The sequence below is a fragment of the Eublepharis macularius genome, chromosome 4, assembly GCF_028583425.1.
Source record: "Eublepharis macularius isolate TG4126 chromosome 4, MPM_Emac_v1.0, whole genome shotgun sequence".
Taxonomy (NCBI): Eukaryota; Metazoa; Chordata; class Lepidosauria; order Squamata; family Eublepharidae; genus Eublepharis; species Eublepharis macularius.
In genome coordinates, this window is record NC_072793.1 from 64,180,516 (window position 1) to 64,302,411 (window position 121,896).

Below are 121,896 nucleotides of genomic sequence, written 5' to 3' on the forward strand. Positions count from 1 at the left end.
TATGAAGGACTAGATACTATTAATGATTCTGCTAACAGCGACGCCTTCCTCCAATACATTTTTTTTCCAGCAGAACATATCTATTCCATTGGAAGAAGTCTCTGCCTTTAGTGGAATGGATAATTGGATCCAGACTATTGCAAACTTAGGGTTCCATACACATGCACAAATATAATACCAGCCAATATTTATTTTCTTCATCTTTGCTTTGGAAAATAAAAGAACCCGCAGTCTGCATAACTACGTAAACTGCTCCCCAAAAATCAATGAACTTGAACAAAGTAGGCAATGAATGCACCTTGGACACTACAGGAAGCTAAATAATACGTAATAGCCTGAAGGTGTTAAAATAAAAGGTTTGTAAAATGAGACCCCTGAGAATAGTGTATGTGGATGAAATGGAATCAGGATGTACGATCAAGACGTGGGTTAACATTCAACATGCCCTTGGACCCTGTTTGGCATTTAGAATGGTAAAGTACAAAAAGGCAGAACAAAGGTCATTTGAATCATAGCAAGAAATAGGAGAAACAGTCATTGATGGTAGTTATATGCCTTTGTTGTAGATAAAGGGTTTTTTTCCTTTCCAAACTTTAATCATGATCATTAGACTGATGCACAAAGTTTATGAACAATTTCTTGGGAAAAAATTGAACAAAGTAATAACATAAATAATATGTTTTTGAAAATACTTTCTGTTGTAGCACCTGCATAATAAGAAATTCATCTCCGCAGAATTCCTATGCAAACAGTTTTGGCAATAAATAAATGTTACCAACACCCCAAGACAAGGCTACACATTAAAGGAAAGGAAAACAATCTCAGATGAGGATGGCCGCTCCACCAGAGCCCATTCCTGTGTTCGATGTTCATGGAGAATCAAGTATCCCAGGAGAGTGAGCTGAGTGAAGGAAATTGCCTCATCCACCCAGGTCTCAGTTAGGCACACCAAGTCAAAGCATCCCCCTCATGATAATCTCCTAAAAGTTATGGTCTTATTTCTTACTGACCTGGCATGACAAAGCATCACATTAAAAAGGAAGAAAATTAACTGGGACTGCACACCACCATTTTTTCAGGATGGGATGGAGATTAGAATGGGTCCAAGCATTAATGTATCTCATCATTCTTCATAGAACATAACTCCTTCCACCACTGTACCTCGCCTCCTTCTTAAAGGAATAGAATTGCCTCCAAGACACATCACAAATGCCAAGAAGGCACTCCCACACACAGTCCTGGCAGTAATTGTCTCAGCACCAAGTGAGAGGCTAGGAACAGTAGAGAGACGAGGCTGAGGAGTTTGCTATGGATGCAAAGAGTGTTGGTCCACACAGCCCAAGGAGGGAAGGTACTGTTGTGGTGGAAGATGCCATCGAGTTTGCAGCTGTACCTCCAAATTTGGCTCCAAATGATAAAGTGGAACCCCGGCTTAGTGTTCCTGTGGAGGCGGAGGTGGCTGCTAATGCTGCACCAGGAAGTACTGTAAAACCTGAACCTGCAGATTGTGTTCCATGGCTAAAAGCTGTAGCAAGTTATGATGCAGCTGTTGTGATCGTAGCATTGCTGACAGTGGCTGGGGAGCTCCAAAGTTCAACCCTGTGGATGCTGCTGGCTGCACTGTGTTCTCAACTGAGCCAAAGTTGAAGTTGGGGGTCACTCACTACTAACTTGGCTGTTCCTTTACTGCCAAAGCTGAAACCTCCAGTTGTACCAGCCTGTGCATGACTCAACAGTCAGCACTCTTCACTGGTGAGCACGCAAGAGCAGGAAAATTTCCTGAAGGCAGCTAGCTACTGATACAAAATCTCACTCTGGCATAGCTAGATATACTGGGGACTGAAATCCCTCTAGTCTACATTGAACATTTAATTCCACACCTAAGGAGAATTGAAACAAAAGTTGAAGAGGGTCAGATAGACCAAGCAACTCTGGTCCCACCAGAGGTAGTAGTTTTTCTTTTCTCCTACTCTCCCCCTTTCAGCTTCCATGAGCTCTAATATTTCCAGGAGAGCAGAAACAGGAACAAAAATGGCAGAGAAAATGGGGGAGGGGATTCCTCCAGCAGCACCCAAGACATAAATAATAGCTGGCAGTTCCCTCAATGAGCTCAAGATCTGGAATAAAAGTCTTTAGGAAGCTATCGATCGGATTGCACCCGACACCCTGTGTCTCTGTGGATCCTGTGTATAATGAGAGTTTAAGAGACATTGTGAGTTGCTCAGATGGTTAGTGCAAACTTGGCGACAAAGTAGTGAGAACACGTTATAGAGCCCAGTTGAAGGCCTATGAGGTGGCAGTGAAAAGTGGCAAGCGGATTTTTTTGTTGCCTCTATTGCATCCACTAGATCACAACTAGCTCAATTATTTTTAGATTGGTTTGACAGTTGATCACCCCTTTGGTGAGTCCTAAATTTGATACTGATTTAGCTTTCAGCTGTGATTCATTTGCCACCTTTTTTGTGGATAAAGTCTCTAAGCTTCACCTAGAGTTGGCTGTTAAACTTGATGACAGTACCATTTGTACCATCTGGTTATTTTTTTTTATTCCTTTGTCTTGCTCACTCGCAGATGTTGACAGATGTTGACTACCTGCTCCTTGGATCCCTGCCTTTCATGGCTGGTAAAATCATGCCAAAAAGTGGTAAAAGGCCCTCTCCAACAGATTATTAATATGTCTCTCCCAAAGGACTGTTTCCCTAGCTCCCCTTAAGGAGCCTAGTGCTAGACTTTTGTTGAAGAAACTCTCCTTTATAAAAAGGAACTGATCCAGCATCTAATCTTCCTTTTCTGGGGAAGGTAACTGAAGGAACAGTGGCTGAACAGCTCCAGATTTTTCTGGATGAGACATCTGTCCTCACCCTTTTCAACTGAGCTTCCCTTGGTTTGGGAGCCAAGACAGCTCTGTTCATCTTGGTTGATGATCTTTGTTTACATCTGGACAAAGGCCTGTTGATTCTCTTGGGTATATCAGAGGCTTTCAATACAGTTGCCCATTCAGTCCTGATAGACCACTTTGCCTCCCTGCCATACTGATCCATGCAACAGTTTCCTCCAGATTAGATTATTGTAATTTGATTTAGGAGTCCCCTAAAGCTCTTTGTAAAACCATAGAGTTTCAAGGGGATCCTAAAGCATCATGCCACCACAATGACATCACTTCTGAGTTCTAGCCAGAAGAGGCATCATGACATCATTGTGATAGCTATTTTTCCCCTGTTACTCCACCAAGTGCATTATATATCAAGCATTATACATTCTGCTTCCTATTTTCTTTGGATGCCAAATGCAAACTCTACCATGCTATCTGGTTTCTTCTTTTGCGTACAAAATACCTTTCTCTGCTTGCTTTCTCCTATCTTCCCTACAGTCCCTGAGAATTTCAGTCCAACTGGGTGAGGAAAGGACGTATGTCAAGAATTCATTTCTGAGAAAAACAAAAGTACAAACAGAATAACTAAAATATAGTTTAGTAACAAATGTAACAAAAGCAAATTAAGGTCCATAAAAAGAAAAGGAACTGCATTTGGAAAGAAAAGGGACACACATGCACACATCAAAAATCTCTTTAAAACACAATGTATGCCACTTTATTAGAATATAGAGCTGAAAGGCTGTGGAGCTTTTGAATCTTCAACTTCAGGATCTCATCAACCAATATGATTACTGTGGCTTGCTCACCCCCATCCTGCAGCTCCAACGTAGCATTATTTGAATTGAGAAGACTGTGATACAGAACAATCTGGCACTGAAGCCACTACATCTGAAAACAGTGACTGATGTATCACACACCATGTGGATCCTTCTTGAATCATGATATGCTGCCGCTCAGTGGGTCAAAAGTCTTCTTTCAAATCAGCTCAAAGCTAACGGGCAGTGGAACCAGTGCTTGAGCAAGTGTTAATATTCATCAGATGTTAAACTGACCTGTGGACTAGTGCAGAGGGCACCCTCAGGAATCAGATGTTCAGACAGTGTTGACTGGCACTGTTTTAGTAACATCAGCATAAGGTCTGGCTCTAAGTTGTTCCCCTGGAGGCTGGTGATGAAAATGAAACGTTATGCACCATTGACTCGGTTCCTTTAGCAATTTTTCATGAAGATTCTTCATCATCTCTTTCATTGCTTGAGTCTGTGATACTAAGGTCAGCCCATTTCTTCTCATTAAAGGAGCGATATATCTGACAAAGGTAAGAAGCATAGCAGCTCCACTATTATTATAAACGAGAAAGGCTAAGGTTAACTAACAGTAGGAGATTATTAGATCCTGCTTTGTAACCCAAGCCAAGATATATATAGCAATCAAGTACATGGAATTGCCTTCTCATTAAGTGGCAAATACTCAAATCAAGAACAATGCCTCTGCTAATCTCTAGTGCCATAGTGGTAATGGAAATATTACTTTCTAAATCATCCAGGAGGTTGTTATTATTTTATTATCATTTTATGAGCTATCATTCTAACCATCTGGAGCCTTTCTGTTCTTCCACTTATTATATCAAGTGTATCAACATCTCAAAAGCAACATTATATTAAAAGCAATACTTTTGACACACAGACAAGCAGTATTGCACAAATTGAGAATTATAACCCCTTCCTATGTTATAGATGATGCTGGGATAAAAGATACCAATCATGTGCATTTGCCTATAATTTTAAAAGTGCACCACGTTATCCTCTATGACATTGAATGGCTCCATGGGATGCATTGCTTGAGTTGAACACTGTTTCATTGGCTTCCTTGAAAATATTGATGCTTCGTGGAATTGCTTGTGAAGTCCAATCAGGCTTTCTCAAAAGTATTATCATGTATGCCTGCCTGCAGTACATGCCATGAGTATGTTATATGCAACCTATTGGTCCTCTGACACTATGCAGAGTTCTGAGTACCATTCAATGCCTGTTATTTGGAAGTTCAGTGTGTTGTCTCTGCTTTGAAGTTAAACACTTTCATTTCTGCAGCTTACGGCCTTGAGACCAGATGCAGCCAGTCTGAAATGTATCTTCCCTGAGAACAATGATGATTTCATTCCCAATCTCCTATTGCTGCTTATCATAGTCTAAACTAGACATAGGCACAAACAGAAAAAAAACCAAACATGGTGTTCGTTGTTCATTGTCATCCATGAACAATGAACAACAAACATTGATGAACATGATCCTGTTCACGAACATGTTCGTTATTCGTTGTTCATGGGGGCCAGCAGGCTCCCCTCCAGCCATCAAGATCCCTACCACACCACTCCCAGAAACCCTACCTGAGCAGGCAGCAGGAAATGTACCAATAATAAATAATAGCTTGGCCCCAGAGCCTGGCAGCAGCCCTGGAACCTGAAGGGGTACATCCCTACCACACCACTCCCAGAAACCTTACCTGAGCAGGCAGCAGGAAAGGTACCAGTAATAAATAATAGCTTGGCCCAGAGACTGGCAGCAGCCCTAGAACTTGAAGAGGTAGATCCCTATCCCACCACACACAAAGAAAATTCAAGCTCCAATGCATTCTCCCTGTCTCTCTCTCAAAATGCCAATAGCAACTGTCTCTCCCTCACTGTCTGCAAAACCAGAGCTGGGAGCCCCCCTCCCCCCTGCTCTTTGCTTTCTTGTAACAAATTTGGAATTCCACACTTGAAAGGAAGACCTGCCTATCAAGCTAAATTGGGCTTAGATTGGGGTTCCCAGGGCAACAGCAGGAGTTCAGGCAGAGTTCAGGCAGTCCCTGCTTCCGGTTGCCAAGAGAATTGATTGCAGGTGCCAGATTGTCTGGCTTGACGAATAGCAATGGAAAGCAACGAACGAGGCTTGCAATGACCTCCTTTTCGTTTAGAATGGGGCCTCACAAACAGCTTGTTCTCAAACAGCTGATTGGGCTGTTCGTGGTTTTTTTTTAGTTTGTATTGCTGTTTGTGCCCATCTCTAGTCTAAACTCTGATACTTTTTGTCTCTGGTGTTTGCGCCAGAATTCTAATGGGCTACTAACCTGAGGGTGGGACCTTAACCTATAACTAACCATGCTTTCCCTCAATACATCACTTCTGCCAATTCCACTGTCTGAGCACCTTGAACCTGATACATCTCTAATAAAAGTTACTTCAACCAATTCACCTGTGTGATTGCTGTGGAGAACTGGGGGATTTACTTGCCAAGGACTGACAACTATAAATAAAATGTTAATATCTGTGATCAGGGCCCTCCCTGGGGTCAGGCCCAATCCTAGACTTACCTTGTCACTTCCCAGCACAGGAGAGGGGCACACCTACCCAATGAACATGCTGAGGTTTGAGTCCTGTAAGACCCAACTGTTGCCACTGCCAAGAACAGCTGCTGCTAGTCCAAGGTTGGGGCAGAGGGACTCAGATCCTTGAATAAGTTCCCCATTGCAAATAATTGTCCTGAAAATCCAGAACCTGAAAAACCCACTGATTTCAAACCCAAACTGGGAATGTCCTACGTGAAAACCAGCAATCACAGTGAAGGCCTCCCCTTTGAATCCTATATTAATCTTGCCCTTCCTGGCTAATTAAATCTGCTGAGGGGGTGGCTAATTGGGTTTGAGAGAGGGATGGTTGCCCCAGCCTTGAAACAGACTGTGTGGTGTCTGCTTCTAAAGAAGTCTTCCCTGTACCCAGGAGATTTCAATAACTACTGATCAATCTCAAAAGTTCCATTCTTGAACAAGGGGATTGAATGGGTGGTGGTTGTACAACTCCAAGTTTTCCTGGATAAATCAAATTGTCTAGATCCTTTGCAATCTGATTTTAGGCCTGAAACAGCCTTGATTGTGACTTGCACTGGGAGATACATAGAGGAAGTACAACTCTGTTGATTCTTCTAGACCTCTCAATCGTGATATCCTTCTGGACAGTCTATCCAGGGATTGGGAGGCACCATTTTGCAATAGTTCTGGTCTTGTCCAAAGGGTAGGTTTCAAAAGGTGCTGCTGGGGGAATGTTGCTCAGCCCCTTGGCCTTTGGCCTGTGGGGTCCTACAAAGTTCCATCTTGTCTCTTATGCTCTTTAACATCTACATGAAACTGCTGGGTGAGGTCATCCAGAGATTTGGGCTGAGTTTTCACCAATATGGGGATGACACTCAGCTCTGTCTTGTGTTTCTGGCTGATTCCAGGGAGGCTATACAAACCCTGAATTGGTGCCTGGAGGCAGTTTCAGAGTGGATGCAGGCTAATAAACTGAAGCTAAATCCTGACATGATGGAAATGATACTTGGTGATTGGAAGTTTGACCCAGGACTTAAGGTGTCACCCATTCTGGATGGGGTTGAACTTCCCTTGAAGGAACAGGTCCGTAGTCTAGAGGTACCCTTGGACCCAGGTCCACTGCTGGATAAGCAGGTGGCAGCTGTGGCCAGGAGTGTTTTTTACCAGCTTTGACTGGTTAGCCAGAAAAGATCTGGCCACTGTGGTGTATGCCTTGGTTACATCTGGATACTGCAATGCACTGTATGTGGGGCTGCCCTTGAGAAGTGTTTGGAAACTTCAGTTGTTGCAGAAGACTGAAGCTAGGATGTTGACTGGAGTGGGTTGTGGGGATCACATCACTTCAGTCTTGGCCCATCTACACTGGTTCCCAATATGTTTCAGAGCACAATTCAAGGTGATGGTGCTGACCGGCCATTTTGAGATTAGTCAGTTGACAACCCAGTTGCCAATAGGGTTGCCAACAGTTTCTGTAGCAAACTGTGAAGCACATGGAGAATTAAGGGGTTGGAACCAATGCCAGCAAATTTCTGAACACCCAGTTTTATTTGCGGAATCCTGGGGATAGGTAGAATACTTGCTATGTAGCAACAAACTGAATGTGAATTTTGTATCTGTGTTTGCTATGTGTTTACTTTGCATTAACATGACAAAATGAGGTGGGACTTTACATTTTGTTCTGTGATTCTTTATAAGGACAGCTTTGCTTCTCCCAAATTCAGAGTCTGAGGCTACAATGTGGAGGGCAAAAGAAAACATAGGCATTTTAATTCCCCCCACCCAGGAGGTTGCCAGGTATTTCTGGCAACTGATGGGAAGGGAGCAGTACCCACCCAGACTTCCCTTGCCCACATTGCATTGCTCACAGCAACTGTTGCTCATGGACCCTTCCCACTAGCTAGTATATATGTCTATCTACAGCTTACTCAAACCATGCGTGTTGCTGTCCAGCACTGACAAACAATGTGCCTGAAGAAATGCTAGAGACACTTTTTATTCTCAGTCTTTAGGAAGATGTGTAAGGCAGTACTTAATTGCAGACTTGGCTGCAGGGGTTAGTTTGTTTAGTTTTTGACCTAATTGCGGTGGCTAGGGGTGTTTTTATTCTTTGCTGTGCTAACGTTCTTAATAACTGAGTTGATGGCATACTGTGATCATTTGTTTGTAATGAACCTGTTTTACAATTGTCTTCATAGCCACCTTGAACTCTCTGGAAGGGTGGGTTATATATATTTTGAATAAAAGGAAAAGTACTCAGAAATTTTCATTGACTTTTTTACCTGACGGATCACTGCTGGGGGTATCCTGTTTGTGAAGCAATCTGAAATCTGGGGTGCAGCAGACCCAGAAGTTCAACTCTGAGCTAGTAACAGACAGTCAAAGACGTTTCTTCTTCGGTTAAGAGAAGTGGAAGCCACATGAGACAAGAGCCTTTTTAAAGCAATTGTGTCAAAACAAGTTGTAAGTGCTTAAAAGGCTTCTTCATCGTAAGTGCATCTTGTTGCCTCTTCTGTTCGCTGTATAACACAATATTCCTTCTCATGAGGACTGTTTAGGAGGGAGCTCTGGAATTGCTTCACAAGTGTGCATTTATATATTTGTTCTGGGATGGCACTGCTAGTGGCAGCTAAAACTTCCCAAACATATAATCCAAAGAGATCTTCCATTAGCACTGATCTTTGGGAGAAAGAAAAGTGTGACTTCTGTTTTGCTTTCCAGGTTAGTATATAGAAAAACAGTAGGGAAGCAGCCATACAGTAAAATGCATTTAATGACAGCAAAGGTTCCCTAGATGGTGCCTTCAACCAGAGGCCAGGATGAGAAAGCAGCAGATAGATAGGGCAAAAGGTCAGTTTATCCCCATTTCAATTAACATGCAGCAAGACAAATACCAAACTTCATAAGTTAGCTGAGATTTAAAACTGGCTGCACAGTTGTAAGTCCAAAGTTTGTAGAAAGGTGTAACTTTATTTAGGATTGCACAGTCCTCCCATATAAGAATCCAACACTAGAGCCATTGCTATGGTAGCATCTAGGTAGAATCTAGTCAATCTGGCACTACAGTTTCGCCAGTGCAAAATTCTGGACACACTTTGAACTGGGCATAGGCTCTTGCACATTTGGGTTTCTGTCATCTTTTCTGCCTGTACATAAATTAATTTATGTTGAACTGGCACTAACCAGGACATGGTATCTACATTTTTCAGATCTCTTGAGAAAGCTCTAGGTAAGATAACAAATGTGGTGGGAAATGAATGCAATCTTGGCAATAATTGTAATAAGAGTACCCTTGGATTTAGTGATGTAGACAAATATTGGACAGAAATGAAAATGGCTGACCCAAACTATACACTGTGATCCCCAGGATACAAAAATGAGCAGGTGCATTGAAAACTAGCACATCAGATTTGTAGCTGTTGAACAGAATAAACATTCATTATGAATTCTATAAATGTAGATCAGAGGACTTCATGGATAAGGGGAGATGTCCACCACTAGCTTGGAAGCCACGCTTATAGATCACTGGTAGAAGGGTAGGAAGAGTTTTGTTTCTGAGCTTCCTCCCATCTCTGTAGCTATTAGCTTATGGCATTATCTCTCTGACCCTTAATACAGAATTCCAACACCTAGATATCATTCAATCTGCCCAGCGAAGACTGTGTCCAGCAGCTCTCTAATGTCTTCCTGTGCCCTTGCAGAGTTCTTATTTATTTATTTAGTACATTTATCCTGGCCTTCCAAGGACCTCAGAGTATCATGCAGCATTTTAACTTCTCTTCTGTTTTGTCCTCACAACAACTAGGTTGAGGTCAGTTAGGTGAAACAGAGTGGCTGAAAGTCAAAGCTTCATGGTGGAGTGCAGATGACCCTCTAAACCACACCGGCTCTGTTCTTCAAGGGACAGAACTATGGATTGTTAGCAAGAGCTTGTGGTTCCCAATAATGAAATGATTTCTAGGAATCCTTGACACTCTTATGCTATGGTCCCGAGTGCCTTCAGTCACCTTAAGCAACCACATCCATCCTTTGGGGAGGCAATGGCTCTGTCATTTCCAGATATTGCTTACTGGTAGTTTTTTATAATCTGCTGCATCTTATCTTCCTGCTCCCTTTCTCTTCTGTCCTGCAGAAAAGCAGTAGTTGCTTTTCAGGTTTCTTTATTATTGTAGAGACAAGTTTTATCTCAGTTCCTATTTTTCTGTACGAGACCCTCATTTATGAATGGAACCAAATTTAAACAGCTACAGTTAAGTGTTTCAAGGTCAAATAATATAGGATACTGGGTAGTATATCATTTTCCACCTTCCCTCTACAAATGTAGCAGTTGCAATTTGCAACAAAATACATGTGCAGGGGAAGAGGCTTCTTAACATTTTCTTCTTTCACGTAAACACCCACACCCGCGCGCACACACGCACACACACAAAGCATCTCTCTTCCCTCCCCTTTTGAGGCAAGACTCTGCACTATTTTAAGAACTTATCTTTTGAGCTCCAATTTTCCTTTTGGAGAACAGGGGATTACAGTATTAATGTGACATCATGCTCACCATGTTATCCCGGATTCTATGATCACACAGTGAAAACTTGTCAGAATTTTGGGTAAATGTATGCCTTTCTTTGGAGGGGGTGGGGGGAGACAGAGGCAAAAAAGGACCTGATCACAGTTTATAATAATTATGCTATATTTCCATTCAACCACAAAACCATCATAAGGCTGAATAAGCCTGACCCCTTAGAAGAAACCTTGGAAGCAGAGAGCAATGCCTGGCTCCTATGCACTGCTCTGTTTTCTTCTTAATGGTGACTTGTGGTTTGTTTTTCCTGCTCATCGTGAATCAAAGTGCAAGTGAACTGTGATTAGAATTACATATCACATGAGGAGTCCATTGGCAGAGAAGAGCATTCATTTCATTAAAAATGCATTTTCCCTATCTTTAAACCAGAGAACAGTACACAGTTTGGTAATACTAATGGCCTGCATAGCTTCCTAAGTACAGAAAAGCCATATACAGAAAAGCCCATGCTGTGCTATTGCAGCACCACAGAAGAGATGTTGAGTGAACATGGTATACTCCTCTGAAATAGTATGATCTGGCCATTTAAACAGAAGTTTTGCCATCATGTTTAATTTACACATGCACACATGAGGAGAACATCCCTTCCCATATCAGTACTGAATGAGTTTCTGGAACGGTAACACTAGTATAGGGTGGAGCCATCATACAGGACTCCTTTATGTGGCCAGGAACTTTTCTGTCTTCCACAGCTTAGAAATAGGCAGTGCTGCAATGGCTAGGGTTGCCATTTCACTGGTGGGGCTGGGAGATCCCCTGCTTCTACCTTCTATCCCCTGCCACCACTCACCTGGTAGGTGAGGGGGAAAGGTGGGGGAACAGGCCTCCAGGGCATGCTCCTGGGGTGGTGGGACAACATTACTACTGGGAGTGACATCATTGTGCTGCACTGGGAGCACTCCTCCGCTTCGCACGGAGCCCGTTTGGGACCCAAACAGGATCCAAATCGGCCCAGTATGAAGTGCATGTGCACTCCTGAGCCTGCGCAATGGCATCACTACCCAGAAGTGACATCATCACGCTGGCCTGGGAGCACGTGCATACAAAATGCATACACAAAGTGGAAAATGGTTAGGGTTGCGCGCACCCCCTCCCTTCCTGCTGGGAGGGTAAGAGGACCATGGTCACCCTAACAGAGGCTCCAACACTGCAAAGAGTAAAGTGATAAGGAGCTCCTAGTGGCTTTAACAAAGGTCTGCAAAAAATACATGGGTGAGTAGGAATTCCAATCATGACATCCTGGGGCCAATTCTCTATCTACAAGTTCTTCCAGTCTCTTTCCTTTTCTTGCCACATAGCCTCAGATGAAATATTTAGGGTAAGAAGGTCAAAGGATTAAAAACAAATTGGTGTTTGGTGATAGAAACACCAAGATCTTTCCACTCTTAATGTTTCCCTTTTAAGACAAGAGTAAGTACTGTAAAATGATTAACCTTTTTAGAATTCATTTATTTCTTGCAGTGGTGCTAATACAGTCATCTTCCATTCAGTTCCCTTATTAGGTACTTCTGTGAGGCTTTTTATAGTCCTTAAAAGCACAGGAGAACTTATCACACACACAAAAATGCTGCCCAACCTGCTATCTAGAGTCAAGGGATAAGTAAAACTCATTCTGACCGTATAAAAATGACTGTGAAAATTCATTAGGCTGAGCTTCATTGCCCTGCATTTTAGCATACTATTAATATCTTCTAGTATAGCTGCTTGTATCTTCTCTGGTTATTATGATACCATAGATCCTTTTTCATCTTGAAAGATATTTCAAAACTGCATTGTATATTTTAACCTTGTTTAATGTATGTACCATGCTATAATCTGCAAGCCACGACTCGTTTTTCTGTCCTGGCTTAAATGATGACATGAAGAGCCAAATGATATGCTAGAATAAACTGTCATTTTATTTTTCTTAAGAAATAGAGGGAGTGTTTAATGGAATAACTCAGTATAAATATGTTACAGACCTCTCTAATCTGTGTCTAGCTGAGTAATAGATGAAGTGATAAATCTATTTTATGGCATCGCACTGGGCAGTATTAAAGCAAGGGGCTTGGTGATAAAATACCTTCTATTGAGTGATACTTTAAATGGAAAATTAAAAGGGGAACAGCAAGATATACATTACAGCCAGATTGGTAGGCACTTGAGCAAAGTGAGTTTCCTTATATGTTTGCTCCAAAGACTTCCCAGACCTACTCAAACAAACTTGTTTATGTTAGCTTGTCTGCATGCAACTCTACTATCTCCTCAAGGCAGCCGCAAGCCTTAGAGAGGTCAGAGATGATTTCAAATTGTTTTTCAGCAGGTCTCAACCTAGCTGGTATCTCAGATGGGACACCACTAGAGGCGAGCACGAACTGAAATACAAACCAAAGTTCATCACAAACCAGGCCAGTTCATGGTTTGCAAATTGGCAGTTTGTGGGAGCTCATTTCTCACAAACCGTGATGAATTTTAGCCTGGTTCATATGTTGGTTTGTCACTACAGACAGCCTGGTGCCAATCAATCAGTTTCATAGGCAACAGGGGGCGTGGGCTCACTGCAGACCTGCTGACCCAGAAGTGATGTTTTCACGAACCAAACAAATAAGTTTGTGAAATGGGGCAAGTTCGTGAAATTTCATGGTTCATGAAATGCAATGAACCATGAACTGCACAGTTCGGAATTTTCCCAGTTCGTGTCCATCTCTAGACACCACCAAGGAAGACAAGGGATGCTCTGCAGAGGAAGGCAATGGCAAACCACCTCTGCTCATCTCTTGCTTTTGAAAACCCTGATGAAGTGAAACTTCACAGGGTTGACATGAGTTGCTTGTGACTTTACAGCACACTTCACTTTATCATTAAAAGATGATGATAGTTTAAAATGGTCCTAGACTATACCACTTCAAATAGCTGGCCATGAAACTCAGTACTTCCCCAGATATAAAATACAGTCATTTGAGAGGCCTCACTCACTCCAGGCATCTTGAAAAATGGACTTAAGGTTAAAATCTGTGTTGGGACACGAAAGGCAAAATGGTGTCCCGAACACACACATCAACTTTCAGTCCTCAAGGCAAAGATCCCATTCTATTGTGCCATATTTGTTTCTGTTCTTGAAAACAGGTGAGCTGAGCTTTGTATCTGAACTGCAAAATGTTGTCTTGGCCATGTAAGCCAATTTTCATTCCAGTGTCTCTGTATTTAAGGGAAACAACACATTAGCACTGTTTTATACTTTCAGTTCTCTCATTGGAAACTGGACTGGTGGCTCAGCTGAAATTCACACTTTAAAATCCAAAATGTTGCCTTGAATATACTTATCAGCTTCTGATATCACACTCTTCAGGAGGGTTGGGGAACATACACTTTGCATTTCTTTCTTCAAGTGATGCAGGCTGCAGGAATTGAGCTACTATTTGTACTTGAAATATAGACTTGTGACTTGAATATGTGATACATTTCATTGTTGTATCTTAATGTTCAACAGGCTGTTGAATTACAGAAACACTGGCAAACTCGAATGTTTAACAGGCTCATAGATCTATCCAAAGATTCCCTTCAAGCAGCCAATAACTCCCTAAACATAGAAAAATAGATGGCAGGGTGAAGGGATCTAAGTTAATCTTCCCTCTAATGTGCTACTTTTCTATGTAAAAGGACTGTTTTCATGGGGAGGTCATTTAAACCTGTGGTTGGTTCCCTCATAAGCAGACTGAAGTAATACTCCAGAAGGAGCAATCTAATTTTTATAGCATCAGGGTTTCAGAGCGGCTTTGGAAGTTATCAAATGCAGAGGGACACAAAGTTCCCACTGTTTGAACATCCTATTCTCTGGTTTCTTTGTACTGTGAAAACAACATAACAAAAAAAGACATGTGCTTAGCTAGGAAATATTTATTTATAGAACTGTTTTAGGTTTGCCAGCCTCCAGGTGGTAGGTGGACATCTCCCAGAATTGCAACTGACCTCCAGGCCATAGAGATCAGTTCCCCTGGAGAAAACGGTAGCTTTGAATGGTGGACTCTATGGCATTATATCCTGCTGAGGTCCCCCCCTCCCCAAACCCCACCCTCTCTGGGCTTCATCCATATAATCTCCAGGAATTTCCCAACCTGGAGCTAGCTACCCTAGCTAGGGAAGTTTCATGGAAGTAGCCATGCTGGTCTGCAGTAGAAGAGCAAGGTCTTGGTCCCATAGCACCTTAAAGGCTAACAAGATTTTCCAGCATATAAGCTTTTGAAAGTCAAGCTCCCTTCATCAGGAAATAGCTAGAGGGGAACTATGCAAAAAATAAATTAAAACACACATAGCCAGCTTGTAGCCTTTCCTGGCTACAAAAATAGTAAAGCTGACCACAACTAAAAATAGTCTGTTACTTTTTGACACGCAGTGTCACAAAACTTCTGTAAAGTTACTGTAAAGCATAGTGCTGTAAAACGAAGCAAGACAAAATTGTAAGATCCAGTGGTAGTTGTGTGTGAATTTTGCCAAGCAGTAAGAAATCTCTTTTGTTAGAGTCTGTGTAGCTCTCCACAGAGGGAGTTTGACAAATCTCACCTCAGGCAATACAAAGAAGTACAAAGAACATATTTGGTACCATCATTCCATGCTGATTTTAAAGTCTATCACTCTGATATACAACCAGTACAATATTTGCCTAAATAGAAAAGGACCCTGACCTCCAAAGGACCTCCCTCCAAAAAATCCCCCCTTTTTAAAAATTACTGTGTATACTTGTAACTTGTGGGAGATAATCCATGGGGAGAACAGTTAAATAAATAAATAATTTTTCTTAACTGCACACTTGGGGAAAAACCCTCATCTTCCCTTTGAGTAAATGAAGAATTTGTTTCCATTCTGTAGGTATGATCAAACATAGGCCCATTATAGTGTCATCCTAAAAGAGTTGCATCCTTCTAAGCCCACTGCCACCCCCTAAGCTCGTTGGAATTCATACTAAAATTCCAGCTTGGCACTGACTTTTAGAGCCCATCCCCTCTACAGCGAGGGAAGTGTACGCCTTTCCTTTTGCCCCTTGCTCGGACTACATTGCAAATAATGAAGAAAACCTGCATTGCTGTTTCTTTCTCAGAGCACAGCTGTTATATATAACTGAGTTTATTGACCTTGCATGTTATCTTTCCAGTACAGTGGCTACCCCTGCCTCTCAAAAGGAATGGAACAAACACTGTGCACTTGACTTCAATCATATATCTGTACATGAAGGCTGAAGCCAAGGTTTGTTGTCACTCTTCCACTTTCATTTGTAACATCATAAGCTTAACACGGTCAGCATCATCTGTCACACTAATGACATAAATGGTGGTGGTTATCCACAAGCTGCTTTGCAGAATACAGCTGTATTTTAGATTGCAAAAACAGCAGTTTGACTGTGGACCGTAAAGCCAGCATGTTGTAACCAAGAAGCATTTGTTCTGCCTTTTTGGTTCATTATTACCACTCATAAAATAAAACAGCATACTCTTGTTATTTTCATAACTACAGCCCATGTGTTTATGAAACAAAATCATACATTTAATTTTTTAAAATCATATAGCCTAAAATTAGTATATGCAGAAGCTCTGGCAAAGCATTGTTATTAAAGATAAATATTCTGATAACAATAATTTAATATGAAGCTATTTTTCAGCTCAAAAATGGAATATATACATGCAAGGCTTTTCTAAACCTGCTAACCCGTAAACAGGAAGGAATTGAAATGGTGATTATTTCAAACAGTATTTCCCTGCTTTAAATAATTTCTTCATTCCACATTAAGGGAGCTCTCTTACAAAAGGTTTATATGTACACAAGTAAATATCACGTGATCCTCTTTTTTTTCAGAAGTTGAATGCGAACTCAAGAGTTTTCATTTTCTGCTTCTGTAACTATAATAATAACTCGAAGTCTGTGCAATTTTCTTTCACCTACATTTTATATTCCTGTTATTGCACCAAACATGGAAAGGCAGTGAAAGGCAATGTAGCTTGTTTTGCTTTTGACTTGGGATGCCAACCTCCACCTGTGGCCTGGAGATTTCCTAGTATTACTGATCTCCAGACAAGAGAGATCAGTTCCCCTGGAGCAAACGGCTGCTTTGGAGGGTGGATTCTATGGCATTATGCCCCTCTAAGGTCCCTCTCCTTCCCAAACCCTGTCACTCCTGGCTTCACCTCCCCAGATCTCCAGGAATTTCCAAACTGAAGATGGCAACCCTCATCATGGCAGCATTAGTCTGAGAGCCCATTCAAATGACCAAAGGATGTGTAAGTTTCTCTTAGTGGGAATGGGATTTTTTGAAAGTTGGAATACAGCTCCCTATTTTAATATACCTGCCAAAATACATAAAGGAAATTTTGCACATATCCTGATAGATATTTATTCAGTATGTGGGGATGTCCACGGTGCCAAGGATGAGGAAAAAATGCTATCCTCACTGCCAGACAACAGGGACTAGTTTTCTAAAGTCACAGCAGACAGAAGTCAGAAACATGTTGGTGAGAAAACAGAAAGTAGGCATCAGCTGGGAAGCAAACAGGAAGTAGGGGTTGGGGTAGCCTGGCCAGCTGGGCTGGATGCTTAAAAGCAGATCCAGGAAGAAGGAAAAGCGAGTGAACTCTCTTCCCTCAAGTTGGAGTTCTGGGACCATGAACCACACTGTAATCTATTCCCCTCTCCCAACCCAGGAATTTAAGAAAGCAAGAAAAGGAAGATTATTGGTAGCATCTTCAAGATTAAAAATAAAATATTTCAAAATATTTCAAAATTAAAACTAACAAGCCTCCTAAACTATTTATCTATGGAGAAGCTGCAGCAGCAGGGCCAGGTCATGAAAACATTTGCATGCTCAGGAAGCAAGCAATGTCTTCATTATTTTTAGAAAATGGCTTCTGCGTGAATAAAATGTACCCACACTGATCACAGAAGCCAAAAGGGTCCTCACTGTGAGTGATAACTGTTTTAGTACTACTTCATTCAAATTAAGTGTCTGCCCACTTAAGGAAAAGCTGAAGAGTTTCAAGGTTCCAAAAGGGAATATAATACTAATACTTAGCAAGGAGGATTTGCCGGGGGGTGGGGGGGAGGTGCAACTGATTTGCAGACAGAATCCACTGAAAAGAAATAAAGTCTGAGGCAGGGAGATTGAAAGAATAGAAAACTTCCACACAACTCTAGGGACAAAATTTTACCCTATGATATTTGCTATTTGCTATGATATTTGAGCCTGGAACTCAGGTGGCCAGGACACAGAAGAACGCAAACTGAAAAGACATGAGGAGCACAGAATGAAAAAGTCCATACAAACTATTGATCAGTGAATTGTCAAGCCTCAGTGGCCCGTCTAAATTACTCAGTGCACTTCAGAATAATATACTCTAGATTTCTAAAAAAAGCTGCAGGCAACATATTTGCAAGGCATATTTATGTATGAAACACTTTTTCCTCTTTCCGCCCACAAATGGAAAAGGAAGGACTCTTGTAATATTAACAAACAGCATAGAAGAAAATAGATTGCTTATAATTGATTCCTTCAACACCTCTCTAATACACTCAAGCACATTTATACCATGATTATTTCACGTTTCAACCAGTAGTCTTTTAACTTTCCACACAAATCAAAACAATGTTGCATAAGTTTTCAATTAACACAAGTATAATATTTATAGTTCTGAGGAAAATATATTATCAGAAACAAAAGTTGCTTTAATCCTGATACAAGACTATGCACGGGAGGCCAGATTTGTCTCTGAGACAGTTAAACTATATCATTGATAATTTGTTCAGAATTCAGTTGTAAACTTTGGAAACACAGTACAAAAATCATCAGTTTCCTAAGGATCATCAGAGTCCATACAAACTGGGGAAAACTTTAGATCCAAAAGATAAAGCAATGTCCCTGTTCCAAAAAAGAAAAAGTGATGGCACTCAGCACAAACCTATGCCCACATCTTTACTTACCATAACGTTTCTTCCATTCTTTATCATTCTTCATACAGTTTGTCATGAAAAACCATCAGCAGTGGGACAATGAGCCAGAAACCACTCTTATGTCATTTATTTTCTCTTCTTTCTATCCAAATGTTTCAACATGGGAAGAAATGAATCAGTTTTATCTGCTCTCAGTTTTAAAGGAGAACCAGATTGACATTATAGTGGGACATGTTCTCAGCTGGTAAATGTCTAAATAAAATGTCACAACAAATGTTGCAGAAAGATGGTCCAAAGAAAAACAAAAATGAAACATGGGAAAACACTATGGGTCTTATTAAAACAACATAGAAAAGGAAAAAAACAAGATGTATTTAATAAATACAATGGCAATTGCTTTATTTGACCTTATATTCACAAAATAATTTTATTATATGTATGAAAGCAGCTTACAGGCAATAAAATTATGAAAGCATTCACAAGACTTAAATAACACAGACCTGATTTGGGATGAGTATTTTTAATAGGTTTCTAAGTTCTCTCTCTTATTTTTTCCTGACTATATGTCTTGATTAATTCTATCAGTAGTTTCTCTGAAGGTTTGGGTTTTGCCAACATTGCCCCTTCTCCCCCCCCCCCACCCAAATGATTCTCTTGGAATGTTCTTTGTATATTATATGCTGGTGAATATTGCTAAAATTAGCCATTTTATTTAATATTACCAAGGTATGTGGCAGGAATTTTGGTTTCAATTTTGGGATACTAAAAAATAAATCTTGGTCACTTTTTTGAAGCTCCGAGGATAATGTAGATGGGGTTTTACTGCTCCATTCACTGTCTGAATCCAAAGTAGGAATGAGGCACTATTTCTTCTGCAATGAATAGCAAACAAACAGAAAACTAAACTTAATGTCATTACTACAGAATCTCACAGATGTCATTCTGAATGGGAGACTGTAGCAGGCAAACAATATGATTTGAAAGAAGGAAGATAGCTTCACAAAACAGGTGGCGTAAGATTTTTTTTCAATTTTTTACTAGCATTTTCATAAGAAAAACCCTGCTGGATCAGACTCAAAATCCATCTAGTCCAGCATCTTATTTCCCACTGCAGCCACCTAGGTGCTTTTGGATGTGCAGAGATGGAGAGGATGACCCAAGCAGGATGTGAGGGCAACAACCATCCCCATAGTTTTGTCTCTGGCATCTGGCATTCTGAGGAAAATAGAAGTTGTATTTAGCTATCGCGAATGCATGTAGGATGGAGAGAGAATTCCCCATTTTTAAAAAACCAAGTTTTGAAATAAGAAAAGTCGTAGATGGGGTGATTCTATTTTACAAAATGGCAAATACTTTTTTGTTGTGAATTAAGGTGTGTATTTTTTCCTTCTTAAACCAATTCCTCTTTAAAGTTGTATTCATATAAAAGGTAAACTATATGCAGTTTCACACGCTGACAGTCAAGCAAAGTCAACATAACATGAAACTTCAAAAAAATAGCCGTAGTTAGTTTTGCTTTGATAAGGGCACAGCATTGATAAGTAGTCATTCAGTTAACTCTGAAGTGCCCAAATACACCTGTTGTTACATTGCTCTTTTGATTCACTCTCTTTTGCTGTGCCTTTGAACAACTACAAGTTTTTAGTTATCTTAGCAAAGCTGACTTTCCAAATACTCATTTTATAAAGTGCTGACTAGTAAACTGGCCAAAATGCAGTTGTTCTGAGACCCTGGAAATAGCCTACAATTCAACATATATTAAAATAAGATAAATAGATTTGTTGTCAAGTGAAAAAATAGCAATTTTAAATAATAAATAAATAAAGCCGGTATTGACACACATTTTCTTGTTATTTAAAAATATTCCACTCTTGTTATAAGGCTTGATTGATGTTTGGAAATCATTTATAAAGGCATCACCTCCTTTGCCAATTCACCAAACTCTCAACCTATAAACATTCATAAACAACTATGCAAGTCAAATGGAAAATCTCATATTTAGATTAATACATTTTATTCATATAGTAAAGTATATTTCCTTCTACCAGTTCAGTTTCAGCATATATTAATCCAGTTGAAGTTGTTTTCTTTGCAACTGTACTGTATCTACATCATAGATCCATTTCCATTTAGATGAACAACACAGAACAACTTTGGAATACAATGTTATGTAAATTGGAAATCTTTGTTTTAAATTTTATGCTTCTGTCAAACAGCAGTTAATTTGAGCTCTTGGTTTTTATGTGATGGCTTCAATTCTTACAATAACATACTTTCTTATGAAAAACACCTTGAATATCTTTCATATACTATTACAATTAGATAGACTAGCTTTACTGCTCAGGTTTTATGTTGACCATTTTGTGTGATGGGATTGATCTTTTCCAAAGAAACATCAGCCTCAAAATCCAAGATACCTGATAGGGCTGGAGACATTTTCTCCAGTGCTTTAGATAGTTCCCCCTCCTCCTTCTTCATAATGTCATCATCTTCAGGGCATATCACAGCATGAGGGATCAGATACACCAAATTACAATCTTTGGGGCTGGATCCTCTGGGCTCAAGCTGACTGGAAAAGGCTACGCCCCCATTGTTGTTGATACTAACTGTCTCTATAGCATTACTGGAAGCAGGACAGAGTCTGTAGCATCCCAAGAGAGTTGAAAATGCCTTACGGAAATCTGCATTAAAGGCATAAATGATGGGGTTCAGTGAAGAATTGGCCCATCCAAACCAAACAAAAACATCAAAAGTGGTCGAACTAATACAAAAGGGTTCTGCTCCCCTGGATGGTATACCAGGCTCGCAGAAAGGGACCATGCAGTTCAATATGAAAAATGGTAGCCAGCAGCATACAAACACCCCCATTATCACCGACAAAGTCTTTAAGACTTTAGTTTCTCTCTTGAAGGACATTTTGAAGGAACTTTCTGGCTGCTGGCTATCCATGCTGTTTCCATTGCCAGTGGTGGTTTGGCAGTTCTTAGCATGGACTGCTGCTCTTTCCAAGGCTGAAATGCGTCTTATTTGTTTTTGAGCAATCCTGTATATCCGTGTGTAGGTGACTATCATGATGGCTACTGGGATGTAAAAGCTAATGAGAGAGGAAGAGATAGCATACATCCTGTTTAAACTGGAATCACAGTTGTCCATGGCTACACCTTGGAAGCTAGCATTGAAGTCTAAAAAGCTTGTGGTCTTAGCCTTGTGCCAGTTCAGCTGCACTGGAATGAAAGAGATCAACACAGACAAGGTCCATGCCACGCTGATCATGATGAACGCTGCCTTGGGGGTCATTTTCCTCTCATACCTAAATGGACTGGAGATGGCCCAGTATCTGTCCACGCTAATGACACAGAGATTTAAGATTGAGGCTGTAGAACACATGATATCAAATGCTACCCAGATGTTACAGAATGATCCAAAAGGCCAGAATCCAGCTATCTCTGCAACAGCTTTCCAGGGCATGACCAGGACTGCTACCAAAAGGTCTGAGACTGCCAAAGAGATCACAAAGAAGTTGGTCACCTTGGACCTCAGGTGGCGAAACCTAATTACTGCTGCACAGACCAGTGTGTTCCCTAGGAGTGTGGAGAGAATGAGCAAAGAGAGAAAGCAGCCGGTGAGGATTCGGAAGCAGGGATCCCTTTTCACAAGCAACCCTTCCCCATCCATGGTGCTGTTGTTCCAAGTCATATTTTCTCCTGAGGCAATATCATATCATGGGGCCTGTGATGACATCAGCGCTTGTCCTTGCCCAGCTCACAAAACAGACATCAGGTGTCCATTAATTACTCACGACCAGGCAGACCCCTAAGGCTTATGTTACAGTATCTTCACCTTTGGGAGGGATCCCATAATCCTTAGGAATCTCATTAACACACATCAGTCGCTCTGTAGCAGGTAGCAAAAACTGACAATTGCAGTCATGTTTTCTCAGCAAGCCCTTCTGAATTTCAGCCCAAAATAGAATATTCTAACAGGAGCAGGCCAGCAGAAAAGTCCTCAGAGAATCCTGTCTGAATAAACTCAGCAGACCAGGGGCACAATCACTTTGCAGCATACATGTATTCCCACTTAACTAGGCTATTGATTCAGCTTATCCAGTGTCCACTTAACTAGCCCTTCGGATCTATCGAAGCGTAATACATTAGGTGATTTTGTTTCTAATTTAATTTTCCATCCCTCTAATTGGCAGGACATTTTATACCCTTTCAGCCTTCGTACCTTTCTGCTATGAAATTAAAACGTTGTTTCTTTTTATAGGGAGCCTCGGGAATCAACTCCTCATATTGTTCCACACTGTTTAAGATTCACAGTCCTAGAGGCAAAGAAAATAAATTTACATTTTAAGACATTACATGTATAAGAAATCACAGAGTTTTTTGGAAAAAGAGAAAGTCTGAGTCCTACCTTTTCATGGTTGATGCCGTGTTCTGGTCCAGAGAAGAACATTTTTCTTTCCACTTTATTTAGAGTTTGAATTGCATAGCACAGCATAAAGATACAGTCACAGCAGGCAGTCTGCATTGCATCAGGTATGATTTTCTGTTGCTGTGAATGGTAGAGAGGTGCATGGGCCAGCAGGTGTTAATTCAGTAAAAGCCACCGGAACTGACTTTTCAAGATTGCTTCTTCCAAGTGCAGGGGCAAGCGCCTTTAATTCCAGCCATCCCTTATGATTCATGTGCAAACTCTGTGCATCAAGTCAGTCCTGTCGGAAAGCTCATCACCCAAGTCACGCTTTGTACATCCTGTTGAAGTGGCCCATCAGGATGAAATCATCCCAAGCAAAGGCACAATATTCCCAACTCTCTGGCAAAGATCATGGAAAAGCTTTGGTTGCCTTTTCTTCTTCATTGAAGAAGGAAGTAGGGGAAAGACCTGTGTGCAGATCCCTTTGGCCCCGATGCAGTTTCGCCGCTGGTGGCTCTGTGAAATAGGAGTGCAGTGCTAAGTTAGCAGAGATCTTTTCCTGTCAGGCAACTTCTCCATGCCTTTCTGAGAAGAATCACCGTCCCAGCTATAGCTCATGGGATTAGGTCATGCTCATAATCCCACTGCCTTTACAAAAGCCCAGGTACAGCAGCCTCTTCAGGGTCTCCTGCTCTTTAGCCTAGGATTAATCTCTCTGATCCTAGGCACTCTCTCTTCACCGAGCCGAGCCGGGGTCCTTGACAGCACAGGCTCCTTCTTAAGGTAGGAGATCATGGCATCACCTTGCTAGAAAAGGTCTGTTTGCTTTGGAGCTCTTTCTAAATCACAAAAAGATGGAGAATCTAGGCAGGAGGCTATGATACTAATAACAGAAACCACACAAATAAACAGCCTTAAAATCCGAAGAAGCTCCCTCACAGAGAAGCACTGCACACAGGGAGTCATTTTCTTACTTCTCTTTAGCAGATAAGCATATACTGTATTGCATACTTTTCAAGTACATAAAAAGGAGAGGCTGGGTGATTATCCGAGTGTCCAGATTTTGAGCATGCCTTATTAACTGGAACTATCCATCACTCTGTTGACCTCATTGGCACTTTCTTACCCTTCCAAATAGTCAGGATGTTTTTGTGGATCGTGGATATAAACAACCATTACATTATTTTGCAAAAATGTAAAACGTATATAAGACCCGGGAGGTATTCAATTAGCAATGCTGCCCTGTATACATAAGCACACCATTTGATTATATTTATACATATGAGTGCTTCTACATATATATAAATATGTAAAGGTACCTAAAACATATCCCGACAAAAATATATGTCCCAGCATAATACATCTCCTAAATTGCAGCTTGTTAAAACAATCACTACAGAAATACACACAATCAGCAGCAAGGAACTCCTCCATTTAGCCATGAACCCCAGCTCTCACAAATAAAATGCACATAATTTGAACTGACATTAAGGTCTGAGCTTTGTCTGTGCCCTCTGGCATGAACTTACCAACACAGCGAAGTCATTTGTCCTACAATACAGCTGTTGCGGGATGCTGATGTTATAGGCACCCTGATGACAGAACAACACTCACCTCATCTTTTTGCTGCTGGTTTATTTCTGGTTTCCCTCCCCCCCCCCCCCCGCACTCCACATACAACCACTTTCTTTCTGTGCAATTCATTGTTCGCTAACTTCCAGCATCACAGACTTCAGTGTGGGCTTGGCTCCCTCTTCTGGCAAAAACAAGCTCTGCTGCTTAACAACATTGCTTTTGTATCCCAGTGAGTGTGTGTAACAGTGCATTAGGGACTGGGTGAAATGAATGAGAGTGAACAGAAAGAAGAGTTTGGCATGTAAATCCTAGCATGCACACAATGCCATCCTATACACACCTATCTGGAAGTAAGTCCCATTGAATACAGTGTAGTAAACCTACATTGAATTCCTCCAGCAGTAGCTATGATAAACAGAAAATATGTTTTTCCTCTATACAACTTTAGACCTGCACTTTCATGGCTGGAAGAAAAGAGATATAATTTTGCTAATATGCTACCTTTCTCTGGTGGAAGACTTCTGATGTTATATTTAATGACCCATACTTATCTCTATCCCTACACAGAGCTTCTAGATGAGGAGGGTCGGGATTGCACCTATTGGACTTGCCCTCTGCTGTACATGACCTTTGTGTTTTTAAGGTCATATCTACATAGTGGTTTCTAGGTGTACCAATTCCTGCCAGTATTTTAGGCTCTGCAGACTGTGTTCACAGCCTTTTTGTTTTGGTAAACACATACAGGCCCCTGTGTAAATAAGACCTTGAAGGCACGGAAACAGTGCCTGCTAGTGTGATCCTAGTCCATGCCGAATATGATGTCTACACAGAACTACCAAGAAGCATCTTAAAACATGAGGCAGCAAATATTGCCATTCGAAATAATCCCAATCTCCCCCTCTCATCATGTATAGAAAATTAATCCACACAGGGTTACACTTACTTTAGAAAGGATATGTACACATTTAATGCCTCATGTACCCATTTGGTTGCCAGAGTCCCCCCCCCCCCCGCCAAGATACCTGGGCACAGAAATGGATGCATGGTTACCCACCTACACAACTGATAACCCAAGTACATCTTAAAGCACATAGCTGTAGTTAGAAAGTAGCATTAAGATTTTTTTTAAGAAAAAAATTAAAAAACTAGAAAGAAGCATTGCTTCATTTTTTCACATCTGAAGCATATGTCTGGTTGATTAATATTAACACAGAAATAGATTCTAGCAAGGAGTAGTTGTTAAGAGTGTTGGACAAAGGGCCAGATTACATTATTACTTGCAAATACATGATAGTCAGCACGTGATGGAGTGGCTGGAGTGTTGGACTTGACCAGCAAGACTTCAGTTCAATTCCTTCCTCAGCTATAAAGTTCCCTTGGGCCAGCTGATCTTTCTCCCAGGGTTGTTGTGAGGATAAAGTGGGGGTAACCTATAATATGTTGTTCTGAGCTCCTTAAAGTAAAGGTAGAATAGGAATGTGGTTGATAAATACATGTTTTAACCCATTTGGCTTGATCCTTCCTGACTAAATTTTCCATTAATGGGAGGGGAGAGGTAACTGCTATTAATTCTCCGTTCTTGCTTCAGACCCCCGATGTCCCTCTCATGCTGTTCCCAAGAGTCCCTTGTTCCTCAGAAGCAGCATTTAAAGGAGATCAATGGGCTGCAGAGGGAAGGGAAGGCAGGCATGTTCTGTTCCACTAGCACAAGTGCCTTATGTGAGCAGAAAATTTAATCTGGATCCAACTCATTAGCAACTTTTTGAAGGGAAAAGCAGGGGTTAGAAGGAGCTGATTTGGAGCACTGAAATAGATCCTTAACTTATCCCCCACCCGCTGCTTTTCCTTTTCAGTGTTCCAGAAGCATATTTACACACACACACACACACACACACACACCATTTTCCATTCTGAATCATCCTCTGTTAAACTTTGTTTCTTGAGAAGAAGCAACCAATGGGGTTGCAATACACGTAACTGTGTATCTTCACTGAGAGGATCTGGCTTTAAATAGATCCTCAGCCACCTGTATGGCCTTTCATCTTAACCTTCCTCACAGGAATTATTGTGAAAGAATGTAACTGGGATGTTTCGTACATACCACTTTGTACTCCTTGGAAGAAGGGTAGGGTACACCTGCAATCCTAAACAGAGTTATATCTTTCTAATCCCACTTACTTCAATAATAATATAAGTCTGTTTAAGATTACACTGAGGTGGTTATAGTCTTTATAACCAAACTTATTTACTTGCACCTTTTCATGGTATCTTTAAGCCTGTAGCCTTCATTTTCCCACAGGCTGAGAAGATGGAACAGGAACTTTCCCCTCACTTTGATAGGAGACTTTGAGGCAGCAAAAAAACGGTGTCTCAATTCAAATGCAAGGGTTGAGTCCTTGTACCCGTACAGCTGGCTCTTCTAGACAAAGACATCCAGAAGGCTTCATCATCTTTCCTTTCAGTGTTACTCCAGAAGGAAACTGGAGGAAATTTACTTATCTGTGAAATCAGGAAACCTGATTTCCTAAAAGTTTCACACCCAAAGGTTTCAGCATGCCTGGTATGATTTTTTTTTAAATTTGAGTAGCAGATCCCCATATCGTATTACAACATTGGTTGGGTATCTGGTTATAGTTTGAAAACAATATGATTGAAGCCCATTTGTGTACATTGTGAGGCTCCTTGGAACCAATGCCTCATGCCAAACATACCAACAGCCCATGGAGATAATGGTTTGAAAATGCTGTTGTTCCTACGTTGAACAGAATCCTGTACTAAAATAGTGAATACACAGAGCCATCCTCCCTTGCTCAACCCATCCTTCCTGAGATATTAATCAATCCACAGACACTTGTTGTCGATGCATGTCTCTTTAGAGTTTCTCTTACAATCAGTTTCTGGTTCAAGTACACTCCAGGTGCCTAAACTTTCAAGTAACTTCAAACAGTTGGCTTTCTTTCTATCAAGAACTCCAACCTGAAGAAATATTGACTTTTTAAAACTCTTCAAAAATCTAAATGGCAAAAGAAACCCTCTAAACGGAACCTTTGAACTCACTGCAATCTAATGACAAGGGTGGTACAGCCAGCTGCCCATGCTGTGAGAAAGGGGGGGGGGGCACACAGACCTACTTACCCAGGGGAGAGTGGAATAAATTGCCCAAAGCCAGAGCTAAATCTCAGTATCTGGGGATAGTTCAGATCAGAAAGTGGGGGGGGGGGTTGCTCCCTACCAGTCAAGGTATTTTTAACCATAATGTATACATGTATTATTAGTTATTTAAATCACCTATGTCAACATAATAGTCTTGCTCCAGTGAAGCCTATAAATGAAAACATAAGAAAACACAGGATGTGAAAAGGAGGGCTAACTGTCATGAAAGAACAAATAAACTCACTGAACTATCATGCACAATGAGATTAATTTCCTAGGGTTCAACATTTGTAGAGTTGCTTTTATGCCATCTATATTTTTTCTTAATGTCAGTTAGAACAGATAATGCCTAGCTAACCTTGAGTAGCTAACAGTAATGCTTGTTTCAATCTGTTTTTTAAAAAAGCAAGATTTGTGCCATTGTGTATATTTTTCTTCCTACAGTTTATTATTCTGTACTTTAAACATCATTCACATCATCCTTGAGGAAAGAATGTAGTGTGGGGTGGTAAGAAAACTACTAACCTTTATGAAATTCTATATTGGCTAATTGGTGGGATAATAAAATACGTTTTAAGCAGCTTCCCTTTTTGCAGTTGTAAACTACAATCATTTTTTACAGTATACAATAAGAAGTTATCGCTATGGGCTTATTTAGCCATTAAGCAAAACTATGGCTTAATTCAATTAACTGTTTAGTGTGATCCCTGGGCCACATTATTATGTTAACCAGGATCTGAAATCATGGTTTGAAGTTGATTTAATTAACCTCAGTTAGCAATTATATTACCACAGTTAGACAATTACTATTTTTATTATAAATAAATGCAGCTATCTTGGATTCTTCTCCAGCACTGCCCTCACTACAATGTAGGCTGGCATGGAGATAGGAACAGGGTGGAAAAGTAAAGGGGAGAAGATCCAAGAAATGGCATGTTGAGGACTGAATACACTCCAAGAATTATGAAACGTTAAGAGCAGGTAAGAATCAGTTAATGAAATAAAGGGAGAAAGATAAATAAGCCATTCAAGTCCCTAAGAATTAATAGAGCCCTGAAGTCAGATGAATTAGGAGGATGCAGGTGATATTTCTGAATTCTTCCTCTTTTCCATGATTCCTTGCAAGCCCCTCTCATACTAAAGTGTGCGCTTCCCATGCATATAACAAAAGCAGCACAATGGGACAAGGTACATAGATGAAATAAGCTCCTGCATATCTTGGTGAATACCCTGGTAGGCAGAAAAAATAGAAATGTCCCCATTAACACCAATGAAGTGTTCTGAGCTTGTGTAATGCAATGAAATTAAAGCAACAAGAAAGCAACATGCAGACACAACCCCCACGATGCCCATTATCACAAGGAAAAAGTGGAAACAAGGGCATAGAGTAGTAGGACATTACAAACTGACATCCTTTCCTCCATCCAGATTCCAGAACAAACAGTATGTAAAACAACCTACCTCCCAACCTATACAGATGTCTGACTCAGCATGCTTCTTCTTACAGGAACCAGAAGATCGGCCACCTCCTACCCAGACAACCAGTCTGCATGTAACACTTTTCCTGCATGCCCTCTTTTGTTCACGCTCCCTGAGCTCTGTGTCCTCCCAGATGAATAGCAGGGTCCCAGCTACTAATCCCATAATGGAGCTCATGGGGGGTGGAGGTAGAAGCTTACTCTGCTCCTTGTTAGCTCTATCCCTTGTTGAATTGGGTCACATCTGGCCAGGCTCTCTCTCTCTCTCTGGTAAATTAAAATAAGAGAAAGGATGGTGCATCAGCCTGGTGGCGGGGGTGGGGGGTCTGAGCCACACAATTCTATCATATATGTAATTCAAAACCACACCATAGAGGATATGATCAGCAGACTTCTCTATTAACCTGAAGGAAGTCCCAGGTTTGCAGAAAAATCTGAAATCTTAAGAAAAAAAATCATTAGGAGACTAAATAATAGAAATAAAGTCTGTAGCTTTTGAAAAGAATGCCCACTGAACTCTCAGGGTCATTTGGGAAGTTACTAGCAACCATAACAATACTGCTAAGCCTTCTAAGCCTTGGATTCTGTAAATAAAGCCATGAGGGGAGCAGGGATGTACTTGGAGGCAAAAACAGGCCTGGAAGAAGTCCCATCCCGCTCCCTTGTCATGTCCCCATAATTGAGGGCATACAGGGTTGCCAATCTCCAGGTGGTGACTGGAGATCTCCCAGAATTACAACTGATCTCCAGGTGACAGAGATCAGTTCCCCTGGAGAAAATGGCTGCTTTGGAGGGTGGACTCTATGGCATTATACCATTCTGAGGCCCCTCCCCTCCCAAACCCCACCCTCTCCAGGCTCCACCCCCAAAATCGCCAGAAATTTCCCAGCCTGGACTTGGCATCCTTACGGAACCACCAGAAACTACCCACACAACTCAATCTGGCCCACTGGCTGCCACCACTGGACAACTCAGCCTGGTGGTCACATGCAACTGAGCCTGGATATTGCCAGCAGCCACTGTGCAACTCAGCTAGACTTTTCCAGGGAGACGGTGCCAGGGGAGGAAAGAAGGGAAAGCCGAAGATGAGGGGGGGGCAGCTAAACATAGCTTGGCTGGTGGCTGAGAATGAGAAAAGGAAGCAGAAAGCAGAGAGAGGCTACAAGGGTTCCCAGGGAAGGGAGAGGGAAAGTGGCGGAAAAGATACGGGGGGAATGAGATGCCTCCTGTGAGTCCTTGCAGTTCCCTCGCTTGTGAATATCTCATTAGAAGTCCGTCTATATTCAATGCTAAGTTAAGAATGAGGGATTAAAGGGCAGTTTGAGTGACAAAAAGGAGGAAACACAAAATGCAAGTGGAACCTGCTTCTTCAGCCAAAGAACAAAGGGAATCTTGGGAGGAGGAACAAGGGTGACAGGCATTTTTCCTTCCTGTAGTTCCTCATGGGTGCTCCACTTGTTAATACATTAAACAGTAAAACAGCTGGCTTTCATTATGATCATGAATACAGCACAATGGGGCCTTCACAGGGGTTTCTGCATACTCAGGGGGCTTCTGAGGGACATTGGAACAATTATGCCCAGAGGAAGGGGAAAAAACATAACTGGCCTGCTGAGGGTTGACGCTCCAGGAGGTAAAGAATGTTGAAAGCAACTTAATTGGATCAAAAAAGGGGCGGTGAAATAAGTCTGCTCAAACCTCTGACAATGCAAGGAATCTGATGAAGAGAAATTTTCACAAGGTGGACTTCCAAATTGTTTCCCTCTCTTTGAGTCTTCACAAGTCCCCAGTTAATCATTTCTACTGTTGAAATATGCATATCCATCACCAGATGAACCAGGCAGCTGCTGAAGCTGTGCCCCATTGATGGTTGAATGTGCCATCAAGTCACAGGTGCCTTAACAAGACCCCATAGGGTTTTCAAGGCAAGAGACCTTTAGAGGTGGTTCACCATTGCCTACCTCTGCTTAGCGCCCCTGGTACTTTTTAAATTGTTGTTGTTGTTGTTGTTGTTGTTGTTGCTATTATATTTGTAGTCTGCCTTTCTCACTGAGACTCAAGGCAGATTACATAATGTGAGATTAGTACAATCAGCAGCAAGGACATTTCCATACAGTATCAAGGACATTTCCATAAGCAATGTCATAGGCTAAATAAATACAAGTTTACAAAGACATAGCATTAGCAAGGATCCAATACGAAGCTGAAGAATTGCTGAAACAGAACATAATTCTAGGACTGACATTAGACAACGTGAAGCACAGGTAATATATAGAAGTACATATTTAAAGCAACAGATAATATGTAATGCGACATAGTGGTGAAGTCTATGGTCCCTAACTCATTAGCAAAGCATCTGAGACCCTCTCCCTAGAATGAGGGTAATTTGAGTAAAAAGCCTTTTTGAATAATTCAGTTTTGCATTGTTTGCAGAAAGCCAGGAGAATGGGGGCTCTCTTGACCTCAAGTAGGCTGTTCCAGAGGGTAGGGGTCATGACAGAGAAAGCCCGTGTACGGGCTGCTGTTGATTTCACCCATGAGCAGGCTGGCACCTGCAAGAGCCCCTGTTCAGATGAGTGAAGCTGCCAGGGAGGGACATAGGGAGAGAGGCAGTCCTGTAGGTATGCCGGGCCAAGGCCATGAAGAGCTTTGTACGTAATAACCAATACCTTGAATTGAGCATGGTAACTGATAGGTAGACAATGGAGTGACTGTAGGATGGGAGTGATGTTCATGCTTCTGCTTGCTCCTGCTAACAGTCGAGCTGCAGCATTTTTCACCAATTGCAGCCTCCTAGTTAACATAGCTGGGAGACCAATGTATAGTGCATTATAATAGTTAAATTTTGATGTTACCATAGCATGGATCCAGGTGGCCAGGTCGGCCAAGTTGAGCTAATAAGCCATATCCCAGGCTAGAGTGAAATTGTAGAAAGCATTTTTTGTTGCTGCCTTAACTTGTTTTTCTAGTAGTAGTGCTGGATCCAGTATAATCCCTAGCCTCTTAACCGAGTCTGCAAGGGTCAGATGAATTCCATTGAAAGTGGGGAGTACAATGTCTTTCAAGATCTCTGCCTTCCCAACAAGCATCACTTCAGTCTTGTCTGGGTTCAATTTCAATTTGTTATTTTTCAGCCATTTCACCATGGCTGTCAGGCAGCGATCTAAGGGCCAAGCTACAAGTGATGAATGACACTTGCCTGGCAAGTGAACAGATTCACGTGTATTCCTCCCTGTTCACTTGCCATTCACTTGTGCTCCACTTCAAGTGAGTCTGTTCACTTGCCAGGCAAGTGTCATTCGTCACTTGTAGCTTGGCCGTAAGATTTCTACGGCATCCTGTAGGGACCTGGATAGCGAGATATAGAGTTGGGTGTCATCTGCATATTGATAACACCCAACTCCATAGCTGCAAATGAGTTCTCCTAAAGGTTTTACATAGAGGTTGAATAACATGGGAGATAAGATTGCACCCTGTGGAACCCCAAAGATAGTTCCCATTCCGGAGATAGCTGATCTCCAACTGCAACCCTCTTTGACTTTGTTCCATCAGAAATGATTTAAACTAGTCCAGGTCACATCCTTTGATGCCCACTTCTGTTTCTGAATGCCTCAACAGAATGGCATGGTCTACTGTGTTAAAGGCTGCAGATAGATCCAGGAGGAGCAATAAGGAGGCATGGCCTTTGTCTATATTTGGTGGTCTCCCATCCAAGCATTAACCAGCATCAACCTGGTCTTTGTCTATATTTGGTGGTCTCCCATCCAAGTATTAACCAGCACCAACCCTTAGTTTTCAAGATCTGACAAGTTCAGACTAGCCTTGGGGGAGGGTAATTAAAAATAATGAAGCCTATGGTTTCTTTCTCAAAATGGATGGAACGAAAAGGTCCAGATGAACATAACCTTGTTGTGGTATAAGGTGGCAATATTGGGTATCATTGGGCAATTCTTCTCCATGTTTCTTCCTCACCCCTCATGCCCATTAAGCAGCAGTCCTGGAATAATCACATATAATATATTTTGCATGACATTGCATGTTTTATTTGGTCGCACCACTTCATGTTTTAATATTGTTGGTTCTTTTGAAAGCATTTATGACAGCAAATACAAATAAATATGAATTTACAATTAGATGTTTAAATTTTTTGATGCAAATCTAAATGAATGCTACCATACCATCACATGCAAAGATGGCTACACTTTTGGCTGCTGATCCTGATTGCCAGAAGTCTACAATACAGCACCATCTCTGGTTGTTTCTTTCCCATTTTTGACAGCTCGCTTTGCCTGTCAGCAGCCAGTATATAGCTATATGTATATATGTAGTTCACTACAGGTTGGGATGACTGAGAAACATCTGTAAAGCTTATGTAAACCTCTCAACAGGTTTTAAATTCTAGCAGTTTATACACTGTGAGCCCTGTGATATTAATAAAACACTGCAGTGCATTTCCCCACTGAAAGAACCTCTGTGATTTAGTACTGATTTATCCCTTGTGAGTAATAAAATGAAAGCCGTTAAAACCCCATTGTTGTTATTTAAGTGACTTTAGAGCTGGGGAACTGTGTCGGATTGATGAAACCCTGGAAATCATTTAGCCACAGATTTAGACTAAACTTCTAAGTTATATTTCCCTGTTAACATGCCTCACAGCACAAGTGGAGGAAATCAAAAATGGTTGCTTAAACAACAATAACACATTCAGCAGCTCCTTGGAAACTATCTGTTCTTCTCACAACACAGTTCCAACAAGAACACGTCACAATGCTGTTGCATGACATACAGGAATATTTTATGATTTCAGCTATAAGATGTCAAGATTTACGTTAGAACAACACATGCAATATCATGCTTGAGCAATGGCTAAACTACACTGAATGGGTTATAGTTCCTCTTGCATGCTGGTTGAGAAATGAGGCTTACTGTTCTCTAGGTAAAGATAGCAAAATATTTTAGATGTGTTAGTGATCGTTTGATCTACCATCAATAGTTGCAAATTCACACTATTTTTTTTCCCTATCTTTGAGTGAAAACAAAATTCTGCAGGTTTTGGAGCAACCCAGGTTGATTGAAGGAAAAGGCAGCTGTGGAGAGCACTGACTAGATACGGCCCATGGCCTTGTAGGACACTTCCTCCCCCTTCCTATTCCACTTTGAAATTTCCAGAGTAGTTTTGCAACAAAAAATAAAGTGGCTGGCCCCAGGCCAATCACAGAAGCAGCAAAACTGTTATCCACAGATCATGTGAAGTTCTTTACATATTCCCCAGGTATGCATGAAATAATGTGACTTTATATATTAATCAAAAGAAAAAGTAGTGACCAACTTTTTTAAAAAAAAAACAGCCCAAGGAGGACTAAATATTCTTCAGGAACACAGAATGTTGAGAGCTGCCAAATGTCACTTAAAGAAAAAGAGGGGAGGGGAAATTAGCTAAGCACCTGAGGGGGAAGTTTTGGTTTGAGAATGAATTTCCAAATTTTTTTCTTCCCCACCCACAATTGCTCACAGACAATTCTACATGTTTCTCACCTAACTGAATCTACTGTAACTGCTTTCCTAATGCTATACTCACCAAGTTAGTGCTACATCCTCCTGACATGACTGCAATATCAAGAGCTGCCTGGCCTTGCACTAGACTGGAGAATCAGCAGAGGGAAGGAGAGTGCTTCTCTTGTCTGCACCTCTGTTTTTCCTGCCTGAAAGAACTATACTGTAATGGTTCCTTGTCTCTGAAAGACTGGGAAGGTGGGATGCCAGGTCCCCCTAACCTCCCAACAGGAAGGTGGGGGACCCAGTGCCTACCTTTTTGGTGTCCCCGGATGCTCCTCGCTTCTCCGGGAAGTGACGTTATTGCTGAGGTGTGGAAGCATGCATTCTCTTCTCAGTGGGCTGATCTGGGCCCCAAACAGGCCCAAGTCAGCCCATTTGGAGACAAAGTCAGCCTGCTAAGAAACTCAAGAGCACTTTCAGGGGTGGTGTGATTATGCCACAGGGGGTGATATCACCATGCCACCCTGTGAGCATGCCTGGGCTGGCATTCCCCCACCTTTCCTCTTCCACCAGCAAGGTGAGTAGAGGTGGGTGTCCCCTGCCCCTAGCGGGGCAATGACATCCCTAGATCCATGCCAGCAGTCTGAAGAATCATCAGGACTACTAGGTAATAGTGCTCAGCAAGAACACCAAGGGAAGTCCAGCCTGGACCCAACTGGATGAAAAAGCTGCTGGCAATCATCTCTGTTCTGCATGTCTCTAACTGACCTTCTTTCTCTACCAGTTTTTGCCACTTTCCTCCAGTCCTGTGTCTTGTTCTTCGGAGTATAAGCCTGAGGGCTCTGCCTCATTTTCATTTGCATCCAGTGCTTTGTGTGTGGCACCCAGCAGAAAAAAAACAAAAATAATTATGATATTAATATTCTTAAGATACATTTTTCTCAGACACTTTCATTTCATTTTCATCCTGTCAAAGTGACACAGATAGGTATTCATTTGAGAGATGCCATGAACCAAAATAAAGTACTCAGTAAAATGCCAGAGACCTTTTTAAAGTGGTGGTTCCAAGAGATTAATTAGCAAAAATGAAATGAAATAAAAATGGTAGAGATAATTCATTTTAATTAAATTATTCTGAAACACAATCCATCTCCTGGAAGCAAGGAAGGCAAGAATGTAAGTACACACAAGTCACACGTTGTTTAAAAAACAAAACTCCGTATCATAGAGTTCCCTCTTATTACATGGCTTTATTTGTAGTACAGAACCTAGAATGGCTCAAGAAATAGCAATCTTGATGTATTGTCGAAGGCTTTCACGGCCGGAGAACGATGGTTGTTGGGGGTTTTCCGGGCTGTATTGCCGTGGTCTTGGCATTGTAGTTCCTGACGTTTCGCCAGCAGCTGTGGCTGGCATCTTCAGAGGTGTAGCACCAAAAGACAGAGATCTCTCAGTGTCACAGTGTGGAAAAGATGTAGGTCATTTGTATCTACTCAGGAGGGGTGGGGTTGAGCTGAGTCATTCTGTAAGAGTTTCCCAGGGTGTGGAATGCTAATGGCGGGAGGCTTCACTGTCTCCTGAGGAGGTTCTTTTGCATATGGATTGGTGCTTGATGTGCTAATCTTCTCTGCAGGGCTATTGTCGGGTGTGGAGTGTTTTGTTGGCCTGGTGTTTTTCAGAACCGGAGCCCATGCTCTGTTCATTCTTAAGGTTTCTTCTTTCCTGTTGAAGTTTTGCTTATGCTTGTGAATTTCAATGGCTTCCCTGTGCAGTCTGACAAAGTAGTTGGAAGTGTTGTCCAGTATTTTGGTGTCCTGGAATAAGATACTGTGCCCTGTTTGAGTTAGGCTATGTTCAGCCACAGCTGATTTTTCAGGCTGTCCAAGTCTGCAGTGTCTTTCATGTTCTTTTATTCTTGTCTGGATGCTACGCTTTGTGGTCCCGATGTAAACTTGTCCACAGCTGCAGGGTATACGGTATACTCCTGCAGAGGTGAGGGGATCTCTGCTGTCTTTTGCTGATCGTAGCATCTGTTGTATTTTTCGGGTGGGTCTGAATACTGCTTGAAGGTTATGCTTTTCCATAAGCTTTCCCATCTGATCAGTAATTCCTTTGATATATGGCAAAAACACTTTTCCTGTAGGTGACTGTTTTTCCTTGGTTGTTTGATTCATCCTGGGTTTGATTGCTCTTCGGATTTCATTTCTGGAGTAGCCATTTGCCTGAAGTGCGTGGTTTAGATGATTAATTTCCTCATTGAGAAAGTGCGGCTCACATATCCGTCTTGCACGATCCACTAATGTTTTCATTATGCCTCTTTTCTGTCGGGGGTGGTGATTGGAGTTTTTGTGTAAGTACCGATCAGTGTGAGTTGGTTTCCTGTAGACCTTGTGACCTAACTGAAAGTTTGCTTTGCGGATGACCAAGGTATCCAGGAATGAGAGTTTTCCCTCACTTTCTTTCTCCATTGTGAATTGTATGTTCAGGTGGATGTTGTTGAGATGATTCAAAAACTCCCTCAATTCTTCCTCCCCATGGCTCCAAATGATGAATGTATCATCCACAAACCGGAACCATACACTGGGTTTGTGGGGTGCTGATTCTAGAGCTGTTTTTTCAAAATGTTCCATGTAGAAGTTTGCTATAACTGGGCTGAGTGGGCTCCCCATGGCCACCCCATCCATCTGTTCATAGAATTCGTTGTCCCATTGGAAGTAACTGGTTGTCAGACAATGATGGAATAAGGCTGTTACATCCTCTGGGAAAATCTGATTAATCAGTGCAATAGTGTCTTTTACTGGAACCTTGGTAAACAGGGATACAACATCAAAACTGACAAGTATGTCTTGTGGATTGAGTTTCAGAGAACTGATTTTGTTGATGAAATCTGCTGAATCTTTGATGTAAGACGAGGTTTTCCCGATGTGGTCCTGCAGGAGATCTGCCAGATGTCTAGCTAATTCATATGTCGGTGAACCAATGGCACTCACAATGGGTCGGAGTGGGACTGAATCTTTATGTATTTTGGGGAGTCCATATAGTCTAGGTGGCTGTGCTTCAGTCTTGCATAGTTTTCTGTGCGTGTCGGGATGTAGTGAGGAATTCTTGATCAGCGCATTTGTTAGCCTGGTGATTTTGCAAGTGGGATCTCGTTTTAGTTTTTTGTAGGTGGAGGGGTCCAGGAGTTCCTTAATCTTCTTTTTGTATTCCTCCGTTTTCATGATCACTGTAGCATTGCCTTTATCAGCTGGTAGAATGATGATGTCTGGATCTGCATTGAGGGTCTTGATGGCATTTCTCTCCTTGCGTGTTATATTGCTGGTGGGAAGCTTTGCCTTTGGTAGAATCCTGGCTGTCTCTCCTCTTATTTCCTCAGCTTCCTCTTCAGGTAGATGACGGATGGCAGCTTCTACATTTGCAATGATGTCTTCCACAGGAATTCTGGTGGGGGTGACTGCAAAGTTTCCTCCCTTTGCCAAGATGGAGGTTTCTTCTGGTGAGAGTTGACGGTCTGTCAGATTGATGACAATGCGTGCATTGTCGAGCATTGGGCTTGTCTTTCTTTTTTCCTGTAGTTTGTTAAACTTCTGCTTCTGTCTGGATGTGTGGTTGGTAAACACTTGTTCCATCTTCCTGTAGGTAAGATTATCGACCTTGTCCCAATCCTGACTTCTCATTTTATGGCTGGTGTTGATATGCAAGCAAAATAGCTCCTTGTCTGTGGCAGCAAGTTCTCTGCGGGTAGTGTGGATTCTCTCACGTAAGAGGGCCTGTTCTAGACGGTCATAAATGCGGTTCGCCTGTGTGGTTTTGAAGATTCTTTTAGTTGTGAGAAAAGATGGAATGGTTCTTGTGTCCCTGCAGCGTAGAAGAAAGGTCAAAGAACAGAGTAGATGTGCTTTCTTGTTCCGAAGTGTTTCCAATCTTCGGGTCTGTTGGAATGTTTCCTCCCCGTAGAGGTGTTCGATGTATTGTCGAAGGCTTTCACGGCCGGAGAACGATGGTTGTTGGGGGTTTTCCGGGCTGTATTGCCGTGGTCTTGGCATTGTAGTTCCTGACGTTTCGCCAGCAGCTGTGGCTGGCATCTTCAGAGGTGTAGCACCAAAAGACAGAGATCTCTCAGTGTCACAGTGTGGAAAAGATGTAGGTCATTTGATCGGTACTTACACAAAAACTCCAATCACCACCCCCGACAGAAAAGAGGCATAATGAAAACATTAGTGGATCGTGCAAGACGGATATGTGAGCCGCGCTTTCTCAATGAGGAAATTAATCATCTAAACCACGCACTTCAGGCAAATGGCTACTCCAGAAATGAAATCCGAAGAGCAATCAAACCCAGGATGAATCAAACAACCAAGGAAAAACAGTCACCTACAGGAAAAGTGTTTTTGCCATATATCAAAGGAATTACTGATCAGATGGGAAAGCTTATGGAAAAGCATAACCTTCAAGCAGTATTCAGACCCACCCGAAAAATACAACAGATGCTACGATCAGCAAAAGACAGCAGAGATCCCCTCACCTCTGCAGGAGTATACCGTATACCCTGCAGCTGTGGACAAGTTTACATCGGGACCACAAAGCGTAGCATCCAGACAAGAATAAAAGAACATGAAAGACACTGCAGACTTGGACAGCCTGAAAAATCAGCTGTGGCTGAACATAGCCTAACTCAAACAGGGCACAGTATCTTATTCCAGGACACCAAAATACTGGACAACACTTCCAACTACTTTGTCAGACTGCACAGGGAAGCCATTGAAATTCACAAGCATAAGCAAAACTTCAACAGGAAAGAAGAAACCTTAAGAATGAACAGAGCATGGGCTCCGGTTCTGAAAAACACCAGGCCAACAAAACACTCCACACCCGACAATAGCCCTGCAGAGAAGATTAGCACATCAAGCACCAATCCATATGCAAAAGAACCTCCTCAGGAGACAGTGAAGCCTCCCGCCATTAGCATTCCACACCCTGGGAAACTCTTACAGAATGACTCAGCTCAACCCCACCCCTCCTGAGTAGATACAAATGACCTACATCTTTTCCACACTGTGACACTGAGAGATCTCTGTCTTTTGGTGCTACACCTCTGAAGATGCCAGCCACAGCTGCTGGCGAAACGTCAGGAACTACAATGCCAAGACCACGGCAATACAGCCCGGAAAACCCCCAACAACCAACAATAGCAATCTTCTTTCCTGCATTAGTGGTTTATGGGTTTCATTCAGCCAGCATGTATCATGTTGCACCAGAGATGTAGCCTAAATATAGGATTCCTACATCTATTATTAAAACTGTGTGCATCAATAATCGGTAACAGTAAATTCAGAGTTGTGGTCCTTGGTCAGTATTCTCTCATAAATAGCCCATCAATGGACAACCCTTTGAACATATGCAACTCTTTAAATATTTGAGACTGTATTTATTTCCACACTAGGCCTAAATGGAAAATCCATTTTCAGGCTATGTAACATAATGCCTTCAATTCAGCTCAGGCAGTTCTCCATTTTTTTTGGAGAAGGAAGGCTCTATTACACCTCAAAGAAGCCTTGTATTTTCCTGCAGATCAGAGTCTGTCAGGGATTTGTCAAGGTGTAACCTGTTGTCCTGAATGGATCTTCTCCAGTAAGACTGTTTGATCTGAGAAGTGATGAGTCCATGGCTGAGAAACCATGCAGAGGTCAGTTCCAGGAAAGCAATATGAGAAGTGTGGAGACTGATAAGTTCAAGGAATGCAGAGATAACAGGAAGCAAGGCAATCATAAATCAAAACACCAAATCTGTGACCTTCACAGGCAGTCTTTTGCTGTACAGACAAAGTCCAATAGTAGGGACAGAACATTTATACTACACCCAGGGTTTTTTTTCTGGGAAAAGAGGTGGCGGAACTCTCAAGAGGGAAATGAGGAAGAAACACAGGATTCTTTGAAATAATATTATTTTCCAGCACTATATCTGAGTATTTTCAAGAGGTGCCGAAACTCCATTCCACCACATTCCCCCTGAAAAAAAAGCCCTGATTACACCAAGGAAAAGCAGTTTTGTCACTCCAGCATTCAACATGTTTAAGTCAAAGTTTCACTCTCAGTTCCTTTATGGGACTAAAATGTAGAGTTTTCTTAATGTATGTGAATTGGAAATAATTAGGGGTGTGCGCTTCAGGTATCCAATTTGGGTAAAATACCTGAATCGGGCCCGATTCGTAAATACCGAATCAAAGCATCGGGATGCTTCGGGGGCTGAGGGGTTAAGTTTAAAGGGCTCTTTTGCAAGCGGCCTCCAGTGAGCTCAGGGCAGTGTACTCTCCTCCTACATTTGTCCTCACAAGTAGGTTACAGTGTGAGATAGTGACAGGTCCAGTCACCCAGTGAGCTTCATGGCAGAAAGAGCTTTAAAACCTTCTAGATACAAGTCCAACATGCTAACTGCTACCTCACATTTCAGTTACTTTTAGATCCAATTATATAGAGATTAAAGTTTGTTTGGGCCTCTAATTCATGAAATAGATCACTGATGGCATAGAAAGATTTATTGTGAATGGGGATGCTTAATTTGCAATGTCTCAAGCAATAATTCATAAACATTTTATTCAAAAGAATGAGATTTGCTCTAAGAGAGATGACCTATTTTGATGTTAAGGAGCTCTACTATTACCATGCATTTATTTTATTTTATGTTTGATTATGTATATTGCTTTTATGGAAATTTTAATTGATTTGGCTGTGGGACCAGTGCCACTGCAGTGATATGTATTGTATTTTCATGGTTCATAAGCAACAGAACAATTACTACAACTTGATTTGATTTAGCATTCTATGGAAGTTATTAAGTAAAAGCCAATTCAAATCTGATTTATGCAATGAATGAACCGGAGAAGGGAACCTTACTGTTGGGTTACTTTTTGTTAGTAATTGCATGAGCACCCCCTCCCACAAAAAACACAATTCTTATGGGGACCAGGGAAAAAGAAATCTTGCTTGCCCTTCTGTGCCAAGCAAAAGTTACAGAAATGCTAAGAAACCCAGTGTTCTGGATTTATTTTTCTTTTCTCTACATTGAAAACTGAAGTCAATTGCTATCAACATCCTGAATTAGATTTATCAGTATAATAATGTATTCTTTGGATGTGATTTCTGCAATACTTTGAACATTTCCTGCGTTAAATGAAATCATTTCTTCATTGTAGTCCTAATGAAATCTAGCCAGTCACAATGTTGCTTCGATAGCCTTGACTCTTATCCTGCTGTTAGTCACAATATGAATTATTAACTGTTTCCGAGCAAGTCTTATGGGCATCATACTTTTGAGAGGCACACCTTCCCATTACTGGTAATATTCTCTGAACTTCCTCACAAAGTCCATGAAATATGACTCATGGACAACAGTATCTCCTAATTTTCAAGACTGTTCTGTGTTGCTTGCTGTGGTTCTTTTAATTTGATAGAATTGATACTCAAACAAACTAAACTTTCTGAGCCACAGTTTCTCAGTTTTGAAATTCTCAGCACTGTTGCTGATGTCCTTCACATGACTCTTGCTAATACAAAATGACTATAAAAGATCTTACACTAGAGATGCTCCAATACCCGCTGGTTCAGCTCAAATCCTGTTCAACAGTGGCGAACAGGGAACCGATTTCTCAACAGATTATTCATCCTTTTTGTTGACCCCATTCATGACTGTTCAGCATGTTCTTTCATTATATTCCTTCCTAACACGGCAGTATACTGCAATCAGCTTATCATGATCTCATGGCCACCATTTTCTCAGCTGTGCCACTGGAAGGCTTGTTGAGGGTTTTTTTTAAAAAATGGTAATTACTATTGCACTCTTGAACCCCAAGAGGAAATGGTGGAAAGGCACACATCCTCCATGTACATCATCTCCCCACAAGGCTGTAGAACTGGCTGATTCCTATGCTGGGATGGCATCCCTTTCATTTGTGTGTTGTTAACCATTTATTTTTCCTGGCAAAATGTCTGCTTGATTAATGGTGGCTGCTGGGAGGATTTACACTGCAGCTTTTCTGGAGAGCTACATCACTTTGCCTTGTAAGCAGCCATACTACAATGTCCTACACACAGTGAGGGTGTGAGGACCGGCTAAAAGGTCATTGTTGCCATCATATTTAACTGGCAAAAGAGATGTTATCTTTGCTTCACTACTAGACAATTCAAATCCTTAGATGTAACCCACAGTTACATCTCACCGTGCAGTAAAGCATTTGGCATAAAACGATGGCCCAGAGTCTCTAACAATTCCATCCCTACCAATCACAACATGAGCACCAGAATGGTACAGTGGTTAGAGTGCTGGACTAGGATCTTGGAAACCTGGGTTCAAATCCACACACTGCCATTGGAAACTCATTGGATCAGTCACACACTCTCAGCCTAAACCTACATCACAGCATTGTTGTAAGAATAACATGCAAGAGAGGGAAATGATGTAAGCCACTTTGGGGCCCCATTGTGGAAAAACATGGGGTATAAATGACGTAAATGAATAAACAAAGATTTTTCCTGGCAACACTCATGCCCTGAGGTCATATGAAAGGTTGAGAGGAGTGGCTTACCCAAGGCCACCTGTTGAGCTCATGGCAGTAGTGGGAACCAAACTAGCAAAGTGCTTATTCAGAGCCCAGCCACTTAACCTCTATGCTACAGCAGTTCCCACACAATGCTAGCTAACTCCATTTTTAGAAACTCTTCCTCAGAATATACATATCCCTGTAAGAATCAAACTCAGGTTGTCTGCTAAAGTCATAGTATCTTGGAATTGTAGAGATCTTGTTTCAAAACAGGGTTCTTACCTATTTGAGACTTTCACTGTGAAATTCTAAGCAGAGTTACTCCCGTTTAAGCCCATTAAAATCAATGGGCTTAGACTGGTGTAACTCTGCTTAGGATTTCATTGTCAGTACTCTTGTATCTTGGAATTGTGTGTGTGTGTGTGTGAGAGTGTGCACGCGCGCGCACACATATATATAAAGGTTTGTCCTTTTTTCTATATATTATATCTAACCCATTAATGTCATATGATATGATATCAGCAATATGTATCCAAAGAAATCTACACAAATATATATTATATATTACATTGTATATTATTATATATTAAACAATGCAGTAGGAGCATACTCGCAGCAACAAAAAACAGAGTAGTATAGTCTAGAGTCCCTATTAGAGGTGGGCATGAACTGAAATATGAACCAAAATTCATCACGAACCGGGCCAGTTCGTGATTTGCAAACCGGTGGTTTGTCAGAGCCCATTTCTGATGAACCACCACAAACTTTAAGCTGGTTCGTATGGTTCGTTTTTTAGTTCGTCACTGCAGACAGCCTGGTGTCAATCAATCAGTTTCTTAGGCAACAGGGGGGATGGGCTTTCTGCAGCCCTGGAAGTGACCTTCTGCTGCCCTGGAAGTGACATTTTCACAAACCAAACAAACCAGACCGCAAACCGTGGCAAGTTCATGAAAGTTCATGATTTGTGAAACGCAATGAACCGCGAACCACATGGTTTGGTATTTTCCCAGTTTGTGCCCACCTCTAGTCCCTATACCTTTACCAGAGCATCTTTCTGAATCATTTCCTTACAGCACAGCTCTATTACCTGTGTAAAAAGACCTCCTGAATAATTCAGTTCTGTATTGTTTGTGGAAAGTGAAGAGAATGGAAGCTTTCCTGACCTCTTCAGGCAGGCCATCCATAAGCTGGGTACCACAACAAAGAATGCACATGTATGAACAGCTGTCAATTTTGCCCATTTTTAGAGTGGCACCTGCAGAAGATCCTGGTCAGATGAACGAAGCTGCCGTGGTGAAACATAGAAAAAGAGGTGGTCCTATACATACAAGAGGCGAAGGCTATGAAGGGTCAACTGAACCCCATCAAAAGTGGGCGCACCATATCCTTCAATAATATATTCAGCTTCTTTCTGTATTTTGATATCTATCCAGTACATTTTTAAGGAGCTGAGTATGGTTCTCCCTCCATTTTATCTTCCCAATAATCCTGTGAAATGAGTTAGGTACTCAAGCAAATTTTCATAGCAGACTGGGTACCAGGTTTCTTAAGTCCGAGCCCAACTTCCACCATCACCTTCATTGACTGAATGATTCATTCTTGGGTCTCAAAGCTTCTTATATACTCAGGCTCAATACATGAAATAGAGGAACAGAAGCTATGTTTTGATCTCATTCACCTGACAAAGAGGTTTCCAATCTACCCCGTCTGATTTGCTTTTCTTTAACACCAAATTTATTCTTCCTAACATGCTTACCTATAACTTTGATTAAATATGCTATCATTTGTAGTCTTGGAATTTTTATTTATTTTTAATTTTGTTATACATTACTTTTGGAAACTATAAACTGCAATACACAATATATGTAGGAATATACAAATCAGCACTGTTATATGAATGGTAAGTTGCTACATGAACCAAAGTTTTATTAATTCAGGTATGCTGAATTGGGGGCATGATCCCCTATAAACTTTAAAATTCAAACTCGAACAATTACAATCCCTGCTGAACCCATATTAAAGCTGAGCTGCCATATTTTATATGAGTTTTACTCTTATATATTTGATGACACTTAAGAAAGAAACTGCAAAGCACAACTAGTTCTCCAATATTGTAATATTGGCATTCAAAAGAGCAATGTTCTTTTCAGCTACTGTACGAAGTTCCTGTAGCAGCTCAAAGCCTAGTCCTATAGTGCCACTTACAGGATAGTTATATATTAACTGTGAACAATATTGTGATATGTTGATACTGCCATTATATTTGCCTTCATTAAAGACAACATGAGAACATCAAGTCTGACTGCTTCGTTTGTTTTGGTCCCCTTTAGTATATTTCAATATATTTATTTCAAAGGCTGTTCACTAAATATCAGTCAGCATTACTCATTTTGCAGGGAGGGTGAGGAGGTTAGCAAAAATTCAGACAGGGAAAGAATCCCAAGGCAGATGGATATTCTCTCTCTCATCAGAAGACAAGAGGGACATTCACAGTGCCCTTGATTGCACATACAGAGATACCAGACACATGAACACATGCGAAGTTTATATGCAGAAAGGCAGGGTAAGCACAATCCCACTCTCTCTCCCCAGAGATACAGAAGTACAAACTTTCAGGAAATGCTGAAACCACAGCGGGGGAGGGGTGCTTTTCCCATTTGAGGGAAAATGGACATTTGGGGGGAAACAGAAATATATGCAATGCTTACTTTTCTATCAAACCTAAAGTTCTTTTTCTGATAAAGCAACATAAAACGCTTCATTTATAACTTAATCGTATAAAATTGTAGTATTTGGCACTTTTATGGAATTTAAAAGTACATGTCTTCATTTTCTGTAAGAAAAACTGCAATAATATCAGAGAAAGAGCTGCAAACTGCTGCAGCCTATATTAGCATAACATGTGTCTCTTTAATGTTTGCCATTTGGAAAGCAGGAAAAAATAAAAGTTGAAGGTAGGAAACAAAGTGTGTAATAAACAAACTATTATTTGGACAGAAATTTTCTGATAGAGTAACTATAGGTAGGACTGCCAGCATGTTTGTTTGTTTGTTTGTTTGTTTGTTTGTTTGTTTGTTTGTTTAGGTATTTAGCCCATCCTCCCCATAAGCAAGCTCAGGGCAAGTTACAACAATATTAAAGAATACAATAAAATATAATAAAAGTGCAATAAAATTCTAATCTATAACATCTAAAATATCAATTAAATAGCACTGAATATTTGGTGGTGATATTTGATGCTACATCTAATTGTAGCAACTGAAGATGATAGTACAGACGGGGATGGGGCTGAGCCAAGAAAACTAATGCAGAAAAAATAAAGGGGGGGGGAGAAGGGAGCCGCCACTGGCTCAGCCATAAGCCTGGCGGAACATCACTGTTTTACAGGCTCTGCAGAACTGCAATAGATCTTACAGAGCCTAATCTCAATTTGGACAGTGTTCCACCAGGTTGGCACCAGGGCTGAAAAAACCCTGGCTCTGGTAGAAGCCACACAAATATCTTTTGGGCCAGGGATCACCCGCAGATGTTGATCAAAGGAACACAAGGTCTTCCGAGGGACATATTTGGAGAGACAGTCCCACAGAGATGCTGGTCCTAGTCTGCTTAGGGCTTTAAATGTCAAAACCAAAACCATGAATTTGATCCGGAATTCAACTGAGACTCAGAGTCAAGCTACAAGTGACTTTTTTCACGCGTAGAACACTTGATCGTTTTCGCAAGTTTTCCCGGGAAATGAAGTCCCAGTGTCCTTCCCCTCTCTGTTAGAATTGCCGCCTGAAGAGCCAGAAAAAGCCGGCTGCAGCAGCAGCTTTTGCAAATCGTTCCTCCAGTCACAAGCCTGCTTTCAACGATCTTTGGGGGTGGGCAGCTGCAACTTTCTCCCTGGGCATCTTGTTCCAGGGGAGCTGCTCTGGATTTGCCCCTTCTCTAAAAGAGAAACAAGACACATACCTTTCCATTCATCTTCTAACACCGTTCTTCATTTAGCATCCTAATCCACAGGTCCAAGTATACAATGGCAGGCATCTTGGTTAACTCAGTAGCCAACTAGATGTTCCTCGAAGGCCTACAAGTAGAACAGAGCTGTCTCTGCTGTTGCCTTTCTAGGAGAATTTCATACTGTTATGTAAACTGTTTTAGCTGCCAATTATTAATGGATTTTTTCAGACACAATCATTTGTGACCCATTTGCAATGTGTGGTGCAATGCTTTTTCTGAAAACCTTTTTGTTCCATTCTTTAATGTTTAGTGCTCTTCTGAATCACATCAAAGTAAAACGGGGCACCTTCCGCAAGCTGCTCAAACAAGTGGTTATCTGTCTGCTAATTAAAAAACTATCCCCCAACAAAAATGATGTCGCCCAGTTTTTAATCTGCCCTTTCTGGGCAAAGTGATTGAGCAAGAGCAGTAGCTGACCAACTCCAGACTCTCTTGGACTCCAGACTCCCTAGCGCTTTCTTGGACTCCATACTTTCTAGCGCTCTGGACCCTTTCCAGTCTGGATTCAGATCAGGGCACAGGACAGAGACAGCACTAGTAGCATTAGTAGATTATCTCCATCTGAACATAGACAAAGGCCATGGCTCCTTATTGCACCTCCTGGATCTATCTGCAGCCTTTGACACAGTAGACCATATCATCCTTTTGAGGAGTCTAGAGGCAGAAGTAGGCATTAAAGGATGTGCCCTGGACTGATTTAAATCATTTCTCTTGTAACAGACTCAAAGGGTTGCTGTCGGAGATCAGCTGTCTCCAGAACGGGAGCTATCTTGCAGGGTTCTGTAGGGCACAGTCTTATCTCCCATGTTATCCAACCTCTACATAAAGCCTTTAGAAGAATTCATTTGCAGCTATGGAGTTAGATGTCATTAATATGCAGATGAGGCCCATTCTATATCTCGCTATCCAGGTCAGTAAAAATCCTGGATCAGCTGTGGTGAAATGGCTGAAAACAAACAAATTGAAATTAAACCCAGACAAGACGGAAATGATGCTTGTTGGGAAGGCAGAGATCCTGAAGGACATTGTATTCCCCACTTTCGATGGAGTCCGTCTGACACTTGCAGACTCAGTTAAATTCCTAGGGATTATACTGGATCCAGCACTATTACTAGATAAACAAGTTAAGGCAGCCGCAAAAAATGCTTTCTACAACCTCTCCTTAGCCTGGAAAATGGCTTCTTAGCTCGACATGGCTGATCTGGCCACCTGGATCCATGCTATGGTAACATCAAGACTTGACTATTGTAATGCACTATACATAGGTCTCCCATCTAGACTAACTAGGAGACTCCAATTGGTGCAAATCACTGCAGCTTAACTGTTATCAGGAGTGAGCACGAGCATGAACATCACTCCCATACTAATGTTACTCTATTGGCTACCCATTAGTTATTATGCTCAGTTCAAGGTGTTGGTTATCACTTACAAAGCTCTTCATGGCCTTGGTCTAGCATACCTACAGGACCGCCTCCCTCCTTCCATGGCAGCTTCTGTCTTCCAAACAGGGTCTCCTGCATGTGCCACGCTGCACATCAGTGAAAATCAACACAGTCTTTCTCTGTGGTGGCTCCCACCCTGTGGAATGGCCTGCCTGAGGAGGTCAGGAGAGCCCCCACTCTCCTGGCTTTCTGCAAACAATGCAAAACCAAATTATTCAAAAAGGCTTTTTACTCAGATAGGAAGGCTGTATTGTAGGGAGGGGAATCTTAGATGATCTGTTAATGAGTTAGGAACCCTAAACCTTACCAGTATGTTGTATTGGATTTCTGCTAATTTATGAACTTTTATCTATTTACCCTATGGCATTGTTTATGGAAATGTTCTTGATATTGACTGTACTAATCTCACACTGTGTGATCCGCCTTGAGTCTCAGTGAGAAAGGGGGACTATAAATGACATAAATAAATAAATAAACAAACAAACAAATAAATTGAAACCTTTCCTGTTTAGCCTCAATATGTTTATTAGTTTAAAATCCAATCGCTTCTATTTTCCTTCTTGTAAATAAAGTTTGTTTTGTTTAACCCTAGCTGGCCTGAAATTGTTACCTGAGAGGAATTAAGACATACAAACACACACACACACACACACAAAGACTGCCACATGGAGAGGCCTAGTACATTAAATGGTGGCAGCATATATTGAGGGAAAGTAACCTCTGAGCTCCCTTTCCCCAATAGCACTGGGCTGTAGCTGGGTGAGGAGAAGCAGATACCAGGAACTGTCTGTCTGTCTGGTGGAGTCTCTGGAAGACAAGAGAGTGAAGACTGTGAGGATTTGGGGCAAGACACTCTCCCTGCTGTAGTGGAGGCTAGACAGGTGTCATACAGCACCTATCTTTGCTTATTAATAAACTATTTATTTATTTAAAACAGTAGTATGCCACCTTTCTACACAAAATAGGTTTCCCAAGGCAGCAAACAACAACAAAAAAATAAAATAGTATAAAAATAATTCAATAAACACACACACACACACAACACCAAGAACAGGGAGGAGGCCCAATTATTGGGAGTATGCCAAATGAACAAAAAAGAGGGCAACAGACAAATCTGCCAGGGGACAGAGTTCAAAACTTTTGGTGCCATTAGGAGGTCAGGAAAGCCCTTTCTCAATTTGTCACTGGTTTAACCTCAGATGGCAGGGGCCCTTGAAGCAAGACTTCCAAAAGATGCCTGGAGTGACTGGATAGGTTCATATGAGAGAAGGCAGTCCTTAAGATATGCTGGTCTCAAGACATAGATGGGCTTTACATGTCAATAACAGCAGCCTGAATTGGGTCTGGAAGCAAATTAGGAGCCAGTTTAAATGGCACAAGACTAGAGTATTATGGTACCTACAACCCACTCTAGACAGCATTCTGGCCATACAGGATTCTGTATCAACTGTAGTTTCCAGACAGTCTTCAAGGGCAACCCCACATAGAATGAATGCAGTAATCTAATCTAGATGTTACCAGGATATGTACTACAGTGGCAAGATCTTTGTATGTTGTCTCTGGGTTGTGTTAAAACATATCTTTGTTTATTGTCTTATCATCTCACTAAAAATGGAATATGAACCATTTACTCCTTAACTTGTTCCATGGATTTTTAGTAATGTAAATATTATATTATATATCAGTATATAAGTATAATATAAGGACAATATATATATATCTTGTCCAACACTGATATATTATACAGTATAATATAAGGACAATATTAAAAAAAGACTACTTTGAGCAACACAATCCTGAGGGCCTCCAAGCACTCATGGCACCCCAAAGGGTTTCAGCAAAGTTTAGGAGACAGTCAAAAGACCCAGAAGGGGGGCCATACAGGCCATTGACCAAGCTGGCATTGCTAACAACCACACCATTGCACCCCAAGATATCACACAAGTATGACAGCAAGGTTGTGATGGACAGGGCACAATTAACCAACCAACGAGCAGCAGCAACAGGGACCCAGCCCTGCACACAGCCCAGCACAGAGGTAGGGAAGAGGTGGGGCCACACCATGGGGCCATGCCCAACACACACATCCCACCCCCTTAAAGGCACAGACCACTGTCAAGCCTTATTGAGGCAGCAGACAGAGACAGTTGGAGAACCAGCAATCAGTGCACTGAGGATGGCCCCAAATAGGGCCATCCTACTGCACGTCCCATGGAGGCAAAGAGCACAGGGAAGAAACAAGTAGAGCATGGCTGCCGTGGGGTGCCTGGCATTCAACAGCAGGCAGACCTCACAATGGCTGAGAGTGCCCCAGGAGCACACTCGGGGCTATCTTTGCTGGCAGGCCACTGCCAACAGGTCCCCGAGCAGCCCCTTGATGTATATCTACCCAACTCCAGCATCCCTAGTGAGAGCCACCAAATCCTCCAGGTACCCCTCAGCCATCGTCACAGACACCACCAGCCCCTCCGTGTTCTCTGGTGGTCTCTAGCTGCTCCTGCTTGATCTCCACCGACATAGAAGAGAGTGGAGGGGATGCACTGCACCAGCCATAAACCCTGTGCCTGGCAAGGGCTCCAAGTCCCCCATGTCCTACTGGACCATAGTGGGCACAACACCTGGGACCCAACTCAACTGCTCTACCACACTACTGACCCCCTCCCTATCCCTTGCAGCCTTCACCCCCCCCCCAAGACATTAAGTCCACCCACTGTGTTAATTCCCCCACAGCTGCTGGTTCTGCAGACTCTGAAATGCCCAGGTATACAAAGGACAGCTGTCCTGACTGCCACAGCCTGTCCTGAAGGGGCCAGGACACAAAAATGCTCCATGACGCCGGCAGAGAATGCCAAGACAAAGGAGCCTGGATGGGAAATGGAGAGCAGCGGCTCAGTCTATAGGCCTCTTGTCCACAGCCACCCCACCACGTTCTCTCCTTGCCTCCACAGCCAAGGCAATGTGGACATGACCTCCATATCCTCCTGGCACACCACCTCAAGACAGGTGGGGGCACTGGCCACTACAAGCTCCAAGGAACATTTCACACTGGTGAATGAAGGGCTTGTGATGGCACAGTCATTCTCATCCCCCAACAGCTGGCCCCATCCTCCTCAGAGCACTCGCTCTCCCAACCAATTCTTCAGCCATGGTACTGATGGCCCTGCAACAGCATCCCTGCTGAGTGGGCAAGAGGGGTGAGTAAGAGCAAGGGGAGAACAGCAAAGGGTGAGACTGCACTCTGCATTCCATGGATGTACCGTGACCGTGAGGTTACACTTCCACTGGACAAAACCTCAGTGCCATGACATCCCACCACAACAGGCAGTATCACCGAGTGAATGATGGGCCCCACACCAGGCAGACTCTCCTTCACTGCCTGTTCATACGGGATGCCCTGGGCCATGAGGGCATCCACGCGCTGGCAAGCTAGTCCAAAGAAGTCATTCCAGTGCTTCAGAGTTGACATCTACATCCAGGCTGCATGGCCCAGTACAGACACCCACTGGCACATATCCAAGTTACACCTGCAGATCAGCTAGTCAGCTCTCTGAGCACTCCCCTCCCCATTTAGGATTATGCTGTTAATCTTCATTCCTTACATATTATTTATTGAGTTACTACTTTTCTATACTGCTTTTTCATCCAAATACAGTCTCCAAAGGAGTGAACGTCACAAGTATTTGCCCTTTTCTTTCTACAAAAAATGCACTGGAAACAACCATAGATGAAAATTAAGATGTAAATTGACCTTAGTTAGATTAGAATAGTAATTGTCCTTTGTTCCTTATTATTATTAGCTTCCTTATTATTAAGGCATTTTCTTTTTTTTTTTTTTTAATAATTTTTTTATTTTTCATAACTACAAAACACTACAGACTATCACAAGGAAAGGGGAGAGGGAAGGGACAAAGGGGGGTGGAAAAAGAAAAAGGGGAGGGAATGAACTACAAACACTAAACACTACACTTCAATGTTTCCCTTCATACTGTCATAATACAAAAATAGCTCCATAGAATAATGATGGAGTGGTTAATCATACAGAGAATAAACATTTCAAAATCTGATTAAACTTTCCTCCCCCTTCTAGGTCCCGGACGCAATTCTCTCTGTGCAACTGCTGTTGCGATGCTCTCCTCCTCCCCCCCCCCCTCCGGCTCCTCCTTTTCTTCGTTCTTGGTGCAGCAGAGTTCTGGGTTTTTATTCTCAAAATCCTTTAGTTGATCTTCTGATAATATCTTATAGGCCTGATCTTTATATCTGAACCATATTCCTTCCGGGAATAACCATTTGTACTTTATTCCATGGTCCCTCAGAAGAGCTGCAAACTTTTTATATTTAAAACGCCGTTTCCGGACTAGAAATGGAACGTCCTTCAAAATCTTGACTTTCAAACCCATAAAGTCCAAATCCGCATTGTATGAGTTATATAGGATGGTGTCCCGAATCTTTTTAGATGAAAAGTCAATAATGATCTCACGAGGCAACTGTCGCTTTGTTGCATATTTTGAAGAAGCCCGACGGACCTCCAAAATGGCGCTTTTAACCTCTTCTTTAGTCGTCCTCGCGGGTGTCGCCAGTAATTCCGAGACCAAATCCCACAGATCCTCATTTTCCTCCTCTTTCACGTTTTGGAGACGCAAAATTGTCTGCGTTCGTTCCACTTGTAGCCCGATCAGCTGGTTCTCCACCAACTTCAACTCCTTTTTTGTAGCCTTCACAAGTGACGCACTTTCCAGAGCAGACTTTTCTGCCCCCCCCGCTGCTGCCTTAATGGTTTTCACCTCGCTTTCAATTAAGCCCACCCTTTGATCAGTTTCGTTCAGCTTGTCAACAAAGGGTTTTATGGCTTCCACCACCGCCCTGCGCACCAACTCTTCGAGCGACTCCCCCTTCAAGGTAGCCGAGATTGACTTACCGAGAGCGGGACTTTGCTTCTTTGCTGCCATTTTGGGGGGGGGGGGCGCCGACAAAATTCTGGAACTCAACGAAGGGGAAGAGCGAGTCTTCTTCAGATCAACCTCTCCTTCACAAACGCTTGTAGAACAGAAGGGATTCGCTTGTTTACAGGCTTCCGCCTGTTTCTTTTACTTGCCGTTTCTCGTTGCCCGGCGGCACTCGAGGCGCCGCGCACATCTGCCGGCCTCCATAGGGACAAACGGGCAATTCCCCCCCCGCATTGATTTCGGGGAGTTCTTCCCGCAGCGTCCCGGACCCTGGCTCCCTCCCTGGGAGTCCTGGGGGCTAATCCTTGCAGATCAGCCGCCCGGTCAGGGTGCCCGGTCGTTTCCTCCCGGACCAGCCGAGAGGAGCGTCCGGCATGGCTGAGAAAACGAAACCGACCTTTATTAAGGCATTTTCTATATACCTTTAAGTGAGCAACTGTTTTCTGATAAGGAGTTCTTTTTTTACTGAAGTACCAATGATTTTACGGGTTTCTTTAAAACGTATTTTCACGTTTAATTCCTGCATAACCAGTTGCTTTGCTTTTTAAAGAAATTTCATGACTACGACATAAAAGCAATGGTCAATGATTAAGGCTTTTGTGAGATGTTTAAGGTACATTTTGCACATTTACTTCACAAATCTCCAGATGCAGCTTTCTGTATGTGAATGAGGCACTGCTTTTCACCTGCTCCTTGAGGAGCTAAGCGGGCATGTGCCTTGATGTGTAGCATTTCACACATGCAGGAATGCGCAAGCTTGGTAAAAACAAAAACTATGCATATTCCTCTGCATACATCAATGATGAACATATTTTCTTGAAAACAAATTCCTTTGTAGTCTTAGCCATAATTCTGTTTAAGGCAGCAACTCGAATTTTCTGTGCTATGATTATTCAGCAGATTCAAGTAGTATTAGACTGAAACCTGCTAGCACAGCAAACAGTATTTCAGGTAAACTGGGTCATTGCCATTTCAAACAATTACAAAACTGAAGGGAAGCTTATGCAAGAGTTTTGTCCCAGCATTCTCTTTGACCTTTACATGCAGCCATCCCCCAAGCTACTTAAAGCTATCATCAAGGAAACCAATAATAAATCTCAGTTTGCTAGAAGCTATCCATTTCATTGGCCTCACTCAGGATTGTAAAAATTAACTTGACTCTTTCCTTTGTGAAAAGGAGGCACTCCTAGAATTCATTCCTTATCACCATCATCATCAATATAGTTAATGCTCAACCCAGCCAAATCTGAGGATATTTACATCCAGAGACTGGAGCCATGAATAAACAGGACAGATCTTTCTACAAACTTTAAAAAATGTCCTAGATTTCATAAAAATCTGAAAAATAAAAATAAAATGCATTGTAGGTTAAAAAAACAAAATAGAAGCAGTACCTGTAACTTTAAGAAATGGATGTCCTCAGATACTATTGTTAGGCAACCATGACAATTTTGGCAGCATTCCAGGGTTGGTTTCTGTCAGTAAAAGGCAGGGGAGGGGGCAGGGACCTTTCCAGGGATATTTTGCCTTTGAGGGAGAACTCATCAGGTCTGGGTCCAACAGCAATCACTGGACAACTTGCTATCACCCAACTTGCATGATTCACTTAGGCACAGCTGCTTGCTACTGTTCAACAACAGCCACTCTATGAAAGCCAGTGTTGTGCAGTAGCTAGAGTTTCAGATTAGGACCTCAAATTCTCATTGTGCCATGGAAATTCACTAGGTAAATTTGGACCAGTTACACATTCTCAGCCTGACTTACCTCACAGGCAGGGCAGACTAGCAATGAAGAAAACCAGGACGCCTCCTGATTGGCCAGTGGCATCGCCCATACACATCTGGATTGGGCCAGCTCTATGATAGAAGTGATGAGCCCTGCCTACCCAAGCCATGTGCAAGGCATAGAAGGCAATGCCTAGCCTACTGAGGTGAGGAAGGCAGCACCCAACCCATTTGAACGCGCATGAGGCAAGGCAAGAGAAACTATGGTCTTTGAGCTAGTAGGCTTGGCTTTTAAACCTGACCAGCAGTGTGTATGGAGGCTATTATTTATTTGTTTATTTATTTATTTTATTTTATTCAGTTTATACCCTGCCCTCCCCACAGATGGGCTCAGGGCGGCTAACAACATTAAAAAATACATTAAAATCACAAAAACATAAAATCAATAATTTTTAAAAAATCATTAAAATAGTCCAGAAGCAGGCTATTTAAACAAATATTGGGAGTCCGTATACGGGCATAGCAGATGGCCAAGGGCAGCCCCAGAAGAAGTGGTGGTCTTAGATGGAAGAAGGAGGACACCTGCTGGCACTCAGCCAAAGGCCCGGTGGAACATCTCCATTTTACCGGCCCTGCGAAACTGTAACAGGTCCTGTAGGGCCCAGATCGCCAGCGGGACAGCATTCCACCAGGCCGGGGCCAGGGCAGAAAAAGCTCTGGTTGAGGCCAGATGGATGTCCTTCAGGTGGGGACCACCAGAAGTTGCTTGTCTGCAGAGCACAACACCCTGCAGGGAACATAATGGAAGAGGCAATCCCGCAGGTATGCAAGTCGCAGTCCGTGAAGGGCTTTAAACATCAAGGTTAACACCTTGAACCAGCAGCTTTCTTTCCAGGGCCATTTTTGTTTCCCGATCCATCCCTGTATAGAGCTAATACCAATGGCATGGGTGAGGTGTTCTAGATTAGAAAAAGTATGAGGGAGGCAATGATGACATCTCCTTCCTTCCGCTACTACTGTCCTGATCAAACTTTCAGCCCCACATGGTTGCTCTGAAGAAAAAAACAGGAGATTCTGGTCACAGGTCTCCTTCATCACTAGTCATCTGCCTGAGCTGCTGTTGGTTTTAAAAACAAAACTGCAGAGGAAACTACCATAGAATTGTTATTAACATCTGATTTGGCTAAGCATTCCAGAAGAAATGGCAAGAGATGCAAGAAGAGAATAAAATGTCTCACTTTTGAAGCGTATCTTTGCGAAAGCACTAATTTTTATTCACATCTTTGTAGTTTGAATATTTGCTTAAAACCATATATTCAGTTTTTAAATACTGCTCTGCTGCTTTTTAACCAGCAAATGCAGCCCATACACTACATCTCAGATGCAGAAGGGGTAGCACTAACCTACTGGGTGTGAAAGCTTCCAGGGTTCATATGTGAAACCAGCGGCCTAGCCTGGTCTACCACCGCCCAGGGAAAGAGGTGGTTCTCTTTACCCCTGTGGGTGCAAAGCATACACGCCCTCCAGCCCTGTTTGATGACATCACTTTAGTGACATTATGTTACAGGGGCACTCCCCCTCACTCAGGCCTGCCTTCCCACTCGCCACCCCACCGCCGGCAAAGGGACGGGAAGGCAAGCGAGGAGGCAGCCCGCTTCCCCACTTGTCTCCTCGCTTCCCCACCTGCTACGCCGCCAGGGCACCCGGCAGTGACAGTGAAGGGGTGAGAAGGCAAGTGAGGAGGCAGCCCGTTTCCCCGTTTGCCTCCCCGCTTCCCCGCCTGCCACGCTGCTGGGCCACCTGGTGGCTCCAGCGAAGCAACGGGAAGGTGAGCAGCAAGGAAGCCTGCTTCCCCGCTTGCCTCCAGGCTTCCCCGCCTACCGCACCGCTGGGGCACCCAGTAGTGCCGGCGAAGGGGCGAGAAGGCAAGCGAGGAGGCAGGCCGCTTCTCTGCTTGCCTTCCAGCTTCCCCACCTGCCATGCCGCTGGGCTGCCCAGTGGTTCCAGCGAAGCGATGGGAAGGCGAGCAGCAAGGAAGCCTGCTTCCCTGCTTGTCTCCCTGCTTCCTCACCTGCCACGCCACCAGGGTGCCTGGCAGCACCGGCAAAGGGATGAGAAGGCAAGCGAGGAGGCAGCCTGCTTTCCCCGTTTGTCTCCCCACTTTCCCTGCCTGCCATGCCACTGGGGCACCCGGCGGCTCCGGCCAAGGGACGGGAAGGTGAGCAGCGAGGCACCCTACTTCCCAGCTTGCCTCCCAAGCTTTCCCACCTACCACGTCACAAGGGTGCACAGCAGTGCCTGTGAAGGGGCTAGAAGGCAAGAGAGGAGGCAGCCCACTTCCCCACTTGTCTCCCCGCTGCCTGCTGCACTGGCAGGATGCCTGGCGGATCTAGTGAAGGGACGGGGAGGTGAGCAGGGAGGAAGCCTGCCTCTCTGCTTGTGTCCCCACTTCCCTGCCTGCTGCAAAGGGGCAGCCTACCTCCCCGCTTGCCTCCTCGTCTGCCACGCCGCTGGGGTGGGGGGACCCGGCAGTGCTGGTGGAGGGGTGAGAAGGCAAGCAAGGAGGCAGCCCACTCCCCTGGTTGTCTCCCCACTCAGCCCCTGAGGCAATCCTCACGCGTGCACCCCGGGCTGCGCAATGACATCATCGCGCGATGAAGTCATCGCGCAGTGACGCCGGTGTCAGACTGTGGCTTATTAAAAGTTGCAATCCAGACTATCTCTTGCAATTAGACATGAGTCCATTGGTTCCAAAAGATTTTACTGAATAAAAACAACCATTATAGTCCACTGGCCAAGATTCAATATCCTGGCTGGTACACATATATTGTTACGAATGAAGGTAAGGGTTCAGATACAGAATAGCATAGCCCAGCAAATCCCATCCTCCCCCCACAGTTCTCAAAACATGCGGCTTGAAGCTGAGAGAATGAAACTTTCCCAAGGCTGGAAAGGCTGTAGTCAAAACAGTGCTCTTTTGCTGAGATAAGTGTTGCTGGACTGCTTGGCACCTGCAAGGGAAGAGCTTAAAACACTGACAGCATTAAAATGGAGTCTCTCTGGTCAGAATACACAAGGAACCTGACATTTCTGCCCCCTCTAAAATGCCCTTCCCCCCGGCTTGAAAGGGTAGAGATTGTGAAAGGATTGGATTAATCAAGGGGCATGAACATGAATATCCTCCACCCACTCATCAAACCCAGAATCAAAGTCCTTCCACCTAATAAGGTAAAACAGCCTATTACGTTTGATTTTAGAGTCCAAAATCTGTTGTACTTCATAATGGACTTGGTCATCGATTAAAGTTGGAATGGGAGGAGCACGGGTGTGCCATTGGTCTGCTGGAGGGACTCTCTTCAGCAAGCTGATGTGGAAAGTCGGATGGACGTGACGAAGGTTTTTTGGCAAATCGAGTGCTACGGTCACTTTATTAATGACTTTCCTGATTGGAAAGCGTCCCAGGTATTTCAGTACTAATTTGCGGCCGGTTTGGGTGACTTTCAAATTCTTTGTAGATAAATACACGAGGTCTCCGGGTGGCAATTCCCAGTCGGCCGCACGATGGCGATCCGCGTACTTTTTATAGTCCTGCTTGGCTTTGTTAAGATGCTGTTGAATAAGCGTCCATTGCTGAGCTGCCTCCCCCCACCATTCTGAAACATCATGGGAGGCAGTTGCAGGGGGGAGAGCTTCAAAAGGAAATGGTTTAAAATGGTAGCCATACACAACTTTGAAGGGTGTTTCTCCGGTAGATGAATGTACACTATTGTTGTAAGAAAATTCAGCAAAAGGTAACAAATCAATCCAATTGTCCTGTTGAAAATTAATATAGCAACGGAGGAACTGCTCTAATAATTGATTAGTTTTTTCGGATTGCCCGTCGGTTTGCGGATGATGTGCGGAACTTAAACCTTGTTCAATTCCCATTAGTTGCATAAGCTCCCGCCAGAAGTTGGCAACGAATTGTCTGCCACGGTCGGATATCACCTTAGACAGAAAAGAATGGAGTTTTACAATGTATTTCAGAAAAATATCTGCCAATTTCTTTGCCGAAGGCATTGTGGTGCAAGGAATGAAGTGAGCTTGCTTAGAAAACAGATCCACAACCACTAAAATGCAAGTGTGATTTTGAAGGGGGGAAGATCTGTGATAAAATCCATAGAAATAATTTCCCATGGTCTATTTGGAGTCTCAAGGGGTTGTAAAAGTCCAGGGGGTTTGCCCTTCCGCGATTTAGCGCTGAGACAAATGGGGCATGAAGCTACGTATTGTGAAATGTCTTTGCGCATGCCCGGCCACCAAAATTGCCTCTGAACCAGATGAAGAGTTTTTAAATATCCATAGTTTCCAGCTGTTGGGGCATCGTGACAGTGATGTAGTACTTCTTTTCTTAACGTCTTGGGTACATAGAATCGATTACCCCAAAGCCATTCCCCCTGTTCAGATTGAACTAATTTGTCTTTGGGAATATTATCCCCCTCCTTTTCGACTTCGCTTTTCAGTTTTTGTCTCCACCCATTGTCTGCTTGAGGAGGTTGCGCCGTGCGACTGCGCGTAGTAACCACACCCCCTAGTTGAGTAGGCGAAAACACTGTGTCTATTGTCTCCTCCCGCTTGCTTTTATGTTGGGGCATGCGCGAAAGGGCATCTGCTAAAAAATTGGTTTTGCCTGGTAGGAATTGGAGGGTGAAGTTGAATTTTGAAAAGTATTCCACCCATCTCAATTGTTTGGCGTTGAGCCTTCGGGGACTACGTAACGCTTCTAAATTTTTATGATCGGTCCAAACTTCAAACGGATGACGCGCCCCTTCTAGCCAATGTCTCCAAGTGGAGAGCACCGCTTTTACAGCAAATGCCTCCTTCTCCCACACATTCCAATTTCTTTCGGCTTCAGTAAATTTACAAGAAAGGTATGCACAGGGTCTGAGAATATTGTCTGTTCCTCGCTGGAGAAGGACGCCTCCAATTTCCGTATCGCTGGCGTCCACCTGCACTATGAAGGGGCGATTTTCATCGGGGTGCTGCAGCACTGGTTCGGATACGAATTGCTGCTTTAATTGATTAAAAGCTAATTGGCATTGTGGCGTCCAATTCAGTTTAGCTTTTGGCTGTTTAGCTTGCTCCCCTTTATCTTTTGTTTTTAGGAGTTCAGTGAGGGTAAGAGTTATTTGGGCAAAGTTTTGTATAAATTCTCTATAGAAATAGGCAAACCCCAGGAAGGATTGTAGTTCTGTACGAGTTGTGGGGGTTTGCCAGTCTTGAACAGCTTTGACTTTGCCCGGATCCATTTTCAACCCATCTTTTGAGATACAATATCCCAAATAAGTAAGTTCAGTTTTGTGGAATTCACATTTAGACAGTTTGATGGGTAGTTTATTACACATGAGAGTAGTTAATACTTGCTGCACTAGGCGAACATGTTCTTCTTCAGAATCAGAGTAAATTAACACATCATCTAGGTAAACAACTACCCCCTTGTACAAAAATTTGTGCAGTACTTCATTGATCATGGACATGAAAACCGAAGGGGCCCCGGACAAGCCAAAAGGCATAACTAAATATTCATATTGTCCCAATGGCGTATTGAACGCGGTTTTCCATTCATCCCCTTCTCTTATACGAACGTGGAAATAAGCATCTTTTAAGTCCAATTTTGTGAAGATCTTACCTTGGGCCACGACGTTGAGAAGATCCCTGATGAGAGGAATGGGATAGGCGTTTGTGGATGAGACTGCATTAAGCCCTCTGAAGTCTGTGCACAGTCTCAAACCCCCATCTTTCTTTTTTACAAACAGTACTGGTGCAGCATGGGGGCAGTTTGCTGGTCGGATAAATCCCCTTTGGAGATTGGTGTAAATGAATTTGCGGAGCTCCTCTCTCTCATTTGGGCTCATAGGGTAAAGTCTACCTTTGAGTAAGGTGGCTCCTGGGATAAGTTCCACTGCACAATCAGTTCTTCTATGGGGAGGTAAGGTGTTGGCCTCTTCCTCGGTAAAAGCTTGCAAATAGGCTCTGTACGGTTTGGGTATTTGATTAATTTCCTCCTGGGTCAGGAGTGCAAGCTCTGTGAGGGTAGGATTATTACCCCAATTCTGGTTCCAACGATGTGATTTGCAAATATCCGTTTTGAATGTGATGCTTCCAGCTGCCCAATTAATGTCCGGGTTGTGATCCCACAACCATCTGCTTCCCAAAATTAACGGGTACTTTGCTGTAGAGCTAATTACAAAGGATCTTGTCTCCCAGTGTTGGCCCATGCCTGTAATAACTGGTACTGTTTCAGTGGTAACTGGATTCATATTAGTGCCATCCATTTGCTCAAAAATGACCGGATTTTCGAGTTCTCGTACTGGGAGTACTAGTCCATTCACCAAAGCTGGTGCAATTATGTCTCTGGAGCACCCAGAGTCAATGAGCGCTTGCACTCGAATGTGAGTCTTTCTTTCCGGATTAACTAGCGTAACAGGCATGAATAGTATGGACCCTTGAGGTCTATCCACTATGGGAACTGACTGAGTATTGATCTGCCGTTTGGGTCCGCTTACGACAGATCCATCTCGTTTCCCGAGTTGGGACTCTCGGGCGCTTTTTTGCCGATTAGAGCGGTTGGGTCAAAGTCCATAACTTCCTCCAGCTCTAATTCTCTTTCGGGAGGGTTTCTTCTGAACGTACCTCTCCCACGCGAAGTTCGCAGAGTGGGCGTCGGACGGGACGGCTGAGGGAGGGTGGCAGGGGCCAGACGCCTTGGTGGGAACGGAGTTCTTTGCACAGGCCGGAAGGGACATTGCGCTGCGAAGTGGCCGCTTTGTCCACACTGTAGACACAGTCCTTGTTGCCATCTAGCATCTCTCGCTCCTCTAGTTGCGTATCCTGCCCCTCTGCCCCCTCTGACAATTATGGAGGTTCGGCGGCTGCCGCTCGCCTGCTGTTGCTCAACCAGACGCACTTCTTGCATCTGGTTCTCTACTTCACAAGCTAATTGAATCCAACCCAAAAGTGTGGGGGGATTATCTTGCATAAGGGCTCGATCCAACAGTCTGGGATTCATGCCTTGCTTGAACATGATTATTTTGGTGGATTCCTGACACCTTGGGCATTTGGCAGCTGTCGGAATTTTGTAACATAGTCTCTAGCCGACATGCTACCTTGCCTGATCGATTGTAATTCCGTTCGGGCTCTGCTCTCCTCTAACGGGTCTTTGTATTGTGCTTGAAGTGCATTTACTAACCCTTGTAGAGAATCTAATTCTGGGGCCCCCAAAGCGTATAATGCTACATACCATTCAGCGGCTTTTCCTTGCAATCGGGATCCCAAATGCTCAATTTGACTAGCTTTGTCATCGAACAAGTGTCCCCAACGATTGAAAAATTGCAGGGCTTGCACTAGAAAAAATCCCAACTTCGAGGGATCCCCATCGAAAGTAGCTTCCAACTTCACCCATCCCATCGGTAATTCTTGAGGTCTGGGCGCTGGTGCTGGGGGTGGGTGATATGGTACAGGCACCCATTCCTGCCTTGGCGGCCAGTCAGGTTGGCGCGGGAGCGGTTGCATAGGAGGGAGTTGGGGTCTTGGCTGCGGGACTCTGTGGGGCCTCGGTATTGGAGGAGCTTGTGGCTGTGGCTGAGGTCTCTGCGGTCGCGGGGCTGGGGGGCCTTGTGGAGGCGGACCTCGCAGTCTAAACGGTGGAGGAAGTCTAGGCCCTGGCGGCCCCCGTGGCAGCCCCCGTGGTGGCGGAGGGAGTGCCGGAGCCTCGTCTTGCGGCTGTACCGGGCGGATTGGAAGCTCCTGTGGCTGCTCTTGGGGTTGCCCCAGCGGTAACTCTTGGGGCTGCTCCTGCGGTTGTTCTTGTGGTTGGTCTGGCGGTGCCTCTTCCTCGTCTTCCTCATCTCGTGGCCCTCTTGGCTCCTCTAGGGGAAGTTCCTCCGGTCTCTCATCTGCTGGCCCCGGAGGTCGCTCCGGAGGATGTACTGGCTGTTGCTGATCGTCGGTAGGTATCAGCGGTTGTCCCCTCGGGATCAAAGCTTGTAGGGCAGCCAGATTACACTCCACAACTCAGCCGGGAGCCCCTTCCAGTTGGGTTGGGGCTTCCTCAGATCCTCCTACAACAAGTACGGAGAGTAAATGAACCGCATGTGCTAAACTCTCCTCCATGGTACAAAGTCTTTCTTCGAGTATTTGTACTCGTTCTAGGGCTGCCGTGGCCCCCTCTTCAGCATACTCTTGGGGAGTTTCCCTGGGAACTTGAGTAGTTTCCATATATTCTGTGTAAGACGCTGTAGCACGGGGCCAAGGTCGGATTCCTCCCATGCCCTGAACCCCGTTACCTTGCTCCATTTCTGATCTCCCCGCCAATATCCCTTTGGTCAATCCAGTTACCACCGAGATTCTAGCATCTACTGCCAAAGTTCGACTTTGCAATTGTACCCAACTCTGTTCGGTTGGCTCGCGTTGCCCCATCCACGGGGTACTCTCTGCATAATCCCAACTCATCACATCGCGACGGGAGGTTTCCCACACCTGGGTGCTCTCTGCAGCTCTCCGGTTCCATTCAAGTTGATCGGCTTCTCGATTCCAGTGGTACCACGGCTTGTTACCTAGATGCTCGGGTATAGAGCCGATACTTCTTTTCCCGTCCATCTGTGACTTAGTAAACACCGCACTTGTCCTCCTTTCCCTCGTGTCGCACGGCCTCAAGCCCCACTGCCTCGGCGTAGGCAGAGATATCAGAGGTTCTGCTGCCGCCCTGGGCCTACCTTCGGCTCTATCAGGTGAGAGGGTAATCAGAGCCGTACGTCTGGGCTCCGTCCCTCCCTGGACGGGTCCCGTAGGTTCCAGTCCTTCCGAACCAGGGGAGGCGTAGGGATCAAACAAAGGGTCCCTGTTGGGAGCGCCCTTGGAATCCGTCTGCCCCGGTTTAGGCATTGGAACAGATGTGATTTGTAACAAAATGTCAGACTGTGGCTTATTAAAAGTTGCAATCCAGACTATCTCTTACAATTAGACATGAGTCCATTGGTTCCAAAAGATTTTACTGAATATAAACAACCATTATAGTCCACTGGCCAAGATTCAATATCCTGGCTGGTACACGTATATTGTTACGAATGAAGGTAAGGGTTCAGATACAGAATAGCATAGCCCAGCAAATCCCATCCTCCCCCCACAGTTCTCAAAACATGCGGCTTGAAGCTGAGAGAATGAAACTTTCCCAAGGCTGGAAAGGCTGTAGTCAAAACAGTGCTCTTTTGTTGAGATAAGTGTTGCTGGACTGCTTGGCACCTGCAAGGGAAGAGCTTAAAACACTGACAGCATTAAAATGGAGTCTCTCTGGTCAGAATACACAAGGAACCTGACAGCCGGGGCCATTCACTGGCGGGTGGCTGGGGCGGCATGAGGAGTTCGCCCGTGCTCCACCCGCCGCCCCAGCCGCCTGCCGTCCCTGGCCTGCGGCTGCTGCCCCCACCCGGGGGCGGGTGGCAGCAGTGGCGGTGCAGGGCTGGCCGGCGGCAGCGCTGCATGTGTCCCCGCCCCCAGCACCCTCTCAGGCACCCCCTCTGGCCCTGCAGCCCCCGCGGCCCCTGCCTCACAGCCTCAATGGTGGCCGGCCCTGTCTCCACTTCACCTGCCATGCAGCTGGGGTGCCTGGCAGTGCCGGCGAAGGGGCGAGAAGGCAAGTGCGGAGGCAGCCCACTTCCCCACTTGTCTCACCGCTGCCTGCCGCACTGGTGGGATGCCTGGCGGATCCCGTGAAGGGACGCGGAGGTGAGCAGGGAGGCAGCCCGCCTCTCTGCTTGTCTCCCCGCTTCCCTGCTTGCTGCGAAGGGGCAGCCCGCCTCCCCGTTTGGGGCGAGAAGGCAAGCAAGGATGCAGCCTGCCTCCCCACTTGCCTCCTCGCTTCCTCGTCTGCCACGCTGCCGGGTTGCCCGGCAGTGCCAGTGAAGGGGCAAGAGGACAAGTGAGGAGGAAGCCCACTTTCCTGCTTGCCTCCCTGCTTCCCCACCTGCCACGCCGCCAGGGCGCCCAACAGTGCCGGGAAGGTGCAAAAAGGCAACTGAGGAGGCAGCCCACCTCCCCACTTGCCTCCCTGCTTTGCCACTTGCCATGCTGCCAGGGCTCCTGGCAGTGCCAGCGAAGGGGCGAGAAGACAAGTGATGAGGCAGCCGGCTTCCCCGCCTGCCATGCTGCTGGGCCGACCAGCGGCTCGGGTGAAGGGATGGGAAGGCGAGCAGCGAGGCAGCCTGCTTCCCCGCTTGCCTCCAGGCTTCCCCGCCTGCCGTACAGCTGGGGCGCCCGCTAGTGCCGGTAAAGGGGCAGGCAGCGCTGGCAATGGGGCGAGAAAGCAAGAGAGGAGGCAGCCCGCTTCCCCGCTTGTCTCCCTGCTGCTTGCCGCACTAGCGGGGTGCCCAGTGGCTCCAGTGAAGGGATGGGCGAGCGGGGAGGCAGCCCGCCTTTCTGCTTGTCTCCCTGCTTCCCCGCTCGCCTCCCTGCTTCCCTGCATGCTATGCCATGGGGCACTTGGCAGTGCTAGTGCTTGCCTCCCCGATTCCCCGCCTGCCATGCCGCCGGGGCAACCAGCAGTGCCTGGGAAAGGGAGAGAAGGCAAGCGAAGAGGCAGCCCGCTTCCCTGCTCGTCTCCCCGCTGCCTGCCATACTGGCAGGGCGCCTGGCAGCTCCGGTGAAGAGACGGGGAGGCGAGCTGGGAGGCAGCCCCGCCTCTCTGTTTGCCTCCCCACTCATTTCCCCGCCTGCAGCGCAGCCGGAGCACCCTTTTTGCTGGGCACCAAGGCAGGTGGCAGCGGCAAAGGGGCGCTCGAGGAGGGGGGGGGGGGCATGGACCAGGCGCTCCTCAAAATTTTGTGCGGGGGCAGCTGCCCCCCCCCCCCAATCCCCCACACGCTATGCCTCTGTGTGAAACCACTACACGTGGAGTTCTTCCCACCATGTAAACGCAGTCGTGGAGAATCCTTCCCCAGTTGGATGCCATTATACGCAGGTAGCCACCTAAAGCACAGAAAAGCGTTACAAGTAACCTAAAGCCCTCTCCCCCTGTTCTCGACTGCCGCCTTTACCGGCTTTTCGCTTTCACCTGTCGTCTTCTCCCTCCCTCGCCTGCCCGCCTCTTCCTTTCACTTCCCTCCACCAGGCGGTCTCGACTTTTCCGCCCCTCCCACCCTTGCCTGCTGCCTTTGCCCGCGCTGCTCTCACTAGCTGGCTGCTGAATTTCTTCCGGCAAGCTTTGCAGGGCTGTGTGTGATTCGGCGGGAGGCGGCGGTGGAGCCCGATTCAGCGACCGGGCTTGAGCGCAGCGGGCGCCGTGAGTACCCTGCAACCAAAAGCGCCATTTTCATCCTGTATATAGGCTCTGCCCTCCCTCCTGAAGGTTTTAAACCAGTAGAAATTCAGCTTTTTGAAGCGGCGGGTTCTTCTTTCTCAGCTACTGCAAGCGGAGGTATTGAATGGGAGGGGGAAGGGGGCTTATGTGGAAATATCGCTCTGTTATATCTCTGCGGGAAGTTTTTTCCCTTCGCTGTTATACCCAAGGTAGGTGCCTCCAAATGGGGCGCTGGCTGCCCGTTCAGAGGTTGTTCTCTGGATGCAGCAGTCTTGCCTCGCCAACAATAAAATCATGAAGGGAGGGCACAATGGGATGCTAAAATGGTGCAGGTATTCTCAGAACGGGGAAGCGGCTTGCCCCAACACATTTCTGAACTGGTCATCTTTGGACATCATCCCAGAGTGTACTTCTGTGTATGGATTCCCTCATAAATTGATCTACTGCAATGATACTGAGAGAAGGGAAGCATTGTTGTTGTTGTTTTTTAAGAAAAACCTTCAAGGACAGATGTTTGTCCCAATATCATTCTTTCCTTCTCACTCCCATCCGATTTTGCATTTAATGAAATGCATAACAGCAGATATTTGAATGAGGACATCCATGAAAGTATATAGAGCTGAGGCATGCAGATTTTTTAAAAAATACCAAGTAGAACTACAATAGGTTTCTTAGGAGTGTAACAGCTGCCTTTGGAAACAACATAAAGGGGTACAAACTAAGTGCTCTGTAGCAAAAACAGGAAGTTTATAAGGTACTTTAGACCTTATTAGCATTGCAGAGAACAGGCGAGGTATTGAAAGGTGGTGAGGCTTCTGCTGTGCTGGCAGGAGCTTGTTTTAAATCTGTAACATCTGGAAGTGACTTCAGCATGGAATGATGAAATCCTCCTTTAAATTTACACACCAAAGATGGCTGCTCTGATGAGAAGGCTGCCTCAGCAGAGGCACTGTCAATGAGCTGTAGTTTTTGTTGCTAGGTTACATCAGGACTTATTTTTCCCCTTACAGAAATGCATCTTGCAGTGTTGATGTTTCGAACTCCACCCCCCCCCAATGCATTTCTTCTATTGATGCATGTAGTTTTCCTAATGCATTGTGGGAAAGTGTATATTGCAGACAAAGCAGCTGATGCACATGAATGCCAGTACAGCTGATTTCAAATAAAAGAAAATTGGCAACTATTCCTCCCCCTTGTTTGATTAATGAATTGCATCAATTGTACTTACCAATCATCAGCTCTCCTGCCTGACTTTGTCCAACTGGGGCTGCAAGCAGGGAAGGACGCAGGGGACGCCATTGCCAAATGAGACAAATGAAATCTGAAATGCATAGCTTCAAAGTCTGATTGTTACTGTTTTCAAAACTGCCCTAAGCAGAGTTTCAGTAGATATGAGGTGAGATCCTCTGAAATCACACAGAGGCCCTGATGTTTTCAGCTGTCTCTCCTACAAAATGTTGCATTGTCCCTCATTGTTCAGTTAGTGCATCATATCCAAAGTATGAATAAATCATTTGTTAACACATGTTGTTATTGAAATTCCTCATTTTAATCTTTTCTCCTGAAATTTCATCATCATCTTGTTGCTTCACTCCAGTTATCAATGTAAATGCAGTGTGTTGCACAGATATCTTTATCGTAGGGACTGCCAAATTATGAGATTCATATTTAAAGCAACTTTATTTACAGGGACCAGAAATAATAATCCACCACTAATACTTGCAAAAAGGTCATGGTTTTACACAAGGTAGTATTATTGGCTGCACATTGTACCTAGTTAATTTAAAACGTATTCAACAGGCTCTATGCGTTTTCAGAAGGGAAACCTTGTAGTCTACTGGCAGGTTGATTATGTGATATTTTTCATCTGTTCTGGGATGTCAGCCAAGGTTTCTGGTGTTAGATGTTGTAATGGCAGTATTGAAGACTGGCAAATACACATGCAGCATGTGTGAGAGAACTCAGCATACCCTATTATAGTGTATAAGTATTTTGTATGTGTAATTATAGGGGAAGAGAGCACTCAGGATAACATACACTATGCACATGTTAGACTTTTCTGATGGAGCAGCTTTTAACTGCATTAAATGAAGGAGTTTTAGAAAATAATGTCAACTTTCATTCAGTTTACAGGCTTGGTGTCCATTTTACAGTTACTTTCATAAACTGTCAGTATTGAGAATGGTATTATTTTGCAGTGGAATTTAGAATAATTAGTGTATGAGCAGTGATGGCCATGCCTTATGTGCTGTGTGAAGAAACACTTCCTTTTTCACTCTGCTTCAGTGGATGATCCTGGGTTTTAGTATTATGAAAGAGGGAGAAAAGCTGCTCCCAGTCCACACCATGCATAATTTAATAGGTATCTATCATACCTCCCCTCTTTTTTTCCCTAAGATAATTAGCCCTAATCTGAGGACTAGAACAACAGCTCTAAGCCAATCTTCATAGGACAGTTGCTCTAGACCCCTGATCATTTTGGTTGCTTTTTTTCTGAACCTTTTTAAAGCTCAAAAATATACAATATACAATATTTTAAAGCTCTACAAAATTATTCAAGTGTGCTGACCAGAATTGTCCACAGTATTCCAAGTGTGATCTCACCGCATATTTCTATAAGGGCAGTATGATACTAGCAGATATATTCTCTGTTCCTTTTCTAATTATGCACAGCATGGAATACACCTTTCTCACAGTAGCCTCATACTGGGTTGATATTTTCATTTAGCTATCTACTACCATCCCAAAATCCATTTATTGGTCTGTCACTGTCGGCCCAAATCCCATCAGTGTATACGCGAAGTTGGGATTTTTTGCCTCCCTTGCTCACACTGAATCTCATTTGCCATTTTAATTCCCCCAGTTTGGCGCTCTTTGCAATACATTTTTGTTTTGACCACTCTAAATAATTTGGCGTCATCTGCAAATTTGGCCACCACAGTACTCACCTCTAGCTCCAGGTCATGAATGAATAGGTTGAAAAGCACCAGTCCCAATACATATCCTTGAGGGACCCTTCTGCTCATATCCCATCATTGTGACAACTGTTTCCCTTTTTTTAGCCAGTTTCCAGTCCACAAGAGGACTTGTTCTCCTACCCCATGACTGTAGAGTTTACTCAGAAGTCTTTGCTGGGGGAATTTGTCAAAAGCCTTTTGGAAATTCAAATAAACAGTGTCAACCTATTCATTCCTGTCCACAGGTTTATGAAAGATTAGTGAGACAAGACTTACCTTTGCAGAAGTAATGTTGATTTTTTGTTTAGCAGGGATTACCCTTCTAGATACTTGACAATTTTATCTTTAATAATGCTTTCCATCAGTTTGCCCAGAACTGGCCTATAATATTCTAGATCCCCTTTGTATGCCTTTTTTAAAGTACGTGTTACACTGGCCTTTCTCCAGTCCTCCAGCACAGAGGCTGATCTTAAGGACATGATACGTATCTTACTTAGAGTCTCTCTACACAACACATCTTACTCAAGAACGCTCAAGTATAGGGAGATGCAATGCTGACCGCAGGGCCGGCGCCACCGTTGAGGCTGGGGACGGAGGGGGTGCCGGGGGCGGAGGCGCTCATCCCGCGCCACCGTCAGCCAGCCCCGCACCACCACCGGCCAGCCCCGCACTAAAATCACTAAAAGAGAACTCCTTTTTAAAAAGGCAATAGATAGTCTTTCATTTTCACATTGAGTAATTGAGCACAGGCTACTTTTTAACAGTAGATTTCTTTTTAACTCTGCTTTTGGAATCATGGTAAAGGAAATGGATATAAATTTTCAAAGGCAGACTCATGCAAAATCTTTTATATCAATGCAACTTTTAGTCTGATTTTTACATTCCTTCAAAATAAAGAAAGAAACTTGGGAGCTATTTTTCTTTGTAACATTCTGTGGTTTTAAGAGCCACTGAATGCTCCACAAGAAAGAGGGTTCACAAAACCCCAGTTGCTATACGCCACGTAGATTAAAAAATGCAACCTCATTCTCGACTATCCCTCCTGGCTTAAAATTTCCTGTTTTAAGAACAAACATCCACGAATAGAAGGCTCATTCATCACTACTTATATTTTCTCATATTAGAAGCAGACCTGGACTTTGTCAGATACAGTGAGAACTAGAATGTTGTGGATGCTACAATTGTAAGCCAGGAATTTCCTGATTCAGAACTTGTCGTGGCCTTAGACTACTATCTCTCAACATCAAAAAATTTCTCTTCTGAACTGTAAATTTGAGATCACTAATTTATGATCACTATAATTAGTAAATATCCTAGCTTAATCTGGATCTCCGAGCCTTTGTACAGGGTTTTACCTCTCTATAGTTATTGAATATCTTGCCTAAACCCATGACCCTTATTTTAAAAAAATTACATTATGCTTTCTCTGTATCCTGTGAGAGGATGGAACCTCTGACATTTCCACATCCACTATGCAAACAGTCCTTTTGACAAAGATGCACCTCTGAATAATTTAGGATAGGTATCTTTGTGCTACAACTCCCCTCTTCTCCCTACCCCCCTCCCTGTTTCAATTTGTAATTATAGTTATGAAGTTATCTGCAAAATGATTATACGTTTCTTGCATTTTTAATAATAATAACAACAACATCGAATTTATATACCGCCCTCCTCCTAATGCCCACTCAGAGCGGTTTACAAAGTATGTCATTATTTTCCCCACAACAAACACCCTGTGAGCTATGACTAGCCCAAGGTCACCCAGCTGGCTTCAAGTGGAGGTATCGGGAATCAAACCCAGCTCTCTAGATTAGAGTCCCACGCTCTTAACCACTACACCAAACTGGCTGTTTTTAATTTTTATTTATAGAACGTTTTTGAAATATCCATAACAACAACAAAGAACATTTGATGTAATTATGTCACAGCACAAACAAGCAACAACTGTGTCTACAAACATAAGAATCAAGAGATTTAAATATACATAAACACTCTAAAAGTACACAAGAGAACAGTTTATGGACGTATCATAAGGCTTTGGTAGGTTTAAGTTATTAAAGTAGTCTAGAAACAGCAGCCACTATTCCAGGAATGTGGACTGGAATGACGGATTGTCCATGGACTGGAGACTGTCCAAGACCTTGTCCGTAATGAAAAAGTCCCACAATTTCTTGTGCCACATTAATATAGATATTAATATTAATATAGCAATTAAGGCATTGGCTGCGGAGAGCATAACAAAGATTAACATTTTTCTTGTATTGGGTAGGGAAGGGTCTTCCCATAGGCCAAGGAGAATTAGCTTGGGCTGTAATGGAACAGTATAACCAGTTATTGATTTGATATGAGACAATCAGCTTCCAAAATGATTGTATTTTGCAGCATTGCCTCCAACAATGGAAGTAACTACCGGTCTGATCACAGTTTCTCCAGAAAAGAGTTGAAGAAATTGGCTTGATATGGTGGAGTTGAAGAAAGGTTAAATACCACCATGACATAAGTTTGAAAGACAGTATTCTAATGTTAATAGCTTTAGATTGTAGTGTTTTGCCATGCCAGATTAGATCCCATTGAGAATCTGTCAAGGTTAAAGAAAGGTCCTTGTGCCATTTATGTTGATAAGACAGTTGAGGGGTTGTGTCTAGAGATGGACACGAACCTGAATACGAACCAAAAAATCCCCACGAACCAGCACGGTTCATGAGTCGCGAACCAGTGGTTCGTGGAAGCTCGTTTCCATGAACTTCCACAGAACTGGTCCACTGGTTCGTATTAAAGGGCAATGCCCCTTTCCCTGCCACTGCAAAGCAGCAGGGAAAGGGCCAGTTTAAATGGCCATTTCCCCGGGGAAATGGCCATTTAAACTTTTCCTGCCGCTTGCAAGTGGCAGGTCTCTTTAAACTATCAGCTGGTAGGTGGCAAGGGGGATCCCCCCTCTCCACTTGCCAGCTGATAGTTTAAAGGGACCTGCCTCTTGCAAGCGGCAGGGCCCTTTAAATGGCCCAAACCCCAGCCCCAGCCCCCCACTTACTTTGGCTCTGCTGCTTGGGTGGTGGAGGCTGCAAGCCAGCAGCAGAGGCTTCAGCCTTCTCTGCTGCCCTGCGGGGCAGTAGCCTCCTCCCTCTCCTCTAGCGAGGGGCAGGAAGGCCATTTTTGGCCTCCTTTACTGCTGCGCGGGCCTGCAGGGCGGCAAAGGAGGCCAAAAATGGCCTTCCCGACCCCCACAAGGCCGCCACCGCAGCCATTTGAGGGGAGGAAAGGCCGTTTTCAGCCTCCTCCACTGCTCCACGGGCCCACACAGTGGCGAAGGAGACCAAAAACAGCCTTCCCGCCCCTCACGAGAGGAGGGGAGGCCACGGCCCCACGTGGTGGAGAACGCTGGAGCCACGATACAAGGTAAGTCTGGGGGGGCTGCAGCTGGGGGGGGTGGGGGTCTGGAGTTTGTGGGCTTTGGGCTGTTTAAAGGGCCCTGCCCCTTGCAAGCAGCAAGTCTCTTTAAACTATCAGCTGGCAGGCGGTGGGGGGGATTCCCCCCTGCCTGTCAGCTGATAGTTTAAAGGGACCTGCCGCTTGCAAGCAGCAAGAAAGGGGCATTTAAACCCTTTAAACTATCAAATGCCCCTTTCCCTGCTGCTGCTAAGTGGCTTTAAAACCCATGAATCACGAACTGGTTCGCAAACTTGCCCCAGTTTGTGGAAGTTCCTGGTTCGTGGAAACCCCATGAACCACATGGTTCAGGTTTTTTGTGGTTCGTGCCCATGTCTACTTGTGTCTTTAGAGAGGAGGGAGTTATATATAATAAAAATAAGGCCTTTTCTAGGGAGTTTGGGCAATTTCAGAAGGGACTCAATGTTAGTAAGCGTGCATTGAAAGTTAGTTCTCATTTTAAGATTATCCAGAAAATGTTTAATTTGGAGATACTGAAACCAAGGTAACTTGATAGGAGTATCTTTTTCCAGTTGTTTTTTATCCAGAAGGATGCCTCTTTTAGTTAATACATTTCTTGCTTTTGATGAAAGTGAGGTTTAACTCATGAATGCTGTATGCCGAAAAAAACCTTTTAGTTTTTAAGGTGATACAACACTCTTGTTTATTTTTACTGCAATAGGCTAATATATTATCCTTTTGGAATTATATTATCTAAGTAATCCTCACATTTCTGTGGTATATGAAGAGTACACTGAATACTTCAGATAGCAATATATATTATTGTTGAATAATAGGATAAATGCAGTATTGGTTCTGACCAACAATGGCAGTTCTTACAACCTTACCAAGCTGAAGGACATTCATATGCAAAATTTATTTCAGGCTGGCAAAGAAGTACATCTAAAATACATTAATCTGATTTTATTTATTTAGGGTTAGCCACTCAACTGGATATACCTCCTGCAGCAACTGTTTTATGTCAACACTGATGTCTGAAATTGGAAAAAGTCTACCTCATTAACACTGCATACAGGATTTGTGTGTGTGTGTGTGTGTATGAGAGAGAGAGAGAGAGAGAGAGAGAGAGAGAATCCCATTGAAGTCACTAGGTTATATCCATATATAGTTGTGTGCAAGTTTTCCTCTATCCGGCATTGGTATGGGGACTCCAACATGCACATGGAGTGGTTTTGCTGCTCACAAAAACTTTCTTCATGCAGTTGATAAAATAGTCCAATAAAAGACAGGTGTGCAGAATATCAGTTTCCTTTAATCTGAACAGGAATTGCTGTTTAGTTATATTTTAGTGAGCAAACTATGTTCATATATTTTGCTGAATGATCCAAAAGGAAGCTCAGTGATTAAAAAAAATATTCTATCGTGTTGCAGGGTATAAATATTTCATTTTTAAAATGTGTTGCAATCTGAGATTTAAGTGTTGATTTCCAGTGGAACTTTCATTTACAGGAACACTGCTGCTATGCTGTGTTGACCTTTAAACGAAGTTTAAAGTCTTTCTGATCCTGTTAAGAATGAATGTACTCTGTACTAAATACGTTCATTTGAACTTTGGTCAAAATTTGTATTTCATTTTTAGAACTGGATTATATTTTTACTGTGTATTTAAACTTCTGTTACAGTTATATAACTTTTGTGCTGGTAAGATAATTAACCTTTTAATTTAATTAACCAAGAATTTCTGCCAGCTTAGATAAAAAAGGGGAAGAAAAGTATTTTTCAAGCAAGGCTTTTATCAAAATCTTTTCAGTATACAGAGAAAGAAGCCTAATGAAGTCTAACATGAAGCCTACCTTATTCTGAAGTTTATAGCTTGGATTGAATTGGATTGGATTGAATTCTCTTAAAATAATGGGAGGTGTTCACTCCTATCTGAGAAACAGCCATGATTACAATAAAATACTTATACAGAATTTGTAGTAACCTATAGTTCCCACTACCTTCATAGACTGGGATCCAATCTCAATAAACAGAGTTTAAAAATAGAAGATCACACAATCTGTTGATAATGGGACACAAATCCTATTATGTCAAAACTATTAAAAATACATGTTAATTTTTAAAAGTAGAAACAAGTTCAGCAATCCAGTTACACTTCCCAGGCTGCTTCTGCTATATCCTTTGTTTTCAAAAAGTTGCATGTGCATTAGCCAGTGATTCTTTGAAGGATAAGAGACCCCGTTACAAGTGTCAAGAAATACCTCCTAGGACCATCAGTATGGTATTGAATCATCAATTCTATTAAAATAAAACATGTTTATGATGGAGTTTGTAAATGAAGGTCCAAATCTGACTAACAGTGTTGATAGAGAAGTGCTACGTGTTGCCCCTCCAGGGCAACTGTTGGCTAATGTGGCGATACAGGATGCTGGACTATAATACACTATTTAGACTAGATGGACCAGTTCTCTTACCAATGGGTATCCAAAGCAACTTACAAAATTGTTCTCCCCTCCCCGCCACCACTTCACCTACCCTGTGAGGTAGGTTCCGCTGAGAGAGTATGACTGACCCAATGAGCCTCCATGGCAGAATTGGGGTCTGAACCTGGATCTCCCAGATCTTAGTCCAACACTCTAAACATTACTCAACACTCTTTTTTCTATTCCAGTTACTTTCACAATTGAAACCTTGCATTGTGACTAACAGCACAGTCCTAAGAAGATTCACTGCCATTTGATTTCAGTGTGCTTAGACTGGAGTAACTCTTCTTATGATTGCAATGTAACAGATGAACAAAGATGTCTACCCTCTTTCCTTTTTATCTGATTTACTGTATATTGTTCTTAACTTTAGATTATAAGCCTACTTTCTTGATGCCCGTGCTTCGCTACAGTATTTAACTACTTTTAATTCCGATTATAATACTTATAGGTATGTAAAAATTTTTGGTTTGTGGCGGGGAGGGGTTGAGTTGGTTTTGTAGTATAATAGCATAGTACCCGAGCTTCACAAAAGTATTTGAATAAAGTGAAGTATGTTGATGCCAAAAACTGATGAAGTAAAATTCAAAATGTAACAGTTATTTAAGAGATTTTTAAAAGGAAAAGATTGTAGTGCGATAAATAAAGTGAAAAATATGTACAACCATGTTTTTTTTCTACTGAAGGACCTCTTTGTAGACCTCATGGGTGGTTTTCCCCTCAGGCGTTAGGATCACCAGGCTGCTGGGTGAGCTCACTCTGGAGCAGGCTATGTAGAACTGCCCATGTGAGAAACAGTCCTCCCTCAAGTCAGTTCTTGCGACCTTCAGTGTTTGCCCCTGGGACTTGTTCATCGTCATAGCAAAGTAGGCCTTGAGGGGGAACTGAAGTCTCTTGAATTTAAAGGGGTTCTCTAATGGTATGAGTGGTATGCGTGGTATGAACACTGACACACACACACACCCCGAGCACTGCCGGTGAGCAATGTGGCCTCGATGACATTCCTGTGGAGGGCTTTCACTCACAGTCTGGTGCCATTGCAGAGTTTGGGTTGATTGACGTTCCAGAGCAGCATCACTGGAGCACCCACTTCGAGGAGAAGCTTGTGGTCTGGGAAGCCAGAAAGGTTGAGCGTGTTGAGGAACTCCATGGGGTTGTGGACCACGTCATCCACTTGCCCCACTAAGTCCCCAGATCTGTACTCCATTTCTGCCCCTTTGAGGGAGTTGTGTTTCATTAATGATAGCAGCCTTGTCATTCCTGGTGGTCAGAATGGCTCACTTGCACAGCCAGTCCATGTACTTCTCCATTATAGTGATGATATCAGGGTATATTGTGGCTGTTAGGTCTGCTAGGGTCGTCACTGCTGTGCCCAGATCTGCAGGTATGGTCACCATTCCCTTGAACTCAGGATATTCTCTGTTCCCTATTTTTAAGTAGCAGTTCAGAGCATTCCCTAGCAGACACCTCGTCTCTCAAGTGAACCCTCATGTTCTTTCTTAGTGAGCGTTTCCTGATGAGGGGCCACAGATACGATGCCTTAACACACACAATAACCTCGTCAGCTCGAGTCCCCCTTGGGACTACTGGCAGAGTCTGCCAGAAGTCTCCAGCCAGCAGCTCAGTGACTCCCCCCATCACTCTCTTGTAGCCCCTGACATCTTTGAGGGTTATGCTCAGTGCCTCAAAACACCCCTTCCTCCTTTTAGCATGCTGTATCCTGCACAATATCTGCCAGGAGGCTTCTTGGGGGCAGTAAAAGGTGATGGCTGCAAGAGGTGTGAGGTGGAGTTGGACTGAGGGAGGGGTGCTGTGGTGGGCACTTCAACAGGTTCATGTGAGAAGTTCACATTGAAATGGCCCCTAGAAAGGTCATGCACCATCTCCCCATGAACATTTAAAAACTCAGTTGCCATACTGACTTTTATATAAAATCCCTATTCAGGAGTCTTCAACTGTCTGCAGTTTCTTGACCCGATTTTTACCTCAGAACACGGAGTTCCACAACTGAACCATCAGAGAGAGGGGGGTGCAAGCAGGTAGACATCACAGTAGGGTTGCCAGGTCCAAGGTGGGAAATTCCTAGAGATTTTGGGAGTGGAGCCTGGATAGAGTGGGGTTTGGGGAGGGGCCTCAGAATGGTATAATACCATAGAGCCCACTCTTCAAGGCAGCCATTTTCTCCAGGGGAACTGATCTTTGTCACCTGGAGATCAGTTGTAATTCTGGGAGATCTCCAGCCACCACCTGGAGGTTGGCAACTCTGCACTACAGGGAGTGAACTTTTAGGGGAAGACTGTGAGGTGCCTTTTACCTCAGGACATATTCAATGACTCCCTTAGCAACTGTTTAGAATGTTGGCCCCATATGCAAATGACCCTGAAAGCTAGCCCAATCAGGGAAGAGTGGCTGAGTTGGCGGTTGGCAGGGGAGGAGAAGCCTGCCAGCCACACAAGGAAACTCTATCCCTTTGGGAAAACACTTTTTACCCCCTTAGGGGGCAAATTTCTTAAAATCCCTTCTTAGTGAGCCTCTACATCACAAAAAGAACATTCTCCCCAAATTTCAGGCTTCTAGGTCCAGGGGTTTTGGCTGGGCATTGATGAGTCAGTCAGGACACTTGTCTTTATATATAGAGAGAGAGAGATGGGCAGGGCCTGTTTTTATTTTTCAGTTTTTGAATAGCACCTACCCATTTGAAATGCTTTAGAAGGAATGGTGGTAGTTGTGGAGAGTGCTCTCAAGTCAGAGTTGACTTTTTTTTGGCAACCCTTTGTGGGGTTTTCCTAGCAAGAAACTAACAGAGGTGGTTTGCCATTGCCTGCCTCTGAGATCCTGGTCTTCATTGGAGGTCTCCCATCCAATTACTAACCAAGGCCTGCTTAGCTTCTGAGATCTGACAAGATCAGGCTCACCTAGGCTATGCAGGTCAGGGTTATATTGAAGGAATACTACTTTTACAGGTCAGGGTTACACAGAAGGAATACTACTTTTATTAATGGGTCGGTTGATAGGCATTAGGCCATGTTCTGGGTCCAGTGCTCCAGTGCCATTTTTGCTGCATCACTGTAGAGGAATAAGAGTTTGTCATACAGCTGTTGCATGAAGCAGTGGAAGAATAAAAGGCATATATACAAACTCACTAGTTCAGATGTTACTTAGAGAAAAGTAACTAAAGCTATGATGTCCAGGAGATTACAAAAAGTTTAGCTGTTTTGTGTCTGATCATACTCCATCCCAATGATGTATTGACAATTTTTTTCTATAACTTCATCTTTAAGATGAAATAGGGAATGGTTCCATCTAAAGCAGGCCTTCTCAAAAACCTTTTCCTCTCAATTAAGCTGTGAGAAACTTTGCCACCGGTATGAATAGGAAATGAGATATAGTCAGAAATGTTCAGGGATTAATCAAAATTTAACCAGGATCTGAGCAACATCTCGGTCCACTTTCAGCATGGCTTTTCACCCATATGGCCTTGCACTGTCACTCTTTGTGAGGTCTTTCCTGTTGACTGCTTGTTAAAGCATTCTGATGTATAAAAATCAGAGCCAGAAATTTGCACAATTTTTGCTTTTAGCATCCAGTTAATGAGCTGTTAAAGAATGATGATAAAGAAGACCTATTTAATTGATTGAATTATTACGTTCCTTTCATTTCATTTTCTTCAGGTTTTGAAACCGTACAGGTTAATGTAATATAGTATCATTTATTTAAGCACTTCATTGAGTATATCCAGGTGTTTATTAAATCTAGGTTATTAAAGCTGACATTCTATCAATGCTATCCTAAGCAGAGTTATATCCTTCTAAGACTATGAAGGATACTATTATGCTTTGTTTCTATTTATTTATTCTAAATATTTATACCTAGTGGGGACTCAAAGCAGCTTACAACATTATTCTCTACTCCTGTTTTTTTATCATTATTAGAACACCCATAAGAGATCAATTGGGTTGAAACTTACTGGTCCAAAATCAACCAGTGAGTTTTCATAGCAAAGGGGGAATTTGAACCTGGATTTCCCCGATCCTTGTCCAGCATTCAAACCATTACACTATACCGAGTCTCCAAACATACAAAATAATCAGGGTTTGGAAGAAACCTGATACAGCGACTTTGCTGAACACGGGTCTGCTCAGTGCCTGGAAGGAAAATTCAAATTGCTTAAGTTCCACAATGAAAAAAGGGCAGGGTATATATGTCACTATAATAAGTAACAAGTGGGAACCCACAAGAAAATTGTGGCTGGCACCTCCACTTGCTCTTTCTCTATACCTACCGCCATTTGCTTACCTCCCCTCTCTGACAGAAGCTGGGATAGCAGATGCAGGGGGAACTGTATTCTCCCAGTCACTGCTTCTTATTCCCCTTCTCTTCTGAGTAGGTGTTTGAATTGGCAAATGAAGCAAAAAGCAGCAGCATCACCTCCTCCTTCTCCCTGTCCTCCCAACCAATACCACTTGTCTTCCTGGCCCATAGCTATTGAAGGAAGGAGAAAGCTGAGCTACCTATTCCTCATATACGTGGTCTCAATCCACAGATTTAAGTATCCACAGATGGGGTCACAGTTGAGTATTAGAATATATGATCACCAGTAAATGTTTTTCAGAAGAGATGCTTTGACATTTCTTTTGTGTCATTAAGTTACAAATTACAATATATTAATTAAAAACAGTTCCATTTAAAGTTCAAAGGTCATAACTGCTGGCACAGAGAGAGCAAGAGTTTGAGAATGTGCATGTTAGACATTTTTACGCTACAAGATAGCTTAAGGACACGTACAAATAGTCAGAGTGCATGTAAATAACAGACTCATGTAATCTGTAATTTAAAATCCATAAAACTATCAATCTGTTTCAAAGGCCTTTCCAAATAAGCACATCTTTAACTTCTGAGGGAAAGCCAAAACTGATGGTGGCAATCATTTCGCCATAGAAACAGACTCCATTGTCTGAGGATAGCAGCTCTGAAAATGTTCACTCAAAGGTCATCACCTAAGATTTCCCTAAGAATTTAGCAACTAGATAACTTTGAGTAAGTTCATATGGGTAGAGTTGGTCCTTCAGATACCTTGGCCCTAAATTATTTAAGGTTTTAATGGTGAAAAAGCATAATTTCCATTGGGTCTGGATTCAGCCAGTGCAGTTGATAAAACATTAGCTTACATATTCATTTTGGTGGACTCCGTGCCGGACTTTGTTATAATTATAAGAATAACAACATTCAATTTATATACTGCCCTTCTGGACAACGTAACACCCACTCACAGCGGTTTACAAAGTGTGTTGTTATTATCCCCACAACAAACACCCTGTGAGGTGGGTGGAGCTGAGAGAGTTAGATTGACCCAAGGTCACCCAGCTGGCTTCAAGTGGAGGAGTGGGGAATCAAACCCGATTCTCCAGATTAGAGTCCCGCGTTCTTAACCACTACACCAAACTGGCTTTGTTGATTTAAAATATTTATATTCCACACAAAGCACCTTACAAGATATAAACATAGACAATTAAAAACGTAATTCAAAAACATGAATTATAAAACACTACATTAAAAATGCAATATAGTCACTATCAGCTGCCGGAGACAGCCAGTTACTTCTGCTAAAGGCATGTCAAAATAATTCTGCTTTGCCCCTTTTATGCAAAGAAGAGAGTACTGGAGCTTTCCATACCATGTCTGGCAGGCTGTTCCCATGTGTGGGAACTGAAAACAAGCATGCATGGGCTGTAGCTGAACAGACCTCCCGAACTGAGGAGACTGTCGTGACATGCCTGATGACTTTAGTTGTGCACAGGATGATATGGGGAAAGGCATTCCATTAGATATGCTGGCCTCAGGCCATGAAGGGCTTTAAAGGTAACAACCAGCACCTTGAATTGTGCCTCAGAATAAATAGGTAACCAACGAAACTGCCAAAGGACAGGTGTTATGTGATCATATCACCACAAACTGGTCAGCAATCTAGCAGTAGCTGAAGTTTCTGAACAGTTTTCAGGAGCAGCCCCACATATAACGCATTATAATAATCTAGCCCTGAGGTTACAGTGGCATGGATCAGTGGGGCAAGTTCAGCATGATCACGATACTAGAAAGCACTTCCCTAGCTTTTATAAAAACAACATAGGGGCCAATGTTATTCTCAAGCTTTTCACCCAAGTCAATGAAGCAGGCCATCTCTCCGTCAGTTTGTACTGGTGGCAACGCCATATAATCAGCCTTCCCTACTAGTATCACTTCTGTCTTTCCTGAATTTAGTTTCAGCTTATTCTCTCTTAACCACTTGACCATTACTTCCAGGTATTGGTTTCAGGTAGGTAGCTGTGTTGGTCTACAGAAGAACAGCAGGATTTGAGTCCAGTAGCACCTTAGAAGCTAACAAGATTTTCAGAATATAAGCATTCAAGAATCAAAGTTCCCTTCTTCAGAGACAGCCTGCCAACTCAGCTATCACAGCCTTTCCTACAGGATTTCTGGAACTGAATCTCTGAAGGAGCCATCAAAATTTGATTGCCAGGGAAGGGTGCAGGAAGGGTACAGCCCAATGAGTGCCATAATTGGTATTACTCTTGGAATAAACTTTCCTGAAGCAGGGGAAGAAGAGAGAAGAACAACAGTAAGCAGGCTGAGAAAAGGTGGCCATGAAAGTAGATTTAGCAAACTATTACTCGTCATAAGTATTTTTTTGGCCTGAAAACTTAAACAGGTGAACATTCAGTGTAACCCCAATTTGTAATGAAAAGAAGTCTCAAGTGGTTTCAAAATACATTTTGGCTTGCAATAATAACCAGACATTATCTGTAATTGGTACTGACTCCAAGTACTTCCGATGTTATATATGACTGGGGGAGTGCCATACAGCACACAGAAAACGTGCCTTCCCCCTATTTTATGCAAAACATTGAGAAGTCAGGGAAGGAACCTTTGTCACTAGTAAGAGCCAAGGGGTTTAGGGGATCCTGTCATAAAATGATAATGCTGCACATTACCATAAAACGGCTTCTTGTGCACGCCTAGTCCCTTCCATACATGCTCTTGGACTATCTAAATTTAACTTTCAGCTATTATGCTTCATGAGTTAGAGGCCTTTCTGAGAAGTCTTCTGACTTCACAGCCTAGCTATTACAGAGTGTGGGAGAGATGAGGACTGTGATAGGGGCTCTCAGTACTACTGAAGAACATGTTGGCATCTTCTATTTTTTCTTTTCCACTGGAATGTCTTGCAATATTTTATAAATCCTACTGCTTACAGATTTGTCAATACAACTAGTCATAAACTCTTAGAGAATATGATGGCTAGTTGTCATTTCAACTAAATTTGCTTAAAACCGAGAATTAAACTTGATGAACTTAGTGATAGATCTAAGACTACAGGCTTTAATAATCTTCAATTCTCCTTAGTTATGTGTGGAGAGCTATCTCCCTGACTGCCCTACTGCTTCATAGCTTGCTGATTTTATAAGGTCACTATCAATCCAGTAGTACTCTTCCTAAATCAAGTCCGCATTGTGACTTCATCTTTTCAGACTTTCCCCCCAGTTCTATATCCCCCCAGTAATCAAGCCACAAAATACCTGCATTTGCAGAAATACTCTGAATTCACCTGAAGATTGACAATATTTTCTTCTGACTTCCTTATCCACGACAGATGAATATAATGCAATAAAACGGCCTGTGATGCCTATACAAACCTCTGAAAGTTATCAGTTGAGTTTAAATTTGCTATATGAATGACGCTATAGAGTAAATCAGTTTTCTTAATGTTCAGCAGCATTTCCAGTGGATTTTACCTAAGGGTATTGTAAATATTTTGTGATCTATACATGGGTAGCTGTTGATGTACATGAGAATTTATTCCTGAGCAATTTGTGAATTGCTGACAGCAGCCCCAAAGAATGCAGTAGAGACTGAAGCATGAGTGTTGTTTCAGGGCTGACATCTTGGGCCTCACTCTCCTGCTGAGTTTATACGAGAATTCAGGAAATTCTGTTAGAGAACTAGGATTTTCAAGGAAATCGGGGCTACGAACAACTCTGAAACTGAATGCTACTTCTGTATGTCTCTGTTTGTTTGCTTTTAGTATTCTCAGAAAAGATGTCAGCAGACATACCTTTAAACATCAATATTAAAGAACCTCGCTGGGCTCAAAGCACATTTGTTGGACGAGCCAGCCATTTCTTCACTGTAACTGATCCCAGGAATATTTTGCTATCCAATGAACAATTAGAAAATGCAAGAAAAATTGTGCATGGTTACAGGTATGAACTTGAATTTTACATTTACTCTATCTCAAGAGTTCAAGGCAGTTTGCAACACTGAAGGCATAACTTAATAAAACCAGTAATAAAATAGGTATTCAGGCCAATAAAAAACAGCCATCTCCAGCCACTCTAGCAGACTGGGCTTTATCCACTCTGCTGGGAATTATACAGTTGTGATGGAGCCAGAAAAATGTTTTCCCGTGTTACTTACTAATTTTATTATTTATTTAGATATTTATACACTTTTCTCCCCACTGGGACCTACTGGTGGTAGAAAGTGCTATCGAGTCACAGCCAGCTAATGATGACCATGTAGGGTTTTCAGGGCAAGAGATGAACAGAACTGATTTGCCATTGCCTGCCTCTGCACAGTAATCCTGGACTTCTTAGTGGTTTACCATCCAAATACTAACCAGGGCCAATCTTGCTTACCTTCTGAGATCTGGCAATATTGGGCTAGCCTGGGCCATCAGAGCCCAGGGCAGCTTACAACAATATTATCCCCTCCTCCATTAATCCTCACAACTCTTTGAGGTACTTTTGTCAGAACAGGAAATGAAGGAACTATTATGCAAACTAGTTACATATTTTCTCCAGATGATCATGCACATAGATGCCCAGGCTTTAGCTGCTTACATAGGACTTGCTGCAACTATATATGGGACCCATGATGGTTTGAAAGAGGCATTTACAATTATAGAAATGGTCACAAAGGTCCTTGTATAAGCAACTAGTTCTCTAGACTGTCTTCATGGGTACACAACTGTATGGAGAAAATATGTGCAACTTTTGTTTTTAAACTATCCCTTAATTTTCTTATCTAGGTGCCCCAATGTCATAGTTGTTATTAATATATAATATATTGATATTTATATATATTGCTGTTTATCCCAAGACAAGGTATTGTGCCCCCTGGACTGACAGAAGATGAATTGTGGAGGGCAAAATATATATATGATTCAGCCTTCCATCCAGATACGGGTGAAAAGATGGTTTTGATTGGCCGAATGTCTGCTCAGGTGCCTATGAACATGACTATCACTGGTTGCATGATGACCTTTTATAGGTAAGCAATAAAAAATGAACATAGAATTACACTTTTATGAATAAATCTGCAGTCCTAAAAACCAGAAATTAACCTGTTGCCCCATTTAAGTAAGTGGGAATGGATACTATAAATGGTTTTGTCACTGTAGAAAAGAACAAGAGTCCAGTAGCACCTTTAAGACTAATAAAATTTGTGGTAGGGTACCGGTCTCTTGGTCTTTTCTACTGCTACAAACAGACTAACATGGGCAAATCCACATTACTCATTCTAAGTCGCATGTTCCCCGCATTCCCCACGCAATCCCGAGTGCTGGTCACATTACCTCATTAAACAGACGCATTTCATTCGCATTTCTCCTGAATATGTGGTCACAGGTTTTCAACAGGAGTTTCACGGTGGCCGTGAACGGGCCAATGCTCAATTTACGCAGTTTTTTTAAAAACCACCCCCCTTCCTGTCTCTCCGGCCATTCCGAGAGTTCCTATTGGCTGATTCAACTTGCAAGTGCTCCGTAGTCTGCAAAAGACTGTTTTTGACTTCATAGCATTGGATTTATTGATTATGCTGTTTCTGAATCAAATCTGGTAGTTTGAAAAATCATTTTGGGGTGAATCCATCCTCAGAACGGACTCGCGAAACTTCCTTTTTAACTGTTTTTTATTTTTTTTATTTTATATTACTGTAATATCAAAATTACAATATCCTTATAAGGAAATACAATATCCTTATAAGGCAAGATCGAAATAACGGAAAAGTAATTAAAAAAAAAAAGGCGGGAAGATTTGTTCCCTCCCTCAAAAGCGGAAAATGCGGGTGTGGGGTGAATGCGGATTCGGCCAGTGACTATTGGGAACATAATGACACTCCAAGGAAGTGAAACTTCAGTAAAATTCAAGCACTGAACTGTCCTGCATAGGAAATGCCCACGAAAGCTTCCCACATACTTCCAAATTTCCAAAAAAGAAACAGGAGAGAGCCATCATTGCTGTCAGTGGGGGAAAGAGAGGCATCATTATCTTCAATGATGTTTCTTTATAAGGCAAGATCGAAATAACAGAAAAGTGCGCTCAAAAATGTTTTTAAAAAATGGGCGGGGAAAAAGGTCCCGCCCAAAAAAGCGGTTTTTGAGCGGCCGTGTGACTGGAGGGACACGCGAGAAAGACGGATTGGAAGCAGGAATGTGAATGAAGAGGAAAAAATCGCGGATTGGAGGCAAATGGAAGATATCTGATAAACATGCGGGTAATGGGTGAATGTGGATTCGACTATGGCTACCCATCTTGATCTATCTCCATGGTTTTGTCACTGTTTTCCAAGCAAGCAATATTAATTTAAATGCTTTCTATGTAAAACAATTAAAATTGAAATTTTGCCTTTTTTCCTACAGTTTTATCAGATACTTTGATTATAAGTTTACCAGAGAATTATCTGTTATGTTGGATTGTATCTCCTTTTAACCATCTCTCAAATAAATCCCACTTTTTCTCGCCACCATGAAGACATTTAGCCTAGGAGTTTTTAATTTCATAGATGGGAGTTTTTAATTTTATACATGTTATGTGGGATGCTGACAGCAAAGTGTCAAATTTCCCTCAGTCTGTTTATCATACTTATATTATTTTTGCATAAAACTATAAGAATTAGCTTTTCCCTTGAATGAAGCAAAACCAAAACAGCCTGATTGTAAACTCAAGTTCTATTAACCTCAGAGCGTTAGTATTTAAATCACAACTGGAAATGTGTGCATTAAATAGGTCTGGCAAATAATAGTGAGTGTATTAGAGAAATGGTTAGAGGGATTCCTGCAGTGTACTACTAGAGATGAATCTAAAATGATGGTCACTCACTCACTGTTAAAATTCTACCACTTTCCCTTAAACAAACCCCTATTTTCTAACTTATATTTTCTGGTGTAGGAAAATCATCATTTGTGAATGACGGGATGCCTTATTTTAATAAGAGATACCTTATTTGATATTTTAAAATGAACGTGCTTGACTCTGAAGTACCTAAATGTCTCTACAGAACTTTTTCACTCATGATGATATTGAGTTCGACTCCGAGTCCTGACTGATTATTGTACATGTGTCTGTTTATGTTTTATAAGATTGGAATGTTCCTACTAGCACAGAGTAATTTTTTCATAAAGCAATGAAATTTGGTTTTCTTGTTTTAAGAACTACTCCAGCTGTGGTCTTCTGGCAATGGATTAACCAGTCATTCAATGCCATTGTAAACTATACCAATAGAAGTGGAGATGCTCCAATAACTATCAGGTAAAGTAGTAAAAGATAGGTCGTACAGAAAGTTCAGATAAGTCTATTCAATTAGATACAGTTCAGTAATAGGTGTGAGCAGTTGAAATGTTTTGTAGACAAAATAGTCATAACTTAAAATATGTTCTAATTATTAGGATCTCAGAAACAGCATAGTTTTGATGAGAAGCAGGGTAGTTCATTGAGGTGGCTGAAGGACCACTGCCTAATAGAATCTTCCCCCAAAAGGAAAGAATGGGATAAGGATGGTAGCTGGCTCTGGAATCAGCATCAGGACTTCAATTTTGAGCAGGGGCCAAGAAATCACAGTTTGAAAGAGTTCTGCTCTTCTGAAGATATGTGCTCCAGGCAGCATAAGTCCCCACTTCTTCTGAATGACTTTCAATTACTATAATAGTGAGGAATTCTAGACTGCCAAGTTTGGATTTTTATTAAATTTGCAATGTGGTCTTTCATAGAATTGCTTGATGTGTTGACGTGTAAACTCATAGTAAACTATAATGAGAAATAGAAGTGTTGCTAATTTAATACTTAGCATGTGGGTGTGGGTGTAATATGTTTCAAATGTTTAAAGCACTTCTCATATTTAACCACAGTAATACACATGATGTATGACTGCCAAGTTACTTCTATCTAGTACTAAAAATGCAGACTAAAAAAATTCTTTGAATGATGATAATCACATTTAAGATAATATTTGCATAGTTTAAATGACTAATGAGTTCTAGCCATCAACTTTGAATAGTGGCAGGTGTGAATCAAGCACTTCAAACTGATATTTATAGCCTGTATTTCTGGTTAAGTATATCATAAAGAGTAATAATCTGGTCAAATACCTGAAAAATATTGAGCCGGGGGAAATAAAGATGTTGCTGAGAGATGACAAGGGGAAAGCATAGGAGCTGTTTGCTAGAAGTAGGACAGAGGGGCCCACAGAGTAAGGCTTGTCCCTGTAGAGTTGATCACTGTAGGGCCATTTAGTGCTGCTTGGCATGCTAAGGCTATACTTGGAGTGAAGGTGGAAGTCATCACTACATAAAACTGTGCAGCTCATGCTGCTTACTTCTTCACTGGTTGATACAGATCTGGGTGTGGCCACCTGAGAACCCTGTATCCCCCACTTTGAGTTTCCTGAAGAAGAAATGAGATGGAAAATAAACTATTCCAGTCTTCTCTCAAATGTTGCATCTGCTCCCATGTGGATCTAGACTATTCTGTTCTTGTGGAAGCCAAACCTTGTAAGGTGCTTAACATTGCTCCAGATGTTTTAAAAATCAGGGCTCTGGAGTGAAAAACTTTGAGGAAGAGGGAGTTTTTAGCCTTCCAAAATAGTATCTTTTGGGGTAATGTGGAGTACCCTGCGACTCCTGTCCCAAGGCCAGACTATCCATGCAGGGATCATAAATAAACTTGTATGGTCATCATGACAGCTAAATTGGTATATAAGTGAGTGAAGTGTTCCAGATTACACAAGAGCAAACCACATGCTACAGGGTGTGGGGGGGGGGGAGGTTTCTGTTTCCTCAGAAGAAACCCAACTGTCAGACTACTGGTCTGTTTAGCCCAGTATTCGTGTCCCTGAAAGCAACTCCTCAGGGTTGGAGGAACTATCAGGAACATTGTGGGGTGGGAGGCTATAGGCAAGTCCATTTCTATTGGCTCATTCAGAGCAATGCCTCTGTTGAGTCATCTCAGATGTAACTGTATCAGGATGTGAGTGCTATGTCAGTTTTTGAGGCCTTGGTTCAGGGAACTCAAGACCATAAGAGATTTTTGACCAGTGCAAGCCCCTAGTTTTGTATTCTTGTAATATTTCGTTGCTCAGCCAAAAAATTTTTTCAATACTATGCAAACTGTGTTTATAAGATTTGAAACAATTTGATATTTAATGTACATAAGTACTGTGCATACACAAACATTTTTTATTTTTGCTTTAGCCAGCTTGGAACTGCCTATGTTTCTGCCACCACAGGTGCTGTTGCCACTGCTTTAGGACTTAACGCTCTTACAAAGGTATTTCTATGCTTTTCCTTATTTTTTTTTTAGGCAGAGAATATTTTTTTACAATGTTATAACACATATATAAATAATTAACTAAAAATTAGTTAATTCTGGAACTTTAAAGATGAACACATTTGTTTTGACATTAATTAACATTGCAGAGAGCCTGTTTCTGCAGAGCACTTGTTAATCCTTTTTAACTGAATCTTGACTATCATAGCTTTGCCTTATTTATTTTTTAATGTTTATATTCCTCTTAGCAAGGCAGCTTTATTCATTATTTAATCTTGTACAAAATGTTCTCCCCCTATCACCTCTACATGGGTCTGTAGCCATGTATTTCAATATACGCTTCGTGCCACTGCATGAAATAAGGCTCTTTTCTTTGAAAACTCATACCATCATAATTCTGCTTTTGTTTTTAAGGACCCATAAGCAGCACAATTGTTTTTGCAGAAACTGACAAAGATAGCTCTTCTTCTAAACATTTTCATTTAGCAATTGCAAATGTTATTGGAAAAGAAAGTATGTTGCTATGGAGAAAAATGGTTAGATATCTCTCTGAATGGTGTCACTGGAAGTTCCAGTGTAGAAATTTTTCCTGTTTTAGAAAGTACAACCTATGGAGTCAAATCAGACCTGAAACCCCAAACCAGTTCAGAGAGGTTTTGTAATGAATCAGAATAGTTCCAAAACTGTTTCTTGGTTGCCTTGAACCTGAACTTAACAAAAAAATAATGGTAACAAGTTCAAATAAGTGATTCAAAATCAGTCAGTAAGGAAACTGTTCAGTGTGGTATGGACTCTCTGTTCTATCTGTATTTGGGAAAAATATATTTACCAGTAAGCCATCTGAAAAGAGGAGGATAAAGAGACTTTGGTAGGCAAGGTCTCGACTGGTAGACCTCCTGACTGAGGCCCGGGTACAGGCTTGCTTACACACAGGCTACTGTCCAGCTAAACAGAGTAAGTTCTTTGCTTTTTGCTAAGTCAACATGGTTTCTTGGAAGAAAGGGTAGAAAGGAATTATGGGTATTTAGGGCTGCTGGGCCTCTTGCTATGACAGGAGTTCTGCCACTGGCAGTCCTAGTTACCCATTGCAACTCCAAGCAGCGGTGGGAGAATTTCTTTTTTAAAACACCTGCAGCATCTGCATTACTTCCAGGTGTAACCTGGAGTGATGTTAGATAGCTCTAGGAATCACCAGAAACAGTATGGAGAAACCATAGGGTAAAACTAGTTTTCCCTGGAAGTAATGTAGCAACACAGAGGATGTCATGGCCACTTCACATCCCTGCCCTTCATCCTCCCACTTGTAGCAAGCCACTGCCTGGCAACCCTATAGATACTGTAGATGATATTTTTAAAGGGGCAGGAAGCTATGAGGCTGAGTATGGGAGGAAAGGGACCTTGAAACAGGGGTGGCGATATTAAGATAGTGTTTAGTCATTTTAATTGTAATAATTATTTTGCCTGAATGACTGGGCCTAAAAGACTCTCCTTTGTCCACTAGCTTAAAAGGAGACTTTCTTCCAAGAACATACATTTTACAAATTAAAAAAAAAAGGGGGGGGGTAATACTATTTCAAAGTAAATTATTGTTATTAATTTTATAGATACTATGTTGCATTAAATATATCTAACGTCCCTTTCCTATGGGCTTTCAGCCCATTTTGAGGTTTCACACACCTTAAAGATAAAATGCTAGCTTCCTGTGGTGAAATAAGTTTTTTCAAAACCCGTTTTGCTCCATTTGCTCTATTTGCCTTCAGAAGCCAGAGCAGATTTAAAGAGCCTATATGAAAGCAACCTAAGCAAGATCAAAGTGTCTAAAACTGGCTACTACATCACTTTCTAAAATGGAACCAGAACAGAACTAGAGAGTTAAAATACTGATGATCTGGAACAAAATTCAGATTTTTAATGCTTTGAATCCTGTGTCCATATTGTAGAAGGTTCCTGCTGCATGTACCCAGTTCTTTTAAAGTTCATGTGCAGAGGCTTCAGAGCAGTTTCAGGTAAAATGGTAATGTAAATTAGTCTTTTCAAAGATTAACAGTGCAATCTAAAACAAAGTTACTCCAATATAAACCCACTGATTTCATTGGGCTTAGACTGGAGTATCTCTGCTCAGGATTGTACTGTAAGACAAGCATCTAAAAACTCCCTAGGCTGTGCCTGTTTACCTTCTTCTCCTTTTTCACAGCACGTCTCTCCACTCATAGGACGTTTTGTACCTTTTGCTGCTGTAGCTGCTGCTAATTGCATTAATATCCCACTAATGAGACAAAGGTAAGGAACAGCACGTGACCCATTACGGAGCTGCCTGTCCATTGGTAGCACCTGTGTGCTTAACCTTACCTGCTTCGGAAAGCTGGCAGCAACCCAAGACTAGCATTAATGCATTAGACATGATGATAATGATAACAACAATATTCAGTTTATATACCGCCCTTCAGGGCAACTTAATGCCCACTCAGAGTGGTTTACAAAGATTTTATCATTATCCTCATAACAATCACCTTGTGAGGTGGGTGCAGCTGAGAGAGCTCCAAGAAGCTGAGACTGACCCAAGGTCACTCAGCTGGCTTCAAATGGAGGAATAGGGAATCAAACCCAGCTCTCCAGATTAAAGTCCTGCCACTCTTATCGACTACACCAAACTGGCTCGCAGTTTGAGTGATTTGAGAGGGGGATTCTAGTCATATGCTACTGCAAGCATTCTTTTTTCTGTCTTGCCACCCATCTGGTGCCATTTGTCTGTTTTGTGGTTGAGGGCATCCTCATTATTTTTCCATGATAGCAACTTGGTCTGGAAAACAGCAGAGGGGTATAGGGTTACTTCCTGAACCAGTGCTTCAACTCTTATCCAAAGGGGGTAGCCTGACAACAGCTTTTAAATAAAATGAAAAATATCTGGAGACCCAGTCCTATAGGAGGTATGTGGGCATTGTGTTTCATTCTTCTACACATTTGCAAAATGCACAAGAGGTTGCTGACCAATTGGTTTGAGCAGGTACTCATTTCTGTTACGTTAAAGGTAGACATTTTGATCCAGATATAAGGCCAAAGTGCCGCCTCAACTACTTTATGGAATACTTATTTGTCTTGATGGATGTTAGCCAAACATATAGAGGATATAGATTTATTTCCTCAAGAGATGTTATGGGGCTCCCTAAAAGGGTAGTCATGGCAGTTATGAGGCTTGAGGTGAGATTATGTTAATTAGCAGCTATTGTAAACCATAAATGTTTGGCTGCCTATTTGCCATAGGGATCCATCCTCCAGCTATGCCTGTTTAGTACTTGAAGCCACATATATGAGTAAATGGAAGAAAGTTAAAGTTGAAGAAATGAAGATTGCTGGAATTTTTTTTACCCCAATTTTCATGTCTTACGAAGTAGAGAAGGCCCAGGCACTAATCAAACAAAGGAGCTGTGATAGAGTTTGCCAGAATATGTATACTGTAGTACATAGACCTTGTTCTCCTTTTAGAGCTAAACTTTCCAGTACTTAAGAAGTGGGCAGACTCTTTAAAAATCTTAAATCTACCAAAATATAGAGTTGCTTTTACATTAGCATGTTCTAACATTTTGCCATCAGCAATCCTTAAGGGTGGTTACAAGCGAATCCCTTCAACTGATCAGTTGTGCCATCACAGTACAGGGATGATAGTGTCTGTAGCCCATGCATTGCCCGTTTGCAGTTATTATAAAGGAATTAGAGATTAAGCAATTGCTCCACTCTCTGCTGAAGTAACAGGCAGATAATCCTAACTGAGGACAGTGCGTATATTAATGAAAGTGTAGCTGTCTTGTTAATGTGTCCTTTGGGACTTGACATTGGATGCTGAAAAAAACATACAAATACTATAATTTGTGTTATTAGAAGAGGTCTGTTGACTGTATGCCAAAGCTGGTGGTGGTGGAAAGGGCTATCAAGTCATAGCTGATTTATAGTGACCCCTGCTGGGGTTTTCAAGGCAAATTTTTTGTACAAAGATTAATCCCGCATTAGACAAGCCCCCCAAAATTAATAAAGACAAAGCAGGGCCTATACTTAAAATTCTCAAAATAGTAACACGTTTGTACATACAGAATTCTAAGAATAAAAATAAATAAAATAGTTATTCAGCTGGTTTCCTCTCTCTCTTTAAAATTCTGACAGGGAATTAAAGCATGGTATTCCCATTACAGATGAAAATGGAAACCGACTGGGTGAATCAACCAAAGCTGCTGAACAAGCCATTCTGCAAGTAGTTGTCTCGAGGATTCTTATGGCTGCTCCAGGCATGGGTTAGTCTCATTTCAATTAAGCGTAACATTTGTATTAGTAATGAATAAATCTTTTATTCAGCACATACCCACTGCAGAGCAGCTCTCATAATCCTTTGTGCCCACGAGGCTGTCGCTGTATCCATGCCCAAATGTCTAAAGAGTAATACTTTAGGCGTGAGAAGGAATGAGATGCCACAGAGAGCTAGGTGAGAGTGTGATTTGGCATCTACTTGGCTTAGATTGCCTGGCCACATCAGACTGGCTGTTTTGTTCAAAGTGTCTTTGTTTTATGGTATTAATTGCTTAATTAGACTGTAAGATTATCAGCCAGTTAAGTAGTTTGTACTAAACTACAGAATAGCTTTCTGACAATTATGAATTATTAAACTTATTTGCTGGATGAGCAAGGTTCAAGTCCAGTAACACCTTAAAGACCATCCAGAGTTTCCTGAATATAAATTTTCAACAGTCAAGCTCTCTTCATTGGTAATTTGAGGTATTTCTCATGTATATGTAACTTAATATGCTTTGTAATCATGGAAGAAATTTTGCTAAGAAACTGCATATTAGAGATAAATTTCAGAGGAGTATAGCAAGATACAAGTCCAGTAGCACCTTGAAGACCAACAAGATTTTCAGGGTATAAGCATTTGAGAGTCAAAGCTCCTTTTGTCAGATACTAGTAGGAAAGAAGATCCCTGAGTCTTTGTATCCCAGCCAGAAGGTGGGAGGGTTGTTGCAAAGAAGGGTGTCAGGATGCAAAAGTACAATGCAGCTAGATAAGGTGGGAGGTGCTCTGGTTGGGCTGCATTATACCATTGTACCTTTACATCTTTGTAATACCCCTTGAAAGCTTATACCTTGAAAATCTTGGTCTTCAAGGTGCTGCTGTTCTATGGCAGACCAACACCTGAAACTATCCAAAGAGTTAGCCATGGTCGTCTGTTGCAGCCCAAAAACAGAATCTGGTAACGCCTTAAAGACTAATGGATTTGTTTTTACATAAACTTTCATGAGTTTCCAAGTGAGTTTTTGGTGTTGTAACTTCAGGTAAAAATCTTTCTGCCAGCTGAACAGTAACATTTCATTTATCTGACAAAGTAGGCGATGACTCATAAAAGCTGCTGCCACAATAAATTCATTGGTCTTCATATCAGGGACAGTCTTTCTTTTGTGAAAATGTCCTGAGTATTAACGTTACTCCAGAAGAGATGGAATGTTGAACGCATCAGAGTGCCAACTAAAGGGGGAAAGTACATTGCAGGGTGTGGGTGGGGAGGTCTCTTTGTTCCTGGAGAGGAAGATTCTGGGAAATGAAGTTCTGCACACCTTCTAATGCTACCAATAAGTATTAAGGAATAATATTGTCAGCTACTTTTGTAAACTGCTAGATATGATTTGCTAGGATTTAACCATGTGGTTTTATTTTCTAACTTTATAGCTATTCCTCCCTTCATAATGAATTCTTTGGAAAAGAAGGCATTTTTAAAGGTAAGCTTAACTAAATGTCTACTGATTTCTTTATTACAGTAAATAAGATTAATGGAATGCTGCCTCAAGTGCAGAAAATAGTTAAATGAGCTTAAATTTACAATTATTCTATGTTCCCTTCAGGAAACACTTGTTTGTGAGTACAATTAGAAAATGTGAGAAGGATTTATTGACTCAGTTGTGCAAATTAAATCCACATGTTCATTATTCTAATGTACCTAGTGAGTTTTGTGGCTTAGCAAGAATTTAGAGATGGCTTTCTTTGATAAAAAATTCCAAGACACTTTATGGAACCATGCCTCAATTTTAACTTTTCATGTTGGAAGAACAAAGATATTTGTTTGACCTTATTACACATCTTGGAATGATTAGAGTAATGTAATGAGCATTCTTGTCCCTTCAGTGACATTTGTTGCAAGAAATCATAGATGAAGATTCCCTCTGTCAAATGAAGTATCCATTAATTAGACAGTTTAATCAACATTAGGGTGTTGTGGATTTTGCAGATGAACACGTCTGAAAGAACTTTTCCATGACTGTTCTGACAACTTCTTGGCCCTATCTATGATTTCCTACTCCTCCTTGTCCCCTCTTTTTCTCATGACCTGTGAGCTCAACTGAATTATTCTATAGCTAGCTACTTAATTATAAGACTTGGGACTGATCAATGCTAAAACAGTTGTGCAATGGTGTCCACTTTTTAAATAAGCAGCTGGTGTCTGTCCTTTTGAAGCTGCATTCAGTATTCTATGAACTGGTTGATTTCCTTTTTCTAAGAAAATCAAAGGTAGTAGCCATATTGCTGCTTTCATCCTTCCTTTGTTATTTTGACACTTCATGTATAATTGGACCCTTTAAATAAAGTTGCCACAGGAAGTGAGTCAGTTTTATTCATTCATAGTTCAATAGCAGAATTCTTGACAACTAAATTATATTGTGCCCATATAATCCCTTTGTGTTATTTCTTCTTCTTTTTCCCCTCTTGGTTCAGATATGCTTCCTGTGGTCTCATCTTCTAGCTTGTTTTTAGTAAGATTTTTTGGTTGTTCTCCAAATGCAAGATATAAAATGAACACTAGTTTTTTCCTCTAGGTCTGTGTAACATTGTAAATAATGCCCATGCCCCACATATCAGGTGGCCTTGTGTGTGCCATCAAGTCACAGCTGACTTATGGCAACCCTCAGGTTTTCAAGCAAGAGACTAACAGAGGGGGGTTGCCTTTGCCTGCCTTTGCATAGTGACTGTGGTTTTCCTTGGTGGTCTCCCATCCAAGTACTAACCAGTATGAAACATTGCAATCTTTGCAAATAAATAACTCCTACAGAACTAGTAAGTTATATGTTTATTTAGTTGGTTGATTCCCATTTTGAAATGACTCAAAAGAAGATCCTCAGAGCATCGTGTAAAGTATTCAATAAAAATATCCTAATCAGTAAAATAGAATTCATAATTGGAATGGTGCCAAAAGGTGGAATATAAGTTCAGAAATATAAAATCTCCCCCCTCCCCCATGCAAAACGATAGAGCTAAGTATCTGACAATCATTATTTATCAAGACAAAATGAAAGTTTTTCAAGACAAAATGAAAATTTTGCCTTATGGCAAGATGCAAATCTGTAAGTAAGGTTGCTGAGAGTGTTTTCAAGATGACCAGATTCTTTTAGTTCTGCCTTATTGCTATTCTACATTAAGAAGTATGTTCCTAGTTGTCTTGATTAGATACAAGTTTGTAATGGATTTCATACAAGAAAAAAGTGTATTCCTTTGTAAGTATATTAGCCATTAATACTCAAAAGAAAAAATAATTTATTTTGTTGCCTTGCATCACCTCTGATTTGAAAGGGTACCATCTGTTTTGTCATCTACTGAATCTAATGGCCGACTTAAGTTTTAGTGATTCTACTAGTTTCACTATGGGTGAAATACCCTTGTTAAAAATCCCTGTAGATGTGTGATCTGTTAACTAAAGGTCAATTTAAAGTATTAATTCCAATTTTAGGAATGATGTAGATCTGATTTTTTCTTTACATTTCCTGTGCAATGGCAACCCTGATTAGAAAGGTGTGATTATTCTTACCGTTCAAGAATCACCTAAAGCTACTAGAGCTACCTTCCCTTGACTGGCCACTATGTCTAAGTCAAATGGCTGGATCCAAAAGCACTACTGCGGAAGTAAAGCAAGCAAAGCAAAAATTTCCTGCCTCTCTCTCCTGCCGCCGCCCACTGAGCTCCCTGTGATTCTACTCTGGGGTCTGAAGGACCATTGAGAACAACGTGGGAGGTAAAGTGGGGGATATACAGTAGGCTAAAGAATCAGTGGAAATCACACTCCCCTTCCCAGCCAATGGAAGTTCCATCAATGTAACTGTACCTTTAGAGCCATCCCAAAGAAACTATTCATTAGTTTTGGGAGCACATTGCAAGAGACCCTGTGTTCTCTATGTTACAAGCACTCCAGTGTTTAAGCCTTCTCAGCTGTAATCCTTATTTTGATCTTAAGTTTTCCAAGGTATAGGCTTACTGTTCCATAGTTCATTGCCCCTAGCTGGTGAATAAACTCCATGTGCTAAGTTCTTCAGGCATATTGTTTTTTCTTGATTAAAAACAACCTCTCCCTTTCCTCTGCTTCTGTTGAGTGAAAGCAATCATCTGTTCTTGCCATAAAATTTTCTTTTTCATTTCCAACTTTGTCAAATAATTAAACTTTTTTTAACGAAGTCACTTCTATAGAAAATTCTAGAACAGTTAGGGAAAATATTGGCTGTATAAAAATCTTTGGAAAATAAATTGGCACTTTTTCTGCCACATCGCATCTCTCATCTTTCATCACAAGAACTATAGTTCTGTGCTCATTGCTTATTTCCATGTTCCTATTATTTTGCTTCCAACTGCAACAGCAATTTAGGGCTATGCTTTTCACTGAAAAATCATAATTGCACATATTGACTGTAATTCAAACTGCTTCACTAAATGACATCTAAATTTCATACAAGTCTTTTGGAGGAAATGCTTGTTTTTAGTAAGAACAAAATCCAGTATACAGAATTCAAATCAGGTTAACATTTAGTTTAAACTAGAAATCTTACTTGTTTTTGGAAGATTGCCAGCTACAGGAAAGTGAATCTGGTGCAGGCATTAGGGATGTGCACAGAGAAAATTTTCATTATAACTTCAGATCCAGGCTTCAGGTGGGAAATTTTAACCTGACTACTTATTTCCAGGTAGGGCAATACTGGTTCAGATTCAAATCTGTGAGTTTTTTTCAGGTTTTAGAGTTCTAGGACCATTATTTTCAATGGGTAATGTATATGAGGGCCTAGGGCAGCTGTTTATAAAGATGATGGTCCTCCCTCTAATCTAAAGCGCCTCCCCCAAATTTTAAGCAGATTGAACAAAGGAGGTTCATAGAGGTTTCTTTCTGCGAAGCCACACTAAGTTCTTTCTACTAGTCCCTAAAATGGCCATTTATTTGTTTGTTTGTTTTCAATTTTTATTCCACCCTCCCTGCACAAGCAGGCTCAGGGTGGATTATATCAAGTAAAAACATTCCTATAAAATTTACATCTTAAAACTATTTAAAAGCAACAGTCCAACAGCACAATGTAAGATTAAAAAATATGCACGATAGCAGTATTCAGCAAAATGGAGGCAATCAAACTGCCACTTAAACTGTAATTTAAAAACTGAATGGTGGATGCCTCTGGGTGGGAGGGGTCCAATCTTCTCCTCTGTCTAGGCCAGTGGAGGCCTAACCTAGCTCCAACCATATGCCTGGTGGAACATCTCTGTCTTACAGGCCCGTTGGAAGGATAGTAAGTCCTGCTGGACCCTGGTCTTATTACACAGAAAGTTCCACCAGGTTGGAACCAGGCCCAAAAAGGCCCTGGCTCTGGATGAGGTGAGGCGAGCCCTCCCTGGGGCCAGGGACCACCAGTAGCTGTTTATCCCCTGATTGGAGTGTCCTCTGGGGCACATCCGTGGAGAGGTGATCCCGCAGATACGCTGGTCCTAGTCCGCATAGGGCTTTATAGGTTAATACCCAAACCTTGAATCTGATTCGGTACTCCACTGGCAGCCAATGCAGCTGGTGCAATACTGGTGTTTTATGTGTACCACTTGACACTCCACTGATGACAGGTGCTGCTGCATTTTGGATCAGCTGCAATCGCCAGATCAGACTCAGGAAGCCCTGTGTAGAGCATGTTACAGTAATCCAACCTAGAAGTGACCATTGCCTGGATCGCTGTAGTTAAATTGCGAGTCGACAGGTAAGGGACAAGCTGCCTGATCTGTCTAAGATGAAAAAAAAGAGGACCTGGCAACCGCTGTAACCTGAGCCTCCATTTTAAAAGAGGCATCTAGGAGTACCCCCAAACTCTTGACCTTCAGAACTGGCATAAGTAACGCCCCATTGAGGGTTGGAAGCTGGAGTCCCAAATCTATGTGCCCGCAACTCAAGTACAGGACCTCCGTCTTCGTGGTATTTAATTTCAGCCGACTCTGCTTCAACCATCCAGCCACGGCTTCAAAAGCATGTTCCAGGATATCCGGGGCCGAGTCAGGTCAACCGTCCATCAGCTTTTTAAAAAGCAATGCTCTGCCTGCATTTATTTCATTCATTCATTTCATTTCCTTACTCTTACAGTGAATGACAATTTTAAAAAATTACTTTTCCACTTAAAACTCTGCATTTTCCTTCTTTATTGTAGTTTGTTGTTTGTTTCCTTTCAGAAAGTGAGGAAGGCTTCCTTTGCAGACCCTCCCCCATCTTGTTGGTCTGCCATTATTCCCTGTGGAGGACATTTCCGGGGGGGCGGGGTAGAGTCATGGCTTTTCAACCAAATGTCACCAAAATTACAGGAGAGATTCTTCTGCTTGCCCAGCAAACCCCACCCCCCACCCCACAAGTTTCAAGCAAATTTGACAAAGAGTTTGAATTCTGTGGGTCTCTGAACAAGCTCAGGCTTTCTGCTTGCAGAGTGGGGGGAAATTCTCCACCCCATGATGGACAGGGGAATGAGAATGCCAGCTCTCAGCAGCTTGGTATTGGTAGATTGGGAGTGCTCTGTGCTCCTCCTTACAAGCACCTAATCGGAAGGAGGAACTCTATTGTCCAGGAAAGCATTAGAATTTTTTTTTAAAATGTGCTTATGCATGGCTGCTAAGCCATCGAACTTTGAAAAATACAGATATTTCAGGGGATGGTGTTTCATTATTCCCAAGCATCTTGGATTTATGTTACCATTCAATTTGTTACCAAAATACCATTGGATTTATGTTACCAAAATCAACGTAATGATTTGAAACAGCGATTTTCATGTGTATTTTCAACTCAGGGATTCCATTATGCACACCCCTAGCAGCCATACTACTTTTGCTCAAATTTTCTTTTTTTTTTTGCCAAATATCCAGATTCTTTGTGATTTTAAAATGCAAGTTGTAATGGTCTTTTACACTGTTTATATTGTTTCAGTAATTTCCCAAAACTGTCTTGCTTTGTTCCATTTCTCCCATAGAGTCTCTTTCTCTGTTCCAAATTCCAATATTTATCACCATTTGTGCCATAAATTTCAAGCAAGAGTAAATAATCTAAAGAAATGATCCCTTACAGTAAAGCATACTGAAAACTGTGTCAAACAAGTAACTCTGTATATCTTCTGGTGCCTTATCAAAACTGTAGCAAATTACTCATGGAAGTCTGAACTTTTTTACAGCCATTTGCAACTAGGGCATAATACATTTCTAGACAGTACTAAGACTTCAAATTGGCAAAATGTTTTCTCAGAAAATATTTGATCTTGCTTGTACTGTCAGGAAAGAACAGAATGAGCAGATTACCTATTTTTTGTTTTGATCTGCATAAAAGACTTTAACTATTCCTTTGCTATTCAAATCTGTAGCAAAGTCATACAGTGTCTTCATCTTGCAAACTCCCTCAACTACTTATACAGATTAAAAATAGCATCATTAAGGGAGATATTGATTTTAATGACTATTGCATTTTGAAAGAGCTCAGTTGACTGAGTAGTAAGCATTCCTCTCCATTATCTATTCTACAGAAATATTGCTGTAATGGCCCAAAAGAGTTGTTTGTTTTTAACTGCTCTATATGAACAATGCCTCCTCACTGCTATGATTGTCTGCATTGCTGAAAACAGAGAGACAAATCAATCAGCACTACAGACTATTAAGAGAAGGTAGTTATACAAGGTGCTAAGAGTTAGGAATGTTGACAGTTCCTAAGAAATAAACTGTATTTTTAACTTTGCCTGCATTAAGCATACATTTTAGGTACCCATATGCCTTTTAAAAGTACTATATCCAAAATCTCCAGTAGTGTATATGCAGTAAAGTATAAACATGTTTACCATGTATCATTCTGGTTTTGACACAGCGGTTCCCGTGGATGAGTGCCCCCATTCAAGTGGGATTAGTTGGCGTTTGGTGAGTAAAAAATTCAAAGATTGTGTGAGTATTTTCCCCCAACAATATTCACTTTTAACAGTACATGACAGACTCCAAAACTTTGATCTAGTGAGACTGTCCAAGTCTCATTAAGGCTAGGGCAAATAACTCAGAGCAACTGAGGCAATAACTTTTCTGAACCAGCTGCTGGGAGCAAGGCAAACAAAAGTAGGTTTCAAGCCTCAAGAATAAGGCAGGATATAAGTTCAAATATCTAGTTAATGTCATCATGGGTTTGGAATCAAAGAGATCAAACAAAAATGGAAGGAGAAGGGCCATGCAGGGTCGCAGCATGCTGAGGTGGGAAAGGCCACGTTAGAAGATTGAGTCTGAAGGGAAACAAAATGCTTGAGAAAAACAGAGAAATTCCTCCCTAACCCTCCATCCTACAACAAGGCAATGAGTACAAAGGTTATGGTATTACCCTTATTAGATGGTACAAGGGTATATAGGTACTTCCTACAAAGCCCAGAGGACCCTATTGACCCATCCCAAAGAACAGCTACTTCAAGTAACTTCAGTTATTTCTTTGTCTTTTCCAGTTTGGTATTTGCAACGCCTTTATGCTGTGCATTATTTCCTCAGAAAAGGTACTGCATATTTTTCCTCATTATTGTTTCTATAATGAGAATTACAATTGTGCGCAAGATAATCCACATAAATAAGTGAAAACATGCTCGGTGTTTAAAATCTTCTCAGTTCAGTCTGAAGGGAAACACCATGAATCACCTATTTCACATCTAAAAAGATATAAGTCACAAGCTTGAGGAAGTAGTTGGCAATTAGCAAACTCTTAATTGGTCCTGTTTACACTGGACAGCTAGAGGGCCTGCTAACAGCCTTCCTCAAGAAACTATAATTTTTTTCTCTTCCACCACTATTGTCCCGCCTTTGTAACTTTCCTGGAAGGGTGAGACCAGCAATGCCTTTCTTCCTACCCCAAGAACAACCCATTGTTTTTCTCTTTGCATTCCTTTTAAATCATCTCAGACTGCGTCTATAGCCTTTTACCTCCCTCTCTATTTTGTTTTACTTCTGCCTTTCCTGTGAGGTACTGTCTTTTTAAAAAATATGAGCAGAGGCATATTCTACAATTTGGAAATCTTCCTTGGAACACTAAAAGCAAAACGTTGGAAAATGGCTCTAAGTGAAGGTGGAAGCTCCATGCTCCCAGAGCCCAGTCTAAGAAGTAGGTTAGCTTCTCTCTTAGCCCAGTTTAGTGTTGGCCTTAACATTTTCCTGGTTTTATGCCTTTGCTCTTCCAGACTGAGTAGGGAACTCCTTCCCACAGGCTAGGTTATCTTTCTACCTCCAAAGAAAGAGACATTTTTTCTGCTTTCAGAATTTTCCTCTACTGATATCCAAAACAGAGATTAATCAGATAAGATTAATAGCCCTCTCTTTCAGTGAATTCCTAAGCAGAGTTATCCCATTCTAAGCACATTGAAATCAATGGGCTTAGACTAGAGGAACTCTGCTTACGATTTCACTGTTTATCCTCCCCCCCCCCTGCAATGTGGCCACCAAAAAACCAAACCTATTACATGTTCTCACCAGTACATACTTTCAGTGTATAAGTAATAGAGGATGAGAGAAAAATATTTACTTGCAAAATAAAACCAAGATATCTTAGAATTGATATTGGTGATACAGAAATGGAATGATGTATAAAAGGAAACTAAGTTGAGTTTGAGCAAGAAGATCAGGAGGAGACAACTTGTTCTCTGTTGCAGCTGACTGTTGAACAGATGTTCAAGAGATGTTTCAAACCAAGTGTGATTCCTGTATGTTGGCAGGAATAGACATTTCATTTTGTAGAATGATCAAAAATGTTAGTGGAAACAGAAGTTCCCTGCTTCTTTTGCAATAGCTCTTTGACTTTTATTGAACTCAAAACAATGTAACTCAACATTTGCCCTCTTGGCTTAGAAAACGCTTAGAAAAGCTGTAATAGCAAAAGCAGTTCCAGGCAATGCTGAGATGGATCAGCATCCATCACACCTAGGTGGGTATTCTCTAGCACTGTCCTAAATGTGGCACTTGCTCATTTTAACTGCACGTCTCCATGCTTACTAAATTCATTTTATTCATTCCCAATAGTAAAATTTAAAAAGTTAACAATCAATTTAAAGGCCTCCCAGTCATACATGACTTGCTATTTCAGTTTCAGTTTATAAGTAAAAGCTTAACAATTCATATAGTGTGTTTTCCTGGCTGACATATTAACACATTACACCAGTTATCCTTAGCCAAGCAAAACAATATTTGAAAAATATGGTTCATTTTGTGGCTCATAATGTTACGCAGAAACTAACTATTTGGACTAATTAAAACTCTTGTGAGGAGTTTTAGAATTGATAAATCCCTTAATACTAATCATATTTGTAATTTAATAGACTCAACTTTTTGAAAAATAATCATATACTTTACCACTTATTAGACCGTATGTTATACTTGAATAATGTGTTATGTCTTCATTATTTTTCTTCTGCTCAGCTCCATGTCTGTATCTCGTCTGGAGTCAGAATTAAAAACCAGGATCCAAGAGCTCAACCCTGAATTGGAGCGTGTGTATTTTAACAAAGGATTATAATTCGTAGCAAACTGTCCCTCAGCGACAATTAGGTGAACTTATTTTTGAATTATGTGACAACTTTGAAGACAGTCCTGATGTGTCCTTTCAGTTTTACCCAGTTTTGAACACTGAGGTTATTTGGTTACCACTAGAGAGTTTTCATAATTATGGTTTCAAATCATAGTATTTATCATTACTACTTTGTCTACTGCATATATTTAATTTCTTTTTTAATGCAAATATTCAAAGCAGTTTACCATCAGCTCTCAAGTAGCTAAGATTAAATACCTTTGGAAAATGTCAGAGGCAGAGAAAATCACGCTATTCTGTTTTAGGCTTCCTATTTTAAATTTCTGCTATAAGAGTAATCTCATGACTTCCTCGGAGGTCCAGGGTATGATTTCAGTAGCATGCTTGCTCAATTCTGAGTTCATAAACTGCTTTATCACACTTCTGTAAGGCCTGGTTTAAACAGAGCACAAAAGAACTTACTTATTCCACATTGCACATATTCCAGTATATCCTTTAAACTGGACCCTCAACCACTGCAACCACTGTACGTGCAGTGTTAGCATACTAGGGGCCTATCAGTGTCACATTTAAATTGGTATTGTCCTAAGTAGTTCAGGAGAGATGCAGGGTGATAGGCAGCCTGGTGTGAATGAATAATATGGAGAGAGGGAAAGAGATCTTACCAATAACTCTGAGGCCCATTCCCATAACTTTTTATCATTGATACTGCCTGTACTAATCTCACACTGTATAATCCGCCTTGAGTCTCAGTGAGAAAGGTGGACTATAAATGACATCGATAAAAATAAATAAATAATAAAGCTGTTTGTGTAAAAAATTATAACAATCGGTCAGCTCTCTTAGATCATACAAAAGTATCTAGAAATTAGATAAGTGAGAAGTATGAGTTGATCCAAAGGTTCCCTTCCCCTAATATAAGAATCTTTCAAAGAAGGAGTTCTCCTTCATGTAAAGAATAGACTTATCATTATAGCTAAACATTAAGAAAATTAATTGGTACTATCCATGGTACCGGGTCTTTACCAGACCTGAGGTATTTAGCAGATGAGTAAGTGCATATTACCCTATTCAAAAATGGATTTGCTTTCAGTCTTGCTTAACATCCTGCAGCAATAGGCAGGAGCCTACAGGAATTTTCTGATGACAGTTTAGGGCAGTAGCCACATTCTGCAGAAATCCAGCAGGATTTATGAACTCCATTACTAAGTTTCAGTTGCCTTATTTATGTTTTTCTAGGAATGGCAGTATATTTTATTATGATGATTTTTTATGATTATGATTATTATCGGCCCTGTTTCCTCATATCTTTAAGTCATCAAACCATGTGAAGTTCTTGAGAGACGTTTTTAAATTCAATCACATGGAAACCTTCAACTGCTAAATGCAATTGTGTGAATGCCCCATTTTTCCAAGAGAGGTATGCTGTCACAGCCTTTTTAATTTTTTGACAGTTGTTGGTCAGCTGTTTTGTTCCCTAAGAAACATAAGCAAGAAGCACTTTTAATCAATTGCTTATTGATTTAGGATGTTTCGGTGTGCTTTGCAATCCTTACTAATACAATGATCCTATGAAGTAGGTTGCTATTGTTTCCCATTGTTCAGATGAAGAAATCAGCCCAAGAAATAGTAAGTCCATGGCTAAATTTGGATTTGAACCCAAGTACTCATCTTGTCTCCTGAACCATGCTGGCTCGCTACTGCAGAAATTGTTAGAGAATTATTTCCATCTGCATTCTGCGGTAATCTCAATGTGTGTTTGACTTTCATGCCATTGAAGTCTACCATTAATGTATAGTATCCCAAATGTAATGTCATTAGTAATGGCCTCTTTGTATTCTTCCAAATAAATCTACCTCTGTACTCAGAGGAGTTATTACTCAACAGAGACCCTGGCGCTTGTACATGTTCAAAATAATATTCATAATCAGTGTGTCATATGACCTATATGATATTTTCTTTATGAAATAGCTAATGTGCTAAATGCAGCAGAGAGGTCTATGTTTTCTGTTACTGTAATATCTAAGTGAGATGTTCCACACACAGAAAAGCAGATCTTGACATTTTAACAGAAATAGGAAAAGCAGATCTTATGCTTGAGGCTACATCCTATGAAGTATGTGATTCGAAAGACACCTAGATAGTGGGATTTGTAGAGCAATTCAGTAGTTTACAAGCTGTGTTCCATGAAACCCTGAGGTTGCATGGAAGCTCACTGTGGGTTCCTTGGTGATGAGAGGAATAAAAGCAGATACGATTTTCTGAAAGACAGCTTGTCAACCACTATCAATCTTCCACTATACATCCACAGGAGAATGTTAGATGTGTAAAACTCCAGTCATGGTAGGGCATTGGTGAGGACTAGCAAGCCTAGCCAAGATCTTACATAAATTGAAAATGCCCTAGAAATTTCTACATCAAGCAGAATTTTCTTGTCAGAGAGATTGACATGAAGAGAAGCAACTCAGGAAGTCTGAAACTGCTGGAGTTAGCACCTTTGGGGTTTAACCTCGTGGTTGTGTTGCAGCCTTTCCTCCACCATTTCTTCCAATATTGTCAAACCTCGTGCTACTGTCTTAGATTGCATCTAGAGCATCCTGCACTTTCTTCCTCACTATCACATATACCTGCTTTGGTGATTGTGGGGGGAAAGGGTAGAGTGATGAATCATTTACATTTAAACAGGAGACAGATTGCTCCTAGAGACACAGTGTACTACTCATGCATCCATTTGCAATGCAGATAGGGGTGAGGGGCCATCTTGCAGTATGATCAAATGATCATACAGATTGGACGTGCCTTGGCCCTGTGTATTTGTGCTAGTGCACAGAACAGCCTTTTAAAACTTTCAACAGCCTGATCATAGCATGTCTATTCCTAAGTGAATTTCCCTGAACTCAAAGGGCCTTTACTCCTAGTAAAGGAGCTTAGGATTTCATCTGACAGTTCCATCCTAAGCAGAGTTATGCCCATCTAAGTCCTTTGAGGTCAATGAGCTTAGAAGGATATAACTGTATTTAGGATTGTACTGTTAGTTTCCTTGGTGAATTTCAACAGAATTATGGCAATAAATATTTCTGAATGAGAAGGAAAATATTAAATGATTTGTGGTATTTTGTTTTTGCATTTTGTATGAAAAAATCATGGGTAATCATATGTTTCAGAGCTGCAGAGACTACAGGAAATAATTTAATAATTTCTATCTCCTGTTTAAAGGGCTTGGGTTTTTTTTAAGTGCAAATTTTCCAGTAGTTGATTTTTTTCAGTTTATAACCATTGTATGTGACCTCAGTATTTTTTTTTAAATTTTAGTATTTACAAGTAGTGTGCTTGAGATAATATAACCTAGTGCAAAAAAAATTATTGATAGATTTTATCAGGAATACAAGAAGATTCTTTGACCCATATATAAACCTGAGGACAAAGAAATACATCATGAGTGGTATTTTTTAAATATCGGTCTCTTAATGCTTTTCTACAGGATTGATAATTTTCTTGGTATTATTAAACAGAACAAAATAGTATTAAGATCAGTAAATTTATACTGGTCTGATAGAAATAGAATGTTTTTTAAAAAAAATTCCAATAAAGTGCAATAAGCTAGTACAATGGAATAGTTATTAATATTTCCAGTTTGGGAAAAAATGATTCTAAGTTATCCTTGTGACTTAAGTACATTTTAAATGTAAGTATTAGCACAATGTCTTGCCAGTGTTGATGGCATTTAATGTACAATTTTAACTGAATGAAATATTAAAATCAGAAACTGGAATGAATGTCATGTCCTCTGTGTGTCTGCCCACAATGATATTATTGTAACTATGCATGGACTATATTCTATACAGGCCATTTTTCATTTTACAGTTGGTTGGATCTTGTCAATCATTTCTGCATGTGTAAAAGGAGGGCAATTTTCATCAATTTCAGTATCCCAGGGCAGATCTCCGACTTCCTCCTTCCCTTCCCTATCCCCAAGAGCAGTATTTCAGGGGGGAGGGCATGCTTTGGGGGCTGGAAGAGGAGGCCAAGATGTCACGCTCTACAGTTAAGATGTTTGGTGGGATGCAAGCCATTATGTTTCCAAGTACAAAATACATGCATAGTGCTTGGAGATATGAACAGCACACTTAAGAACAAATCATAGTTTTTTTCCTTTAAATTGATTTGAGTGAAAAAGAATCAAGTCAAAAAATGGAAATGAGGCTATTGATGTATGCTGCTTCCTTTAATATATGACACAGATTTACAAATACACGTGGATAATGGATGGGTACATCCCTTCCTCTTTAATTTGAGATGGGGATTAATTTAGACTTGTGTCTCTCTGGCCCAATGACCTCGCTCCCCTTTATAATATAATATTCCACTGAATTTCATGAACACATACTTATTTTGCCAAACAAAGCCAATGAAAATGATGGTTCTGGCTGCTCTTTTTAATTTTTCCCAGCAACACCTTAGAATAGAGGAATCCCTAGCCAATCATTGTTTTCCTGCCTAAAGTCTTGGTGTGAGGAGTGAAGAAAATTATCGAGGGCATTTTAGTTTCTATGACCCAGCATGTAAAACAGCATTGCACGAGGTAAGTTGTGGGAAAGCTTCATGTTAAAAACTCAATCCAAAACCTCTTTTTAAAGGGTGAGGAGGAGTAAATAATTATTTGTGCTCATAATTTGGAAGGAAAATAAATGTAACCTGTGGGAACAGAAGGAATTAAGGAGACGAAGAGATTAAATGATGCCATCAATGATGAAACCTTTGAAAGAGAATGCAGGGAAGGATGTATTATCCCGAAGGATTTCCCAACTAAATTGCCATTGTAGCTTTCACTTGCTGGGAAGGGATGCTTGGGTTTCGATGAAACTTGCATATCTCCACCTGCCTGTAAAGTTTTTCACTTTGGAATAAACTTCAGATACAAAACCCTTCAGGAATTATGGGGTTTTATTTTGAGGTGTGGTACACCCACCAATTTTAACTTCTGCTCTTTGCCTCACAAGGGAGCTCCAAACGTGAATGCTAGATACTGATTGGAATAACAAATAGGAGAACAGCCATTCCTTATTTATTTACCAAGTATCTCTTGGTGGAATCTAAGTGCCTAACCTGTCCATATCCTATTTTAAAACTTACATTCTGTGAATTGTGAGTTTCTCTTTTCTGCCCCCACCCCCCATACTTTTTTCAAACTGAATGTCTAGACTGAAGAAGCCTGCTACCTTTTGACACATGAGTTGGTCCTAATAAAAGGTATTGGGTTTTTTTTAATTGTGCCAGCAGGGACTACTTGCCATTTTTATTCAGAAAGGACACTAGGTGGCAGCATCTTACTGTCAACCGATAATCTGCCATGTCTTCGGAAGGCTAATTGACACAGTCGCTGAGTTTGGGATCCAGCTATCCAGTAAGCCAAGCACATGTTTAAAAAAACTGGACCAGTGGCCCGTCTAGTCCAGCATCCTGTTTCACATAGTAGCCAAGCAGTTGCTCCTCAGGTTCTACAAAAGAACATAGAGGCTAGCCCTAGCAAGTGTTCTACCTTTGGATATGGAGGTTCTCTTTAGTCACCATGGTTAGTAGCCACTGATGAACCTTTCCTCCTTGAATCTGTCTCATCCCTTTTTAAATCCATTTTTGTGATGAATTCTGCAATCTCAGCCACTCATTCAGTGATGGTTCTGTTGTCGGTCCTTAATTGCCCATCATCTTTACTGGATTCTCCTGAATCCTAGGATTATGGGAGAGGCTTGCACATAGTATACACACAGCACATACAAGGATAAACACAGTTTTGTCTCCATTTATGAGATGGCGCTATAGATGTTACGGTGTGTACATAAGATGTTCACATAAAATACAGGTGGGAGGATGGTTTGTAACGTGTCCACTTAATACACATTTGATCCATAGCCGGGTGAGTGCGTCGATTGTCCAGAGGCATTCAAGGACATAAGTACCATAATTATTGGTGATCAAATTAAACTACAGTGGACACTACTGCTACTTTATTCTCTTAATATTATGAATTACACTTTTATTTCAGTGTGTTTTAGGCTGTAGTCCAGAACACAGGTAAATTTGCTTGATTTCAACTGTTTAAAAAAACCTTTAAAGCTGTTATTGATGCCAGTACAACTCCATGCTTATTGAAAGCCTGAAGAGAGAATTAGCTATTTAGTACCACTGGTGCTCTCTTAGGTACTGCTTAACTGAGGTTAATTATCAAATGAATCCTTCTAAAAGGAAAGAAAGTCTGAACAAAGGCAAACATTGAAACAAAGTGGAATTTACTGAATCTATTATCCTATTCCAATGACCAAACGACCTTATTGTAAGCTTAGTTACTTGTATCACGCTGCTAAGTGATAAAGAGGATTTTATTCAACTTTTGGTAAAATGGTCAGCATTGACCTCTCTCTGTCTTAGACAGGGGGTCCAGATAAAAAAAATCCATTCAAGAAATGGCAACATTGTACTCTGCAAAATAATCTGAAAATCAGTTTCCTAAGAAGGTGAAGAAATGATGCAGGGCCTGTGTAGTCTGCTTTTTAGAAACCTATGTTGAGAAAATCTGTGCAATTGAATGTTCCCAAGCGTACAAGTATTACTCCCTTTTACTGAGTAGTTTGGTGAATATATTCAAGTGTGATCCTAAGGACATTTGCATGGTGCCCTTGTGGCCGTTTAATGAATAAAGATTTGGGTGGCAGAATAATTTAAGAGTATGATGTGGAATGTATAATCTAACAAAAGTCCTCTTAATCCCCCTACTCGGGTGCAAGGAGCTGACCCATACCTTTATGCCTGGATACCAGTAGTTACCAAGACAAGAATCCTTACATGGCCTCAGGAACTTGTAGCAATGGAACAAAATAGAAAAGTTAGTATCACTCACCTATGAGCCTCTAGTGCCACATCCTAGCAGCCAGGAATTCCCTTGCAAACCTAGCATGCAAGCTTAACCATCAAAATCTGCAATTGCAACAGTGATGGACAACATGAGATTGCTTGTTGTTAATTGTACCTGCATAGACTATTCAAGTAAGCAGAAATTTTATGCTTTTGCCCCCAGAGATCATTCACAGGTTCCTAAATCAGTGTTTTAATTTTCTATTCTTTATTGTTTCCAAGATGATAAAATATAGGAATCATTTCCTCCAGATGACAAATGTCTCAATCAAATAGTATTATAGAAGCATTTTCAACACAGCTGTTACAAATGGAGTAATTCACATAAACCTTTGCTTGATGATCCCCAGGTGCAGGAATAACTTATTTGACCGAATGCATATAATCCTGCCATTCTGCAATTACATTAGTTAATTCAATAAAGATACTATCCTGAATCAATACTTTAAAAAAAACTCAGAAAGCAAGAGCAATGAGCATTTCTGTACCCATGTAGACTAATCAGACAAGTCATCATTTAGTTAAGACAATACCAAAAGTCTATCAAGTCCAAGATCTCTTTTCCAGTCATAGCCAGCTGCTTCCGAGAAGCCCATAAGTAGGGTATGAAGGCAACAACTCCTTCTTCAAGTTTCTCTCCAGCAGCTGGTATTTAACCTCCAAATCTAGAGCATCCATTGGCTATTGTGACACAATAACCTTTGATACACCCATCCTCCGTGAATTTGTCTTTTAAAGCCATGGAGGATGATCACAATTAATAAATCTTGTGGTAGCAAATTCCATAAATGATACATAATGTGAAATACTTTTGTCTGTTCTGAATCTATGACTACTTGACCTTATAGTATTATCCCAAGTTCTAGTTTTAAGGGAGAGTGATCAAATACCTCATGTATAGTTTTATAACCTTCTACCAAATCATCTTCCCCTCACTTGCGTCACCTATTGTTTCTAAACTACAGAGCCAAAAATGCTTTAGCCTTTCCTTAAAAATGAGTCTCAACCTCATTGGTCATTTTGGCTCTTTTTCTAGGTCTATTATATCTTCTTTTTGAAGCGAAGCAACCAAAATTGTGCACAGTATTCTCAAAGTGGCCGCACCGTAATCAATACAGACTGCTTTATGATACTGGCACCTTTATTTTCAGTCTTCCCTGATAATCCCTAGAACAGATTTTACTTTTTTTGTAGCACTTTGACTTGGCTTCCATCAAGTTAAACACCATGAACAGATATCCTTCTGGTTAATCATGGCCTGTTCATATACCACATGGAAGATTCAGAGCACCAGTGTTATCCAAGAAGAACTGTAGTTGGTCTACTGTTCTCACAATCACTTTGCATAGAAAGGATAGATTGGAGACCTGGTGATAATTGGTCAGATCATTTTTGTCTAGGGAATTTTTTTAAAGTAGTGGGCCAATAACTTTGAGCAGTTGTGGGTAGGTGCCTTGGGTTAGTGACTTTTTATGATGGACAGCAAGGGCTTATTTATGTGGTCCTTACATGATTTTAGCAGCCAAGATGAGGAAGGATCCAGTGTAAAAGTAGTTGCCTTTCCAGATGCCAGGATCCTGTTAATATCCATCACTATAACTTGGTCAAAATGATCCATACACAAACCAGATGATGCATGAAGCATTTCTTCCACCTTGTGTATATTACGGCTGGCATCTAGATCAGAATATACCCATGCAATTTTATCAGCAAAAGAATTGCGTCACAGTTAATTGTCTGTTCCTGAGACTGTAAAAGTTCAGATCTAGGACTCAAAAAATGTTGAGATACCTTAAACAATTGGAATGGTCATGAACTAGCTGATATAATGGTTGCAGAGAAATAATGTTTCTTTGCTGCTATCACCGCTGCTTCTCTCGTACACTTTATCAGATTCAGTGAGAGTTTTCTACCAGCATCTTTCCAGATGTCTTACAGCCCTCTTTAGGTCACCCAGCTCCATGGAGCTGGCTTCAGGCCCAAGGGCAGGAGAGGTTGACCAGGAGCAATCTTGTCAATAGCTTTGAGGAGCTTCATGTTCCAGTCTCCTACAGTAGCCTCAATAGAGTATGTGTTTGGAATTCCCCCAGAGCATTTTATAATCCAGAAAAGTCCATGAGCTTTCGTAGGAGGTCCATTTTAATGAGGGGAGCTTTTTGCTGAGTATCAGGTCCATATTCACCTTCATTTTCAGTAGATAATGGTCAGACTGCGGTTCAGGCCAAATCTCCAGCCTCAGATCAAAAGTTCAGTGCAAACGATTTAAGTCCAAGGTATGGCCTCTTTCAAATTCTGAACCCATCAATCACCCAGAGCAATCAGTCTTGGTGTATCCTGAGCCACAACTCAGAAAGGGTGCTAACTGAAGAACTAGGTGGTCGGTAAATTAGCAAAATACCTAATCTATCCTTAGTTCTCAGCACAATGAGCATACAATCAATGCCAGATATAGTTTGTACCAGGAGTCTTCAGAAGTGGAAGGACTCGTTGAGGTCCTTGGTCTCCCTCTCTCAGGGAGACCACCAAATTCTTAATTCAACTATTGGCTGCGAGGCTTTTGCGAGCTATTTTGCGGGTAAAATCTTGTCCCTTCGCCGTGGCCTGCCACCCACTGTTGATACAGTAAGGGAACTGGAGACCCCTTGGCCGTCTTCTGGGTCCGTATTAGACCATTTCAGGCTGCTCTCTCAGGACGATGTTGACAGGATCCTGCAGGGGATGAGGCCAACCACCTGTCCTCTGGACCCCTGCCCATCCTGGCTGGTGAAGGCCAGCTCGGAGGGGCTACGGGACCATCTGGAGGCCATTGTTAACATCTCCCTGAGCTCTGGGGTTTTTCCAGGAGTGTTAAAGGAGGCGGTAGTGCGGCCCCTCCTGAAAAAACCATCTTTGGACCCCACCGACCCGTCCAGTTACCGCCCAGTGTCGAACCTCCCGTTCCTGGGCAAGGTGATTGAGCGGGCGGTGGCGGTACAACTGCAGGAATTCCTGAATGATGCTCTAGTCCTGGACCCATTCCAGTCTGGCTTCCGTCCTGGCCATGGGACGGAGACAGCCTTGGTTGCCCTCACAGACGACCTTCGCAGGCATCTGGATCGAGGCGGGTCAGCGCTGCTTGTGTTACTTGATCTCACAGCAGCGTTTGACACGGTTGACTATGATTTGTTGGCCAGCCGCCTTGCCGATGTGGGGATTAGGGGGACAGTCTTACAGTGGCTGGTCTCCTTTCTCCAGGGTCGGGGACAGAGGGTGGCGCTCGGGGGAGATCTATCGCCCCGTCACCCTTTGGTGTGCGGAGTTCCCCAAGGGGCGATACTCTCCCCGATGTTATTTAACATCTATATGCGCCCCCTCGCCCAGTTGGTGCGGAGGTTTGGGCTGGGTTGTCATCAATACGCGGATGACACCCAACTTTTTCTGTTGATGGACGGCCGGCCAGACACGGCCCCAGACAATCTGGCCAGAGCTTTGGAGGCTGTGACGGCATGGTTGAAACAGAGCAGGCTGAAATTGAACCCAGTGAAGACGGAGGTCCTGCAGCTGGGACGGGGGCTGCCAGATGTTGGGATCCAGCTCCCTGCCCTGGATGGGACACCACTGGCAACTTTGCCAGTGGTAAAGAGTCTGGGTGTGTTCCTGGATGCCTCCCTATCGATGGAGGCCCAGGTCACGGCGGTTGCCAAGTCTGCATTTTTCCATCTTCGTCAGATCAGGCAACTTGCCCCCTACCTGACGCCCCAGGACCTGGCTACAGTGATCCATGCAACGGTCACCTCCAGGCTAGATTACTGTAACTCACTCTACGCTGGGCTACCCCTGGGCCTGATCCGGAAACTACAACTGGTCCAGAATGCGGCGGCACGGGTCCTGACTGGTATACCTTACCAGTCACACATCACACCTGTCCTGCGCCAGCTGCACTGGCTTCCAGTTGAATTCCGAATCAGGTTCAAAGTGTTGGTTCTTACCTTTAAAGCCCTGAGTGGGTTGGGACCGGCATATCTTCGGGACCGCCTCTCCCTGTACGTTCCCCGGAGATCGCTCCGATCAGCGAATAAATACTTACTTGTGGTCCCCGGCCCTAAGGAAGCCCGCCTCGCTTCAACCAGGGCCAGGGCCTTTTCAGTCCTGGTCCCAGCCTGGTGGAACGCTCTGTCAATGGAAACCCGGGCCCAGCGGGACATATTATCGTTCCGCCGGGCCTGTAAGACAGAGCTGTTCCGCCAGGCGTTTGGTGATTGAAGGGGGCGGTGCCATGTCGGCCTCCCACCTTTGGGGTGGGGAAGGTTCTCCCCACCACTGCACCTTGTTAATTTGTTTTATTATTTGTATATTGATTTTAGTTTTTGTTTTTATCAATTTTAACTGTTCACCGCCCAGAGCCCCTGGGGATGGGCGGTATATAAATTGAATAAATAAAATAAATAAATAATAGCAACTCTCCTTCCCAGCCACCTGTGCTGGGTCGGTGAAGGACCAAGTAACCAGGTGGAATGAGTTGGGAATTTACTTGGTTGGATCACATTTTTTAAATAAGTATTATGTTCACAATTTCCAATCTTCCATAAAAGAATCTGGTTTACTTATTCACTCATTTAATTTTTAGTCCCTCTTTCTCACAGAGAGTGAAGGTGGATTATACAATTTAAAACAATGCAATAAGAACAGTATAATTAGAACAAACCATGCAATCAAACTGGATTTTATAAAGTAGAGAACAATGCAATAAAAACAGTAAACCCATATAATAAAACAGAAGTACAAAAATAGAGAACAGTGTAGTGAAACAGTATAATATATAGAACAAACAATGCAATAAAATGGATTATAAAATTAGAGAAAAATGTAATAACATGGTATATTTTGGTAGATCAACAATTTCACACTTGACTTCTTTAAGAATTCTCAGGTGAGTGCCATTTGGACCTGGTAATGAGTTAATTTTTAATTTCTCAATTGGCTCTACAACTTCATCTGTTGTCATCTGTAGTTGAATTAGAAGCCCTCTCTCATTTTTTAAAGCTGTTCAGGCAAGGGATCTATCCAACATCTTCCATTATGAAGACTCATCAAAAAGAATATATTCAGACTTTGCAACAGTCCTATTTTCTCTAATAGTTCAACCTTCCAGTTTCCTGCTTTGGATATAGTTTTAATTATTTCATTGTTTGATTTCATATTTTTAGCAACATATACCTCAAATTCTTTTCTTCATGTGCCTTTTTGCCATCTTGCATTAATTAGATTTGCCAGAATTTATAATCTTTTTGTTCTCAGAGGGCAAAACTTCCTTTTTAAAAAGGAATTCTATTGCCTTTCATAGATTCTTTAACTCTGCACATAAACCATTCTGTGTTCCTTTTGGACTAGTTCATTAATTTTGTATCCCTCTGTGGACTGGACCCAGTAGTAGATTTCTGTTAACAGAATGGGAGGCTTCTAACAGTAGCATATAAACAACTATCAGAAAATTGGCTGGTCCATGTGTGAATTATAAAGCCAAGCCACTGACAAGGTAGGGTGTCCCCCTACTTAGAGAACTGGATTGGACTTTAGAAAAATATGAATTTGTAAATTAACCACACAAACCTCTTTAAAAAACTAAGCCTAGTGAGGACAACATGTGATCCTAAAGGTATAGCTTGTTGAGAATAGCTGAGAATCAGTTAAGGAGGGAGAGGGGGCTCAAGCTTATAGAGGAGGGGAAGATTTTGAAGCACAGAATTTCCAAATTGTTTTCTTATCCTATAATTATTCTTCTTGAGTTCCCAGCATATCAATAGATCTAATCCTCATCATTGTCAAATCTTTGAAAACTGAAATCCAGAGACTGGTGCCATGAACAAACCTGAAAAACACCCTACATTTCAATCTGAAATATTTTTTAAAAGTGCATTAGGGGGTTATCCCCCCCGACCCCCAAAAAAATAGAAGCAGTGCATGTAGCTTTAGGAAACCAATGCTCTCAGTAGCTGTTTCTAGGCAAACGTAACAGTGCTGCCAGCCTTCAAGCCTTGGTTTTGGTCAGTAAAGGGCAGGTGGATGGAACAGGGCCCTTTCCAGGGCTGTTTTGGCCTTTGGGGGAGCTGTCAATAGAAGGGAAAAGAAAAAATAATGTGAGGAGGGGGATATGGTGGAGAATAAATTTCCCCAGCAAGTTTTGCATGTTTCCCAATAAGCAGCACTGTGCAGAGTTTTCTCAGGAACAAGTTGCCCAGTGGAAGGAAGGAGGGAGCCGAGCTGCTTTTCTGAAATTCCAAACATACTTCTTGGGACATTTAGAAACTGCAGACAACATGGCTGATACAAAGTAAACAATTATTTTAAAAATCTCTGACTGCTCTTTGCTGGTTAGATGCTGCCATCTGCTGGTCAGTTGAAGAGCTTTTAAACTGATTTCTAAATTAACTATCATCGTATATCTTTTGTATTGTGTCTACATATTATTTAATTTGTTCACATTAGGTCCTTTGCTCTTGCTATTATATAAATTGATTTTTAATATGTATTTGGTATCTCTATTATGCAAGACCAGCTCATAAGATTTTAATTGAAGACTTAACTAAATATTGAAGTGTTGAGCATTTTATTGTTAAATTGATGGATTGAGGGCTAGTGGGATTGTATATTACTGTTGTATGGAAAGATTGTTAGCAGCTTGCAGGAGACAAAGGAGACTGGCCAAAGTCAAGAGAATGGCTAAAGGTACAAGGAAAGGCAAACTTGAACTCTGCTCTGAAGATGAAATAGAATTAATAGAAGAAAAGGTCTTACCCTCACTTTCACAGCAATTTCAGGCCCTAGTGACGGAGTTGGAGAGATCCAGAAAGAGGTTTTGGAATTGGCAACACAGCTCCAGAAAACAGATGAAAAATTACAATAAATATTTTCTGAAATTAGAAAGGGTATACAAAACGTAAAGACTGAGGTCTCAACTGGATTGCAAGAAATAACAAAAAAAATGAGGAAAACAAGCAAAGTATCCAAGAAATTAAAGAACAACATAAAGAACTGAAGGAGTCACAAGACCAAATTGAAGCATTGCAAGCACAACAGTCATCGTCCCTAACAGATGCTGATCAAAGAATAGAGATGTTAGAAATCCAACTTAGGAGTAAAAAATTGAGATTTCTTGGTATCTCAGAAACTTAAGAATGAATTTTGAAAGCTGCTTCAGAATTACATGAAAGTTCAAGGAGACTTTCCAGAGACTGAACAAATCTTCAGGATCAGTTCCAAATACACAATTCAACATAAACTCCCAAGAGATATATTAGTCACTTTCTCACATAAGAAAACAAAGGACACCATTCTTCAACAACACAGAAAAGAACCATTGAAAGTAGAAGGGAAAGAAATACAAATATTTCAAGATCTACCACCAAAAACAATTAAAAAATGAAAAGAATTTGGGACCCTAACAAAAGTTTTGCAACAGAAAGAAATAAGATACCATTGGAAAATCCCTTGTGGATTGGAAATATTCTTCAGTCAAGGCAAAAAAACAGTAACATCAGCTGCAGAAGCTGATGTTACAAGATTTGGAATTGGAGAAAATGGATCAAATATCGAGCTCGGACAACACAAATTCTCCAACTAGAGAGAAAGAAGGAACAATAAGTAAACAGAATCAGAAAAAGAAAGTTTAGAATAATCTCAGTCAATGTGAATGGATTAAATTTCTCCTCCAAAAGATCAAGAACTTTAAATCAACTGAAGAAACTAAAAGCAGACATTATATGCACTCAAGAAACTCATATTATTATTTATTCATTCATGCATTTATTTATTATATTATATTTTTAACCCACCCTCCCCACAAGCAACATAAAAACAATAATCGCAGCATAAAAACATCAATCAATACAATCATTCCAAGACAGGCAGTCCTGCACTCCTGCCCATCAGCATACCAAAAAGGGGAGGTAGTAGCGGACAGATAGAATATTGTACCCCTTTTCGGGGCAGCCAACAGTGGACTCTCCATAACCCCTCATAGAAGGAGACCAGTGGAAGGCTCGGCAATGACAGACTAAAATTAGCCTCCACCATATGCCTGGCAGAACCTCTCTGTCTTACAGGCCCGCCTAAATGATATAAGATCATGGCAGGCCTGAGTGTCCTCAGACAGAGAGTTCTACCAGGTTGGGGCCAGGACTGGAAAGGACTGGGCCCTGGTAGAGGCCAGCCAAGCCTCCCTAGGGCCAGGGACCACCAGTAGATGTTTTCCGGTTGAACGAAGCGCTCTCTGGGGCACATACGGGGAAAGACGGTCCCTTAGGTATGCTGGTCCCATTCCATTTAGGGCTTTATAGGTCAGAACCAACACCTTGAACCGGATCCGGAATTCTACTGGGAACCAGTGAAGCTGCTGCAACGTAGGCGTAATGTGTGTCCTACATGATGCTTCAGTTAGGACACGCACAGCAGAAGACCAAAGAACACTTATTGAATTGTAAAAAATTGGGCAAGATCTACACATCATCATCGCAACTGAAGAAAAATGGTGTGGCTATATATCTCAATAGTCAATGCTTGGAAATTCTCCACGAACTGAAAGATGAGGTTGGAAGATATATGGCCTTAAAAATAGGGCTCTTTGATAGACAAATATGAACATTGGTCTCATATGCACCAAACAATGGCCAAAAGAAATTTTATGATTCTTCAAGAAATTATTAGACTTTCAAGGAGAGACTTTAATTTTCAGAAACATGAATGGAATCTTGGACTGCAAAATTGACAGATCAACAAAGTTGGGAAGAAACCTCACAAAGTGTGTATTCAACTATATGTCAGCCCTGGAAGTAGAAGATGCTTGGAGATGGCTACATAAAAAGGAAAGAGAGTACACATTTTTCTCAGACAGGCATCAAACATACTCCAGAATAGATGTTGGATATTCAAGAGCCTTCTGAGGTAGACAAAGCAGAAATTCATCCAAGGATCATAGCAGACCATAATCCAATAGAGACAGTATGTCAAACAGGAAATAGGAAAGAAGATGGAGACGGGATGAAACCATATTGCTACAGGATGACATATTGTAAAAATGTAGGGAAGAATTGCCTGGCTATTTTAGAATAAATACTACAAAGGACAATAACAATTTGAGAAGCCGGGAAAGCCTACATAAGAGGAACACTGATGGCAATAGCTTCCAAAAAGAAGCAAGTTAAGTTTGAAGTAAAAGACAATTTAATCCCAAAATTGAAAACATTGGAACAAGACCATAAAAGAACAAGGGATAAAGGAAAATAAGAAATCAAGCTGCTAAAGAATCAATTAGATCTACTGGAGGCAGAAGAAATTCAGAAAAAAATGAAATACCTAACCAAAGACATTTTGAAGGTGCAAATAGACCTGGAAGATATTTATTACAAATCCTTTGAGGATATATTGGCTATACCTTTGCAAAAAGTGATGAGCGAGATACAAAGCAAAAAGATCTTACCACGGATCTGGCAAGAAGCTAATATTGCTTTAATACATAAAGAGGGAAACAATTCATTAATACCACAATCATACAGGCCTATCTCTTTATTGAATGTGGATTACAAGATATTTACAATAATAATGGCTGAAAGATTAAGAAGATGCTTTTCAGAGTTAATTCTTAAAGACAAAACAGGCTTCGTCCCAAAGAGGTATATGAAAGATAACATTAGATATCTCCTCAGTGCAATCGAATATTCAAGAAGAAAAGGTGAAAAAACTGCATTTATGTTTCTGGATGCCGAAAAAGCATTTGATAATGTTTCTTGGAAGTTTCTTATGAAAGCATTGCAAAGAATGAATTGCGGGAATAAGTTTCTGATTTGGATTAGCAAGCTGCAATTTTAGTGAATGGTTCGTTTATGAAGAAAATTGAAATAACAAAGAGAACACATCAGGGATGCCCAATACCACCACTATTGTTTATTATTGCACTAGAAATTTTGGCAGTGAGAATCAGACAAGACACTAGAATTGCTGGAATAAAGGAGGGGAAAGAGATATATAAGATGAAAAGCTACACAAATGATGTGGTCATAACAGTGATGAATCCACACCTTTCCCTAATTTATGTAATGGAACAAATATCAAAATGTGGACAAAACTCTGGATATAAATTGAATAAGAAGAAAACAAAGATAATGTTACTTTCAACAACGACAGAGGGACGTGAAAAGATTGGAAAGATAACGGACTGTGCCATTACTACAAAGCTGATAAAATATTTAGGGATAAATGTATCATCACAAAATGATAATCTCAATAAAGATAATTACCAAAAAAATTGGACAAGAATTATTGAAGATTTGCAGAGATGGGGAAAACTAAATATTTCATGGCTAGGAAGACTCTCAGCTGTCAAAATGAATATTTTACCTAAATTGAACTTTTTATTTCAAATGATTCCAGTTTATACGGAACAAAAGATTCTCAACAAGTGGTAAAAAGTAATAAATGACTTTATATGGAAAGGAAAGAAACCAAGGATAAGATTCAAAGTACTACAGGATGATAAAAACGAAGGAGGACTGGCAGTACTGAATATCAAACTGTATTATCAAGCAGCCGTGTTAGATTGGATAACAGATTGGGTTATAAATTCAAGCAGCAGACATATCAAATTAGATATAGTGGGTGCTAAAGAAGGCATCCATAATTATCTATGGATCAAGAAATCATGGAAATCCATTCACAAACAGGATGGGACTCATATTATAAGAGATGCATTGCTTAAAATATGTTTTCAGTGCAAAAACAGATTGAGTTCCCTAATCTCTACAGTGATGTCGCCAATTAATGCTCATTATGACGCAGCCACGAGAAATAGAATTGATCAGCTTAACTATGAATCAATGATGGATAAAAAAGGAAATGTAAAAACCTGGCAAGAAATCCAGACTCAAGGCAAAAATATTCCATGGCTGATGTGTCATCAAACA

The 121,896-nt window shown here is 41.8% G+C and overlaps 2 protein-coding genes across 4 annotated transcripts; one reads left to right on the forward strand and one right to left on the reverse strand.

Moving 5' to 3' along the window:
* Positions 1 to 21,044: 21,044 nt before the first annotated feature.
* DRD1 (dopamine receptor D1) lies at positions 21,045 to 22,400 on the reverse strand. Its single transcript, XM_054978277.1, has one exon. The coding sequence runs from the start codon at positions 22,398 to 22,400 to the stop codon at positions 21,045 to 21,047; it is 1,356 nt and encodes a 451-aa protein (XP_054834252.1).
* Positions 22,401 to 66,668: 44,268 nt separating this feature from the next.
* On the forward strand, positions 66,669 to 107,829 carry SFXN1 (sideroflexin 1). Of its 3 annotated transcripts, XM_054978375.1 has the most exons (12): positions 66,669 to 66,783; positions 83,709 to 83,886; positions 84,785 to 84,955; positions 87,115 to 87,213; positions 89,151 to 89,226; positions 91,421 to 91,506; positions 93,382 to 93,509; positions 94,933 to 94,982; positions 101,378 to 101,427; positions 101,991 to 102,038; positions 103,945 to 104,073; positions 105,634 to 107,829. In XM_054978375.1, exons 2-11 carry the CDS (start codon positions 83,723 to 83,725, stop codon positions 104,039 to 104,041), a joined length of 969 nt encoding a protein of 322 aa, XP_054834350.1. In that variant the 5' UTR covers positions 66,669 to 66,783; positions 83,709 to 83,722; the 3' UTR covers positions 104,042 to 104,073; positions 105,634 to 107,829. The 3 variants fall into 3 exon arrangements, with proteins under 3 accessions (XP_054834350.1, XP_054834349.1, XP_054834351.1); XM_054978374.1 differs by having other exon boundaries at positions 103,945 to 107,829; XM_054978376.1 differs by lacking the exon at positions 66,669 to 66,783 and adding an exon at positions 66,794 to 66,918 and having other exon boundaries at positions 103,945 to 107,829.
* Positions 107,830 to 121,896: the final 14,067 nt, after the last annotated feature.

What these genes read in the sequence shown, in the direction of transcription:
- DRD1 (XM_054978277.1), bottom strand. Translation starts at nt 22,400, where the DNA reads ATGACTTGGAACAACAGCACCATGGATGGGGAAGGGTTGCTTGTGAAA.
- SFXN1 (XM_054978374.1), top strand. Translation starts at nt 83,723, where the DNA reads ATGTCAGCAGACATACCTTTAAACATCAATATTAAAGAACCTCGCTGG. An exon ending in AAAATTGTGCATGGTTACAG is followed by an intron (nt 83,887 to 84,784) that starts GTATGAACTTGA and finishes GTTTATCCCAAG; the next exon opens with ACAAGGTATTGTGCCCCCTG. An exon ending in GTGGGATTAGTTGGCGTTTG is followed by an intron (nt 101,428 to 101,990) that starts GTGAGTAAAAAA and finishes TGTCTTTTCCAG; the next exon opens with TTTGGTATTTGCAACGCCTT.